The following is a 144179-nucleotide window of genomic DNA, read 5'->3' as shown; positions in this document are numbered from 1 at the left end:
TATGAGACTCACTTCCAGGTTCAGACAGACCACAGGCTCCTTAGATGCCTAATGCAGATGAGGGGAGAATACCAAATTGTAGAGGTAGTTCATTGCCTTACTGGGAATAGAATTTACAGTGCAACACTATCCTGAATTAGACCATGCCATAACTGATGGTATATCCAGGGTATTCATCCTTAGTGATTAAAACTCCCAAGGGGCTTGGTAGATCTCCCATATTCCAGCTGGGAGTGGGGGCATGTATAAGACCTGTCAGCCGTAGTGTGGTCTTTCCCCAAACTTTCTGCCTTTACTCCTCCTGTTTTGATAAACTCATTTTTATTGGACTTAGGGCTGTACACACTTCATGACTACTAACCAGTGCTAAAATGTTTGTACTCCCTCCCTTAAACTAGTAAAATTGTCGTACACCCAATTGGCACATTTAATTTACTTGTGTGTGTTTGTATTTATATTGCGCCTTCTACCCAGAGGTCTCGTAGCGCTGCATTCATACCGCTGTGGAACCCTTCCTGGCTTTTTCCTGTGAGATGTCCACTCCTGGGCACCCCCAAGGTGAAGTCAGGCATCCAAGCGCTGCTGGGACCATTGTGGAGATTAAGCAAGCTATTGCCCAGAGTCACAGAGTGGAACCCATGATTAGACTAAGCACCAAGGCAAAAATTATCAGGTCCGGGGAGATTGAGTCCAATAGCCACCGAGGTGGGAATTGAACCCTGGTCCCGGGCCAGATCTCTGCATCAGGGTCTGCCGCTTTAACCATTGAGCCACGCTTCTCCACTTATTTGTCACTCTCCCTAGTAAAGTAGTACTACAGGTACCCAGGGCCTGTAAATTAAATGCTACTAGTGAACCTGCAGCACTGGTTGGACCACCTACATAGGGCAGGGTGTGCTTTATTTAAAATGTTGGACTTGTTCCTTTAAGTTTTACACTTCCTGTTAGCGAAAAACTCCCAAATCTACTTTCTCACTATTGCAAGGCCTACCTCTCCTGTGGGATATCATTGGGTTACAATAATACATTTAATAAGTAATTACTTTTGATTGGGGGAAGGTAGGAAAGTCATGTTTGGTGTCTGTGAAATTGTAATTTAAAACCCTTTTTGATGATGAAGTCAGATTTTTGCTTTTAGAAAGTTAATCAGGTATACAAAAAGTGATGGATGGAATGCATGAATTAATCCCAACTAATGGTAAAGGTTCAGACCGCATCTCAATCCATCATTATTTTTGCAGTCCTTGCCACCTCAGTTTGAAGCCAGCTATATGCAAATTTGTCTTGACCCCGCTCCAATGGTAACAATTCAGTCCAAACTGTCAAGCCAGGTCCTACTTGAACCGAAACGCAGGAAACCCAGGAAAAACAGGAAACCCAGGAACGGTTTTGCCCTTGTTATGGGTTCATCTGCTGGTTGTGGCTATTTTTCCCAGTGACACAGTGTGCACTGGACCCATATCTGGGCATACCCGTCCCACTTAAGGATACATACTCAGGTATACCAAAAAGTGTTGGATGGAATGCATGAATTAATCTGAACTACTGGTAATGACTCAGGCAGCATCCCAATCCATCATTATTTTGCACACCATGTCACCTTACTTGGACCCACCTATATGCAAATCAGTCTTAACCCTGCATAAATAGGAATAGTCTAGCCCAAACTGCCAAGCCAGGTCCTGCCTGAATTGGAACAGAAATGCTAAAGATGGTACCAGTTCCTAAAAGAAAGTGAGAGGATGGCAGCCTCTTATGGTTGCAAGTGAGGGTGGGGAGTCTCCAAAGACAAAGAATGAGTGTGTCAGAGTGGGGAGTGATACTCCTGTATGTGTTGTGCCCTCACATACCCTTGTGAGTGTAAAGCATCATCATTGGGCACCGCTCCTCGTGCGGGTGGCGGTGCAGTCCCTCACGGGCCCTCAAGAGGGCACTCTGATGGAGATCTTTTAGGAGTTGCCACAGTTGTGCAGGAGGATGTGTGGGACAAGGGGTGATTGTGAGTGAAGATAAAATAACCCGTTGATACCCTAATGTATTTTATTAAAGGGTCCTTAGTGTTAAGCTAAAACCTGAACGGGGATGGAGATTCACTTTATGCTGATATAGAGGGGAGAAAAACAAATAGATTCCCACTTCTCTCAACCCATGAGACAGTGTGGTGTGGTGTGGTGTTAAAAGTGGGAGGTCAACATGTTTTGCGCTGCTAGTTGGTCCCCAATGGATCCCAGAGCACTTCATCAGGACCATGAGTGGTGATATAGGAAGGGAGGAGTCAGGGAAAAAGATACCCTATATTCCTACCGTACCTTCATGGAGGATGTATGAGGTATGTTAGAGACACGTCTTATTCGTGTACTCTGGTTCAAACCTGATGGAGACATAAACGAGGAAAGGAGGGAAAAAAGGGGAAAAAAACACTGAAAAGGTCATTGACAAGAAGATACGGTTGACTACAAACAGTACTTATCATGCATTGTAAAAAACAGCTCCATGCAAGCAAGTGACTGAGGTTTAAAGGACAGTATGGACTACAAGCAGTGCTCATCATGCATAGGAGGGTAAAGACATGCATTAAAATGACTAAGGCTTAATAATGGGCAGGGTAACCTTGGCGACTAGAAGAGAGAGAATAGCTGTATGACTAAGAGTAGGGTAGTGGGCTGCAGATTGGAGTTAGGGTATGTTCTCGCTCTTACCCTTGTAGTTGGCACCCGCTGTATTCCGGGGGCCATACAGTTCCCATTAAATTACACAGTCCAGGGTATGAAGCCGGTTGTCGGGAATAAATGAATATATCATAAGAAGGGGGAGGGAGAGGGGAGCGCCGCGCTGACCAAGTGCTGTGAATTAGAGAGAGACTGGCTCCATGAAACAGCATGCATGTGACAACCAACAGTATTGTACAGAGTTCCCCAGGGGAGAGCCAAGAAAAAACTTTTTTTCTCAGCCTCTCATCTCTCTCACTCAAATAAAAAATGGGGGTTTAGTGCATGAGTGTAGACCCTCTTCAGAATGTTAGGATACCTCACACAGGCTCACGGCAGGACCACAACTGTTGTCCCAGCCGATGACCGTCCAGCGTCATCATTGGTATCCTGCTCCTACGGCAGGCTGGCGGTGCAATGCCCGTCGGGCAGCGTGTGAAGCTGCACTTTAGCGGAGATCTTCTATTCCGAGCCAACGGGTGTGTGGGTGTGAGGGGCCTATAAGGGGTGCAATAGTGAGCGTGGTGGGGTGTTATAAAAAAAGTCAGTAGAGTCCTAAGTGGAGAAAGTTTTTAATGATCAGGCTCACTGCTTTATTAAAGAAGTAAAGGGGAATTAAGGAGTGGTGAACAATGAGACCAAACCTCTATTCAACCCTTGTTTTGACAACGGTCAACATGTTTCACGCCCTAAGGGCGATTCATCAGGACCTAGTGCTCATATGATTGCTAGCGTCCCCCGGTTTGGGAGGACACTGGTATACGACCTGTGTTGTGTCGTTCTCAAATGATTCCTTAAGAGGGACCTCCTGAAAGAATGAGAAAAATAAGCAAACAACCATTGATGTCAAGGTAACGATTGACAGGGGTACATCATAATTGTGCCTATATCCAGGGTGTCAGAGAAAACGTGCCCAGTGGCTAACGTTGTTTTAAGGTGATGACAGGGTCGGGTGGTGCTATGAGTGAGAGATATTTAAAAATGTACTGATATATATATACATATACACAGTGCGCCGGGGTGAGTCGCTCTGCATAATGCTGCCATTTTGAAAATCTATAGCATGCATCTACGTGAAGGCGTCGTGTTCTCGCCTGTGTGAATTGTATAGGGAATTAGTGGCACATCCTCACTGAGTAGAGCGGTGAGTGGCGCCAATAGTGAAGTGTTTCACACGCATCTGTAAACCAAAAGTTGACCCACAGACGCTATTAAAAGCCGAAAAAACCATTAGAGGTAATTTAACACTCTGTGATAAGGGGAATTCAACGCTGGCAGTGGGATCGTATATCCAGCGAGGAGAAAGTAAAGCGAGTCAACATGCCATGCTAGACGTGTGCGTTTGATAAAACGCCAGTATGAGATACACTGTTCCACTTACCCGTTAGGAGACCTCTTTCAAGCCTCACGAGCTGTCCAGGTGGGGCCAACAGCGATTTAAGGATTACCTATAGGGGAGGTAGCTTAATTAGCGGGATCGTGGGGAAAGCTATCTCGCCGATCGCCCAATAACGTGACTGGAATGGCTGCGGATGAACGCAAACGTGCAGGCAAACTCTCAGGGCTCGGATCCACACCTTACCTCATAAATCGGCGGTGGCAGGCTTCTCTACACCTACCCCTCCCACTGGAACTCTGGTACTGGACAGCCGGCGCTGGAGTGCAGCAAGTCCGGTGTGGATAAGGAAAAGTAAAGCGCGCGTAAGGGGTGTGTCAGACCAGTTGCTGGGTTACGGCGCTTGAGTGTAGAAACCGATGAGGGGTTAACTACGGATAGCGCGGACCAAGTCAAAAAAGGCCGCGGCCATCTTGGAATGGTTCTGGAACTCTCGCAGGGCATGTGTAGGGGCATGTGGAAATGGACAACTGGTCCAAATTAGTAATAACTGTCTGGCGAGTCTTGCCCTGGCATGCGCGAGTCTGAAGCTACGAGAGGGTGGCTGGAGATAGTGCTGAGGCCATTTTAAAGGAAATGTTTGAAAGGTTCCCGAGGCATGTGTTTAAGGCGTTTTGTAAATCGCCAACTAGTTCAGACTAGCGAGAATCGCCCTGGCACACGTGATTCGAAATCACGGAGGGGAGCGGAGGCTGAGCTGGAGAAGGCATAACCCAAGCCATACACAAACGGAGTCCATCAATGGATGGATGTGGAAGTCTAGCAAGGCATGTAGAGACACTGGCAAGTGGACAACAGGTCCGGATTGGTCACTATCTGGCGAGTGTCGCCCAGGGCACCCCGTCATTCAGTCCCAAATCGTCGCTCTGAAGCCGATGTATCCATCTCTGTTCATATCTGAACAAGGCTTGTTGATTCAAGTTCGGTAAGGACTCAATGACAGTCCAACGAATGTTCTCTGGAGAGTGGTTACTGTCCTTACAGTGTTCGTACAGCCTTGTGTGTGTTTTGTGACATCGGATGTTACTATTGTGCTCCATTATTCGTTGCTTGACTGGACGCATTGTCATTCCGATGTACAATAAGTCGCAAGGACAGATCAAGACATAGATGCATTTGGCGCTGTTGCAGTTGGTGTGTCTGCTCATTGTCCAAGTGAAGTTCTTATTAAGTACAACGGTCTTACCCTGGATGGTCTGAGGGCAGACTACACAAGAACCACAGCGATAGTGTCCAGTTACTGGGGGGAGGTCCCAGAGCGTATTCACGGAATGAGTGCTGGTCTTCTTTGGACGGGTATGGATAAGGGTGTCCTTAAGGTTAGCCGTCCTTTTGAACGCAAACCTGGGGTGTGGTAACTCCATGCCTGCGGAGTTGAGAATGCCCCAGTGAGTACTGACAGTTTTCTTGATAAATGTGGAGTTTCTTGTAAATGAAGTGACACAGGTTATCTTATCATCTGGCTCCTTGGGGTGTGTTTCAAGTAGGGCCTCCCTGTTGTTGTTGAGGGCTCGTTTAGTAGATTTTTTCAGAAGTCGTGTGGGGTAGCCCCGGTCGTGGAGTTTGGTTTGCAAGACTTGTGCTTGTCGTTTGTAGTCTGCAATTGAACTACAGTTTCTCCGGAGGCGGAGAAATTGTCCAAAGGGGAGATTATCCCTAAGGGATTTTGTGTGGTGACTGGAGTACGGCAAAAGACTGTTCCTGTCAGTCTCCTTCGTGTAGAGACTGGTACTGATTGTAGTTGGCTCCAGGATTATGCTGAGGTCCAAATAGGGTATAGATTTGTCGGAGATGGTGCCCGTGAACTTCAGAAAGGGGTCTTGTTGATTTATCCATATGCAGAAGGCCTCACATGTCGTCCGATCCCCCTTCCAGAACACCAGGATGTCGTCGATGTATCGGCGCCAACACGTGAGATTTTCACGGAATGGGTTGTATTCAGGGGGGTAGATACATTTTTTCTCGAACGATGCCATGTATAGGCATGCCAGGCTCGGCGCGAAGGTCGAGCCCATGGATGTCCCGCGGATCTGGTGGTATAGATTGGACTCATATTTGAAAAAAATTTCTGTCAAAGCAATATGTGCCAACTCCATTATGAATGAAACCGGGATAGGGGACAGCCACTCCTCTGATCGCAGGAGGGCGTCCACGACTTCCAGCGTTGCCTGTTGGGGTATGTTCGTGTACAACGCTTCGACGTCGAGAGTTAAGAGAAGGTCAATGTCCTCCCTGCCGTCCATGTCGTCGATGAGCCGTAGCACATCTCTCGTGTCCTGCAGATATGACGGGATGGATTTGACCAAAGGTTGTAGGAAAGCATCGCAGAACAGCATGCATGTGACTCAATTAAAATGGATTAAAACACAGTATGAGGCAATCAAAGTGAGCGAGGCATGGTGGGCGGACCGCATACTGTTGTGACACAATAATGAAATAATGTCATACCCTTCCCGGGGTGGAATAGGCCTTCTACAGCGGATAGCGGTCTAGTGAGGAAGGAGAGCTGCAGAAAAAGGTCAAGGAAACAGAGACACTAGTACATGTCTCTCGACACAGTCAAAAATGCTCGTCACTGATTACCTTGAAATCCTGTAGTGGCCAACAACGTAGAAAACTTATTTATCACCCGCCAACCAAATCCTGGGGACCTAACAGCCTGCCTAACAGCCTGCCCAGTCCAACGGTAATGTGATATAGTGGCATAATCAGCATCTTACCCGTCACAGCTTGTGCGACCTAGGAGTGCGGTGAAGATGGAATAGTGGGGTGTGTAAAGGACGCGGCCATCTTGGAAAAGATCTCAGGTATCCTATACGAATAGGAATAAGAATCGTCAAGTAGCCATTGCAACTACGTCTGGTAATGGGTGATCATGGAAGATAACGTGGTTCAGTAATCAGTGGGCAATAGATAAGAAGGAAGTATTGTGTGATATCTATGCAATTGGGTATGGACAGGGTGATATCTGTCTGGGTATGGACCGTAGGCAGTGGGTGCAACTGATAGCGGCCATATTGGTGAAGTTGGGATGGTGCTGGAATGGGTATAGACAACTGCAAAGTGTGATCCCAGTACACATGGACTCTCCCCACAAAGTGGAGGTATAGTGTAATCCGAGAACCTATGTAAGACCACTGATGGAGAGCCGTGGTATTATTCCACAAGTGGTTCTATAGTGGTAGTGGCTAATGTTGTGCAGACCGAGCAAGTTGATGGAGCCCGGACAAAGTTATGTTTACTTTAGACCATCATATATAAGGAAAACTGAGATGGTGGAGCCCACAAGTTCTGTCTGGGACTGATTCCCAAATATATGAGGAAGGTACTAGTATATATGGCTTCTATTTATGATTGCATGGGTGAAAGCAGCACAGTAAATCAGTGCATCTAGTCTGCCCACATGACAGCCCACATGGTAGCGTGTGTTGTCAGATGCAGTGGACGCTACAATGATTGTGGGGGCTGCGAAAGGTGCAAGGATATCCACTAACGTAGGCGAATGAGACTGGTCCCATACAAAGTGAGGAGGGGTATTCATAAAGTATCCCGACTGTTCACGAGGAGAAGTGAGAAGGGAGACGTTTAGGGTACTAATTCAGCCCAAGGTCATCGTTCAACCCTACAACAGTACTTCTGAGTCTAAACACCCATCATTGTTCTTGTCTAAACAGGGATGGGGCTGTCCAATAGGGGATGGACTCGATCACGGTCCACTGTAAACTGTCAGGGGAGGGATTTTTTTTTCTTCTATTTTTTTCTCCCCTGCTCCCTCCACGCCCCCTTTTTGAAATAACATGGCCTAAACTCCTGGGCCATTACTCACCTCCATTATGGACTATCCAGGCCTCAGTTTTGAAGACAAGACAGTAGCTGAGATTCTCAGGGCACCCTCACTGTTAGCAGAAGATGGCAGTGCAGCCACTGGCAGTAAACATGACGACTTGAAGTCTTTGCAGACACTCAGGAAGTTGCAGATAAAAAAGGAATTACACAGCACTATTATGACAGAATATCTCAGGGCCAATATCTTCCCTAACGGTCTCCTGATAACACTGGCCCGAGAATTTTCTTAGAGGACTTGACCTTTCACCAAGAGTGGTCGCGTATTTCTTGGAAGTGCACACGTGACTGGTTAGTGTTGATTATCAACACAGCCAAAACACTGTTGGATGATCTATTGATCCAGATCACTCTATCTGAGAATAAACTTAAAGCAGGGATATCCATCACAGCCTTCAAGTCACGCCAAACAGAAATTAACCAAGAGATGAACGACCACAAAGAATACCTAAAGAAGCAGAAGAATAACCAACTGCAGAAGGATGTCAAACGTTTTGACAAAGAAAAAATCTACCCCTATACGAAGGAGGATTGCATCTTTCAGAATAGCGAGACCACATCGGATGATGCCAGTAGCAGTCACTCCACGAGATCAGACTCAACCAGCAGCGAGTCCAGCTAAGAGAACAGACAATACAGACCGAGGGTTGGATACAAACACTAGCCACCACCACTGTTCTGAGGTTCCGTGACGATTTGAACCCGTGTTTTCAACATTGTCGTAAACTCATAATTTCGGTACCAGTGAACCGCAAATGATCCATTTAGCATATCCTGGTGTTTTCGCTATGCTACAAGCAAGAGCACTCTTGTTATAACCACATTTCTGTTTCACCCATGGCATCCATTTTAGATTATGGCAGCCATTTTGTATTCTTGCCTTCACATAGTCAATGGACACACAGTGACCTCTGATCAATTCATTTCACTTAAGGACACGTAAGCCTTAACCGGCGATTCACCTTGCTAGTGACACGTGCACCTTAGGACAGAAACGCTGTAGCCGCATGACTCGGCAAAAGCTGCCTCCCCGGCCTGAGGCCAGTCCTGCTATACTGGTTCTCGTGTTTGTTGGCCTGATCATGATTAGGCGGCCGAAGCTGGTAGCCTTGCCCATTTACGACCCACAAACATCTCTTATCCCGTTTTTCTATCTTCTGCACCTGGCTCTGCTCCTTTCCTTCTGGGCCTTTATTAGGGGGAGGTAACGAAATTTACGATGAGGCGGTCCGGCTCTTGAATGAAGAGATGACATGGGATTATGATGGAACAGTGGGAACCTCTCATTCGTAATGTTTTGACATCAGATATTGTGGACGATTCTTGTGTAACGCCAAATATTTATTGTTTAGGACATGAAGGTTTAGAAATGTACTAGCATGTGAAGAATGTTGCCCCAAGCTGAATAATTGGTATTTAAGGAGCAACCAACTTTGTACAATTCGAACAGGCTCCTAGATTCTGCCCGTGTGTAGTATTTGTGACTTCTGTGTCCCTGCAGTAATAAACCTTTGGTCTTTGACGCCACCATCGAGAAGCCCGTGTTTCTGTTTATTTGTGCACCAAGACAGGTAGAACTCAGGGGTCTTCGGGTGTTGTCCCTAACACCTCTGGACGGTACCAAAAAGTCCAGAACTCCAATTGGCGCCCAGAGTGGGGCGACGTCATTCGGTACCGGTCCAAAAGCCTGAAGAGTTCGAGAAGCTTCGTGTGAAGATTCCAGAGGGAGGCGCCCCACTTCATCGATCCTGGTATATCGCAAAAGTGGCCCGACGTTCTCTTCCACGAGGGTTCCCGTTCCGACGGCTGCAGTGGTCCGCTGCCTTGACTGTCGCCCTGTCTTGGACCCGAGGTGCAGACCTTAGTACGGCGAGACGAGACGGGTTTCTCCTTGGTGACGTCTTCAGTACCTCAGTTAAGTATTAAGTGGTTGCTAGTTGTTTGGTTACTTCATAAGGGTTGCTCCTGTTTGGATAATCCTTTTAGTTCTTGGTTTGGTTTGGTTTCGTAAGATTATCACTGGTTGTTCTAGTTACGATAATCTTTTGGTTTAGTTTGGGTATCAATACATTTGTTCGCTTTGGTAGGCCTAAGTTCTTAGTTCGAGCGCGCATCTTTGTTTGTGTTTGTTCTGTGTTCCGGTTTATAAAATGGTAAGTCGGAAAAATTGTATGTTGTCGTGTTTTGGTTGCAACAGGGATTCCCGGTTAGAGGACTCGTGTCTGGTTCCTCCGATCGGAACTCCTCTTTATGATTTGTACTGTAAGTTCAGTGTGGGTCCTATATCTTATAAAGAGGTGTGGGTCCGATACACACAGAAAGATGGTGTCCTTAGTTGGTCACTGCATGGTAGTTTTGAACCCGAAATTCTTGATAATTTAGAAATGAAATTGTTTAAGAAGAAAGCCCGGCCGGCAATGTTTGATTCTTTCCGTTATTGGCGAAAAGAATCCAAACAGAGAGAAACTAAAAAGTTAAAGAAAGAACAGAAAGAGCAAGAATTGACTTTAGAGCAGTCTGCCAACCAGCTGCAACTCAATGAATCTGAGAAAGCGATGGAGGTGGCCAATAGAGAGCGTAATTTAGCGATAGACAAGTGCTATCCTGCCTTGCCATCGAGTACAGCTAAGATAGTAGAGGACCCTGAAAAGGATCCTCTGTTGTCTTACCTATTGAGGTCACCCCCACCGTATGCACAGGGTGCTACGGCTCCACCTTTACCAAATGTTCAATTACCGGTTGCTGGACAGCCTGGTATACCTGCTCCTGCTCCCCTGAATCAAGCTCCTGTACTTCCTGTGGTCAATATTAATGTTCCTCCGGCACCCCCTCTTCCAGGGTTGCCAGCTCCTCTGCCTATGCCTGTACCACTTATACCTGTTGTTTCACAAGCTACTTTACCTGCTACCCCTACTGTTGCTGTTTCTTCTGTCCCGACTACTACTCTCCTCCAAACTTCTGCAAGCTATATGACTCCGCTTTCTGTTCGTCGGAGAATCACTGATTCTGTCACTAATATTTTATCTCCCTTTTATAAAACTCTAATTAGGAGTCCTGTTTCTGACTCCGTTCAGAGACGTAGTCAGCTTCCTAGCAGTGAAGAACGTGGAATATTAGACTCCACTGCTCTTAGATGGATTTCGAAAGTTGGAAGGTATAGTGTACGAGATGTATTAGATACATTCATGCAATGGAAAGAACCGACACAACGCTATGTGTTTGATGTCATGTGTTCTCTTTTGCGTGGAATGGGAGGAGAGCGAATCTGAACAGGTACCGGATGAATTAATCCAAGTACAACAAAAGTTTGCTGCAGGTATGATAGTTGGACAGGAGATAAAAGAAGCAATGGAATTAATTTTAGATTTTAGATTTGATCCTTCCCTTCGTTTACCAAGAGAATTAGAGAAACGTGGTACGAAACAAGGTCGTCAATATCCTATGAGGGAAGTTCCTACAATTTGGCGCGAAGCTATACAAGCTGATGCGGTCCTTGGTATTGCAGCCGCTCCGGCCCAATTCCAGAGAGTGTGGATACACATTCCGTGGAAGCGAGCTGAAGTGTTAGCAGTGAAACAGGCCTTGCCAGATCCACGTAAAAATCCAGCCGGATATTACAAAAAGTTAGCACAAACAGTTGAAGCTTGCGTAATGAATTTAGTGGACATTGACATGTTATTTGGCAATGTAGTACCGCAACCAATTTGGGCTAAAATTCGTAAAGAAAATCATCCAGTTGCCCTAGGTGGTGATTGGGCAGCTATAATAGCAGCAGATGGTCAACAAATAGGTGGTTCTAAACCTGAACCTCTAATTGCTAATTTGCCTGGTAGAATAATCAATTTAATGAAAACTTTGATGCCAGCATTGCGCGTTAACTGGGACAAGTTGTCCGCATGCAGGCAGAAGAAGAACGAAAGCGTCTCCGACTTTTTCACAAGGTTTGAAGAAACTTTCGTAGATCACAGTGGTCAGGATATGAGCACGGAAGGAGGACAGAGACTATTTGTTGATAAATTTGTGCACAATCTGCTACCAGAGCTCAGTAATAAATTAAAAGATTCTGAAAGTGCGTGGGCTGTCTCTACGACTGCGCAAATACTTGCAACTGCCCAGTACTATGAAAACAGGGATAAAGAAGAGAAGGAAAAGTCAGATAAGAAAACAAAAGATTTAAAAACTAAAGTTCTTTTGCAGCAGGCATATCCGCCCCGCACGAATCAGACTAATACACAGCAAGGGCCATACCAGAGGACAGACTATGGTTCTCAGAGACCACAATACCAATGGAATCAGTGTGCATACTGCAAGAAAGAAGGTCATTATAAAAATGAGTGTCCAGTATTAGCACAAAATAATGCTGCAGCAGCTCAGAGAGGTCGTGGTGGTTCTATGCAAAATTCTAGCGGTCGAGGACGAGGTGCTATGCCTCCACAAACGAATGATCGCCCTTCTAATTATGTTGATCAGAGAAATGGACAGTCTGCCCAACCGACTAGATCTTAACAGTATCACGTTGAAGACTACTGTGAAGTCAGTGAGGAATTTCAGCAAAATGAGTACTAGGACAGCCATGGACAAAGAGAGGGAGTAGTATCAGTTCCAGTAGATCAGAGTGGGCCTTATGTCGCAGTAGCAACATCAGGTGTAGTCGAACCGTTTCTGTTGGATACTGGTGCAGCAAAAAGTTCTATCATACATGCGAAACTCCCTGGCGCACCTTTGTCTGGCTTAACAAATGTTTCTGTAGGTTTTTCAGGTGCCCCTGTTCACAACCCCGTATCTGGTCCTTTGTCTATTTCTGTTGGACCCCGTCAATTAAAAGCACCCTTGATTTTGACGACTGGTTGTAATGAAAATCTGCTTGGTTTAGACTTGTTAAAACGCCTGTACGCGACTCTGTACTGTTCTCCGTCAGAAGTACAGCTTACATTAGGTAAGAGAATCATCTCCCCGATGTACTTATCAATGGATGCGCTCCCACTGGAGCTGCGTTCTCTCCCTGATACTCTTTGGGCGACTGGTCCTAACGATGTTGGTCTTTTGGAAAGTCCTCCATATGTAGTCACTCTGAAAGCAAATGTCAAATTTCCACGAATCCCACAATACAAGATCTCTAGTGAAGGTGAACGTGCGCTTTTATTGATAGTGCAAGATTTAATTAAGAAAGATGTAGTAGAAGAAACTAGAGGAAATGTCTGTAACAGTCCTGTACTGCCAATTTTAAAACGCACTGATCCTTCAAAGCCTCCAGTCTATAGATTTGTGATCGACCTTAGAGAGGTTAACAAAATTGTGATTCCACAGTTTCCTGTGGTTCCAGACATTACTGCATTGTTAACATTGATTCCTGCTACGGCCACATGGTTTTCAGTCATCGACTTGAAGAATGCCTTTTTCAGCATTCCGATAGCCGAGGAAAGCAGAGATATTTTCGGCTTCTCTTTAGGAGGCCGAAGCTTCAGGTTTAAACGTGCTCCACAAGGGTATTGTGAAAGCCCATCCATCTACAGCCAGGCATTAAAAAGTCAGTTAGATTCCTTTGTACTTCCTCCTGGTTCTGCTCTAGTGCAATATGTCGATGATCTTCTAGTGGCTGCCAATGACAAGGAAACTTGCAAAGCAGCTACAATTTCCCTACTGCATCATTTGTCTAAATTAAATCACAAGGTGTCACCTTCAAAAATGCAATACTGTTGTCAAGAAGTGACCTACTTAGGTCATCTCTTGTCAAAGGAGGGAAGAAGGTTGACCCCAGAGAGAATAAAAGCAATTACGCAGATGAATGTTCCTACCACACAGAGAGAAGTGCGTGCCTTTTTAGGAATTACCTCATACTGTAGGCAATGGATCCCAAATTTTTCTCTTTTGGCAAAACCATTGGTGGCCTTGACTGGGAAAGGTGTTCCGAGTCCGGTGCCATGGTCTGCCGAATGTCAGCAAAGTTTTTCTGAGTTACGAAATGCATTGTGTTCAGCTCCTGTGTTGGGTACACCCGACTACAGTAAGCCATTCACACTCTATGTCCACGAGAGAGAAGGTTGCGCGTTGAGTGTTCTGACGCAACGATTTGGTGAGAAACAACGTCCTTGTGCGTATTTTTCATCAACGTTAGATCCGGTAGCCAGAGCGTTGCCCAGTTGCTTGAGAGCTACAGCCGCAGCTGCAGCGTCCATTCGACTATCTGCGGGTTTGGTCATGAACAACATGCTAGTGGTCATGGTTCCTCACGCCGTGGACACACTCATGAACCGAACCAAGACACAACACCTTACCAGTGCTAGATTATCAGGCTATGAGCTGACACTGCTAGCGAGTCATATTCAGATTAAAAGATGTAATGTATTGAATCCAGCAACATTGTTGCCGACTAGTCAGGAGTCGAGTGATTCAGAACCTCATGACTGTTGTTTCAGAACCGAGGAAGAGACAAAAGGACGAATTGATCTTAAAGACACTCCATTATCAGATCCAGATGGCACGTTGTATGTTGACGGGTCTTGTTTTAAATTGGAGAATGGTGATGTGACAGCTGCTTACGCAGTAACGACTTTGAGTACGATTGTGGAGACTGCAAGAGTGAGTCAGAATTCTGCCCAAGCTGCAGAATTAGTTGCATTGACTAGAGCGTGTGTGTTAGCTAAGGGAAAGAGAGTGAATGTGTTCACAGATAGTCAGTACGCGTTCGGCGTAGCGCATAGTTTTGGCCATTTGTGGAAGGAAAGAGGTTTCATTACGTCCCATGGGACTAAGATCCAGCATGGTCAGCTAGTCAATGACTTGCTGGAATCTCTGACCTTACCAATGGAAGTTGCGATTGTGAAGTGCAGTGCTCATCGAGCAATCACGGATGATGTTGGTCGTGGAAATGCCTTTGCTGATGAGACCGCTAAACAGACAGCTAGGAATACGATGAGTAGAATGTATGTTGCAACGTCTGCAAGATGGATTACTGACTCGGGAATGTGTGAGGACACAGTGGAAACTGTAAAAGCAATTCAAGATGAAGCGACTGAAGAGGAAAAGCTTGCATGGAAAGAGAACACGGGTAAATTGGACTCAAGTGGATGTTGGATTGATTTGTCGGAACAACAGCGTTGGATGTTGCCTGATGCGTATGTGCTTGCGGTAGTAACGATGGCGCATGGAGCAGCGCACATCAGTTCTAAAGGGATTTGTAAGATGTTAGCTCCAGTCTGGAAGAATGATGGAATTAGTAAGTGTGCAGAGAGAGTGGTGAGAATTTGTATGATATGCTTGATGCATAATCCTGGCAAGGGAATCCCCACACCCGCTGGTCACTTCGCTCCTCCTTCTTGCCCCTTCGAAGTGATTCAGTTAGACTTCATCCACATGGATCGTTGCAATAATCTTAAGTACGTCCTAGTGGTAGTCTGTGCTTTTTCAAGGTGGATCGAAGCATATCCACTAAAGGACAATACTGCCTCGTCCACTGCCAAAATCCTTCTCAAGGAATATTTCCCCAGGTACGGTATGCCACGGATTGTATGGTCAGATAACGGAAGTGAGTTCGTAGGGAAAGTTATGCAGAGTGTGTGTGCAGGTTTGTCAATAAAACAAAAGTTCCACAGTGCGAATCACCCCCAGTCTGCTGGTTTAGTTGAGGGCTACAATGGCACCCTCAAGCTGAAACTGGCCAAGATACAAGCCTCTACGGGCCTGTCCTGGCCAGACGCACTACCTTTAGCTCTGTTATCCACAAGAGCGACTGTACATTCTCGAGTAGGGCTTAGCCCTTACGAGATTGTGTTCGGTCGACCTGCTAACGTTTGGGGGGTACCTAGACCGAGGGAGTTCAAGCAGCTGGAATATCCAATGCTAATTGATTACCTTTTTGACTTGACTGCTAAATTGAGTCTCATTCACCAACAGGTTTTTGATGCATTGCCAAAGCCACCGGAGAGTCCAGGTCATCAGCTGAAGCCCGGTGACCAAGTCGTCATCAGAAACTTTGGACGGACCAGAAATCTCCAACCGAAGTTCGTCGGACCATTCCAGGTCCTGTTGGCAACAAGGACTGCTATACGTGTGGCTGGCCGGAAGAATTGGATCCACGCGACGCATGCTAAGCGTGTACCCCTTCCACTTCCTTACGATAACTGGGTGAAAATAGGAATTGGTGCTTCTGAAACCGAACCAATTCCTAGATACATTCCTTTCAGCGATGCAGAACTGATTACTGATTCACCGAACTCTGACCCCCCTTCTGAAACTGCTCCTTTGATTCCTGAACACTTGTCCCCTGCATCAAACGAACATTTGTCATCTGCGAACTCGAACATTGTGACCCCTGCTAAAAATAGACTGTTTCCGGATCAAACAACTCCAGGGAAATTGAGATACAACCTACGATCTCATTCTAAAGACTAATAAAGCAGGAAACTGCCTATTTTACATATTTGAATTTTGATACATTGCCTCCAGCCAGGAAGTTTACTAATATTTTGTATTTTTCTATGTATGTTATGTTGTTTTAATTGCCTTGCCGTCTGGGTAGCCGTAGGGTCGTGGCTGTGTGCCTAGTTGAATCTGCGGGGGCCAGACACAAGGTCGGTCTTTCTGTTAGTTCTGGGAACTCCCAGGGCTGATAGAGGCATTTTCAACTACGTACATATCATCAGTGGTCGTGAGCGGTTGTAGAAGATGGAGCTTCCTGGGCTGCACAGAGAGAATGTAATTTATGTTCGCAGAAATAGACTCTACAAAATTCTCCATAACAAATGTTTTCTGATGCAATGTGCAATTACGTTTTTGATTGTTTTGGTAACGTTGGTGGGTGGAATAGTCTTTGGTGTTCATTTAATTTTGTCACCGATAACAGCTACAGTACCTCCCCTTAACCTTGTTTCTCCTACTACTGTTTCTTTTCATTCCTTTCATCCGTTCCCCGAACATGAGCAAGCTAGACGCTCAGAATTCATAAATAACACTTTTGTACAGCTCTTGCACCAACACCAACTGGTAGTTAATACAACAGACTGCTGGGTATGTGGTTTGATACCCCACACCATGGATAAAGGCATTCCTTATCTGGTCTTGCCTTTTAGCTACAATGGATCATGTCGGGCCTTCCAAACTGTATTCGTCTATGCTCTCGAAACCTATCCCCCGCGCCCTCCACGCTCCGCTAAGTAGACATCTGTTAATAAAGCCTTGATAAAGGGAATAACTGACATGGTTAGAGACGTCAATAACTCACCATCTGTCCCTAGAGATGAACTACGAGTTTATCTGAGTTGGAATTCCACGGAGTATAGTATTAGTTTGGGTGAAAGCAAGCGTAAGAGCTCCACTCCAGTCTGGGTCGTACCTCACCGAGGTCAAATCTGCCTGCAAGGTAATGGACGAAATCCGAGAGCTCGGCTAGGAAGAGTGACTGTGTTGAAACTTACGTATATCCGTCAAACTCTTCCCCTGCCTTCCTCACTGCTAAGGGTACCTACTTCATTTGTCAGGATAGGGCATATACATGGCTGCCTGCTGACTTTTCAGGTTCATGCTATATTGCTCGACTGTTGCCTCCAACATACACTGCCTCTCCAGATTATCACAAGACCAGAGTAGCAAGAGGTGTTTTCAGCAAAGAAGATACCGCTGGTCAGGAAGCCGGAGACTTCTTCAAAGGTTTCCTTCCGTTCTGGGGGCCTATGGCCAATAGTAGAAATCTACGTCAGCTAACACGGGTAGTTGAATCTACTATTACAGAAACTGCTGGTGCCCTTAGTAATTTAACAGCTGAGCTTCAGGCGGATCGTCTCATGACGTTACAGAATCGTATGGTTCTTGACGTAATACTTGCAGATCGAGGTGGGGTATGCAGAATGATCCAATCGAGCTGCTGTGTTTTTATACCCAATAATGCTCCGACCGTATACGAAGCGATCTCTAAGCTACACAAAATTTCAGACTCTATTCACGTAGACAAGGGAAACTGGTCTTTAATGGAGTGGCTTTGGACTCTGTTATCAGCGTGGGGATGGAAGGTTCTGATGGTCGTGGGTATTATCCTAGTATTCCTATTCTCGTGCTGCCTCATTATCCAATGTGGTCCCGCTTTGTGTAGCCTCTGTGCTGCAACCTGTTTCAGAAAACCACCTGTGTTTGGAGACAAGGTACGAGAAAGGATGATGATGCAACAACATATCACTGACCTGATGAACATCGAGATAGACTCTGACATAGACTGAGTAATTGCCTATGTAAGGGCAAAAGGAGGGTCTGAGGTTCCATGACGATTTGAACCCGTGTTTTCAACATTGTCGTAAACTCATAATTTCGGTACCAGTGAACCGCAAATGATCCATTTAGCATATCCTGGTGTTTTCGCTATGCTACAAGCAAGAGCACTCTTGTTATAACCACATTTCTGTTTCACCCATGGCATCCATTTTAGATTATGGCTGCCATTTTGTATTCTTGCCCTCACATAGTCAATGGACACACAGTGACCTCTGATCAATTCATTTCACTTAAGGACACGTAAGCCTTAACCGGCGATTCACCTTGCTAGTGACACGTGCACCTTAGGACAGAAACGCTGTAGCCGCATGACTCGGCAAAAGCTGCCTCCCCGGCCTGAGGCCAGTCCTGCTATACTGGTTCTCGTGTTTGTTGGCCTGATCATGATTAGGCGGCCGAAGCTGGTAGCCTTGCCCATTTACGACCCACAAACATCTCTTATCCCGTTTTTCTATCTTCTGCACCTGGCTCTGCTCCTTTCCTTCTGGGCCTTTATTAGGGGGAGGTAACGAAATTTACGATGAGGCGGTCCGGCTCTTGAATGAAGAGATGACATGGGAATATGATGGAACAGTGGGAACCTCTCATTCGTAATGTTTTGACATCAGATATTGTGGACGATTCTTGTGTAACGCAAAATATTTATTGTTTAGGACATGAAGGTTTAGAAATGTACTAGCATGTGAAGAATGTTGCCCCAAGCTGAATAATTCGTATTTAAGGAGCAACCCACTTTGTACAATTCGAACAGGCTCCTAGATTCTGCCCGTGTGTAGTATCTGTGACTTCTGTGTCCCTGCAGTAATAAACCTTTGGTCTTTGACGCCACCATCGAGAAGCCCGTGTTTCTGTTTATTTGTGCACCAAGACAGGTAGAACTCAGGGGTCTTCGGGTGTTGTCCCTGACACCTCTGGACGGTACCAAAAAGTCCAGAACTCCAGTTCCAAGGCTTTCCAGGTTATCCCTTCCAACCACCCATATACCAGGGCTGGATGGACCACAACCCCTGTGGAACGGACCACCTGGAGAAAATCCTCACATGCAACAATACCAACAATTCCAAAATCCCCCTTTTTACAACAGAGGGAGGGGCAAAGGAAGAGGCAAAAGAAGAGGAGGATCCAAGAATGTCCATTGACAAGATCAGGAACAGAGGGTATTGAGGAGCCACACAGCGAGATGCTAGTGGTCAATCTCTCCTCCAGACCCCTAACGTCGGGGGAACTTAGGCTCTTGGAGAAGGGCCTGGGCTTCATCCCCACGCTCAAGGAAGATGATTTCAGACTACACCAAGAACTACACCAATTCTTTAGAAAAGTGCGCCTAAAAGCATTTTTCCACGATAAACCGGAGGTCCCCACCTTGTGTACAGGTTTAAAAATTAAATCCAGATTCACGCCGACTGCCACGATGACGCCTCACAAAGTGTTGACTTTCGAACAAGCCATCCTGAAGGATGTGAGCAACATTACCGCTGAACGTCCTTTTGACAATCTTACCAAAGAAGAAAGACGATGACTGAAGAATATCGTGGAAGACATGACGATCATCCTGAAACCCGCTGATAAAGGCGGTGCTACGGTGATACAGGAAAAGGTTGCATACAAAGCTGAATACCTTTGCCAGGTACTATCAACCCATTGAAGAGGACCCCACCTCACGGCTATCCATCAAGATATGGAGCTTCATCTTCGAAGCCGAAGGGAGAATGCTGGATCGCAAGAGATAAAGCATCATTCCACATCAATAACGAATCCTGCATCCCTTACTTTTACTGCCTACCTAAGATTCACAAAGGGGTGATTCCACCTCCTGGGCACCCTATCGTATCAGGCATTGACTCCCTGCTAGAACCCCTTAGCCAATTCTGTGACTTTTTTCTACGTCCTTTGGTCACAAAAACCCCCACATACCTGAGAGACACCACAGAGGTGCTCAACCTCATAGAACACTTTGTGGAACCTGGATCTATTAACCTCCTTGTTACCCTAGACGTGGAAGGACTTTACACCAACATCCCCCAGGATAACACCATAGCAGTCCTAGAGAAGGCACTCCAACACATTGATCCATGGCCTTATGTGACTCCAATCATCTTTATATGTAGCTGTGCCCCATCGCTCTTAAGAGAACTTTTTTTACCTTTGACAAAAAATTATACCACCAAGTCCACGGTATCTACATGGGCAGCACCTTTGTGCCGAGCCTGGCGTGTCCCTATATGGCCAATTTTGAAGCAGAACACATTCTAGACACAACTAACCAGTTTGAGACTAACATCCTTCTATGGCGTCGCTATATCTTCGATATTATCATTTTTTGGAAAGGTGATGAAGACGAATGTCTTACCTTTTTTGACTGGATCAACACCATTGACCCATTCCTTAAATTCACCGGCACAATGTCATGGGATTCCATTCCTTTCCAAGATCTTCTGATCTCTCTACAAGATGGCACCCTTAAGACTACCAACTATAAAAAGCCCACAGATAGGATTAGTCTCCTCAAGTACCACAGCCACCACCCTAAGGCATTAAGGGACAACCTACCTGTGGGCCAGTTCTTACGCCTCCCTAGAAATCGTAACACACTGACTGAATTTGAGAACCAAGCAACCACTCTTACTGAGAATCTGACAGCTAGACAATACCCTGAGAAAATCATCAAACACACACGGAAAAGAGCTAGAAATAACCAAAGAGAGTCCCTTTTAGAAATCAGGGACAAAACTAAGACAGACACTCTGTCCTACTAACATCGTTTACTCCTACCTCCAAAAGAATCCAGAAGATTGTTAAAAAACACTGGGAAATTCTGGAGACTGGCACTTTCAACCCGGGTCCCACACCACTATTCGCCTTCAAACAAACACAGAACTTGAGGGACATTCTTGTGCACAAACCCCCCAAGACCACCATCCAACAACAACCCACACTCTGGTCACTGCCCCATTAGTGGGCCATTTCCCATGCGGCTCATACACAGTTTGCCCACAAACCAAACCAGCTAAAGAATTAGACTTGGGGTTTGCAAGACCTTCGCAACAAAGACGCCATACTAACTGTAATACGAAGAACTGTATCTACATAATCTACATGATCACATGCCCATATGGCTCCAAGTACATAGGCATGACAGATAGACCAATAAAAGTACAGATCGGAGAACATAAGAGCACAATCCGGTGAAAAAAAAAACATCACCAGACTACAAAGACATTTATTCGAGAAAAAACACTCCCCTGACAGTTTACAGTGGAACGTATTTGAGTCCAACCCCTACTGGACAGCCCCAGCCCTGTTTAGACAAGAACAACAATGGGTGTTTAGACTCAGAAGTAATGTTGTAGGGTTGAACGATGACATACCTTGTGCTGAATTAGTACCCTGACCGTCTCCCTTCTCACTGAACAGATGGAATACATTATGAATACCCGTCCTCACTTTGTATGGGACCAGTCTCATTCCCCTACATTAGTGGATATTGTTGCACCTTTTACAGCCTCCACAATCATTGTAGCATCCACTGCATCTGACAACACACGCTACTGTGTGGGCTGTCATGTGGGAAGACTAGCTGCACTGATTTACTGTGCTGCTTCGACCCATGCGGTCATAAATAGAAGCCATATATACTAGCACCTTTCTCAAATATTTGGTGATCAGTACCAGTCAGAACTTGTGGGCTCCACCATCCCAGTTTTCCTTACATTTGATGGTCTAAAGTAAACATAACTTTGTACGGGGTCCACCAACTTGCTCGGTCTGCACAACATTACCCACTACCACTATAGAACCACTTGTGGAATAATACCACGGCTCTCCATCAGTGGTCTTACATAGGTTCTCGGATTAAACTATACCTCCACTTTGTAGGGGGAGTCCATCATGTGTACTGGGATTACACTTTGCGGTCGTCTATACATCTATACCCATTCCAGCACCATCCCAACTTCACCAATATGGCCGCTATCAGCTGCACCCACTGCCTACGGTCCATACCCAGATAGATATCTCACTGTCCATATCCACTTGCATAGATATCACACAATACTTCCTTCTTTATCTATTGCCCTCTGATTACTGCACCAAGTTATCTTCCATGATCACCCATTATCATATGAGTTGCTATGGCTACTTGACGATTCCTATTTCTATAGGATACCTGAGACCTTTTCCAAGATGGCCAAGGCCTTTACATGCCCCACTAGTCCATGTTCTCCGCACTCCTAGATCGCACAAGCTGTGAAGGGTGAGATGCTGATTATGCTGACTATATCCACTGAGACTTCTTGCATCACATTACCGGCCGACTGGGCAGGCTGCTAGGTCCCCAGGATTCGGTTGGCGGGTGATAAGTACGTTTTCTACGCTTTTGGCCACTAGGGGATATCAAGATAACCTGTGACAAGCATTTTTGACTGTGTCGAGAGACATGTACTAGCGTCTCTGTTTCCTTGACCTTTTTCTGCAGCTCTCCTTCCTCACTAGACCGTTATCCGCCGTAGAAGCCCTATTCCACCCCGGGAAGGGTAAGACATTATTTCATTATTGTGTCACAACAGTATGTGGTGCGCCTACCATGCCTCGCTCATGTTGATTGCCTCATACTGTGTTTTAATCCGTTTTAACTGAGTCACACGCATGCTGTTTCACGGCGTACGTCTCACTCTAATTCACAGCACTTGGTCAGCGCGGTGCTCCCCTCTCTCCCCCCCTTTTTATGATATATTCATTCATTCCCGACACCCAGCTTCATACGCTGAACTGTGTAATTTAATGGCAACTGTTTGGCCCTTGGAATACAGTGGGTGCCAACTACATGGGTCAGTGGGAGCACATACCCTAACCCCAATCTTCAGCCCACTACCCTACGCTTAGTCATACAGCTATTCTCTCTCTTCTAGTCACCAAGGTTACCCACGCCCATTATTAAGCCTTAGTCATTTTAATGCATGATGAGCACTGTTTGTAGTCTATACTGCCATTTAACCCTCAGTCATTTGCTTACATGGAGCTGTTTTCTACAATGCATGATAAGTACTGGTTGTAGTCAACCGTATCTCCTTGTCAATATGATGACCTTTTCAGTGTTTTTTCCCATTGCTTCCCCTTGTTTCCTTCCTTCCTTCGTTTATGTCTCCATTAGGGTTGAACCAGAGTACACAAATAAGACATGTCTCTATTATACTTCATACAGCCGCAATGAAGGTACGGTAGGAATATAGGGTGTCTTTTTTTTCTCCTGACTCCTCCCTTCCTATATCACCACTTACAGTCCTGATGAAGCGCTCTCTGATCCATTAGGGACCAACTTGCAGGGCGAAACATGTGGACCTCACACTTTTAACACCACACCACACTGTCAGAAGGGTTAAGAGAAGTGGGAATCTATTTGGTTTTTTCCCCTCTCTATCAGCATAAAGTGCATCTCCATCGCTGTTCAGATTTTAGCTTAACCTCGAGGACCCTTTAATAAATACATTAGGGTACCAACGTGTTATTTTATCTTCACTTACACTCACCACTTGGCCCACACACTCACATGCACAGCTGCAGCAACTCCTAAAAGATCTCCATCAGAGTGCCCTGCTGAGGGCTCCCTGGGGGACTGCAGCATCACCCCCACGAGGAGCAGTGCTTAATGATTATGCTTTACACTTGCAAAGGTGTGTGAAGGCACAACACATACAGAAGTATCACTCCCCAGTCTGACACACTCATTCCTTGTCTTTGGAGACACCCCACCCTCACTTGCAACCATAACAGGCTGCCACCCTCTCACTTTCTTTGAGGAACTTGTACCATCTTTAGCATTGGACATTACCTTCAGGAACATAGGTACAGGACCTTTTGCCAATTAGCTCCTTGTCACTCCCTTTTTGAATTGTGGTTACTGAATTGGAACACAAACAAACCAGGACTGGATTCACCCTTGTTATGGACTCATCAGCAGTTATAGTTTGGTTCCAGTAACACAAAGTGCATGGGTCCCACGTCTGAGCGTACCTGTCCTACTTTGGGTTACTGTTGGGACAGAAACATCTTCTACATGGCAAAAGACATGTGCACTTGCCCAGAATGCCCACCTGTATTGCTCCCTGGATCGCTAATGCTGCTTTTTTGCCATAGGTGAACACAGATCATCTGTGTGCACCATGACATTGACCTGTCTCACTGATTGTGGTCTTGTTGGATCAGGAGGGGCACCCAAAGTGCTACCCTCATAGTGGTGGAAGGCTATCTCCTCCACCAGGTGTTAAACAGTGCAAGCGTGGTACTCGCAGCATACCATCTAGTGATAAGTAGTACTGAACATTTTATCCTGTGCCACTGAAGTGAGTTCTACAATCTCATTTATCTTTTATTAAACAGTTCCACTGCTGTGTGTTTAACTCACCTCTGGCCTACACTGGATTGATGTGTAAGTGCGAATGTGATGAAAAACAGCTAATGAGTGCATTTATGCTTGCTAGGAATACACTACACCTCCGGTAAAGATAGCTATTGCGCACACATGGTAAGTATGTGTGTGCGGGCAGACTGTTCTTTTGAAATAAAACACTCTGAAACAGTACAGAGAGACAGCAGTACTGGACAATGTGCACAGGCTGAGTGAGTGTGTTGCATGTGAGAGTGCTGATGGTAGCATAACACATGAGGACAGCAGTAGTAGGCAGTGAGTGTGCTGTAAATGTACCCTAAGTGCAACAGTGCCTGCACTAGTGAATAACTTGAAGGCCCTTGGGTTCAATTTGAAAACATGAGGAGTGAAGGAATCCCCCCAGACAGTATTGGGTACTGCTGCATTCCTGCAAGCTGGTTGGTACAAGCACTAGATGAGGGTAGAGCCAGGCTCTCCTTTTGCATTTCAAAGGGCTCTTTGATTCAGTGACCCATCACAAGGATAGGAGCCTGGACACATCTCAGGAAGAGTGAGAAGAGGCTGATATGAGAATCATAAAGAGTAAGGCAGAGGGCCTGGGATTAGGCTTTGATGCACATATCACTGTGACTGATATCCAGGTGTGAACTCTAGTCACTCCCTTAATCACTTTTTGTGCCTGGAAAATAATTATAAGTAGAGGTTTTAAGACCCCAAACCTGGTCATCTGCTAAGCAGCCAACCAGTTTGTGTGAGGAAGGGAAGCTCTGCAAGACTTCTGCCTCTGACCAGGACTAAGAGACCCGCTTGCTGGTCTCCCTGCTGGGTGAGGGGCAGCCACGGCCCATGGAGGGAGTTTCGGTGGGGCACAGAGGCTTGGCGGGGAAGGGGCAGGGTGGGGGTTGCTAAAAACTGGAGTATGGATAATTGAAGGTAAGTAAACAATTTAATTAATAAAACGAATTTCGTAGCGCACCCTGCAACGACATCGGGCACGATAGTCGAATGCCCACCAATGTCGGGTGATTTCAGGTGAAACTTGACTCTTCAGCCATGAGGACCAGGAGGTGTCAACGACAACCAGGATCTGAAATTGAGCTGTTCCACAAAGGATGTCGAGTGCTGCGGTGTCGGTGCTGGAATGGACCCAACATGCCTTGGAAACAGCAATCCACACAGGAATCAAAGAAATGCTTATTGTGGACCAGCAAGGTCAGAGGGACTCACCACACAGTGGGTAGTCAGGGCACATTAGGATCAACCAGGAAAGCCCAAGGAAAACCAAAGTTGTCTTCACTGGGACCCACCAGTTGACGGACCATGGATCGCGAAGGAGCCTCAAGCAGAAATGCAAGAAGTGGGCTCACGGAACACTCATGGAGTATAAGCCCACAATCTTTGATGCAGATGATGCTTGGGGCTTGGGCTACAAGTAACCTAAAGGACAACTTCAAGAGACGTCAAGAAGTCAATGCACTTTCAAATGTGCATGGTGTCCAGGAGTTCTGGTTCCACGTCACTCACGAGGGCTGTGGGTCTCAGCTTTGCTGGAGACTCGGGTCAGCCTCTGGAAAGTCTGGAAATCCTCTTCATGGGCTGCAGTTAATTCAGAGTGCAGAAGGAGCTACAGAGATGCAGACCGGCAAATGCTTTGTTGGTGCCTGCTAAGAAGGGGAGTCACTCCTTGACCCCAAGGGAGATTCTTCAATCCTCTAGTCTTTAGTAGAGCATCAAAGTTCCAGGATTCAGTTTCAGAGTTTCATCCAGGTGCAATCTAAAGTCCTGTTCTTAGGGGTTCCTTACTTATACCAAAGAAAGGGGTTGGACATACTCTGGGGACCAACCTATGGGAGGGTTTGGAAAGAGGGGTGGCTAAACCCATTTCCTTTGTTGTGCAGTTTTGCACCAGAGCAGGGGCTGGTAGCCCCTGAAACTGGTTTAAACTGGACTATGCACAGGGACACCAAATGTGCCCCAGTGCAGACTTCACAGCACTTTCAGAGTGCACCCACCCAGCCCCAATGCACTAAAGCCTGTCTGGGAGGTGGTTACACCTCCCGTTGACAGGAAACCTATTGTCCAGGCCTCCCCTTCCGGAGTTGTGGTCAGCAGCAGGAGGCCAGACTTGTGTCTGTGGCTGCAGCATCCATTTTGTGATGCCAGGGCTCTTTCAAACTGGTACCTGTTATACCGGTGTGTACATGTCTCTACCTCTATAAGGGTGGAATTCTACCCCCGCTGCCAGGACTGGCGGGGGGTAGGATTCCAAAGTGTTTAATAGCAAACACAACATTTTTTTCATGCAGCCATTCCAAAGTTAGCATTTACCGTGAGGTTATAATGCACTTAAGAGTATATGGTCTGGCTGCATCACTGAACAGCCCTAGAGAATAGGTTTTGAAGGCTGCAGAGGGGCCCTGCTCATGCATGGGCACCCTCTCACATAAATCAAGCCCCCAGCCTTCAGGATTGATAAGGCCTTCCGTAGGGGTGACTGAAAGGTTTCTATATGCAGTGATTAAAGGTAGTTATAGGTAACCTATATCTTAGTAAGGGGTCATGCACCACCGTACCCAGCCTGCAGTAGCAGTCCTGTGGTGTCATTTTGGAAGGCTACCCAAGGGTGGCAAAATACATGCTGCAGCCCCTGGTATGTCTCTGCGGTATCTATGCCCTTAGTACCTTGTGTACCATGTGTACCATATACTAGGGAATCACAAGGGTACCCCAGTAACGCAACTGGAGTTTACCTAAAGTACTTGCAATCGATTTAGAGTGGAAGCATCTAGACTGGGGTCCTGAATAGCAGGGCCTCAGCCAGACTAAAGTCGAAAAATAGTGAAACATCAGCAAAAAGTGGGGGTAACCATAGTAAGCAGATCCTACTCTCCTACAAGAATAATGCAATTTAGCGATTAAATATTAGCAGCATAAAGAACTGAGTTCTAGGCCAAAAATGAGGCAAAAATGTGGCAGACAGTAAAAATATTGAAATTCATTAAATGCTCAAAATCAGAAATACAAAATAAATGCAAAATCATATAAACATATTAGTTCCTAGTTAATAGAATTAAAGAAAGTATTCTAAGTGTCAGACTCAGAAAGAGTAGACACACATCCTGTTTAGAGTCTAAGTCAAAATGAACATAGACAATAAAGTCTCCATTAACAACAGCCTTAATGACAGCTGTAAAATCCATCAGTACCCCAAAAGTAACAGCCTAATAAAGATAAGGCTAAACCCAGATCAAACTTGAATAGCTTCAAACCCAAAAACGTTCAGACATAAATCAAACTTTCTAACAATAGATTCTGCAAATTGAGCATGACATGAACGTTGGTAGTGTTGCATTGGCAAATTAGGAACATATAAGTAATTAAGAAGACCTTAGCGCTAACCCCTTTCTAAAGGTAAGCGAAATCTTCCATCTTCCCCCTCAGCAATCACCCTACGAGATGACCAACACAAAATAAAACATCCCACTAACATTGGTTTAAAAATTCTGCACGTCTATATCCACACTTCCGGCGGAACTCCTTGAAAATGATACTTGAATACATGATGCAGGCTCATTCACAATAGTGTCTTTCGAATAATGTTGTTCATCAAATTGCATTTATGTCATTCACTTGGTGTCCCGCAGAGACAAGGGAAGAGATGGCTTTGCACCAATACTCTGATGGACGGGGAATGAGCAGGTTGAACAGAACATCAGAAACGTCATCCATATTAGAAATAATCGCATCTTACAGCAACACGTGACATACCCTTCTAAATGGCTCATGTAATTAATTTGAGTTTCAACATCATTAATTCATCAGTTATGTCTTTTTAAAAAAGCATCTCTTATGAGAATTTTTATTGCACAGGTTTGCATGTTATCATATTTTTGAAAATGCTATAAAAAAATCCCTCAGATAATTTATTTTTAATCTTTAAAATCTCAAAGAACTGTATTAATCAGCCATTAACTTTTCAAAGGCTTCTTGGTTAGCTGAACCTCCTATTCAATCTGCTTTATCTGTTGGTATATCCAGTCTCGATAATCGTCAATCTCAGAAAAATCTTCTGATCTCTTTCTTTTCAATGGTCTGGTGGCAGACTCCAATGTTGGCGAATAGTGTTCCTTTGCTGTCAAGGTGGCGTGGTTGATCCAAGACTATTTAGATAATATAGGTGGCCGGGCGGTCTGGCGACGGACTGACTCCATCACAGCATGCAGTGACCATTGCACTGCTTCTGTGGGTGTAGTAGTGATGCTAACATCACACACCTGATGTCAATTGCATAAGTGTGAACACTACGCTACTACGATATTAAACACACCCAATTTCAGACCACAATCCTTTGCCACTCCACAGCACCACAACACAGAAGCTGATTCCCAGAAATCAAGCAGTTTTTTTTCCTTGTTCCTTCTCCCTCTTTTTTAGATTTAATTTGTTCTCATGTGCATATTTAATACCTTTTAAGTATATCATTTTCGCCATAATGCCTTGCTTCCATTTCAAAGAGAGAGAATTGTCAGTCATGGTGGATGAAATCATAAAAGTAGAGCCACAGTGGTTTGGAGCACATGTCCAAAATACACACCTGTCGCAAAAAAGGATAATGTAGATTATAATAGTTGACAGAGGGAATTACCATTTGTGAACAGTCTGCTCAGACAGGATAACACTAGGAAGCGGTAGAACCACCTGCGGGGAAAAGTGCATTTCTTGGCCTCCAAGCAGTACATGCTGACCCAAAGGACTGCTGGTGTTACTCTTAGCCCCCCATTACATCTCATGCCCTGAGAGGAGAAGGTCTTGTCCGTCCCACATCTTGAAGGCTTCACAGGAATCCCTGGTGGAGGGAAGTCTAGTAAGTTATACCTTTCAATGTGTCACTAAACACACATCACCTACTTGATGTTAGCTGTTGATGATGTGTCATGACAATATGTTGGATATAGAAGCCTAAATATATCAGTAATATCTTCTTTGGCTTGTTTGGTTGAATGTATTGAGTTGTATTTAGATAGCAACTTTCAATAGCCATCACATTACAAATGATGTTATGGTGCTTGTAAGTGTGTATACTCTAATTAACATATATATGTTTCCAATAGTAAATATATGTTCACTTACTACTGCAGTTTTACACAACGTATGTTCAAGTTAAAATTGTGCAAGTGTTGTGAATGTTGATTAAAAAAAACTACCATGATGCCTTGTTTCTGTGTAGAGAAATAAATATTGCAATTTAATTTTTCAAAAAATGTTCCCATGTGCTAAAGCGTCATTCATTCACCAATCTCTATTTAAGGCTCTCTTTTGAAAATTATTTGTTATGTTTCTAGGATGATGTAATTTTCTTATCATGTAAGTGAATTGAGATCATTAGTACCACAAAACAACACTTGTTGACCTTAACAATATATGGCATCCACATTTTTATGCCGAGTCCATTTGGCATATCTGAAAACTGAACTATGCACTGTTCATATGAGGACTAATGATAAACATATTTCTGAGTTGTGTAATTGTATTTTTTTTAGCCTGCTAGGCCTTGTAATGCAGAATTTCACATGCCTCCTCTCTACTATGTTGTGTTGAATAGTTACTACATTTCAGGTACCATTACTAATGTTTCGTTTTTAATTCAGGACAGCTTCTTATCTGTTTATTACAAGTACTTCTGCATAAAACATACACTGTTTGTGTTCTGAAGACATTTTACAATGAAAGGTTCAATAATGAAATGCAATTCCTTTTAACTTTTAGGTGTCTACATTATAGTTTCTCAAAACTCATTGGATGTGTAATCCATACTTTTACTGACACATTTTCTCTTTCATTCCTGATAGGTCTAATTGCCATAAAACATGGCCAGAATTCTGCTACTCCAGGTCACCTTACTCCAGCCCACTGTCAAGCCTTCAGGAATGTTTCCAATGTAGAAAGTTCAGATTAAACTAGCACGCCTGGTCCATCACATGAGCCTGGGCAGACCGCTTCAGTGAGTCTCACTTGGCTCCCATCCCAGCTTTAACAACATCACATCCAACAGACTCCCTCACTTCCTGTGGACAAAGCGCAGGAAGCACCATATTGTGCTTCTCAGTCCTAGCTGGTGGCGCAGCAACCTCACCATCACCATCACCTTCAGTCCAGCACAGGAACCAGTGGGATTGAGCACACTGTGCCAAGGCCGCAGGTTAGTGAGGTTAGGGGTAGTGGAAGTAAGTAGCTCTAAGGGACAACATAGTGAGGCCACTGTGGTCAGTATCACCCAGGTCAACATCACCCAGTTCTTGGAATCATTACAGCAGTCCTAAGAAATGATGGCCAGGTCTTTTCCGGGGTGTTGAGAGGCAGAATCTGAACTCCAATGTGGGCTCTCTGAGTGGGGTGCTGCAGTACATTTATACCCATCTGAGTAAGGCCTTTCCTGCACCATCTTCACCTTTCTATAGGCAAACTCCATCTTGCCCTATTCCATTAGCTGCAGCCACAGAAAGGGAGGACCTGCAACTAGAGGCAACTCCTGCAGCAACCTCAGTCCCTGCAATTGTTGATCCACTAAGGATGAAAGTGCACACGTTTATCCAGACCACCAGGAGAGGGTGGCAAGACCCCCACCACTAGTAGGAAACCAAGATCTTAGGGGCCCATTAGGATGTCGGGCGGATTGCCTCCGCCAGGGTAGCGGTGGCCACCGCCACCCTGGCGGAGGCAATCCGCCCGACATCCTTCCCTGCATTCCCCCCCGCCATATTACGATGGCGGAGGGGACCGCAGCGGTGGGAAACACCGCCCGCCTGTTTTCCGCCCTGGTCGCCTTGCGGCCGGGGCGGAAAAGGGATAACATGGTGGCGGTGTCTATCAGACACCGCCAGCCATATTACAATAGGCATTTCTCAATGCCTGTCCGTGGCGGCAATGCCGCCACGGAGAGGCATGCGGTGTTCACTCTGAGGGGCCCATGTGGGCCCCCAGAGTGACGGCCATAGGGGGGTGGCACATGGGGGGTACCTGTGGTACCCCCCTTCATTTGCATATACAAAGCGGCAGGCACCACGCGGTGCCTGCCGCTTTGTATATGCAAATGCAAAAATGCATTTTTAGCATTGTGGCGGGCGGTGCAGAGTGCACCGCCCGCCACAATGCTAAAAATGAAGGATGTGCCCGCCACTGTGGCGGGCGCATCCTAATGCCAATATCGGGACCCCCGCCCTTTAGGCGGGCGGTCCCGATCTCCGTTAGGGTGGCGGGCGGACTTTTTCCGCCCCCCATCCTAATGGACCCCTTAGTTTCATGCAGTGCGTGACTACCATTCACTTATGAATTTGTTTACTTTGTCTCAATTTTTTATTCATTTCCTTAATGCAATTAAAGAAAAAACAAGAGAAGAAAAGACTGGTGCTGAAGTTATTCTTTTGTATTCATGCTATTGTCATACATTCCATCATACTGTTCAAAATCTTTATAACAAAAGGTGTGTGCGTATATAAGTAAATTGCAAGTAGGTAAGGTGTCTCTCTAAATTCTACCATGAAAACAAAATACAAATACCCAAAACTCATCAAATTGTATTTCATTAAATTTGAAACTGATTGTTCTGTCAAATGTTTATTAAATATAACAAACCATACATAAACAAATACTCAGTGCCATTTTGCATTCCCAATTCCACACCTTGCCAAATTGAAGAAGGGAATATCATTGAAAGAATCAGGTTCAATAGGAAAAAAAGTATTGGATTATGTTGGATGTATGACGTTACAACGCATGCTTTTACCATGCATGCCGTTACAACGCAGTTTTTACAATGCATACCATTACAACGCATAGCACTTTGGGGTGCTGGATAGTGCATAGTTTAATTTACTATTCCAACTCCAGTCCCTGTGGATAGTAGGGAAGGTGTTGGATAGTAAATTAAATCTATTCCCTATCCTAGAGCGCCCCCCAGCGCAATGCGTTGTAATGGTTTGCGTTGTAATGGTTGCGTCGGAATGGTAGTGCGTTGTAAAAGTTTTGTTGTAAAGGCTGTTTACCGATTATGTCATCAGCTGGAGCCAGATCTTCTACCTCACATAGGATTTTCAAATCGATAACACCTATAGTCCTAAATCCTGACAGTACTCAATTTTGAGGCCACAGATCAGTCCAATACAGTGTTGCAATATCTGCGGAAATATCACAACCAACTTTAAGTGGTGTGCTACAAGATATACTTTCTACAATTATGAAACACATCAACATATTCATGCACTTAACACAAAATGAGCACTTTGCCAAAGTGAAGGGGGGTTGTTATGCTTGTGGTTGACTACCACATGTGATTAGAGTACATCAAGCAGCAAATTTTTTCTTGGTGCCACCATTTAATAGAAAACAACTCCAATGCAATCTTGAAAACTTCTATTCAATCACCGGCAAGTTGTCTCAGTGCAAAATATGTACGCCCAAAGTCTGTGTGTGTCTTCTACAGGATCAACCCATGTTCGCTTTGAACTTCGCAACAGCAGCATATACCTGCAAGTGTCCCAATGTTGACATGTCTAAATGAAGATGACATGCTGAGGATGCTAACAAAAAAAAATTTAAAAGACCGATTTTAATTACATTACATATTAGACACATTACAATTTAGTACTTATGAGGTCACATTTCCCAAGAACAATCAAAGAAAAACTTTTAAAATAAACCCAGAAGTCAATGTGTCAACACCTTGAGCGACCAATATCTTGGGCCTGCACTTGATGAACGTGCCCTCTCTTACAAATGATTAAAGAATGATTTAAGCTTAATGTTATGAAATGTAGATGTATACTTACATTTTGGTGAAGAAGTTGGTAATACAATCTTGAAGTACATCAACTTCTACCTCTTCACCCCTATCTTCTTCATTTGCCATTTCAACATCCTCGCCCAGTGGCTCTTCATTCTCTCCATCCTCTGCGATGTATGGGATGTTCAGTCACAAGGTGATTTTGTGGAGCATAAAGCAGGCCATGGTGATTTGTCACACCGTATCAGGTTAGTAGGGGAGGGCTCCAACGGTCTGGTACAGACAGTTAAATCTGGCCTTCCATGTTCTTTCATGGTTCTCATTGAAGTGAACTACCCATGGCGTTGTTAGATTCATCAGGAGGATTGTGCCGCTACCCTGCAGATAGCTATTTTCTGCTCTTCAACCTGCTTTTAGATACTTTTAACATTGTATGAATTTGAATGTATTTTTTAAAGAATACCAACGTATAGCGCAACTGGCGTCTTCGGCATCGCTGGCTCCCCAGCTGCTTCCGATCACACCCTTCTGAGGCAGCCAATCACGAGGGGCGAGGAGGAGCCTTAGGCTGAGACCGGGCATTTTGCCAGCCGCAGCGCAGGAGCACAGCAGACGCGCCAGCGGCAAGCCAAAGGCAAGCCTGTCTGCGCCCGTCCGTGCCCATCAGGGCCAATGGGTCAGCCACCATTCCCAATTTCTCACATACACTTCTGAAGAACTTAGACAGCATCCTGCCGCCCGCGCGAGCCTGAGCCAAAACAATATCCTGCTGTCACAGAGATCTTTCCCGGAAGTGTTAGAAACTATCTTCCATACTCCTCAGCCGCAGGGACCTAACAGACACAGGCATTTGGCACTACTGATTTATTATTTAAATACCCGTTCTCTATTCAAGCATCAGCTTGACATCTTAGAGTCTGAAGAACCAGATATCCTTCTAATTACAGACACCTGCCTTACACCTGGCTCTACCCCTGACTTTCTGGATGCATTACCTAATGACTATTACATCCTTCAAGCTAACTAGCCGCCAGGAAAAATGGGCAGCGGAGTAGCAGCCATTGTTCACAAAGATCTTAAATTCACTGCCCTTACCTCTCTTTGTCTACCTGTAGTAGACAATATTGTAATTAAATTGGAGTCTAATTCTGCCTTGGTCATATGTGCTCTAGTCTATAGACCCCCGCAGCACATGCCCTGTTCCCTCATTTACTGAGCGAACAAATTGCTAACCTGGTAACTAATCACGCAAAAATGTTGTTAATAGGCAAATTTAGCTACTGGTCTAATGAAACACGTGGTTAGCCTCATTCCTCTGAGCTAACAGATCTCCTAACTAACTTAAACCTTGCCCAGCATGTATCTTCAGCCACACACATTAAAGGGCACATATTGAACCAAGTCTGGACAACTAACCTAGCAGTATCTGCACTTGTGATCCTCCCATGTATATGGTCGGATCATTCAGCTAATAAAGTTCACCATACTGAACCCTACCACTGGCAAAACCCCAACAGCTGAAGGGGGATTTAGCCAGGAAATGGAACTCCCTTGACAAAAATGAATTCCATGACAAATTGGCCAGCACAGCCCCAACATTTAATCCTGATATCAATCTTCTTGAGGAAAATATCTCAGCTTGGCTGCTAGCGGCCTGTAATAAGCATACCCCTCCCCAAAATTAAAATTGGCACGTCGATCTGATGCACAGAGATGGTTCTCCCACAAATTAAAACTACAAAAACTGGCCGTTCGCCAACAGGAAAGGAAGTGGAGACAGAATTACTCTCCAGAAGGGAAATACCTCTACCTGGTAGCATGGGAAGAATATAAAAAAGGCTATTTTAATGGCAAAAGCCGCTCACTTCTCCTTCAGAATCTTAAACTCCATTAACAGATCGAAGGAAATCTACTCTATCATCAATAAATTATCTAATTCAGATACAGTCGTAATCAAACCCAGACCCACGCAAGCACTTTGTGACTCACTTTTTAAAAAAGATTTCCACTATTAAAGCCATAATTTCCACACACATCTCCAACGAAACACCTTCCGCTACACATACAAACCCATCCGTTCTTGAAAATTTCCCGCCCATCAGTACCCTGGACTGATGCCCACCACATGTCCTAAAAGATACCCTCTCCATTCTCCCGAGATCAACCTTTGCTCTTCTGAATGAGTCCCTTTCCCAGGGCCGAGTTCCTAAAGCCTTTAAAGAAGTAATTGTGATCCCCTTCTGAAAAAAACAGGAACAGACCCTCAGAGTTTGGAAAACTATCGCCCTATGCTCCTGTACTAGGCTAAGGTACTGGAGGCTCATGTGGCAAAGTGCTTGTCCAACTTTATAGACTCACACCAAGTGTGATTTCGTCCCGCCCTCTCCACTCTACGGAGACGGTGATACTGGCTGTCTCGGACATACTACGAGACAAAGCTGACAGAGGGACCCCACAGGCCCTGGTGCTATTAGATCTCTCTGCTGCCTTTGACACAGTCGACCATGGTATACTGGCGACCTTGTCAGGGAGGCTGGCATCTAGGGCTCAACCTCTAGCTGGATCAGCTTCTTCCTTGAAGATCACTCTCAGTTGGTCCGCATTGCCCAGTTTATGGCACCTAAGATTAGAACAACATGTGGGGTCCCACAGGGATCCTCGCTATCCCCCCACTTGTTTAATCTTTACCTCCTCCCCCTGATCCAGTCCCTGAAGGAAAGGAAAGTGACCACGTTCAGCTATGCTGATGATTTACTAATAATGTTTACCATCGACAACTCACCGAAATCAGCCTCCAATTCAGGCTACTGTGTTGTTCATCCATCACTGGATGGACTACAACCAGTTAAAGCTCAATCCAGGTAAGATTGAATTAGTTCTGACTGGGGCAGCCATAATTTCTGGGGACCACTCTACTGGCTAATGGAACTCGGACCCCCCCACCCCTTCTTCCTCTGCCAAGAGCATTGATGTCACTATAAATAATGACCTGTCACTAAGATCGCAAGTCGGATCGGTGATCTCATCCTGCTTCTTTCAGATGCGAAAGATCAGAAAGATCAGCCAATTTCTCACACAAGCGGCACTGATATAAGTTTTGATAGCCACAGTGCTCTCACATTTAGACTATGCTAACTCATTGTATCTGGGTACGCCACTTTTTCTAACCAAGCAATTACAGATGGTTCAGAACCAACCGACCAGACTGATTCACCAGCAACCAGGTAGCAATATGCCACCCCCCTTTTTAGAAACCTACACTGGCTTCCCATTCCCCATATAAAACGGGATGCCTAATTTTTAAATCCCTACATGGTCGGAGCCCCAAATTCATAGATAGTCTCATAACAAGGTACACTCCCTCACGTAACCCGCGCTCAGTCCATCTCCAGCTACTGACAACCCCGCTCTCAAGCTAAAGCGACAAGGGGGATGTAGGTTTGCATAGTTAGCTCCTAGATTGTAGAACTCTTTCCCTCTAGAAATTAGGTCATGCACTGCATGGCTGTTTGTACAGGCCTATGAATAATCCTTACATCGGGTTCGGCTAATTCTAGACCCGGTGCCATGAAACCAACCGGTGTGCATGCGATTTATAAAATTCTTATAACATAACATAACGGAAGCGGTGCCAACAACCATGATAGGTTAGGATAAGCTAAGCCACCTAAATGGAAATGCAAAAATTAGGCTCAAAAAGTAAAACAATTACAGATGATTCACTGTGTTGTTACCCAAATAATGTAATGTCTGGTTGTCCTTACCAACAAGATAGGGCCTCTCAGGTCCAAATTGAGGCATTTGCTGGGGTATGCTGATGCTCTGTAGTACAAAGGAATCATGGGCAGATCCGGAGAAACAGACACAGGTTCTTGAGATGTAGAAATCAGGTAAGCAGACAACATGCACGTTCATTGAATGGAAGTGCTTCTCATTGTGGTATACTTGTTCCTTGGAGCTTGATGGCACCAAGGACATATGTGTGCCATCAATTGCTCCAGCCACATGCGGCAGGTGACTCAAAGCATAGAAGTCCCTCTTCACATTAGCCAAATCCTCACTTTGTGGGAATTGGATGAAGCTGTGTCTCATCATTGAAGCAAAAACATCATGTAGCACACAGGATTTGACATTCCACCAGATATTGCCACAGTGTATTGGAATGATCGTGTGGCCAAGAACTGAAGTACTGCCATGACTTTGACAATTGGTGTAATAGCTGTCGGAATTCTGTTGCGTGAGTATGGTGAACTTTATTCAGCTACTGTTAGATATGGCATCTTCTCAAACCGCCAGAGTTCCACTCCATACAGGGCGGTATAACCACTTTCATATTATATATTTGGAGCACCAGGCTAACTGGTTTTGTTAAAGAGGTATTATATTCAGTTTTCAAAACTCCAGATACCTGCCGGTGCTTCAACGTGGCCATGTCAACCTGTCGGTCCCACCTCATATCGTTCTGTAGTACAACCCCCAGATAAGTGAAAGTGCTAACTTGTTCTAGGGAGTCGATCGTTCATGAGTATACTCCTCTAAATCCCTTATGTGGGTTAAACGACATATATTTTGTTTTGGAGAAATTAATTTCTAATCCCCGTAGAAAGCAGAACTCCTCAAAAAGTTTCAATGCTCGCTGAAGGCCATTTGCGGTTTTTGAGATGATTAATGTATCGTCAGCGAACATTAAAATCAGGATTTTTACACCAGCTAGGACTGGGGCATCAGGACGAGTAGACTCTAAAAACTTTGCGATCCCATTAATAAGCAGAGAGAATAGTATGGGGGCCATGACACAGCTTTGGCGCACACCATTCTCCATGGGAAAGCGGTTAGTAACATTGCTGAGTGCCCCAGCGACTTTGGGCAAAATTGCCCTTTTGGAGTCTAGCAATGAGGGAAAGCAGTTTGGGAGGCATCCCCAACTCCTGCAGTACTGTCCATAATTTCCTACGGGACACAAGATCAAAGGCTGACTTAAGATTGACAAAGGCAGTGTACAGGCTGCCCTTGCCTAGGACCATGACCTCCAATATGCTAGTAGAAACTTAAACACCTGGTCGATTGTACTAATATCTGAACCCAGTCTAGGCCCAGTGCTCTTTCACCCGTTACTGCTTCTAGGGTGGTAGTAGCATCGGTCTCTTCAAACATTTTGTCTTGATAAAACAAGTGTGGAAGCTCGGCCTGATTACCCTTGGTTATACTCCTGGCGTATTGAGGTTTGAAGTGGTTGAACCATTGATCCTGAACTACATGATTTTGTGGTGTTGGTGAGTGGCCTCCTCTGCCCTATTTTCCTATATTCCAAAACTGCTTGGAATTATTACTAACACAAGCTAGTCTGAGGCCCTGCCATCTGCTTTCATCCCATGCTTTGTTTGCCTTTTCCTTGGCCCTCCTGTATTTTAGTCTAGCTGACCGTACTACGACAGGAGCTTCTGCCTTGATGGCATCCGATACAAACCTGCGGGCTATACTACATTCCTCATTAAACTAATAATTTCCTTTGATTTGTTGCAGGCTCTTGACCTTATAATGCCTACAAACTAGGAGCGTAGCTGGGCAAAAATGTATTATGAATATCAGTTATATTTCTGGGAACCTCGGAATTAGCTGAGCAAACCTCTAGCTCGGCTATTGTATTATCAATACCAACGTTAATGGATGCTAAGGTTTCGTACTTCTTTATTATCTGTGCCCACTTCAATCGTCACATGCCATTAGCGGGGACCACATCAAGGGTTGTCACCATACTATGTGGCCAGGTGAGTGCCCTCTCTAGTAGCAGGTCAAGGGTTGCGCAAAAAGGATTATGGTCGCTCTCTACCCGGTCCTTCACAGACACATGCCCAAGATCGTCCCATAACCGAAAATAAATTAGGAGGTAGTATATGTGGCTAGAGCTGCAACTATTGTTAAATGTATATGCACCATGCCTATCAGAACAAGATCTCCCATTTGCAGCCCGAAGGCACAAGGCGTAGATTTGAATTGCTACATCGTCCACTTTTTTAATGGAGTAAGTTCCAATTTTAGAATACTCCACTGGGCGTCTTCCTTAGAAGCAGGATAATGTCTCCCGTAGGAACACTAACAACAGACAAATATTGGTGCAGGGTGGAGTGATTGAACCACGCCCTGAAGAAATTGCCGTGAGTTTTTCCCTTGACAATGAAACTTGTTGGCTTTTAAAAGAGCAGACACCCAGCACTGAATAAATTTTAACAGCCAGTGGGATCTAGCTCGGTTTTAGCTGGGACGTGCAGAGCTATGGTCTGGACCCCGCAGTCCCAATCTCTGGGTTGACTCTGCCGCACATTGAGATAAACTGGATGGTGCACAGGCAGTTTTTGACATCACATCTTAGCACTACTTTTCACTTTTTCTTTTCTTACATTTACCTTTAAACACAGTTTTGTAATGGGTTGGTGGTCACTGATGATGAGAACCTAAGGAAGCAGGTGAGTACCTTCCTGCTCACTCCCATGGTGTTACGTCCGTGAGGCACCACCAACCTCCTCCCACATTTTTTCACTCTAAAAATCTTTTCTCACTCATCTGAAGCGTGATTATATCACATGAGGGGAGGGGATTGACTGACGGAGACACTAGTTAGAATCAACGCAACAGTTAAGTTTTAACTCTTTCCTTTTGAAAAAATGGTGACCCAGATCCAAATAGTACAGACGGTATCTGATTAACCACTGGGCCAACAGAAATCAGAACGGATTGGTAGGGATCTGAGGATGAGATTCACCTTGTGAACAAGAAGGTTTTCTGCCAATGCTACACCGGTTAGGGCACGCTCGATATGATCTAGTAATTCTGTAGGTGAAGAAAACCTCCGAGCCCTGATAAAGTCGTATTGTATATCCGAAAAAACAGACCAGGACTTTGCGGATCCAATGAGTGGCTTTATTCATCAGGGAATCTACCTTTTCAAATCTATTTCTAGGATCAAGCTTAGGCACGTTGACCATATAGATTATGTGTGCTTCGACCAGACTAAGGGTGATTGGCTGGGGCGGCCTATGTTGGGCATTGCTAAAGGGATATTGTGCATGAGGTAAGAGAGTAGGCCTGAGGCATGGTAGTTGGCCCTGAGTTAATGGCATGTTGTGGCGCGTATTTGTATGAATGGAACTATGGTTGGTTGAACCCTTTTCCAAACATGGAGGAAAGGGCTAATTTATAGGGTGAAACTGCAGTAGAAGGTTGGTTAAAGCCATTAGGGCTGGTATTTATACCCTGTGTGGTTACCTCGCGTCCAATATAATTAACTTGCTGGGGCTGTTGAGTGTGATATGTTGTGGGATTGGAGCTCGGTGCCCTGGACCATCAGGGTCTTTTTGAACTAGGCGATTAACCAAAGAGGTGAGGCTCTTGATCATCAATTTCATGGCCCCTCTTTCGAGTCTAAGGGAGCTTATAAGATGGTGTGTTTCCTGAGATTCTAAGCTGGCCCCAGGGCCTATCCCTCTACCAGGAGGCGACTTCCGGAGTAGCTGAATCGTGTCTTCCCTGTCAGTATCAGCCAGGTTCGAAAAAGGTGAGAACCTATTTGTGCACACACTTACGGCACCCGTCTGTTGGGGATCGACACCTGGGGAAGCGGTGGTGGGATGACAAGCTCCCTCTTCTTCTGGGGTGAACTTGGTGCTAGATGCGGGTCCCCTTTTCTAAGTGATTTTTGAAATATTACCAGAATGATAGGGCAGCTGCTGGTTTTAGGCTTGGTGGAGAGGGAGGGCTGGTAGAAAGATTTATCGGGGCTAGAGTGCGTGGATGGATCAGCCTCAAGGATGTTTTGCATTCACTAATGAGGGTGTCTATGCGGTTTAGGACATAATTACTACCTGGATGTTTCTGAGAGTTCCTGGCCTTTTTTCCTTTGTCAGACCGACCATTAAGACTTCCGCCACTGCTCCCGCTACCCACCATACATTTTCTTTTCCCCATCTTCCCACGTGTTTGGCTGATGACAAATCAAGAAAGCGGGCCCACCCATTAAAGCTCAACCGTCTGATTCTGGGTTACACAATGCCCAATTGAAATCAAACAAGGATAACACACAAACTTGGCGTGATTGCTCTAAGTAGAAGTTATAACTGATTACTATTTGGCATTACACATGTTCTGGTTGTGTGAAGGAAAAACATAAGCGAAGCACAATCACAGTACCTTAGGAGGAATACGTTTGCAAGTCGCAATGTCCTTAGTCCATATACCCAAGTGAAAGGGGGTGGCCCTGCCCTGCCTCTGTCTGGCAATGACGGGCAAGGACGGGCTCGCCCTTGGCCCGGGCTTGGCCCACGTGTTGCCTGCGCACGTCCTCGCCTGGGCACGGCCTGCGGGCATCCTGCTCCGCTGGAGGTGTGTAGCGCTTTTATGCACGTGGGCAGATCCTCCTCCCTTCTGGGAGAGTGATGACCTCTGGACTGTTGAGTTCTTTTCGCTAACCGAGGTGGCGGCAGCAGGACTCAGGTCTACAGCAGCGTCCTGTGCCACTGCAGGTATGTAGTGCATTTATGCATGTGGGCAGATCCTCCTCCCTCCTGGGAGGGTGATGACCTCTGGGCTATGGAGTCCTTTCAGGTAACCTAGGCAGCGGCAGTTGGAATCAGCACAACAGCAGGGTCCCACGCCGCAGGAGGTGTGTAGCCCTTTTATACGCATGGGCAGCTCCTTCTCCCTCCTGGGAGAGTGGTAACCTCTGAGCTATGGAGTCCTTTCAGGTAACCCAGGTAGCGGCAGCAGGGATCAAGACAATAGCAGCGCCCCCTGCCTCAGGAGGTGTGTAGCGCCTTTATGTACGTGGGCAGCTCCTCTTTCCTCCTGGGAGAGTGGTAACCTCTGGGCTATGGAGTCCTTTCAGGTAACCCAGGCAGCGGCAGCAGGGCTCAAGACAACAGAGGCGATTGTAATCACTTTCCCATAAAAATGTAAATGCCCAATTAATTAATACAAACAATTGTATGTCCATTTGAATTGAGGAGCTTTTATGGTGCAGAGAAAAATTCTATCAAACATTTCTTAACATGGAACCATTTCATTTTCTGCACCTTCACCTTCCCCCCAAAAACAAATAGACATATAAATGTATGTTTGTGTCATTCGTGTTACAGGACCACATATGGGAAAAAGTGGTCCAGTGCCAGAAGATGTTACCACACAGACTGTGTCATCTGTACAATGTTAGCTGATCCATAGGTACACATGTTCATACATCCCCAAAGAGCACACTCTCACTGACACTCATGTCAGACCTTTCATAGTGCCCTTAGTCATAGCATGTGCTTCCAACCAGAGTATCTGACTCTATGGGCTTCAGGCAACAAGTCAATGAAGCTGGCAAGGAGGGGGTCAGCTAGCAATGCACGTTGTTTGGCTGTGAGTAGCGCACAATATTTTGTAGTGATTGAAGTAGATCACATCACTGAAAATGTAGGTGACTCTGGCCTGAAGGATGTCACTGGGCTTAATTTGTGAATGTAGGAATAGACAAGCGATGAGGTAGTCAACAGATCAGTACAAAAGTGTGTGTTTAGATATTTGTTTTGGGCAGCATGTGGTATGTTAACTTATGAGTCATGCTTGGGATATCACTTTAAACAAACAAAAAGTCACAAACCCATTCTTTTTACTTTCTTTTCTTGTATCCATACAGGTCAAATCCCATTAGAAGCGGGCCATCTGGAAGGTGCGTATCCTAGGGTTCTATAAGTTGCACAACATTCACTCAGGAAGAGGTGGGCAGATCTATGTCGTTGGTCCTGAAAGTCAGTTGAAGTCAAGCTCAAACAGTTTTCTTAACACGGGTAGGGTATGCACCACACACTGACCCTCTAATGGCCCACATTCCTACAGTGGCCTATCTGGCACTTGATGGGCAGTTGAGAGCCCAAGAGCAGCAGCAAAGGGGTAAGTTGTAGTGTGAGTTGAACATGATAACTATCTATTTTTGGTTACAGCAACTATTTTTTACATCAACTTGAAGGTTGACACATGTCTAACACAGAAGAGTGTTTGAAGGGGTAAGTTTTGCACAAGTTTTATAATGAAGTGTTCAATACATAAATTTGTGGGAAAGGATAACACCTTCTTTGTGTTTGGTACACATGGACTGATTTCAGCAGGCATGTGTCTGCCTAAACAACAGTGCTTGTTTGGATGAAAGAGGGACATTTGAGCATAACAGGCCACCTATTCTTAATGTGTAAGGTGTGTTGATCCTTTCCTATTGTGAATGATCTAGGTTTAGCCCTAATGCAGGTGATATAGCATACAATAGAATCATGATACAGTGAATGTTCCAGACGTCACCTTGGTATGTTGGTTTCATACCCACACAGAAGTGAGCAAGTGAGCCAGAGTTTCTTATGCCATCAGAATTAATGCCTAGGTTTTAGGCTCTATTCATATCCAAAATGTGCTGTGAATCATAAATACATCTTAATTCTGATTACAAGTGACATTTTTGCATAATGTCTTACTCCTTCACAACTGTGGATGTAAGCCAGTCTGGTTTCTTATTAAAATTTGTGGGAGGCATAAACATTTAAGAAAATCACAGCCAGCAATGTGTACACATAGGGGACACAGTAACAGATAAACACAGCCATTTATCATTGTCTTTTCTTCTGCCCAGAATATAAAACGATGATGGAGTCAAAGGAAATATTTACAAGGCCTTTTGGTGATGAAATGTTCCATCACATTTATTTAAGGATTTCCTACCACGGAAACACAGTATCATGCCAAAGTTATGACTCATTAGTCAACAGTAGAAATTTATCAAGGTGTAATATGCTGTGTATTGTGAGTTACCTTTATCTCTTTGAAGTGATCATGATATATGTATCAGTGTATGCATTATTTAATTTAATGTGGTACCAATTTCCACCTTAAGTGCAAGCCAGCATTTTTTGTGAGAACAGTTTTTTAAACTAGTAAATGTTTTACCACCATGTCTAGAGAGATTCATGAGTCAAATGTGAACATGTTTTTGTACTGACGTGTATTAGCAGTGTATTTCACATTCCCCCAAAACAAATAGACAAATAAATGTGTGTTTGTGTCATTCACATAGCATTAGCACATATGGGAAAAAGTGGTCCTGTGCCAGAAGATTTTACCACACAGACTGTGCCATCTGTACAATGTTAGCCCATCCATAGGTACATCATGTTCATATATCCCCAAAGAGCACATTCTCATTGACACTCATGTCAGACCTTTCATAGTGCCCTTAGTCATATGCTTGTAAGTATTATTTTTTGAAACAAGATTACAGCAATTCAGTTCTGTCAATTGAAAAGGTAGCAAGCAAAGGTGTGGCTTACCATTGATTCCATCAGCGACAATGCTGATTTTCTACATCCTTGATCAGCAGAATCAGGGACACCAACTGGTAGATCAGGTTCATGGTTGTGAATGAGAATAAACATGAGTAATGGTGAGTATGTTTCTTATATTGATCCCAAACCGCCAACTCAGGTGTGGCAGCTTGACCCTCACAGTCACGTCATTGGCAAGGCACATAATGATTGGCACAGGGTGAACGTGGCAGTCCACCCTCCAACAGCCAGTTTGACCTCTTGCTCCATTGATGTAGGCAAACATTCCTGTTGGAGACAAGGGGCTGCGATGGTCTTCACTCCGTCAAACCGCCAGCATTGTAATAGACTGGGCGGACCGCCTGGTAGGCGGTGGGAAGGCGGACAAATAAACCCACTCTGTTGTGGTCCTATCGGCATGTAAATCAGGCCCCCTAATCTCACATGTCATATTAGATATGTTAGTAATTTATGCGTCACACACTCCCCTATAATCTGGCACATAGGTACAACATTTCTGTGCTCTAATCATTGCAGACTCCCCCCTCCTTCACCAAGATAATATCTAATACATGGAAATGTTGCCTCACCATTGATTTAATTGGTAACATTTCTTCATTCACAAGCATAAAAGACCCTGCTGTATCCATGGCAAGTTTATCTACAACCCTAGGGAAACTTCATTTATTCACATCTTTCATGGAAATTCCCATAATAGAAATAAAGGCCCCTAATATGTTCCAAACTACTTGCCCAAAACTCTTCTTCCCTCTTTTGAGATTGTGTTCCTCCTTCAATACTTCTACATGATAGATTCTAAGAATAAATAAAGCAAAATAACATGATCACACCCAATTCTTTGGTAAGTTAAAATAGACAGACCTCCCATATACATAATAACATACTCTCAGAATAGGTTCTTCCCCTGTTTAAAATGCTCCACTAACTTCATATGTTTTATCACATGCACTTTTTCTCCAACTAATTCAACCTCAACCCCGGCCATAGGACTGTACCTCACCATACATATTTCACCCTTACTCTCTTGCTCAATCTTGCAGGTAAACTTGACAGTTTAAATTATTCCTCTTCCTTAACCTTCTCCAAAGCATTCTCATGCTCTTCCAAAGTCCTTACATCCTTTATACCTTTCACATCATCTTCCATATTGAAGGCATGCTCCTCCTCACTTAGTAAGCATGAATAAGCAGCATCCACATTAGATTCAACCTTGATTTTTACTATGTCCTTGTTCTCTGGTGTCACATTAAAACCCATGAGAAAGGGAGAAAGAAATTCTTTGTGATTAACGATAGATATAGCAAACACAAGGAGATGATGGACGGAGCGCTGATAATTCTCCGACACTCACCTGGGGTGCGCTCCATCCATCAGCTCCTTGTGTATACTTTGCTTGCCCTAAGTTGGCAGGGTATGCCCAGACGTGGGTCCCTTGCTCCATTTCCACTGGATTTAAGCTAGCTTGACTGATGAAGAGTGTTACCCATAAACCGGTCCCAGGATGCTTGTTTCCGGTTCAGGGAAGACCTGGCTTGGCAGTTCGAGCAGGACTGTTCCCACGGGGCCAAGACTGATTTGCATATAGCTGGGTCTGAACTGAGGTGCCGAAGTGAGCTAAAGAATGATGATGGATTAAACCTAGATCCGTGACTTGGGGTGAGTGTCTGAAAAGTTTCAGCGCTCTGTCCATCATCTCCTTGTGTTTGCTTTGTTTGCCCTAAGTTTGCAGGGTATGCCCAGACATGGGTCGCTTGCTCACTTTGCCACTGGATTCAAGCTAGTCTGGTTGATGAAGGGTGTTACCCAGCAAACCGGTCCCAGGATGCGTGTTACTGTTTCAGGGAAGACCTGGCTTGGCAGTTCGGTCTGGACTCTTCCCATAAGGCACAGGGCCAAGACTGATTTGCATATAGCTGGGTCTGAACTGAGGTGGCGTAGTGAGCTAAAGAATTAGATGGATTTAACCCAGATTCGTGACTGGGGGTGAGTGTCTGAAAAGTTTCAGCGCTCCGTCCATCTTCTGCTTGCGTTTGCTTAAAGATAGATAGAAACACATTACGTGGCAAAGAATAAGAAAGCTCCAACTGTATATGGGTAGCCCCTTGTCCGCTGATGTAGGGAGAAAAGTGGAAGCAAAATATCAGCCAACCCTCATAACTTAAATGTGCTCCCTTATCATTCTTGTATAAACATTATCTTTAAAAAACACTAACTGTTTGCTTTTCATATATTGGTATTCCATGACCTACATCCTTATGAATAATTCACAGCATCACTAGTTATACGTTTTGAAATATTGCCCATTGGAGTCAGTTAGCACACTAACAGGCCAACTACTACTAATAATATTAAAGTTAATAACATCGTCCCTAACATTCTGCAGCACGTGCTGTACCCTGACTTCATGTTAGAAACCAAAACAAAAATATTCGAGAAAAAACAATATATATATTCTACAATCTATTACAAAATTAGGATTTAATTTTCAGATCTCATAAGGAAAAAATAAAAAATCAAATCAGCTCTCAATTTCATGTTTGTCAGAAATAGGGAAACAATTCAGCAGTCTTCATGTTTTGTTATTCTTTGTTTTTTTCAAAAGTTTCTGTTTCTTATTTCTTTCTCAGTCTTTAAACAACTAATATTGTGATCTTTATTTTGACGCTCAAAATGTCAAAGTTTCTTCTTACCCGCAAGGTGGTTCTTGTTATGGTATGTGAATTTGTGGAGTGTGTCTAATTACCCGTGAGGGTATTCAAGCACTGAGTAGGGCAGGTTTGAGAGGAGAAGAGGAGATCATGCCTGTTTCATCTGAAAGAGCCATGTCTTGAGGTTCCTTTGGAAGTCCATGAGGCAGGGAGAGGTTCTGAGGTTTTTCGGGCGGTTGTTCCAGGTCTTGGCTGTGAAGCAAGAGAAGGAGCACCCTCTGCTTATGGTCTTCATGATGCAAATGAGGCGTGATCTTGCCTGGTATGTAGTACAAAGGTGTTTGGTGGGTTGGTAGAAGTTGAAGCGGTGGTTGAGGTAAGCTGGACCAGTGTCATGTAGAGCTTTGTAGGTTTGGATGAGAAGCTTGAACTTACATATTTCCTGGACTGGGAGCTAGTGAAGATTGTTGAGGTGTGGAGAAATGTGTTTTTTGTGGAATGTTAAGGATGAGTCTGGCGGTGGTGATCTGGGTGGTTTAGGGTCGGCATAGGACATGGACTGGGATTCCGATGTAGAGGGCATTTCCGTGATCAAGTCTACTTATGATAAGAGCCTGGGTAACCATTTGTCTGGAGTTCAGTGAGATCCACTTGGAAATCTTGTATAGTATTCGCAGTATATTGAAGCATGATGAGTAGTTAGTGTTGATCTGTCTGTAATTAGAGAGGTTGGTGTCCAGGGTAATCCCAATGGTTCTAGCACAGTCTGCAGGGGTGTGTGGAGTTCCAAGTTTGGAGGGCCACCAAGAGGCGTCTCACGGGAAGTGGATGTTGCCAAAGATTAGGACTTAGGTTTTGTCTGTGTTCAGCTGAAGTCAGTCTCTACATTTGGATCTCTCTAAAAAAAATTATGATACTCATGTGGCTTGCGATAGCAGTCTCCATCAGTATCTTTCTCTTCTGATGCTGTAGCCAAATACACCCACTCAGATGAAGCATACTTTTTATTAGGTGCTCTCTTTTTGGGTGATCCTTCTTCAGTCAAAGTTTCATTCTCATTAGTTCCCTAGACTGGCTGCCTACTTGTCTTAGGTTCACAGTCCTTGTCCTTGCAAGTTCTCTTTGTGGGAACCTCTTCAGGGCCTACCGCTTCTGTGACAGTTTTGAGATATTGATTCTTCTCAAACATTAAATTCTCAATGGGTCTTGTTCTTTGTTAAAAGAAAAATATTGTCTGCCGTTTGCACAATGATTTGTCTTATTCAAGTGCGAGTATTTTCAATTCTTATTTTCAGTTGCAACTTTTCAAGTCTTTTGTTTTGATCAGAGTCAATTTCTTCCTGCTACCACTCAAACTTTGCTTTTTGCCTGGGACCAGCTCTTCACACTGATCACCTGGTAATTGTACTTCTGCAGTTTCAAGCTCTACATCTGAACTACCACTCACTTGAAACTATCTTTTTAGAGTTCTTCTTGAGTTATCAGTTTGATTTTCAGTTTGATTTTCAACTTGATCTTCACCAGTTACAAAATATTCTATCACCTCTTGATACATGCTCTAATTTTAATTCAGACTCACTATGTTCAGAAGTTTCTGTATCTTTGATAAACAACTTCTGCCTCTTCTACTGCTTCAAATGCTCTAACTCTCTTTGTATGAGCAGCGAGGATTGAATGAGGCACACCTGCACACTTGACTGCACTATTGGTAGTTAAGATGACTTGATGAGGGCAACTCCACCTTTCATTCAAGCAGCTTTTATAAACTTTTTTGCAAATTTCAATGAAGTCTCTTGTCTTCAGGTTATGGCATGGACTCTCTGAACTCTTCTGTAGCTGCATCCAACTGGCGATAGACAGATTTTACCACATCAGGCAGACCTTTGCAGTGATCTAGAGCAATAACTTTGGTTATTGAAACTAATGCAGCTGAAGGTACAAGTGCAAGTCTCATTGACTCTTCCCATGATAATCTCATGGGGAGCCCTCCTGTTTTCTTGTTTGTTGTACTTCTTATAATCATCAACACAAAAGGAGATGCACCAGGCCTCTTTACATCGGTTAAGGCACAGGCTATTGTCAGTTTGTTTTTGAGAGTTCCAGTCGTCCTCTCCACCACACCAGAGGATTATAGTCAATAACTTCAGTGGAACTTTTGCTTGATATCAAAAGGTGTAGAAATTATCTGGCGTTCCTGAATTGTAAAATGAGTACCATGATCACTTTCATTGACTCCCTCAACAACAATTTGGATACTGTAAGGCTATCCGCTCTCCATGTGGGAAATGCTCCGACCCATTTATATAACAAGCAGACCACTACCAAAAGGTTTTAATCCATCTCAAAGTGGTATCTCGATAAAATCTGTTTACAAACTCCTAAATGGGTCTTCTGATTTGCCAATGTGATTCATTATAGTAATTGTTCTTTGACCTTGATTGTTCAAGTGGCAAATTAAACATATTTTACAAACATACTCAGCTGCATGTCAAATTCCTGCATTCTCTCATAATTTTAAACGCCCTAAGACTATCTCTCCCTGCATATGCCTGATTACGCAAATATTTACTCATGGGCTGGAACATTGTGTTAGGCAAAACATATTTTTGATATTTATTTACATGCAAATCCTGAAAATTCTCTTTTATTGCCTAATTGTATCCATTTAAAGTTTTTAATCTCTGGAGGAGCTTCTTGCCGTTCCCTCAACTTGCTCATGTAAGTTTGCAATGAGTCCATTAAGAAAAAGTTCACATTGTTTGTAAACGGTGTAACTGAATTATTTACAGAATTTTCATTTTCATTTTATTGAACCACTGTCCTTTCCTGCAAGGTACAATACATTGCTATTTGGCCAACATATTTAATGCCTAATGCTACAAAATCCTTGCCAGCCTTACAAGGTTGACCATTTACAACTGCCACTTCTTTTGGTTTCTAAATTGTGTTCAACAAATCTAATATGTACATACAATTTTCATAGGAGCACCTGTAGAGGTCATACACCCTAGCTGCAACCAGTCGTGCACAACACTTTCATCCTTTGACTGGCAGACAGAATACTTGGCATCGTTTACATTGAGACTCGTGCTGTGTTCTTTGTCAGCCCTGATGCCAAAGATCAAGCTGACTCGTCAACTTCTTTTTACGGAGACGGTTTTTGGGAGCCTTTCAAACTCGCTTCGATTTCATTGAACGGAGTTGAGACATTGGACAATAGACTAGTATCACTTGGGAACCAACTGGATCTAGATGGAGAGCTGTGGGCATTGAAGAGGAAACTAGTGAACATAAAAGATTAGAGTAGGAGCATAAGTCCAATTTCCACTCTGGCGAGTCACCATGTTGTAACATATGAGATACACGATCCCACACTCAGTCAGGTAATGGTTATCTTATTTGCATCTCCTTGACAGCTATTTAAATATGTTTTTTAAATGTTGTTATTTAGATAATATATCTTTTATTGGCACATTTTCTTTTATCCTGAGTTCTTTTGCTTTGGAGGAATCCCCTCATTGAAATGTTGAAGTGGTCAAGCACTATTGCCTCCAACGTCTACTAGTGTTATGAACGTTAGTCACGAATAGATTGAATGCAACAGGGAATGCTAGTATATGCGTTGGCGCTTTTCTTTGTAGATTGGAAGCTGTGGGGTTGTACAGCATGCAAGCATTTACAGTGATGCATGATAACCTGTCTCTTGGTGATAAATATGTGCGTTATCACTCAGCTGTAACATGAACAGTAGCTTTTGATTGTATTATTGTCATATTGCTTTGCGCAGATTCGAACTATGCACTTGATAATTCTGTGTTGTCCTGTAATGTAAGACAATAGAAAAATAAGAAAAGACCAATAAAGATATTTAAAATTAATGAATAAATAAATAACTAAAAGATCAGAGTAGGAGAAGCAATGTCTGCAACATTGGTGTCCACAAAGGGAATGAATCAGGCAATATGACCAGCTTCTTGATGTCCTTTCAGCCAGAGCTCACTGTTTCATATTTGGGCCACCCTCAGAATTTCAACACACTCATAGTGTACGACTGCACGTTACAGAAACCCACATGACTCCTCAACCGATCATAGCCTGCCTCCTTCAACATAATCAGGTTAGACAGTTAGTGATGGCTTCCAAGCAGCACAACAGTTCTTTTTCACTAGAAGGGTTTCCTGATCTATTTTATGACAGATTTTCTCATGGCAACATGATCTGCATAAGGAATTTCTGGCACTGAGCCCTTTACTTTAACCCTTTGGACGCTGATGACGGAACCGCCTCGTCATCAGCTGCGGGTGCGCTGTACTAATGACGGAGCGGTTCCGTCATGGCCCGCTCGGCGCGCCTGCGCGGCGCGAATTCCACGCCTGCGCTGAGCGTTCCATTGAACGGGGCGGGCCATGACGGAACGGCTCCGTCATAAGCACAGCGCAACCGATGCTGGTGACGGAGCGGTTCCGTCACGAGCATGCAGCAGCCGCACGGCCGCCCCGCCCTCTTAGCACTGCATTGTATAAACCAAGGGATTTTTGCCTATGCCTCCAATTTTGAATTAAACACTGAATGGTTACGGATGAACAAAACTTTATTAGTTTACCCTGACATTGATTTATGTCTTTTGATTATAACTCCGTTATCAAAATATTTTTTCTTTTTTCACATATACAGTTTGAAAAACAGTTTGTGCATATATACAGTGCGGAAACACAACAGTGAACATGTGAACAAATATACATCAACAATGGGTACGTGGTTGTGACATGGACAAATTAATCATGGACATTGTGAACAAAACAAATTATGAACAATGAGAAAATCACAATCAACAATAAACAACTTGGGAAAAAGTAGGGAATTTTTCAAAATCAAACCCCAAGACCTGAGATAGAATGAATCATTACAGTTCAGGAAAAAATGCCCATTTCTGCACCGGTAACATTAGCATAAATGTCTGAGAGGGAGAAAGGCCGACACGTTTCGAATCCTGTTACGTGGTTTACAGGATTCTCATCAGGGCGGTGTGATTCGGGTCCATGGGAAATATTTGTAAAAAAGGAAAAGGATTGTTTTAGAAACCAGGGTCCTCAAGCCAAATTATTACTGAAAATGTACCAGGATGTGGCATACCTTGTGATGTTCTTGCCCAAGGTTGCTCTTGCTTATTAGGTTCGTCTATGCCGTGGAAAATGAACTGCAACAGAGTGAGATTTGGGTAAGTACACCGTTCTAGCGGGAGCCGAAAATTGCTCACCTGAGGCGGTGTGCGGGGGATGAATTGAGTATTACCCTTGCTTCTCTTGGTCCAGCGGCCAGTGTGCCGTTGCCCGGGAATTTATCTGTGTGTTGACCTGGTTACATCTCTGTAAGAAAATTTACAAAAAAATGGGGATTGGTCTCAGTCCGCTGACCCGTGAGAGCGGTATAAACACGGGGTGTGGAGACTTACTTGTGTACGATTCTGCCGGGGCGGGAAAATTGTGGCTCTGGTGTTTGAATGATTTCTGTTTTGATTCTGGGGGGGCAAGGGAGAGAAAAGGAATCACTCAGCTAGTTGTTGACTTTTAGCGCGAAAAGAAGTCGCAGTGTCCTGGGTCTGGGGCTTACCGTAGAACTGTGCAGTTAGCACCACTCATCAGTCTCACTCCAGTACGGCACACTCTGGTTGTAGGTGTCCGCAGCAGTGCCGGTTCTGACATACATATCCCATGAGATTTGCTCATGACCAATCGGAGCCTGTGGATACTTCTGATGCCTTCTGGGATTTGGTGTTTAAACGGGGATTGACCGATCTTAAGCTCTATTGATTTCACTGAGACTGTTTAAGCCCTTGTTGACACTGTCAAATTTGAGAATCAGGTATGCCTCCTTGCGCAATAACATGGTATCAACATCAGACTGATGTTTGGAATCTATCCAAACCAATGTTGTCCATTTGAAGTCATTTTCGCTGTGGTTGTTATTTACAAAATGTTCAACCATTGGCGCGGACATGACTTTTTTCTTTATTCGTGAGCGATGTTGGGTTATTCGAGCATTAATGGGTTGACTTGTCTTCCCAATATACACTCTGTTGCACGGACAAACCACTGCATAGACGACATTTCTGGTCTTACAGTTTGTGAATGCTTCGTGTTTCAATTTGATGCCATTATTGATGAAAATATCGCCTTCCAATGTTGTAGAACACGACACGCAGTTGCCACATTTGTGGTGCCCACATATAGGTTTCAGATTCCACTGTGCTATAAGGTCACTTTTTGGTGGCGGAATGTGACTGTCTGCTTTAATGAGTTGTTGCCCTATACTTGTGTTTTTGCGCATGGCGAAGATGGGTTTTTGTAGGGGGTACTCACGCGTTTCCAGTAAGTGCCAGTTCTTTAGAATTATGCTTTTGAATCGTACACAAGTAAGTCTCCACACCCCGTGTTTATACCGCTTTCACAGGTCAGCGGACTGAGACCAATCCCCATTTTTTTGTAAATTTTCTTACAGAGATGTAACCAGGTCAACACACAGATAAATTCCCGGGCAACGGCACACTGGCCGCTGGACCAAGAGAAGCAAAGGTAATACTCAATTCATACCCCGCACATCGCCTCAGGTGAGCAATTTTCGGCTCCCGCAAGAACGGTGTACTTACCCAAATCTCACTCTGTTGCAGTTCATTTTCCACGGCATAGACAAACCTAATAAGCAAGAGCAACCTTGGGCAAGAACATCACAAGGTATGCCGCATCCAGGGATGCGTACATTTTCAGTAATAATTTGGCTAGAGGACCCTGGTTTCTAAAACAATCCTTTTCCTTTTTTACAAATAGTTCCCATGGACCCGAATCACACCGCCCTGATGAGAATCCTGTAAACCACGTAACGGGATTCGAAACGCGTCGGCATTTCTCCCTCCTAGACATTTATGCTTATGTTACTGGTGCAGAAATGGGCATTTTTTCCTTAACTGTAATGATTCATTCTATCTCAGGTCTTGGGGTTTGATTTTGAAAAATTCCCTACTTTTTCCCAAGTTGTTTATTGATGATTGTGATTTTCTCATTGTTCATAATTTGTTTTGTTCACAATGTCCATGATTAATTTGTCCATGTCACAACCACGTACCCATTGTTGATGTATATTTGTTCACATGTTCACTGTTGTGTTTCCGCACTGTATATATGCACAAACTGTTTTTCAAACTGTATATGGCCAGACATGAAGTTGAAGGCGATCTTCTGTTTGTTTGTGAAAAAAGAAAAAATATTTTGATAACGGACTTATAATCAAAAGACATAAATCAATGTCAGGGTAAACTAATAACATTTTGTTTATCCGTAACCATTCAGTGTTTAATTCAAAATTGGAGGCGTAGGCAAAAATCCCTTGGTTTATACAATATTGTGGCCCTGCCTTCCCTCCTTCCCACTGGGCCCAGCCACCCCTGTTTTTTTGGACCCTTAGCACTGCGGCGGAATAGCCGCCGCAGTGAAGGGGTTAAAAGCAGGGGGGTCAAATAGGGCCTCTTGGAGCCCTCTGCAATGCTGTTTTAAGATAAAGGCACCAATAGGGAATTTATTGTTTTGACCAACCTTGAACTGTTCCTAAATTCTTTTGAATCCTTCAGCATGGACATATTCACATCAGAGAACCACCCTGCTGCCTCTACTAGCTATCACATGCTTGACCAGCACCAGGAAACCAACCCCACAGAAAATGGTACAACAGAAAGGAAAAGTCTTGAGGTAGTGATGAAACACTAGGAGGTCAAAGTCAGCATGCAAAGAATAATCAGGGCAGAGACAAATCAAGATGTCTGTTGAAACCCTAAAGGCTATCAAACAACCAATGTCAGGGATTAGATTACTGATGCCTAGTGTTGCATCTACTACAGAGCAAAGATCTGTCCATTGGGATAAGGTCAGGTACTAGGCCATGAGTTGGTTGGAATGAACTTAATCTCAGTAGGTCTGGTTCAGCATTGACGTATGTACTTAAGAGTCATCAGCCTAGAAATGCTCACTGATCCCCTCCCTCTAAAGGCTATCTAATTGTCATGTAGGGGTTGCTTTCATTCCAGGATTTGGCGGTCACGCTTTCCTGATGAGTAGTCTACGAGGGGCACTGGTTGGCTGAGTTGAGGGGAGTAAATCCCCCATCTAAAGACTTTAGTTTATCATTGGTGGCTGATGCAGAGTTTCTTGAGATTGCGTACTGTACGTTGTTTAGTTTGGCTTGCTTGTTTTCTCCTTTTCTTTTCATTTATCACTAACAGATGCTTTTTGGGGGGGGGGTTACATGTGTGTTCCTGTATCCTCTGTGCCTACTTCACTAGAGTCATTGCTATCAGGCATACACCTGCTCACATTTTTTCAGACAACATACATCAAGGAAGAGCTAAGTCTCAACATGTACCCAACTCTTCCTTTTCCCACTGTGGTCATTTCCTTCACCAGCACTGCCACTGGTGACTCCTGAAATGGCTTGTGCATTGACAAGAGCACCACTCCCCAAACCTTTGCCCTTGTTTCCCTTAACGTCAATGGATTGAGACTTTACATTAAAAGAAAATACACTTACGGATGTAGCCAATAAAGCCCCTGATATTGCACTCCTTCAAGAGACCCATTTATCTACAACTGAATCAGACAAGCTTAGGAGGAATTGGGTTGGTAGAGTAATTGGAGCAACCTTCTTGACTGAACTGCTAACACTTCCCAGGCCGCACCATCTACCTCATCACCCAAAGAATGTGGAATGGCTTTCCTCTTTTGGATATCTCTCCCATAAGCCATCCACAAAATGTGGACAGACCAAATGGGCAGATACATCTTTGTAAAATTATAGACCATGGAAGCCATAATGATAGTGGGCTTCATCTATGCTCCTAATCACAACAGGATAGTTTTTTTCACATCTATTCAAACTGTTTATGGAATTTGGTTGTATTAAATTGGGGGTGGTTGATGATTGGACCTTGGGCTAGGACCCATATATAGACAGGCCTGAGCTGCTGGAAAAATCCAACACCAAAGGTAGGGCAATATTATGAGACCTACTGAAAGATCATGGCTTAGTGGACCCCTGGTGCATACCAAACTGAGAGCTAAGGAATATACTTTTCTCTTCTGTGTACATGGTAGCCATTCTATAATTGATCACCCCACTCTAGCCTTTCTAGGAGACTGCACAATAGTGGATGGTTGGATATTGAAGCATGCATTGGTGGTTCTAAAACTGGCAATAGGCCATGTTACCTCTATTACCAAATGTTGGTGACTAAATTTGTTCAACAACAAACTTCCACAAGACAACAAAAATTGTGCGCACTTACATCAGTACTAAGACATTATTGACTCTTCAGTTGTCTCATCATACGTTCTCTGGGCAGCAGGAAAATCAGTCATTAGAGGTTATCTGATGAAGGACGCAGCATTTAAGAAAAAGGCCCTCTCAGGACAAAATAGCTGCCTTAGCATTTGACATTACATGTTTGACTCAGCAGTACATGATGAAACACACCCCCAACTGCTCAGACAGCTTGAACCAGTAAAATTTGATCTGAATGAGCACTTCACTACAAAGTCAGAATATTCCCTACATCACTTAAAGTGCAGACACTATGAACAAGGGGAAAAAGAAAGCCACTTCCTGGGAGCTCAGCTCTGACATCAAGAGGCGCACATAGCTATACCCCTATGGTACCTCATGGCACGCAATGAAAACATGCCCAAGTTTCCTCTAGACCAGGGGCCTCCAACCATTTCTGTAATTAGAGATACTTATGTTAAATGAAAATTATTCTGAGATACTATTAATACTAGTGTTGTAATAGTGACCACATCAGACAAGATTACATTAGTAGCCACAATAAATCAATATTACCTGCGATGATCAGGCAGGGTTGCCAGCAGTAATGTAAAAAATGCTTTATTATTTCGGAATAACCTTACCAGAAAAATACAAAACAGCCATATTGGCAGTGCCTATGGCAGCAAGGTAATAGTATGAGTAAGAAGTCTCAAAAACTTCATAATGTATCACTCAAATACCAGCTTTAAATATATTTTGAAAAAACAACTTTTCTCTCCCCACACCAGCTTAAGAGTCTTGAAAAACACACAATTGCATTTCATATACACACATTTTGATTTTGGTATACAAATATTAATTCAACCAAGAAAAAGCTTTAAATTCAGTAAGCTGGCTGCACAAAGCAGAGCTACTTGGGTGTAGCTGGAGATCTACCAATAGCTCACAAGCTACTTGTTGAAGAAGCCTGCTCTAGACCACTGATTCCATTACCCTTGATTCAGTGTAGTGATATTCCCCAAACCCCACATTTTCTTAATCCTTCACTCTCTGTAGTGTTATTTCTGTGGCACCTTATGGAACGCTATGATTCCATGTCCAAGCTTCCCCTCACCCCTGTTATTTCATTGTGCACAAGCTTGCAAACATTCCCTGAACAAGTGAACCAATGCCTTGTTTTCCTCCTGCTATTGCTGGGGTCTTAGAGTGTTTTCCCTTGTGCACGTTTAGATAAAACGAAAAACTATTTTCCTGTTAAGTGATTCCATCCGTTAATTTGAATCTGCTCTTCCTGTAAGGTAAAGCCAGTGCAATAACACTTGTTTCCTCTAGGAGCCATGGAGAGCCACTCAGACTGCCATGTGTGCCACTTGCCACATGAGATTACATTATAGTCATTGAACCCTGAGCTTATACATAAACCACACCCCTTTCTTGGCCTATGCTCCTAGAAGAACACGCTTGTTGCCTACCCACACACCTGAAGAATAGACCAGACCTGGGCAGTGCTTTACTCACCTTCATTTCAAAATCCTCCAGTGATTCCTTTGGCTCCAGATCCCTTGACACTTACTTCCTCTCAACCTCCTATCCAACTACTCCAGTCTGTCTGCAGTTTCCAGAGTCAAGACCTTGAAACCTTCTTTAAACCTAGAACGAGTTGAAGTACTAGACTAAGTACTTGATATCAGGTTAGTGCACACTATCCGTTTATAGTAGTAAGCAGGACGGATATCAGCATCTTCAAGATTATAGACAAGTCTTCAAGGTTCCTCTCATTGACTTCCCTCCAGTTCACCTTGATTGTTCTTGCTTTGGCCTTTTCCTGCAATCTTTGCTTTTGTACTGTATTTATACAAGCAATAGAGACTTTGCTTAGTGTTTCTTTGATGGACAGTAGTGCCTAGAGCATTCTACTTAGAACATTTGATTCATCTGTGATACCAATATCAATGTGCCTAACATACCTAAGGAGTGTCATACTCCAACCAGTGTTCCTAGTTTACCTTGGGAATGTCATACTCCAATCTGTGTGCCTAGTTCTAACTTGATAGTGTCATACTCCAACCTGTGAGCCTAAGTTTACCTTGATAGTGTCAAACTCCAACCTGTGATCCTAGTTTTACCTTGGGAGTGTAATACCGCAATCTGTGTTCCCAGTACACATTGAGAGTGCCAGTAACTCCAACCCATATATCAAGTGTAACCATGGAAGTGGCAGAAACTCCAATCTATGTTTTCGAGTTAAACCTTTGGAGTTCCAGAAACTCCAACTCATGTTTCGAGTGTGACCTTGGGAATGCCAGAAACGTCAGCCCATGTTTCGAGTTTTACTTTGGGATTTTCTAAGGCTCTAACCGATATTGGGATTTCATCCTCAAGGGTCTCAGAGTTTCCTATTTGCAGACCTGGTTATCCTACTTACATGCTGTATTGTAAAAAAAACATGTAAGTGAATGTTATGAAAAGCTGATGCGATAGCAATGTATAAGAAGGCCTGCAAGTGTATTGATGGAAATTGCCTCTTCTTGTTATTTCTAGTGCATTGCATAATCCCAAACCCAGAGGCTCTGGGCCAATGCGTACCTACCTCACAGACACAGAAGGTATCTCAAACAACAAATCTTTTTAAGCACTGCAGATTAGCTGCTGAGCAGATCCAGTACCACAAGTTTCTCTTTTGTCCCAATCAACTTCCCCCCGGATGACAGCTTGTGCGAGAGGTATTGCTTCCTTTGGTATGTCCTTTCTTCAGGAGGGATAGGACATCCACCATCAACCTCAGTATAATCTCCGTGGTTGGGACCCTGTGAGTACATGACAAAAATAGTGGCAAAAGTACTTGCTACCAGATTAAAGAAAGTCCTCCCAAGTTTTATACATGAACCTCATGTTAGTTTTGTCCCTGGTCACTCCTCCAGGAATCACTTATGACTCTTATAGAATGTCCTCTGGAAAGTGAAAGATGACATGGATGAAAATATATTGCAATCTTTAGATGCAGAAAAGGCATTCAATAGGGTAGAATGCGGATACCTATTTAGAACTTTGAGGAAGGTAAGCATTGGTACAGGATTTCTTGACAAGAAATACTGGCTCTGCTCTGATCCTACTGCACAGGTTGACTGTGGGGGGCATATGTCGCTGCCCCTTACCATATCTGGAGACACAATGCAGGGGTGTCAGCTTTTCCCCCTCTTATTCCTCATAGCTTTGAGACCACTAGCAGTGGCTATTTGGCAATGTGAGAAAATGCAAAGGCATTGATAAAGATGTTGCCCGCATTAAAATCTTGCTCTACACTGATAACATTCTCTTAACTCTCAGTGACCCTGAAGCCTCGTTTCTTGAACTAATGTCTCAGATTTCATTGTTTTCTACCTTCTCTGGGTATAAGTGTGGTGTGTAGAATTCTGAGAAGGTTCGAGATTGACGGAGATCCGTCAACAGGCAGAAAATATGCATTTCACATTGCTAGCAAAGCAATTTAGCACCAGTAGGTAAAGCAGCACTGAAAAATCAGCAGGAACAGCATAATGTGGTGCACATGAGTGCATCACCATTGGAGTTGATTTTGCTGCCGCTTGAGTAGAAAATCTACTCAAGCAGAAGCAAATCTACTCAAGAAGCAGCTCGCTGACTTTGACCATTTGTCTCTGCCTGAATTAAAAAATGGCACTAGGGTAGCCAAATGTCGCTCACATTTCTGGAGCACTGTGGGAATTTTTTTCACCACACAAGCATTGATGGAATTCGGTTGGAACTCTACACTACGAGTAACATGGAGTAGCCAAATGCTGCGAATTTTGCTGGTGGAATGAAACATTCCGCTCATCCCTAGTTATAAGATCAACTGGTCAAAGAGTGAAGATTTGCTGAACAAAAATGTCAGATTAGAAGGTCTCATATGACTTTGACTTTGTTTGAAATCCACTGGACTCGGATATCAGTCATCCAAGTCACAAGAGGCTTAAACGGGATGTTGGTGGCCAATTTTCAGCTGTTGCTGGGACTAATGGACCACAACTTCCACAGGTGGTCCTCTTTAGAGCTCTCCTTGTAGAGTAGAACTGAAGTGGTAACAATGGTTACTGCTCCCAGATTCAATTATGGTTTTTGTATGCTGCTGCTTGCAATTCCTAAAACGCTGCTTTTGACCATAAATAAGTGTGTTAATGTGTTTATCTGGGCATGCATAAAGCCTAGGCTTAAACCTGCAAAACTTCATGCAGACACGAGGGTGGGGTCTTTGTCTACTGGATAGGCATGTTTACTATCTTCCTCATCACCTCTCACAGCTGGGATACTTTATGTCCCCTGCCATGGATCTAACCCTCTTAGGTAACTATAGAAACATCAGTTGTGCACACTACACTAGGTCTGAGTGTACTATACTAAGTCCAACCTTTCCTATTAATAATGTACCCCACTACGACGGCTGCAATATGGACTATCTATAGAGAAGTTCACAGGGCCCTAGGAATAAATGGTCAACTTCACCAGGGAGCACCACTCTGGGGTAACAAAGTTCTTAACAGAGGCCATGATACATTCTACTAGACAAAATGGGCTGAAAGGGTGATTATGGTGTTACAGGATTTTCACGATACCACTACCAATGTGATGAAGTCCATTGAAGCTTTCTGTAGGGACTTTTCCCGTAAGGCCAGACCACTATTGGCAATGCTGCAAATTGTGCTATTGCTTACGCATTGTGCTCGGTGACGTCCCAGTGGCTCTTTCAGAGTCACCTAGTAGGAAGCACTTATGTACGTGGGGACAATCGAGGGGTGCCGTCTTCAATTTATACCAGATTACTTAGTCCTGAGGTCCGACTCTATCCAATGTAGGCCCAACCTAAACCAGGGAAGTCACCATATTCCTTGATTTATGCAGAATCATTGCCATATCTGCCTTCTAACGCAGATATCGCCTGTCTGTGTCAAATGTCTCCTCCTCACCAGGTCAAGGTTAATAAGAAGACATGCAGATATATAATCAGCGTAATGTTGTCTGAATTTACATTGTTTCGCCTTATATGTTCATCTTAGATGCATACTTTGATTTCCGTATTCTGTGTCAAACATTCCTAAGAGATCGAGCAGGACGGAGCATCAAGCTTAGCGTTGTGCATGGAGTACGGAGCAAGCTGAGCTGGCAGAGCAGTGCCGAGTAGTGCCGCGAGTGAGCCGCAAGTGAAGTGCGGGAGACCCGCCAGTGTCCTGTCCTGTTCTGGGCCAGACTCACGTCGGGCTTTACGAGGAGAGCCCCGGCTCCCGGGATCTGGGCGTGTAGCACTGGGGAGCACTACAGAGCTGAGCCAAGAGAGGGAGCTGCGAGAGACCTGCGTGTGTCCAGTAACCGCACACGCACCCGCTCCTGCTCCGGGCTCGGAGCACGTCGGGCTGCGTGGAGAGCCCCAGGCCCCCCCAGCTACTGTACGTCCCATGGACCGAGCTGCAGCATCTAGTAAGAATCGGCGCGGCAGCCAGACATCGCGGACGGCAGCAGGGGAGACTAGAGCTGCAAGTGACAGGGTGAGTTGGCCGGCAGATGGTTGCGAGAGGGTGGAGGTTAACGATGATAGCTCCAGCACCAGCACCGTCCAGCGCCACATCAGCCCACACTAGCCTTCTCCACCCCCTCCTGCCTATCCCACAACACAGCACGGCACCTGAAAGCTCACCCCACATTGAAAGGCCTGCTCACGGACACTGAAAGGGGTAGGTTCTATTTCATCAATCGAGCCAAGAGTAACACCCGTTATTACGCACTCAGCCAGACCCCAGAGCAGGACAAAAAAAGAACGTAAAGTGCAGTTTTTTTGGGGAGATGAGATCAGGGAAAATGCGCCAACCTGTGGAAAATAAGAAAGCGAGAAAAAAATCAAGGAAGCAAATTGTGGATGTAACACATCAATTGGAAATAGGGACCCGGCAAAGCTCTAGGGACAGGTTGGTTTTAGCACCGACTCCGGAACAAACATTACCCAGCAAACGGAAATCCAGGCTCTTAAAATTCTTTTATTTAAAGGATTCAATGGCAGAGATTTACGCACCAACGCTGAGGCCTGCAAGCTCCCAAGCCATATTGCGCTTCAGAACGCCAATTCCCCACGGGCCAAAAGTCCGCAGAACTGGACAAACGACCCTACTGGGTCTTCGTCTCCTACAGCATGTGTGGCCCCGGATCTATGTCGATACAACGCATGTTATTACAACTCATGCTTTTACAACGCAACTTTTACATCGCAAAAACTTTTACAACGCATGTATTTACAACGAATGTTATTACAACGCAGGTACCTTTACAACGCATACCATTACAACGTAAGTATTGTTAAATATATATTATTTTATAATCGTAAATTGATTTTAAAAAATATAATTTAATGTAATTTAATTTAAATTTAATTTTAATTTATTTTTACCCTGTACCCCAAAAACTAAAAACTGACCCTGAACCCCAAAAATACCCCTTTACCCAAAAACTAAAAACTGACCCTGAACCCCAAAAATACCCCTTTACCCAAAAACTAAAAACTGACCCTGAACCCCAAAAATACCCCTTTACCCAAAAACTAAAAACTGACCCTGAACCCCAAAAATACCCCTTTACCAAAAAACTAAAAACTGACCCTGAACCCCAAAAATACCCCTTTACCCAAAAACTAAAAACTGACCCTGAACCCCAAAAATACCCCTTTACCCAAAAACTAAAAACTGACCCTGAACCCTAAAAATACCCCTTTACCCAAAAACTAAAAACTGACCCTGAACCCCAAAAATACCCCTTTACCCAAAAACTAAAAACTGACCCTGAACCCTAAAAATACCCCTTTACCCAAAAACTAAAAACTGACCCTGAACCCCAAAAATACCCCTTTACCCAAAAACTAAAAACTGACCCTGAACCCCAAAAATACCCCTTTACCCAAAAACCCAAAACTGACCCTGAACCCTAAAAATACCCCTTTACCCCAAACATATAACATTTAAAATATAATTATATACTTACCAATACTTACGTTGTAATGGTATGCGTTGTAAAGGTACCTGCGTTGTAAAAACATTCGTTGTAAATACATGCGTTGTAAAAGTTTTTGCGATGTAAAAGTTGCGTTGTAATAGTATCTCGTTGTAAAAGTTGCGTTGTAAGTGATGTTTCCCGTGGCCCCACCAACAAAGGGTAAACTGGAACTAGTAAGTTCAAAAAGTGCATCACTCCACCACTTCGATAGTGATAAATGAGATCATGGGAAGCGGAGCAAACAAGGCCTTCATTGATAGCTCCCCTCCAAAGGACAATCGTCTGATTCAGAGCAAATGTTCCACAATCACGGAGTTGGTTGAAGCTAATGACCACACAAAGGCACCCAAAGGCTTCCAGGAGAGAATCACTGGTCATGGCAACTTTTTCAATTCATCCGTTCAAGAAGGGGATCCATGGTTAAAACCCTTGTTTTTATCAAACGATTCCCAACTCGAGGAACTCACCGAGAGAATAACAAAGTACATTGACTCTCAAGGGAGAGCCCCTCGATCAGAACTGGGGTTTGAGGATCGCCATGCAAGCCCAGGCATGTTGGTGTCAACCCCCCCGTTGCTATGTAGGGAAAAATTACCATGGAAAATCCAATGTTTATAATCGCATTATCACGCCAACAAACCAATTCCACAGCAACCAGGTTGCTCCAATCTCAATTTCATCGGGGTGCACTTCCGATTCAGAACCTAAGGACCCAAGTAAGCTTGAAAAAGACCAGGCATCCACACTATGGTTTCAAGCCTTGTTGAGCACTCTAGACCAGGCCATAAGGGTGCTAAATTATCAATCAAATAAAATGGAGGTTCAGATTGACCTCATCTCGTTAGTTGCGGGTCACATTTCGGGGATAAACGCAAAACTGGATTCCCTGTCCTCGCTCCTAACAAATGGGGGAAGATCAGAGGCTACCACCAGCCTATGCAAACAACAATGTAGTTGTGGATGCGGAACAATACTTGAAAAATTAGCAACCCTGCCGGCTATTCTGATGGATATCCTAGGAGAGGTAAAACAACCCCGCAGCCACACTAAGGAGAAAGAAAACATTCTTAACCAGGATAACTCTTTAACTGTCATGAGTAAACATGTAAAAGGCGCAACAAAAACAACAGATCAAGACCGATCATCAAAGGAAGCGGGCTGAGGGAACACAGTCATAGCCATTGAAGACAACCTGTCCTCCCAAAATCCTTCATTGAGGACAAGCCCACAAAGAGGCAAAAGAAAAAAGCAAGAAAGGCCAGGCCTTAGTATAAAAGGCAACCGAACACAGACCTGAGTAACCTCTTTCCCATATTTAAAACCAAAAGTCTCCAGGGTAACAAATCAAAATCTCCAACTGACTTATTGGAGGGAGAGAAGAGTTATACCAATTGAGTAGACAAATTAATTACATTAAATTCACCAAGGAATGGTGGCACCATCCAAGGAATCAAAAATCTTCCCATCCAGTCAATAGGAAACAAGAGCTCAGCGTCAATTACAGGTCTCAACACCCATAGAGAAATAAGTTTGGACCAGCAACATGAAGGTCAGGAGCAGCGGCAAGCAAAATTAAAATTCTCACAACCAGCAGGATTTGGCGGTTGCAACCAATTTGAGCTTGCACCAGTTCCGACAAATAAAAGTAAGGATAAGAAATGTACACCTAAGTTGAGTCCTCATCAGGTCATGACAGTCAGAAATGTGCAGGCGCCTAGTCCAACAGTCGAAAGAAATCCATACGAAGCATCCAGGGAATCAGCAGGCCCAGGACTCAAAGCCGCAATAACCCCCTTGCAAGTCACAGTTCTCGAAAAGGAACGCAAATGCTCACTTCGACAAGGGACGCCACATATGGATCTAATAAAATCAACAAATGCAGAACCGATACATAAAACAATAAATGCAGCGGATGGAGCACCAGAAGCACAAGGACGACAAACGACCGACAAGATGGGCATGAACATTCAAGCTAATAACCAGTTATTTTTCAAAATGGATCAAAGAGCAAAGGAGCTTGCTCAACGGTTAGATCTGTTTGAGCTCAAATAAACCTTCATCCCAGAATATCCAACTAAAGGGCCACAGGATATCCTCAATCGAGGCAACCTATTAAAATTATTCAAAGAAACATCAACTTTAAAAGAGGTAAATTCACAGGACCTGTATGCAGTTGAATTTCAACCAAACAAAAAGAACTCGGACATTGAGGAAACCGTTACAACCTGGGCCTCAAAAGACTTAACTGAAAAGATATACTCGGCAAGAACGCAGTTTGAACTATGGGGCATTTCTATCATAAAATACACGCGCCCAAGGTATCCATACCCCTTGAAAAATAGTACCTGTATCCAAAAAAAGGGAAAGGAAAACATAGGACGGACAATTACCTGTCTGCGAGGTGCCCGGGCCTCCTCGCCAGTACTTTCTAGGTCCCCCTCGTCAGGCATTCCGCAAGTACCCGGTCATTACATCTCGGACACAACGGACTGGTCTTGGATACCCATGGTCCTGAGTAACAAATCTACCTAACCTTGACTCAAACCCGGGAAGGTATAACAAGAGGCCCCTTCTGAATATAAAAAAGCAGAGAAGCGTTTTAGTCTGCTCATGGAACGTGCACAGCTTCCAGGAAATGGCACATGATCATGCAACGATGGTTTTTTTTCAACAACAAGACATAATTTTAATCCAGGAATCATGGAAAATAATACCGACCTCAATCCCAGGTTTTAAAGAACTCCACATATTTGCGGAACGCATCTCAGCTTTTGGGCATCCTCGTGGTGGTCTATCGACTTACATAGCCCAAAGATATAATTGGTAATCAGAAGAGCTGGATGTGGGTTTAAAATGGGGCCAAGTGACTAGAATTTCAGAATTTTCGCCACCAGGGACCCAATTGTGGCAACTTATAATATTTAATGTCTACATCCACCCAGACAGAAAGTCGCAAAAGGAGAAACATGCAAGTTTACTGGCATTAATTATAACAATGCAAAGATCCAAATTCACATTGTCCTCTTTTAATTTCCGGGGATTTCAACAGTGTACTAACCGGCAAAAACTCGGAGATGACGAAGACGTCAGTAACCAGCCGTGGAAAAGTTCTGGCGGCCAGTCCAAAAGAAGCTGGTCTGTCAATCCTGAACGGCAACATAAAGGGGGACAGGCCTGCAGGAATCACTTATGTGAGTGGCAGGGTTAACTCCACAATTGACTACACTATTGTAAGTGACAAATTACTTCCCGATATTGATCTGTTCAAAATATTACCTCGAGTGGAAAGTGATCACTTTCCCCAAACAATAAGATTGAACCTTGCACCCACCATAGCGCCAAGAATGAACTCCCTTCTAGACCATGCACTTGAGTTTAATCTAAAAAAACTAAAATGGCGTGGTGAAGGGTTGGGCAGAATTGAGGCCTCCGTTAAAGCCCAGCTGGTCAATCTAGGGAAACAAAAAGAGGAAGTCCGAGTTTTAAACTGGGAGAAGATGACACTGGATCTACTGCAAAAATTTCCAGCAAGGACGGGAAATCAGAGTAACGTCAAGTGTAAGAAGGAGCCCTGGTTCAATATGGACTTAAGAGCTAAAAAAAGAATGGTTGCAAAGGAGGCACGAGCACTGGCAAATCAAAAAAATAATATATCAGGGACAGCGACAAACAAATCTAAACTAAGGGAAGCAAGGAGCATCTATAGAAAGGCTGTGAGGATCGCTGAGGCCGAGTACAAAGAAAGTATTTGGAACAAACTCCTAATTGTGGGAAAACAGCCTAATAGTCGTGACTTCTGGGGAATTATAAATGATCTAAATTAACGAACCAATCTCCATCAGGAAGCAGGAGTCGGATCCGATACTTGGACCTGTCACGTGCAAGCCTTATACAAAGAAAAAGAACAAGTCTCCGAAAAAAGTTTATGGGTCATACAAGAAGTCGAGGATAAACAAAATGGTACTAATCACAAGGAAAGACCGGAGTCCAAGGAAGTCTCAAAGGGGGAAAATGAGCTGGCCGATTTAATCAACAAAAAATAATTAAGGTCGATTATATCAAGATTGAAGTCAGAAGGAGCTGCAGGCCCGAATGGGCTGCCAAATGCTATTTTTAAACATGATCCACATATGTGGCTAGAGATTCTAACTTGCTTATTTAACCACATAAGCAAGCAAGCAGACGTTCCCACATCCTGGAAAGGAAACATTATCCACCCGATATTCAAGCACGGAGATCATCGTAATCCAACAAATTATAGACTTATATCTTTAATTGATGTGGAGGCTAAGCTGTACGCCTCCTGTCTACTACGCGAGCTACAGGCCTGGATAGGAGTAACCAATATAATTCCCAAATATCAAACTGGCTTCAGGCAAGGAACGGGGACAATAACAAACTTAACTTGTCTGTCACTCCTAATAGACACCGTGGTAGCCAAGGGAACCCGGCTGTATGCCTGCTTTATCGATATCAAGTCTGCTTTTCACCGGGTGAACAGAGAGCGCTTGTGGGGTAAATTAAAATGCTGGGGCCTGCCAAATCAACTCTTGCAAGCGATAATAGCCTTATACCGGAACACCTGGGCAAGAGGAAACTGGGCAATGGGGGCAGTACAACCATGAGCATTCCTACGCATCAAGGTTTAAAACAAGGATGCGTACTAGCCCCTACCCTGTTTAACCTTTTTCTTTCTGACCTCTCTAGTGCATTGGAATATGCTGAAAATCACCCTCCATTTTTGGCTAATAATCCAATATATGTTTTGCAATATGCAGATGATATAGTACTGTTCAGTAAAACACCTATCGGCCTACAAAGAGCCATTAATAAATTGTCATCTTACTTGGATCGGAAACGGCTGGAATTAAACAGAGCCAAAACAAAAGTGGTACGCCTAGTAGATCTGCAAAAACGTAAATACAAATGGATGGCAAAGGGGGACATAGTGGAAGAACAAAAGTCATATAAATACCTGGGAATTACAATATCAAAAGGTGGAAATCATAAGGAGCACAAAGCAGCAATTCCAGCAAAAGCCCAATTTTTGATCTTCGCTTATCGATCTTTAAAAGGAAAAATGGACTGCCCAAACCACAAGCACCTATTAAAAGTAATGGCATATCAAATTTTGCCCACCTTATCTTATGGCCTAGTTAGTTGGTGTGGCAAGGATGCCGAATTTCTGAACGATCTACAGATTAAGATCTATAAGGCGGTTTTCAATCTCCCAAAATCCGCCTCAGTTTCTCAAGTCAGGCTGGAATTTGGACTGCAAAATTAGTATTTCCGGAGCATTAGTGGCTTCGAAAAAATGTGTAACAAACATCGTTCTGCAGCTCCAGACACAATGGACTGGCTGAGCTGGGGAGAAATCAAACAACGGGCGGTGAACGACTCTGGAAATACGTGGGGGAAGTACCTGAAACTGTGTGTGGAAAAGCTGAACCTGGAACAAGCCTGGAAAGTTGGGACAGACAAAGCAACCCTAAACAGACTAGCTAACGGGGCAGCGAAAAAGAAATCCTTTTTGGAGGATAAACATTCTCTTGCAACTCGTCGTCATGGCTGGACCATTATTAACTCTTTTACAACACTTAAACCTCTTGCATATCTCACATCCCATTTTAATGGTCATTTAAAAAAAGCTTTCACAGACTATAGTATGGGCATGCATGTCTCAAAAGACTTTTTACCCTCTTGGATACACGCCTATCAGTCGGAGCAATGTCGACTCTGTGGGTATAAATACGAATCTCTAGCCCATCTTTTCTGTGTATGTCCGGCACTGATAGGACAGAGACAACTATATTTGAAATCTATTTTTAAAGAGATGAACATTCGCTCATGTAGACATGCAGTCACAAGCTGGTTGGGAGGTTCCTCCTCAATTTTGATTTGCAGGGGAGTTAAATTTATGGCGGAGGCTAGCAAATGCATAAGAGAATGTGAGCAGGGGGAATATCGTGACAAAGGTTTATCAGGGAAACCTTAACTCCAGGGTCTCATACTGGGAAAAGAAAAAGAGACCCAGGGACAGACTGATTAATGTCAGAGGAAGTTCCTTCTATTGCTTTTTAATTCGCAGCTTGTTTAAGGTCAGTTTAAGCTTGTGAAGTAGCAAATTAAGAAATGTTAGCAACTTCCTTGTTATTTTATTATGGGAATTTGTAATAATTTTAATTAATTATGCAATAAAATTTTGACTTTGACATTCCTAAACTAATGTCAGAAATTCTAAATACCGATAAGATTTAATATATAAGGACTGTCAATTGAACACTTGAGGTCCATTTCCCAGAATATTGCCTGAGATTATGCCAGAGGTGATGTGTTGCGCTGCCAGTGCACTTCACTCTTTGTAGATGATACATCTTGCATGAAGACTGAAACTGATAAATCCAAGTCTCGGAGGAAGACCAACTAACTGATAATGCACAGGGTGTTTGCCATTTCGCATGGAACACTGTCTTCACTCTGTAGATTCTTACAAGTATATGATGGAACTATTTTGGTGTAATACCAGGCTCTGTAGAGCTGTGATGTCAGAGTTAAAACAGAATGCACTGAAAGCTTGGTTTAGAATGCTAAGTTTGCAGTTACGCACCGAAGAATAAAGATGTGTACTATCAAGCTCCATGTGTGATGTAGTCATTGGCGGGTGCCCAGGCTGGGGTTGCCATCACAACCGACGATGAGATAGGGGATACGTAGCCCTAACAATGATCATGCGCTCCCAGAGAGTTTGCTATGGTCCAGGCATACTGCTTGTGTGTGCCACATGTGTTGCTGTATGAAATGTAGAAACAACGGTTTACGCATATGGAGTCAAAGTGCAGCCCCAGCCACTGTGAACCAGTGGAAGATTATGAAAAGAGTGCAAAGATAATCTACGCGTCCTTGGCGGAGAACCTGTTAGTCACACCATTCATGAAGGTACAGGACTGCCACGCAAGATAAAGTTGTACATTACAAGGAATGTTAATGCTGGAGGTGGATTCAACAAGGTTTATGAAGCTCAGCTGCTAATAATCATGACTTGCAAAATAACACTCCGAACAGAAGCGCTACCATTGAGGGATCAACTAGGTGTCAGAAAATGCAAATTGACATTTAGAAGAGAAAAAAAATTTGCAAAGGCCGAAATTCGCAGAATTTCGGCCTTTGCGAATGCGAATTTGCTAAATGGAATGTATTCAGAAAAAATTGGTGCAAAATAAGGAATCGCTAAATTTGCGATTCCTTATTTTGCAATTGCATTTAAGGAATCACAAATTTTGCCATTCCTTAAATGCAATGTATGTAGCAAAAAAAACATTGCAAAATGCCCTTAGGGAATCGCAAATTACCACCAACTTCTAGTTGGTGGTAAGTTGCGAATTCCTTGAAAAATGCATATTTTGCCATTTTTCAAAGTGCCATGTGATGCACATACATGCCCTTATCGTAGAACACCTGATAACAAGGGTGGGTGCGCTATCCTCAAGAAAAAATAAGTATATTGGATTTTTGTTCTGGACACTTTTAAACAGGGATTGAATAGTGAAATCCCTTGGGAAATGCGAAATTTTAACCATCTTGCCATTTTCCTTCTTTACGTATTCTGTAGTCTGTAGTCTACAACTAATTATAAAGTTATAAATTGGTAGTGTAATATGGGTTTATACCTATTACCCATTTCAACAGTCTTGTAGTTGGAGGATCTGAATAGAATACTATCTTAGCCCCATTAAGGTTTCTGTTGTGTTTAAAATCGTTTATTATTTAACTTACGATAGAGCTACAAGTCTGCTTAAATGGTGTTTATACCTTTAAAAATCCTTTTGCAGTCAATCACATGACCTTTGACCTGCTCATGTGGTATATTTAAAATTCCGTTGCACCCGACTCTAGCGATACACCTTCGAACCGCCGTGAGACACGAACAGCCATCTTTTGCTGCCGCGTCCCTGTAGACACACATGCGGCCGTAATTAGGTAAGCAGCAGTTAGTGCTTTGTTTGTTATCTAGCCTGTAGTCTACTACGACAAGTTCTCTTTGTCGTTTTCGAGTTAGTTAATCGGCTAATTTTTAAGTGTTTTAGAACTAAGTATAACACTTGTTTTTTTTATTTTGTCATCCCGGACATGTATTATCAAGTAGTACGCCGTTGTCTATAGTTATACCGTTTGATGATCGTGAGACTACAACAGCTATCTCCTGTTGTAATTTGGTAAGTGTTTTCGAGCGCTACCTTGGTTATCTAGCTGGTGACTTGTGCAAGAGTTTAGTGAGGGTGATTATGTAATTTGAGCGGCTTCTCGGGTATTACATTGTCTGTCGTATTTATTTATAATTTCAGACTCAGATATTTTCGGGTCCTTTTACTTTGTGGATTTTAACCAAAGAACACAACGATTTCCGGCTATTTCACCAATCTGCATAAAAACAAGTGTGGTTCACGACTCAATGACTCTAATAGAAATCTGCTTCCTTCGTATGTTGCGTTTTTAGGTATGCGTGAATATCAGTCGGGCGCTAAGTAATCAATTAACATATGTCATTATCCTAATTCATTTGGACACGCTTAATCATTGTAGATTTTTCATTCATGCCATCTTCAGTTAAACGCTATCGAGCATCTTTTGACTGAAGGTGTCCCTTGGAATTCATTTGGACACCCCATAGTAGACGTTCTACTTTATAAATACGGTGAGCAGATCTAAACTTTAAAATATTCTTCTGCATAAGTGCACTACGATAAGGACGTTAGCATTATGTGTTATTCTCTTCTTTTATATACTTGCAGAGCCTCAAGATATATTTGATCGAAACATTCGTTATTATCAGTTCTTAATTTTACTGCAGTGAAAACGATCATTGTAATATTATGACAGATCTCTAGAAAGGTGAGCACAAGGGTTGATTCTATTTGTCAGCTTTATATCGCTGTATTTAGAAACATAACTTTGATACCCTTGATTATAATTATATTTGCTGCTTTCATCAAAGTAACCTTTTTGTCCTCTCATTGGGCCCTTTTACATGTGGAACATCAAGATTATGTGACTACTCAGATATTTCATTATAAACTACTCATAATATGCCATTTATGTTCTCTATTTATGAAATTGGGATAAGGTTTGCTTTGTAAATAGGTCTTTTGCTATTTTGGATTAAATATATGGTTTTGATGAATTGTATGTTTTCCTAATGAATGTATAGATTTTAACCTAATGTTATATATTGATTATTTTCTCTTTATTTTTATTATGTATTTCAGAATACCTTGTGGCTCCTGAAGAAGGCGTTCTTTTAACGCTGAAACGCGTGTCGAAAATATTAATTGTCTTCTTTTTTAATTATATGTTTGTTAATTGATTGTTTATTATTTACTGTATGTTTTTAATTCAACACTGTATTCATTGAAGATGATTATGCAATATATGATCTGTTAATTTTATTATGTAATAAATATGAACTCTTTTTGATTGTTTTTTTCAATACATGTCTTTTTTGCAACCTTGTCCTTTTTCATTGTTATATTGTTGCCTAGGAATTTATTCAATTAAAAAGTTCAGGGAGAAGTGCCATTGGTTATGTTGACTTTGACATCTGTACCTGAAATGGCCATCTACCAAAATTGTGGAGTGGGGCGCAAAACAACTTCATAGGTTTTCATAGAATAAAGAACCTAGAGTGTCTCAGGGAATAGTGAACATTTTCCAGATGACAGCAAAGAAAGTCATGTTTCGAGCCATCATTAAAGATCATTAAATATGATTTCAAGGACAGCACGTCATGAGGTCTCCCAGGTGAGTTGACTAAACAGAGTGACAGTGATCGACCAGAGGTGTCAGTAAGTTCCATGCAGGTCTACAAGGCTGCTGCCTGAAACCACCACCACCTTTCGATGCCACCAAAAAGTAAAACATTGGCATTAGATAGTCTGCTTGGATATAGACATTTGAAGATTTTATTGATGCACTTGAAGAGACTGATCACAAAAAGATTATTAAGTAGCTCAAACATCTTGAAAGAAGAAAATGCTGCAAGCTGACAAAGAAATCAGATATCGTCAGATTAAAGTAACATTGAATCTCAAGTTCAATCCTGTGCCAAAACTTGATTCTGAAAGATACATTTTCAGTCAAGAATGACAAAGAGTTGGTGAAACCACTGATGACTTTGTAAGAGACTCGAAACCCTCATCAGACAATGTAAGTTAAATGAATTCAATAATGAAGAAGCTATGCGTTTTAAAATTATAGATGAATCTTGTCAGATTCGTTCAGACGACAAATGCTGGGAGAAACTCTTAGTCTGAAGTGAGTGTTAATGGCTGCTAGAGCTGAGAAGCATGCTGACATAGGGGCCGGTGGCGGTCCGAGTGAGTGTAAAAAGGGCACCAAAGCAAAGAAAGAAGGACACAAAGCGATGCCTACACGTAAAGAGAAGTTATGTTTTAGATGTGGATTTTTGTTTCCAGACAAATGTAAATGTTCTGCCATTGGACAGATTTGCAAAGGCATGGAAAGGAGAACCATTTTGTGACAGTTTTTAAAGCAATCACAGTGCAAAAACAAAATTGCTACCGGAACCTTCCAAAAGCAACGTTCGATGCTCGTCCAAAAAGCAACGTGATAACATCAGGCGTGAAAAATTGATACTGAACAAAGTTGATCATCCTCTAAATCATTTTCAAACTGTTCATTTGCCTCAATATCAGGTGAAAGTAAAGAAGTTGGTTGTGCTATGTCGATGATTACCTCAGAGAAATGTTTGCATGTTGTGCTGGCCGAATGTGTGAAAAGATGTCAGTCACATACAAATCGACAAGATAAACCACCAACATCATATAAGCATTGTCCAAAGACTACATTGAAAATAAATAGATTTTCAATACCTTTTATCATCTACGGGGGTCCTTCAATAAGCATAAACCCTGAAGAGAAATATTATGAACTGTCTCCATTATCATGACTCATGCCATAGAAAACAAAAGTGTACATGGGCTGCATCGACATAAAAAGTTACATTTTTTTTCAAAACAATGAAACTCAAAAAAAGAAGGCAAAAACACTCGCCATGTGCTTCAAGGTACAACGTCAAGTGCCTGTTTCCTTGGTTTCAGCACAGCTGTTGACATCAGACTTATTTCCATGAACTACAGTATGAATGCTCATCACAAAATAGTAAGTCAATTCTCTTTATTGTTTCATGACGTAGGAAAGCTTAAGACTATGAAAGTGAAATTGCTCATTAATGAAAATGCCCGGCCTATTGCTCAGAGACATAGCCAAATTGCTTTCCACCGACAAGAAGCTGTTAAAAAAGAACTTGAATTGTTACAAAATAATTACATTATTGAGTGTTCTACTGTTCTTATGCCATGGGTTTCTCTAATAGTGGTAGTGCCTAAAAAGGACAGTGAAGGAGCTGTACGCACAAGCGCTGATATGCATCAGGCAAACAAGGCAATTAAAACAGAATGATGTCCTTGTCCACATACTGCTGACATGATAACCCAGCTAAACGGAGCAAAAGTGTTCTCTTGCTTAGATTTAAATAAAGGATATCATCAGTTCGAACTCAAAGAAGATTGAAGGTGCATTAGGACATTTTATGCACACGTTGGTCTGTTTCGTTACAAGAGACTACATTTTGATGTGACATCGGTTGCAGAACTTTTCCAAGACCGAATTCGGTGTATCATACAACCTGTCATGAATGCAGTCAATTATAGTGATGACATATAGGTTTTTGGAGCTACACAGAAGGAGCATGATAAAGCTCTCAGTTGATTACTTACTAATGCAGGTTTGACCTTAAATGCAGACAAATGTTCGTTCCACAAGACAAAGTTTAAATTCTTTGAACATATGTTTTCAGATGTGGGCATGGCACCTGATCCTGCAAAAGTCCAAGCACTATCAAATGCTGACCCCCCACAAGATGTTTATATGCTATGTTCTTTGCATGGTATGACTAGTTACCGTTCACAATACAAAAGATCCATTGCTACTGCAAGCACTCCACTACCAGAGTTGGTTAAGTAAAATGCGTCATTTTAGTGGTCGTAAGAATGTGAGTAAAGTTTACAGAAAATTTACCAAGCCATTGAATTCATTACTGAAATGCCTAATTCAATCCAAAACTTCACACAGAGATTGTTGTTGATGCTAGGCCTCTCGGGTAAGGTACAATTCTTGCAGAGCACAGTGGACATCCAAATGTGTGAAGAAATATTGTGGGACATGCCAGTAGAGGTTTGTCCCAGACAGAACATGCTTACCCACAACTTGAGAAAGTTGAGTTGAGTTTAGATATGGTAAAGGCATCCTTATGGAAAACGTTTTACATTGGTAACTGATCATCAAGCTTTACTGACTATATTTGGCAAATCCAAAAGCTAAAATGCCTCCTCACAATGAAAGATTGGGAGTACAATTGCAAGAGCACAATTATACCATTGTGCATCAGTCAGGAAAGGACATAATCCTGCTGACTACTTTTCCAGAGCGCCTAATCAAGACATGCTGAAACTGAAAGATATAATTGCAGATCATTCATGGATCCAACACACTCACCAATGATGGTGAATATCAAAAATACAAGGACGTTAAAGTTGAACTGTCCATAACTCAGGAAGGAGTCAAACTACAATGGTCAAGAGTACTAATTCCAGATAGTCTGCGACAGAGAATGATTGAAGTGGCTCACAAAGGACATCAAGGTGTAGTTGCCACGAAGAGAGCGTCTCGAGATCGAGTTTAGTTCCCATATCTAGATGATCGAGTTAAAAAGGAACTCAAGGCCTGTCATCTATGCAGCTGCCTTTCTACAAATGTGACTGTGACGAGGTACCCCCGAATGATACCTCCTCTCTGGGAACATCACGTGAGCAATCACCTCCTTATCTCCCCCCATGTCCCCTCCTCTATTTTCAGACCTCAGCTCCTGTGACTGCGGAACACTGTCTCTTTAATTTTCCCCGGCAACCTGACTTTCAAACCAGTCACTTGACATTATCAGTTGACTTTCCCCGGCATAAAAGAAAAAAACCTTGGAGAGACGGACGTTTGTGTTGGAGCCCAGCGGAGGAAGCGACAGAGGCAGCAGCAAGAGAACGGAATGTGCAGACCTTACTTTTCATTCCCGGAGGATTCCTGGACCCGTGGATTCCGGCTGGAACCAAGGCAGAACCCCTCGACCTAGACACCAATAACCTATTGGAGGCGGAGCCAGAATAGAAGGAGCCGTTCCTTCTCCGGCAACGTGTGATTTCCCGCCACAGCCCCAGAGGGTCCTGTCTTTAAAAGGTACGGGGACAACTGGGGGTTGTTTGGGGCAAGAGGAGGTTGGGAGGTGAGGGTGGGGGCGAAAGCAAAGATTTGGAAGCCGCGCTCCTTGCACAAGACTAAGTGCCCTTAGAGCGGAAGCTTCTTCTCTGGTGACGGTTGGTGCTTCTTCCCCCCTCACTTCCCTAATCCCTTGCAACATTAATATCCAAAGAGATCTTTTTTACTGATTTTCAGTTTTTGTTAGTTTTCTTTTGAGTGTCGTGAGCGCCTACGGGAAGCCACCCTTCGCTCTTCAGCCTCGGATAGCCTGGGACAAGGTTACCTGATGTAAGGAAACGAAGACTGCCCCTAGGACGAGGAACTGGTCCTTTGCTCGGGACAGAGTTTTTTTGTTTTTGTTAAAAGTCTGGGAACAAGTGACTATAATATTTAACTACAACATACTAAACATCCCTCTGTCTCCCTGTCTCCTTCTCCATCACCCACACGTGGTGTCAGAAGTGGGATTTTAATGCCAACCCAACATGGAGAACTTAATACAACAACTTATTCGTGGCCAGGAGAAGCTTGAGTGGGCAGTAGAGAAACAGATGACAACAGCCCATGTGGAGAGGGAGCTCTTTAGGGACACTGTGGCTAACCAGGTGGAGAAACTACAGAAGGTTGCAGATGACCGTCTGGAGTTGACCAACCAATTGCAAATCGGTGCCGGATCTGGGCACCAGATTTCTTTACAAAAATATGTTAGCTGCGAGGACCCTGATGCGTTCTTACTTAATTTCGAGGGAGCAGCTAGAGCATCAGGGTGGCCGGGAGCTAAATGGCCATTCTTTTTAGCCCCTCTCCTTACAGGAGAAGCCAAAGCCGCATATCAGGTGGCCAACGCAACCGGTCACAGTCCATATGCTGAGATCAAGGGTATCATTTTGGACCACCTCGGGATGGATGCCGAGGCCTACAGAGTCCGGTTCAGGAAGGAGCGAGGAACACCCACAGACAATCCCAAAATGCTCTACTTCAAACTAAGGGCAGCAGCAGACAAGTGGCTTAAACCCCAAACAAACACAAAAGAGGAGATAATGTCACTTATATATTTGGAACAATATGTAGAAGCCCTGCCATACCCGATACAGAGGTTGCTCAAACTGCATTCTCACCTGACGGCTGAACAGGCTGTAGAAATGGCAACCACTTTTTACCGAGCACAACCCCGCAATTTAGCAGGGGAAGTGGAGAAACCAACACAACTACCTCCCTCTACTACCCGACTGGAAAGAAAACTCCCAAAACCCAGTCCAGAACCTCGAAAAAATCGCCACTATCGAACAGGACCCCTGCCTGTTAAGGGTCCACACTGTTTTGATTGTGGAGACTGGGGGCATATTGCCAGAAACTGCTCCAGGAAAAAACCACCAGAAGAACCAATGGACATAGGATGCGTACAGCGATCCATCCTATATTCTGATGAGAAGAGGACCCAGTTTCTACGTGAATGTACGCATGTGAGGGGTGGCTGTAAAAGCTCTCCTAGATTCAGGCTGTCGGCAGTCCGTAGTCTGCCGGTCCTTTGTACAACCTTCTTTCCTTAAGACCCGGCAGGACGTCCCCATTAGGTGTGTACACGGGGACATTAAACCATATCCCCTGATTCAGTTACCAGTATCTCTTCCTAGCGGGCTCACGTTGGAAGCTAAGCTTGGGGTTCCCCCTTTTCTCCCCGAAGAAATTATCCTGGGGCAGGAGAACCCATCTTTTCTGATGCTCCTAAAAGATACGTTACAGACTAATAAACCCAAACACTCCACACCCAAACCTCCCTCCTTAGCCAAGCCCCCTGGCTGTCTGATAAAAGTTTTCGCTACAATCACTTGAATTACCCTTCTCTTCAAAACACCTGGGATCATGCCAAAAACTGTCATCCCACTCAAAACCTGACATACCCATCTTTACAGATACAGAATGATCTAGTCTATAGGATAGCTAAGGAGGACTGTCCACCACAACTCATTGTTCCCCAACCCTTTCGTGACCAAGTCCTTTTTTTCACCCATTCCCACTTAACAGCTGGTCACAGAGGGGCACAGAAAACCATACATATGCTTTTAAAATATTTGTATTGTCCAGGCATATTTTCACATGTCTTTAAATTTTGCCAAGAATGTGAAATATGGCAAAAGAGAAACCCCTATAAACTACCGTCCGTGCCTTTGCAACCTCTCCCCATTATAGGAACGCCCTTTGAGAGGATAGGCATGGGCCTTATAGGTCCGTTACCCATAACAAAAAAAGGCCACCTTTAGGCCTTGGTGGTCATCGATTATGCCACTCGATATCCCGAGGCCTTCCCCTTGCTTGCTCCAACCAGTCAGAACATTAGCGATCGACTTTTGGAGTTCCTCTCCCAAGTTGGCTTCCCTCGTGAGATTGTCACCAATCAGGGAACCTCGTTTGTCTTCAAGGTGATGAGGCAGGTATGCAAATCCCTTGACATATCTCACATAAGAATGTCAGTCCATCACCCCCAGACAGACGGTCTGTGTGAACGATACAATTCTACCCTAAAATTGATGCTAAAGAAAATATTGAGTGTAGAGGGAAAGGAGTGGGACATGCTTTTTCATTTAGCCTTATACGTGATCAGGAGACAAACACAGGCTAGTTTGGGTGGCTCTCCCTTCCCACTTCTCTATGGGCGAGAACCCTGAGGCCTATTGGAGATCAAAAAGGAATACTGAGAGCAAGAAAAGGAGGAAGAAACTAGATCCTTTTTGGAGTACACTCAAAACCTTCATAGCAAACTACAAAAACTTAGGGATTTTGCTGATGCGAATTTAGAGAAGGCTCAAATCAAAAAACAAACCTTTTATAATCAAGGAAAAAAATGTCGCCACTTAAAAAAAGGGGACTGGGTGTTGGTCCTTATGCCTTCTGGTCTTACCAAAGTAAAAAACAGGTTGGCAAGGTCTCTACCAAATTGTCAAAAAAGTTGGTTTAACCTCATATCAGGTCCCAGTCACCCCCAAACGAAAACAACTATACTATATCAATCTTCTGAAGAAGTGGTTAGGTCCTTTCCCCAAGGATCTTCACTCAGTGAATCTCCTGCCTAACATTGATAGAACGCTGTCTCAACTACCAGTCAATCCAGAGTTGTCTCCTGTACAACGGGATGCCCTACAAGAAGCCCTAAGTCCATTTGCTTCCCTGGTCTCAGACTTACCAGGTAGTACTACCTTAACGTACCATTCCATCCCTACCCAGCCGGGTAAAATTGTCAAACAAAAAACTTACCGTATACCTGCTGCCAGACGTGAGGCCATAGAACAGGAGGTAAAAAACATGCTTGACTTAGGAGTGATACGACCGCCCCAGAGCGAGTGGTCGTCTTAGATTGTACTGGTACAAAAACCGGACGGCTCTGTTCGGTTTTGCATAGATTTTAGAGCTGTCAACACGATATCTAAGTGTGACTCTTATCCTCTACCCCGTGTGGACGAGTTGATTGAAAGAATAGGTAAGGCACAGTATATCACAACACTTGACCTTATTAAGGGCTATTTGCAGGTGCCTCTGAACCCCCAAGATCAGGAAAGAAACAGCCTTCTCAATACCCTCTGGCTTGTTCGAATTCACGGTCCCACTTTTTGGATTACACGGGCCCCTGACACCTTTCAGCGGCTCATTAATCGAGTTCTGGCAGACCACCAAGCTTACACATCGGAATATTTAGATGACATAATCATATTAAGCCGCACTTGGGAAATCCATCTCCAACATTGCCGTCTAGTCTTTCAGGCCCTACAGTCAGCCGTCATACATATAAATGAAAAAAAATCCAAGGCCAGGTTCCAAAAAGTAAAATACCTAGGTTTCCTCTAGGGGAATGGTCACATTGAACCCCAGGAGGAAAAAGTCAAAACGATATCTCAGGCCCCTTTTCCTGTCACAAAGAAAGAGGTTAGGGCTTTCCTGGGCCTACTCGGCTATTATTGCCGGTTTATACCCCAATTTTCTGAATTGGCTGCCCCCCTTACCAATCTCTTGAGGAAGGAAGTCAAAGACACGGATCTATTGCATCCACCTCTGGAAGCCCAACATGCTTTTCTGGAGTTAAAAAGAGCCATTTCCTCTGGTCCCATCTTGCAGTCACCAGACTTTTCTAAGCCTTTTTTGTTGAAGACTGATACTTCTGAGAGTGGGCTTGGGACAGTTCTCTAACAGATAGCTCCTGATGGTCAGAACATCCCATCTTCTTTTTGAGCCAAAAACAGTTTTCCAGGGAACAGTGGTACCCCATTATAGAAAAGGAGTGTCTTGCCATTAAGTGGGCAGTGGACAAATTAAGGTACTACCTTGAGGGATCCCATTTCATCCTAATTACCGATCATGCCCCGCTCCTTTGGATGAGCCGTAACAAGGGTAATAACTCACACGTTCTGCATTGGTTTCTTGCCCTGCAGCCCTTTTCCTTTGAAGTATGCCATCGCAAGGGATCGGAAAAAAGGAACGCAGACTTTTTCTCCAATGTTATCCTGTTTCCCGATCGGAAATAGGCTGGGGTGGGGGTGTTTGACAAGGTACCCCCGGATGATAGCTCCTCTCTGGGAACATCACGCGAGCAATCGCCTCCTTATCTCCCCCATGTTCTCTCCTCTATTTTCAGACCTCAGCTCCTGTGACTGCAGAACACTGTCTCTTTAATTTTCCATGGTAACCTGACTTTCAAACCAGTCACATGACATCATCAGCTGACTTTCCCCGGCATAAAACAGAAGAACACCTCGGAGAGACGGACGTTTGTGTTGGATCCCAGCGGAGGAAGTAACTGAGGCAGCGGAGAGAGAACGTAACATGCACACCTTCCTTATCAGAGTCCTGGACCCGTGGATTCCCGCTGGAACCGAGGCAGAACCCCTCAACCTAGACACCAACAACCTATTGGAGGCGGAGCCAGAATAGAAGGAGCCGGTCCTTTTCCGGCAACGCACGATTTCCCGCCACGGCCCGGAGGGTCGTGTCTTTAAAAGGTACGGGGACAACTGGGGGCTGTTTGGGGCAAGGGGAGGTTGGGAGGTGAGGGTGGGGGCAAAAGCAAAGATTTGGAAGCCGAGCTCCTTGCACAAGACTAAGTGACCTTAGAGTGGAAGCTTTTTCACTGGTGACGGTTGTTGCTTCTTCCCCCCTCACTTCCCTAATCCCTTGCAACGTTAATATCCCCAGAGATCCTCTTTAGCGATTTTCCGTTTTTGTTTGTTTTCTTTTGAGTGTCATGAGTGGCTACGGGAAGCCACCCTTCTCTTTCCGGCCTCGGAAAGCCTGGGACAAGGTTTCCTGATGTAAGGGAACGAAGACTGCCCCTTGGACGAGGAACTGGTCCTTTGCTCGGGACAGAGTTTTTTTTTTTTTGTTAAAAGTCTGGGAACAAGAGACAATAATAATAACTACTAAACAACAAGGGGTGGTGATGGACAGAGTTTCTGAGTTAAGCAGAATACTCTCACCCAGTCAAGAGATCAATGCTGGATCCAACACAGTTTTTTAGCTCACTGCACCATCCCAGCTCAGAACCTGGCTATATGCAAATTAGTCTGTTCCTGTCCCAGTGGATGATGGGAACAGGGCAAACCAAACTACCAAGCCAATTCTTACACTGGGAAGGAAACAAGCTACCGTGGACCGGTTTCTGGCATTTCAGCCGTCGTCGGCCTGGCTTGCTTGAATCCTGATAGTGCAATGAGCAAGGGACTCACATCTGAGTATACCCTTCCACGCTTAGGGTGGACAAAATATTAAACAACAAGGGGTGGTGATGGACAGAGTTTTTGAGTTAAGCAGAATACTCTCACCCAGTCAAGAGATCAGGGCTAGATCCAACACAGTTTTTTAGCTCACTGCACCATCCCAGCTCAGAACCTGGCTATATGCAAATTAGTCTGTTCCTGTCCCAGTGCATGATGGGAACAGGGCAAACCAAACTACCAAGCCAATTCTTACACTGGGAAGGAAACAAGCTACCGGGGACCGGTTTCTGGCATTTCAGCCGTCGTCGGCCCGGCTTGCTTGAATCCTGATGGTGCAATGAGCAAGAGACTCACATCTGAGTATACCCTTTCACGCTTAGGGTGGACAAAATATTAAACAACAAGGGGTGGTGATGAACAGAGTTTCTGAGTTAAGCAGAATACTCCCACCCACTCAAGAGATCAGGGCTAGATCCAACACAGTTTTTTAGCTCACTGCACCATCCCAGCTCAGAACCTGGCTATATGCAAATTAGTCTGTTCCTGTCCCAGTGCATGATGAGAACAGGGCAAACCAAACTACCAAGCCAATTCTTACACTGGGAAGGAAACAAGCTACCGGGGACCGGTTTTTGGCATTTCAGCCGTCGTCGGCCGGGCTTGCTTGAATCCTGATGGTGCAATGAGCAAGGGACTCACATCTGAGTATACCCTTCCACGCTTAGGGTGGACAAAATATTAAACAACAAGGGGTGGTGATGGACAGAGTTTCTGAGTTAAGCAGAATACTCTCACCCAGTCAAGAGATCAGGGCTAGATCCAACACAGTTTTTTAGCTCACTGCACCATCCCAGCTCAGAACCTGGCTATATGCAAATTAGTCTGTTCCTGTCCCAGTGCATGATTAGAACAGGGCAAACCAAACTACCAAGCCAATTCTTACACTGGGAAGGAAACAAGCTACCGGGGACCGGTTTCTGGCATTTCAGCCGTCGTCAGCCCGGCTTGCTTGAATCCTGATGGTGCAATGAGCAAGGGACTCACATCTGAGTATACCCTTCCACGCTTAGGGTGGACAAAATATTAAACAACAAGGGGTGGTGATGGACAGAGTTTTTGAGTTAAGCAGAATACTCTCACCCAGTCAAGAGATCAGGGCTAGATCCAACACAGTTTTTTAGCTCACTGCACCATCCCAGCTCAGAACCTGGCTATATGCAAATTAGTCTGTTCCTGTAAGAGTGGTCTGCTTAATTCAGACACTCTGTTCATCACCACCCCCTTTTCTGAATCGTTTTTGGCCACTATAGGTGTGGCAGGGTATACTCAGACATGAGTCCCTTTCTCACTGCACCATCAGGATTCAAGCAAGCCGGGCCGAAGACGGCTGAAATGCCAGAAACCGGTCCCCGGTAGCTTCTCTCCTTTCTGGTGAAGAATTGGCTTGGTAGTTAAGTCTGCCCTGTTCCCATGATGCACTGGGCCAGGGACAGACTGATTTGCATATAGCCAGGTTCTGAGCTGGGATGGTGCAGTGAGATAAATAACGGTGATGGATCAAGCCCTGATCTTTGGACTGGGTAAGAGTGGTCTGCTTAATTCAGACACTCTGTTCATCACCACCCCCTTTTCTGAATCGTTTTTGGCCACTATAGGTGTGGCAGGGTATACTCCGACATGAGTCCCTTTCTCACTGCACCATCAGGATTCAAGCAAGCCGGGCCGAAGACTGCTGAAATGCCAGAAACCGGTCCCCGGTAGCTTGTCTCCTTTCTGGTGAAGAATTGGCTTGGTAGTTTAGTCTGCCCTGTTCCCATGATGCACTGGGCCAGGGACAGACTGATTTGCATATAGCCAGGTTCTGAGCTGGGATGGTGCAGTGAGATAAATAACGGTGATGGATCAAGCCCTGATCTTTGGACTGGGTAAGAGTGGTCTGCTTAATTCAGAAACTCTGTTCATCACCACCCCCTTTTCTGAATCGTTTTTGGCCACTATAGGTGTGTCAGGGTATACTCAGACATGAGTCCCTTTCTCACTGCACCATCAGGATTCAAGCAAGCCGGACCGAAGACGGCTGAAATGCCAGAAACCGGTCCCCGGTAGCTTGTATCCTTTCTGGTGAAGAATTGGCTTGGTAGTTCAGTCTGCCCTGTTCCCATGATGCACTGGGCCAGGGACAGACTGATTTGCATATAGCCAGGTTCTGAGCTGGGATGGTGCAGTGAGATAAATAACGGTGATGGATCAAGCCCTGATCTTTGGACTGGGTAAGAGTGGTCTGCTTAATTCAGACACTCTGTTCATCACCACCCCCTTTTCTGAATAATAAGAACTACAGCATACTAAACATCCCTCTGTCTCCCTGTCTTCCTCTCCACCACCCCTCAGTGACCCAACATAGGTTGAATGTGTCGGATATTACTAAGCATGCTTGAGACCAAAAAGCCATTGATTTCTTTGGTTCACCTGATAATAAACATCATTTGCTAGTAATTGTGGATGAATATTCCATCTTCCCACTCACAGATACAATACTCATGAACGAGTCATTGAGAAACTGTATAAAGTCTTTGCAGCATGGGGCATTCCAGCTATTGTGAAATCTCATAATTGCCCACCCTTTAATAGCAGTCAACTTAAGGATTTCCGGCAGCATCTGCACGTAAAACATCAGAAGAGTACACCTAGTAGCTGCTGGCCAGTGGACACATTTAGCGCTTTATGAGTACGCTAAAGAAAGAGGTACAGTGTGCAAATCAAGAAGTGATCAACTTGAAAACTGTACTGAATTCTACTCTATGACCCAATTGTTCAACGTTGTAAATGTCCAGTGACATTTATGTTCAGAAGAGCAATGACAACCAAGTTGCCTCAATGGACCAACCAATGAGAGAGCAGTGAAACTACCACTTGCACAAAGGACTTTGTTAACAAGCAGAAAATGAAAGCCTATGCAGACAAGAGGCAACAGGCAAAGAACTCATGTTCAAAGGAAGAGATCTTGTGATTGCCTGACAGATGCAAGAAGGAAGACTGATGCCCCATATGATGTTGAACCCTTCTATGTGGTATCCACCAAGTGACATATGGTGACTGGTCAGCTTTCTGGCAAGTCTGTAACCAGAGACTCTTCGCACTTTAGGCATTTAACTCATCAGTCTCCTGATCAAAGTGGTAAATGAAAGATTGTCTGAGAAGCCAATTATGGTTGTTGCTTCTTCACCATGTCTGAAGATCTTTGATACTGAAGACAACAGCACCCAGCTTCCAGTAATGAGATCACATTGCATGATTAATGTACCAAAAATACTAATTACAGAGATATAAATGTATGTGTATATCTGCTGATTTGTAAAAAAAATGTAATTGTTTTTTAACTGAAGGGGAGATGTAGTGTCTCACAAGTACTTATGATGGAGCTCTTTGGGGGCCAGATGTAGGTCACCAAATACCAGTCAGTAACATCTGATTTCGGCCGTTACCGACCGGTATTTGGGGATTGAGTTGTAGTGGGCCTTAAATTTACCGATTCGGTATATTTACAGAATCGGTAAATTTACCGAATTTGTAAATTACCGAATCGGTAAATTTATTGAATCTCAAATTTGTGATGTAGGTGGCACTGAAAACAGTGCCACCGGCCTTTAAGAATTCGTTATTTACCATGACATACTATGTCATGGTAAATACCGAATTCCTGTGTACTTGCACATCTCTGCATATTTGCACATATTTGTACATATTCTGTACATATTTGATGACTATGAGCACTAATCAAAGTGAGGCGTCCAAATTACTGTCCGCCCACTCTCTCATTAGATACGGTTTAGGATCCTCGTATGTTGGAGCTGTTAGAATGCGCAAGCCACGGGGGATGCGATTCACATCAATATACCTGTGTAGGGACTTGAACTCCCACCAATTTGCCTGCTCATTTTTTTGTTTTTCCCCAATGTTTTAAAAATATCCTTCAAAGTACTGTTGCTGCTGCTGGCTTCCTCATTACCACTCCCCCGTATGTTGCTGGGGATGGGTGTGCTATCAGAAAACATAGTTAGTGCTGCTGCATCCCGATTCTTGACGTTGTCAGCCGACATCTTTGCACTATACAAAAGTTACCGGACGTCTAATCTTCTATGCAGCATTATGACTCTAGACAGTGTGTCCACTTGCAAAATACTCTCCTACCCAGATAATCCGCTTACTTGAAAGCCGCTCGAGTCTGGTGTCGTCTTTCGAATCTCTGCATCCTCCGACCCGGTATTCAGTAGTCGTCCCTTATACTCCGTATGGCTTCCGTCTGCAGCGCGGATTCTGGTGGTCAACCGCCAATCTTCTTCCAGAGCAAATCCAATCCAAGGCACACCTGGATGCAGTTCCAGCTAAGGCGTTGTCAGTTTCGTGGAGAGGGTCCCGTGTTATGGTTGTTCGGAACTCCCCAGCCAAACATATATTCCAAACTGCGTCTCAGCAGCAGAAAGCAGCTCTCGTCCTGGTGCAAAAACTCCTCGGACACGGACCGTGTAGTTAGTGCAACTATTTATTTTTCTGTAGCAGATATATGCCGCATGACGTTTCGGCTCGGTGGAGCCCTGCTCACATGACAACGTCCATCCGTCAAACGCTCTTTTTTAAAGTGACAGTGCCAGTTTCAAATATACCACGTGACAGTAACACAAATAGATATAGAAGAAAGAATGACCTTTAGATAAATACATTTGCATAATTAAATATAGTTTTCTCATGGAAAGGAGAGCATGATTTGCTCCATTCCAAATCATTTCTATTCATGATTAGTGCTTATTATAGACATTATAACATATACATATATATATATATATATATATATATATATACACACACACACATATATATATATATATATATATACACACACACATATATATATATATATATATATATATATATATATATATATATATATATATATATATATATATATATATATATATATATATATATATATATATATATATATATATATATATATTCACAGAAAAAACCATAGGTTATAGTCCATATATAGTTAGGAATTTGCATTTACAAAACCTTGAAAATTCAATGAAAAAACCATTGGTTTTAGGCCATATATAGTTAGGGATTTGCATTTAGAAAACCTTATTTTACTCGCATAAAACCATTGAAATTCCATATATAGTTATAAGCGCTAACTATATATCGCGCACCCGCAATCCACTGCTGATGATGTCACATATTACATCATTCATGACATGGTTAGTGACATCACTGATGACATCACTGATGACATCTCAAATGACATCACTGATGACATCACTGATTACAACATCCAGTGACTGTATGTTTCTGTAAAGTTAAAATATGTTTTACATATTGAAGAATGAGTGGATATATAAGTGTCTGGATGAAGGATTTACTAGGTGCATGACTGACTGATTGAGTGAGTGATTAAATGTGTCTCACTGAGTGCATGGGTTAGTGACTAAACTGTTTTAATTTGTGCATCATTATATCTGTTGTTCTACAAACTGCTGCATATGTTGATCAGTAGCTATATGAGTAACTGTATGGGTTATTGATTGGTTGTCCAAGTATTTGTATGGGAAACTGAGTGTGTGTGTATGGGTGGCTGGGAGGTGTGTGACTCTGTACATAGATGTGTGAGTAGTTGATTCACTATATGTATAGATTCAAAAGTGCATGTGGAAACAGCTGTATGGGCGGTTGACTGTGCATGAGTGTATTAGTGAGTGAATGGATATCTCAGTGCTACATGTCAAATTAAGTACATATGTAAAACACAGTACATGTGAGAGTTGACATCTATAAATAACTGTGCATAAGAGCCAGTGAATGTGTGGGTGGCTGTATGGATCATTGTGAACATGTATCAGAGATTGTATAAGAGAGTAAAGTAAATATGTGTTAGTATATGTTTGAATAAGTAAGGTGTGTATAACTGTATAGTTGAGAAAATGGAGGTGTGATTGATTTTTGGCATAACTGACTAGGTGTGTGAGTAACTCCATGGATGAGTGACAGTCTGTGACTGTCTGTTTACACTGATTGTATCTAAGGTTATGTTAGAGTCTGAAGAGGTTCATGGTATTATCACATGAATGATATCATCAGTGATGTGATTAGTCATGTCAAATGAGATGTTATCAGTGATGTCATCAGTGATGTCATTTGAGATGTCATCAGTGATGTCATCAGTGATGTCACTAACCATGTCATGAATGATGTAATATGTGACATCATCAGCAGTGGATTGCGGGTGCGCGATATATAGTTAGCCCTTATAACTATATATGGAATTTCAATGGTTTTATGCGAGTAAAATAAGGTTTTCTAAATGCAAATCCCTAACTATATATGGCCTAAAACCAATGGTTTTTTCATTGAATTTTCAAGGTTTTGTAAATGCAAATTCCTAACTATATATGGACTAAAACCTATGGTTTTTTGTGTGAATTTCAATGGTTTTTTAATAGCAAATATCAAAAGCTGTCAAATGTCAAGTACGTGATAGGTAAAAACGTTTTAGTGTTTATGCACGCTGATGTGCTTTGAACGCTGCCCCCCCCACTCCCCTCTTTTCTCTTAGTAGTACTCTCTCTTTGCAGATAGTGAACGGTAGTTAACGCAGACCTTTACCCCTGTTGTAATCCGTCGTACCTGCTTGTCTCTCCATTTGATTGATTATTATCCAAGCATTTACTGTTTTACAATTGGTTCTCTTTGGATCATTCACTATTTACAAACAAGCACAAAGTCGCAATACTCTGTTTAGTCTTTGCAGTTAGTGAAAAATCGTGTAAAAAAATAAAAGTAATCGAGCAAAATTAGTAGACCACTAATTCGATCTCTTTTTGACCTCGGTAAAATACAAACATTAGGAACAACCCTTCATGAGAAATACGAAAATAATGAAATGAACTAAGCTCCACACCATGAGGGCTGCAAAACAGCTCGACTCCGCCACCCACACCGCCCAAAATAACGACAAACCCTATGCAACTATTATAAATATACACAACACACCAGCAAAGAAACAGAGTAAAACATTTTATTAAATAACTATTTACATAACTATTTTATACTTTTTATTGCCCGATCCGGCTAGCTCAATCGATCGAGCATGAAACTCATGCACTGATAACAAGCGTTGAGAGTTTGTAGAACGATGGCTTCAGATTTTCCACATACGGTGTAGTGGCGCGAACTGGCAGGGGGCGTTTGGATTCTACCCCTTCCCCAAATAAGATTTTCATACGTGAATGTTCGTTCATGCTTTTTGTCCCTGAGTTGCTTCCATGTCACTGCCTTACACAAATGGCATAAGTCCTGGTTGTTGAGTGCCATACTTCAGAGTTCTAAGCAGCTCTTGTAACACTGTTTAAACCTTATTCAAAGTAAGTGGGGTCCATTTGTGGACCTGACTGCATTGGAAAACAATGTGATACGGTGCCTCCCTAAACCGCTTGACGGAGGCCCCCGAGGGGCGGTGAGATGGCGCGGACTGAGAGGGGGCGCTTGGCTCCTGCCCCCTCCCCAAGTCGTGTTGCCCTGGTGAGGCCTGAGATCGCCCCCGTCATAGGCGGCCGGCTCCCGGGGTCCGGCGGAATTTTTTCCCTTTTGAAGAATCTTCCATTCTGGACCTTGTCCCACAATCCGTTTGACCTGAAGACACGCTGTCGTAGGGCGCCCCTTTACCGTTTTAGTTGCCATTCCGCCCGCTTTTGGTACTCTGTGCCTCTTCCGCCATTCAGCTGTTTACCGCCCGCTCTTGCGACTACAACGTTTCGCTCACCATGTAGTTGAGTTGCTCCCGCTCTTAAGATTTAACCGAACTTTTGGACTGCTGAAAGCGGTTGATTTCCGACCGCTGGTTGGTGGAGACATTTTGACTATATTCTGGACCTGCATTGTCGCGTAATGCGTCATATGACGCGACGCGTTAGCGCACCCGGAAGTCCTCCGGTGCGCAAGGCGCAGCTTCCCGGAAACGATCCAGAGCGCGCCGCGCAGCGCGTAACGTAAGCATAACAGGTCATGTGACTTGTTAATAAAACTTTTCATTGGTTCATTTTACTTTTCTTTTCCTAATTATGTAAGACTAGGTCATGTGACCTAAAAATAACACTTTTCATTGGATTAAAACATTTTTTTTCCCAAACGATGAAAGCCCCACCTTGTTTCTGGATGTTTCAGACTGAAGCTGGCGTCACCATGAGAGCACCACCATCTCGTAGCTCCGTCGTGGCCATTCCGCAAGCAATCATGGCAGCCGCTCCCCACCAGAAGCCTGCGGGAGTCGACGGCCCCCAAGACTTTTGTACAATCTTCAAGGCTGAGGGGACGCTTTCGAGAATGGAACCCAAGCCCTGGCAGACAAGCGTCCGAGTTCCAAGGTGTCCCAGGGCCATTTTACTGGACCAGGCCCAAATCCGAAGAGCCGACCGCCATTTTAGGAGTCCTGTGGAAGCCGCCTATCGCTGCACCGCAAGAGTGGGAGCAACTCAACTACATGGTGAGCGAGACGCTGTAGCCGTAAGAGCGGGCGCTAAACAGCTGAATGGCGGAAAAGGCACAGTGTAGCAAAAGCGGGCGGAATGGCGACTGAAACGATAAAGGGGCGCCCCACTACAGCAGACAAGCCTCCGCCATGTGCTTCAAAACTGCATATGTATCTCGTGATATCAAGGTTGGGCAACCAGTACACAACAAGCAGTTACGAGTCCCATTTACACCGGCGCCATTTTGGGCGCGGCCGGGCAGGTCCAGGATCTACTGAAACATAACAAATGAGGCTGACGTCTCTGAAGCAGTTGACGAACAGCAGGACATAGCAAATAAACATGAACTCTCTAAAGCTGTTAACTCACTGCAGGACAAAACAAGTGAACCTGAAACCTCTGGAATAATTGTCGCTCAAAAGAACAACACACAAAACTCTGTGGAGCCTGAAGAAAAAAAAACAGAAGGGCACTGTAGTTTCAGACACACTTAACACTAATGACTAAACAAAGATATCGTCTGTTTATGAAGCAGTTATCATCTTGACAGAATTGACAAAGAAGTGTACAGACACCAATGCTATTAAGAAACACAAGGAAATCCTAACGCATCAGCATTCTCGGAAGAGGTTGACACAGATAACATCTTAAGGAACAAAGAAAGACCTGTTCACTCTTGACACCCCAGGTGCTGTGTATATTGCACTACAGTGCTGCATCGAGAAAACGGACAACCCTATTGATGTGGATTTTTCATTATTGATTATTGTAAGGAAATGGCGACTCCCCCCTTTAGCAGATTAGCTAAATGTTTGCGTAATTTAGGCATAAAAGTTATATTATTGTTGTTGTTGTTGTTATCGTTATAGTTCTGGTTAATTTCAAAAAATGGTTAAATATATTTACAGTTTTTGTTGCGTTCGTTATATTTAAATGTTAATAAAGTTTTAAAATCTAACTTTGTTGGAGTGCTATATATGTTTAAAAAATCGGGTGAATGGGGCCTTGAATCGGGTTATTGTCATGTGTGGGCTTTGCAAGTGTACTGCTACAAGATCGGACATTTCAAACTCAAATGCACGTTCTTTTTCTTACCTTTCCGAAGCATGGAGCGCAATAGCAGGCAGAGAAAGGGTGATGCACGTGTTGAACACTGCCTGGCCTGGCAAGTTGCTGGCAGTGCCCCCCCCCCCGCCCGCTCCTGAAAGAGGGCACACACACACCGCCGCCCCGAGTACTTCACAAATCTTTAAAAGACCATGCGCTTGTTCATGAGGCTTAAATGGTTTATCACCCCTTCTAGAATCCCTGCATCGACCCTCTGACGTTTCCTGGAAGAATTAGCACGTAACACAATACCAAGCCCTGTCAGCTGAAACCCCCGAGAAATCATGGGGCATATTATCAAGGGGGTTTATTTCCGCTTTTTTGGCTTTAAAAGCCAAAAAAAAAAGAGATAAAATTATCTCCCTATTACCAAGCTGTCGCTAACACCAGTTAGTGACAGCTAAAAGGAGATAGCGACCATCTTGGGCCCCGCTTTGCATATCAGTGATATTTATCACTAATGACATGCAAAGTGGGCGTGACAAGACTTTAGCGACTGGAAACAGTCCCTAACCATCGCTATCTCCTATTACCAACTTTTGGAGATATTCACGCTAAGCGCGAATATCTCCAAAACCTAACACCTGCCCTGAGCAGTTTTAGCCATGTTATCCAATGGGAAGTGGATAACATGGCTAAAAGCATTTGCTGGATAATGCATGAATATCGCTGACTTTTCAACGATATTCATGCATTGCGGCCGTTTTTTAACGCATTTGCGATAAACCTTGCTAATAGCAAGGTTTATGTGCGATAAAATTCGCCGAAGTGCGGCGATAATTTTTGTCTCTAAACAAGTTAGAGACAAAAATTACCGCTAGTTGTTGGTAATATGCCCCCGGGTTTTTCCTTGCAGGAATCGGGAAGCGAAAGACTAGCACTGAAATCAGTAGTCTCACGCCTGAATCGGGAGGGTTGGCATGTCTGGATACTCTACAGCTGGGGCCATAAACTACATCCGCAGGGCTAGGTGATAGCCTAGGTCCGGCCTGGACAATCGGACACAGAGGAAGAGGAGTGTCAGAGGGTGCGGTAGTGAATAGGGTGAAAGGGAGGTGTCGGGCGGGCACAGGGTGTGATTCTCAGAGAAGAGCAGCGCACATGGGGGGAAGTATATGTCCCATGCATGAGAGAGAGAGCGGGGGTGACCAGTGCGTGGGGAAGATGCTTGCGAGGGTGGGGAGCCATGCTGAGGATCGGCGGCGTGCAGAGAGTGGCCCTGGTCAAGGCATCTAAAATGGCTGCCGTGCACGACAAAATTGTGGCATTGGACAAAAACGCAAGATGGCGCAGACAATGTTTATCAATAAGGATTCATTTATAACAAAATATTTACTCGCAGTGACAAAATGGTGGTCAACACTTCCTGATTTCCATCGAATCGAACGTTAACAAACGTCACGCAGCAAAAAAAAAAAAAAACCTCACGCACAGAGCAGTTTTTAGCCATGTTATCCAATGGAAAGTGGATAACATGGCTAAGAGCATTTGCTGGATAATGCATAAATATCGCTGACTTTTCAACGATATTCATGCATTGTGGCCGATGTGCGGCGATAATTTTTGTCTCTAAACAATTAAAACGAAGCACAAAATGGCGAATTCCCGTTTCGCTACCAGTTTGCGGCCCAGTTCGCGGCCCGTGAAGCGCTTCTACCGTGAAAAATCATTTTTTTTTTATTTTCCCCACGGGACCCTTTAATAACCCCAACAACATTCCTAGGGGGTCAAGAGGGGTATACCTTGCCCCCTTTCAATAAATTCCCCCTTCGTTTTTCACCTCTTCTTCTCTCTCGATCCTACCGAGAGATAAGATGGCGGCCGCTCCGGACTGTTTAGAATGTTGACAGACACCGGAGAGCCAATCAGCTTTCTGCGCGCAAAGTTCAGTTTCGCGAAAAGTAAGCGGACCGGATCGCTGCCCAGAGCGCTGTTACAGATATATATCTTGTTTTGAACGTTAATTTCTCAAAAACTACTGGAGCACATATATTGAGACCTAGCAAAGGCACATCGGGCTAACAGTCCCTACAATTTTGTCAAGTTTCGTGCAAATCCATTCAGCCGTTCGAGCTAAAAGTGAGTCCAACCGCCCTATGGAAAAATGAATGGGAAAAACGCGTTTTGGGACCCCCCTTTTTTCTCAGCCCCCCCTTGACGAAACGCCCCCAAATTTTCAGGGGCTGCTCAGAAACTGAATGTGCCATTTTCCTGAAAATTTCAGCCGATTCCGTCCTCAAACGCCAAAGTTATTAGACATAGAATTTTCAAAAATCCCATAGGGAATTAATCCTAACTATATATACCTACTGGCGATAGCCAGTAGGTAATATATATATATATATGTATATATATATATATATATATATATATATATATATATATATATATATATATATATATACACAATTATATATAATACCAAAGTCTCCTGTGCGTTGCTACTCTCCTCCAGCAGGCGCAGGGACACAAAGCACAGACCAAATTCCACGGTGTTGAGTTTGTTTATTCGCTTGTCGGTTCGATGACCTTTCGGCACCCCTGTGCCTTGCTCAGATATATATATATATATTTTATATATATGTATATATATATATAACCTACTGGCAGTCACCAGTAGGTAGTTATAGTTAGGATTTTTTTCAATGCAAAATCTCAAAATTCTATTGTGAATAACTTTGGCGTCGGTTGACGAATCTGCCTGAAAATTTCCTCAAATTTGCCTCGCGGAGCTCCGGTCCTTCCCTGAAAGTTTGGGAGAGATTTGTCAAGCGGGGGCCACGATAAAAGGGGGTCCCAAAGTTTTCCCCATGTTAATTTTCATAGGGCGGTCGAACTCACTTTTAGCCCGAACGGCTGAATGGATTTCCACCAAACTTGGCAAAATTGTAGGGACTGGTATCCTGATGTGCCTTTGCTAGGTCTCAAGATATGTGCTCCAGTGGTTTTTGAGTAATTTAGGTTCAAAAAAATATATATATCTATGGCCGCGCCCCGGTACGCGCACCGGGGAGCGCACCGGGCGCGCTAGGCGACTTGCGCGCGGAAATCTGATTGGCTCTTGGGTTTCTGTAAAAATTCTAAACAGTCCGGAGCGGCCTCCATCTTGTGTCTCGGTATGATCGAGACACAAGAGGTGGCAAAAACAAAGGGGATATTGACCATAAGGGGGCAGAGTAGACCCCCCTGACCCCCTAGGTTTGATGTGGAGGCTATAAAATGGCCCCGCGGGGCAAAAAAAAATAAAAATTTTTCGATTTTGCGGGGGGAGCGGCCGGTACGCGCACCGGGGAGCGCACCAGGGAGCGTACCATGGGGAAAAAGGAATGACAGACTTTTCAAAAAATGTAGGTTTGTTAATAAAATTGTTCTTTTTGTTGTTTTTTTTAAATTTAAGTACCAACATGTAGGTACCAATGCAGAATCTAAAATTTAATATACACCGTCTCCTTTGTAGATATCTTGCATGTTGTTACAGAAGTTATTGTGGTATATGGAATTCATACCATAGTCTGTCAGGAAAGCAGAAGCAACATGGAGGCAGGAGATGATAAAGAGATGTTAAATACACATTGGATATAATATAGTGGGAGAAAGGAAGTAACTATGAGCAAAATTACTATGTAACATAAAAAAGTTGCACAGAATATTTTAAGTCTCACTTTATATTATATCTATTTTGGTACTATTTCATAATTTACATATAAAAAATAATAATGTCTCAAACAATTTTTAATTTTTAAATAAAAATGTATTGCTGTGATTTTTCAAAATCTAAAACAATTTCCAACATTATTTCGTCAGGTATGTCCTCATTTGGATTCCATGATTTAATTTCTTCTACACAATTAAGTAAGTCTTGGTCCAGAGACTTATCCAAAAAGTCTAATTCATCAATGTCTTCCTTAGGATTGTCCTCCATACCAATTTCAAATGAAATATTAATTTTATTCTGTTTTCCTTCCATTTTCTTGCTGTAAATTGCTTAAAAAATGAATATATCAGTAGATATATGGCACTGTTGGGTTTAAGTTAAGACAGGTACTTGTGAGTTTTTAACAGTAAAGTTATCTTTGGGCAGTGTATGGTATGAGGTAGGAAGCAGAAATATAAAAAAGTGTATGTGAAGAAGCCTAATATAATTCATAATTATACCAGAGAAGCCTAATTCAATCTGTAACTATAACAGAGAAGCCTATCTCAATCTGTAATTATAACAGAGGAACAGTAAATAACTGTCAGAAAACGTTTTTACAAATGAACTTAAAGTGCCCGTTCACAAATTTATAACTTACCTTATAGAAAGGTGATGAAGATAAATGAGTAAATCTTTTAAAGATGTATCTCAGGTAGTTGTAGTCAAAATGGCCGTGTTTCCCTCTCATTTTTCATTTATATTCATGTACATATCCAATCAAATGTCAGGAAAAAAAAGTAGGAAATGAAATGAACATTTTAATTGGTTGTAAATTCCAACACTTTCATATGTGTTTTTGTCATGTAATTTACCTCAGGATATTTAGACAGGGCTACAGCCCAAATGGCTGAATGGAATACTATAAAATGTGGAATAATGGTAGGGAGTGGTATATAGTAGAGTCTATGCTATATTTGGTGAAAGTCTGTCCAGTAGTTTTTATGTAATTTCGTTTCCCACATTTTTTTGGGGAGCGCTCACCAGTGCCTGCCCTGGTACGCGTACCGGGAGCGCTACAGGACTCCGCCATTTTGTGTTTCGGTTGAATTGAGACACAAGATGGAGGACAAACAACATTGGGAGTGGGTAAAAAGGAGCACAGTAGACACCCCTTGACCCTCTAGGTTTGCTGAGGGGAGTTTCGGAGGGGCATATATGCCCCAAAAAAAATAAAAATGTTTAATTTCGCGGGGGGAGCGCCCGGTACGCGCACCGGGGAGCATACCGGGGAGCGTACTTTGGTGAAAAAAAGTGAAAAAAGTTAGAGAAAGATAATCATTTTGAGTGACCAGAGGTAGGGTAGCTCTGAAAAGAGTTTTTGGGTTCTGTGGCTGATTTAGGTACCTACAAGTAGGTTCCAGTGCACAGTCTTAAATTCAGGAGGAATATTCTATTCCCCTCATCTGAGAAGTGCACACCATCTCCTCTGTAGATATCTTGCATGTTGAAACGCAAGTTATTGTTGTATATTGAACCCATTCCATAGTCTCTCATGTAAGCAGAAACAGATTTATTCACATGTTTCCGTGCTTTCTCAAATTGTGGACAAAATTGGTTGGACCAGTTCCATTTCTGTCTTTGACATATATTGGAATATACCAAGGCAGTTTGTGGAAAAAGTATCATCAATTGATCAAAGTTGTCCTTTAAAAGCATTTCCAGACCTACCCCAGTCAAAGTGCCCAAGTCATTTCCTCCACAGTGCACTATTAAGAGGTCAGGGTTTGGCAGATGCAAAAAGGTTTTCACCAATGGTATCAATTGGTGACATCTCAATCCTCTCTGGCCAATCCACTTGATTTCCCCATTTGTTAAATCAAGGTTGTGAAAATTTCTGCTAGCTGCATACCTTTGAGCCCAGTGGATGCGGCTATGTCCAATAAGCCACACAGAATACATGATGAGAGAAGGTTCTGGTGCAGTCAGATGAAGTGTGAGAATGAAATGGCAGTTGGAATAGTAGGAGTTTACAAAAAAATAATTGTGGAGTTTCACTGCTCTTGAATCACAAGCTATTATTGGTGGATTCAGATAGTTGAAAACTAAAAGTTAGGGTGCATGGTTGTGTTTTGTGAAAGAAGCAATTTGGATGGTTAAGAAAAAGTCAATTAAAGAAACATTTCATCGGATAAGCTGGTGTATTGAGAGGTCAAACATCCTTGCTTAGTTCATTTGCAACATTGTAGAATAAACTTTTGAACCTGAGAGTTCAGTAAGGAGGGAATTGCTATGGTAACAGATAGAAAGCGCTGAGGGGGGAAGGGTGCTGGTTTGAAAATAGTGAGGGAAAAGTTTTGATTGGTTGAAATGAGGCATATCTGTGTAGAATTAGAGGTTTTCTGTGCCAGTCATGGTTGCAGTGTGTGGAATGCATACCTTTTGCTCTGCTAAAGAAAAATTGGTGTGTGTGTCTGCCATTGTTCTCTATCTCCCAAAGCATTAGTAAAGGCAAGAAATGATTCATTTAATTTAGATAGAGACTTGTATGCTCTATGGAGAAGATTTGGAAGCAGATTGTTTTTTTTAATGTTGTTTTGTGTCATGTTTTTTGATAAAGCTTGGTTAAAACATTTTAATGCATAGAGGAATTGTATTTTGTGAAATAGTGGATTTTCAGTAGTGAAATTGAATGCTTGTATATAGGACCTGTGCTGTGTTTCTAAAATGTTATTTAAAAAACGATTTTGGGGTAAATTAATGTTTTTTATATTTTTGAGAATGAATTATTAGTGCTTGCCTTAATAAATAAATATATTTGAACCTTTTACAATGATGTCACCTGCATTACCTTAGGTTAGGATGCAGATTGAGCTTCTTTCTGGTTGGTTTGTGTCATGTTTTTGGATAATGCTTGGTAAATAGGTTTTGCAGCCTAGGGTATTGCATTATGTAAAATTGAGAAGTTTCTCTAGTGACATGGAATGCTTGTACATAGGACCTGTGCTGTGTTTCTAAAATGTTATTTAGAAAACGATTTTGGGGTAAATGAATGCTTTTAAATATTTTTGAGAATGAATTTTTAGTGCTTGCCTCAATAAGTCAATATATTTGAACCTTTTACAATGATGTCACCTGCATTACCTCAGATTAGGATGCAGATTGAGCTTCTTTCTGGTTGGTTTGAGTCATGTTTTTGGATAATGCTTGGTAAGTAGGTTTTGCAGCATAGGGGAATTGCATTTTGTAAAATTCAGAAGTTTCTCTAGTGACATGGAATGCTTGTACATAGGACCTGTGCTGTGTTTCTAAAATGTTATTTAAAAACGATTTTGGTGAAAATGAATGCTTTTTTATATTTTTGAGAAGGAATTATTAGTGTTTGCCTCATTAAATAAATATATTTGAACCTTTTACAATGATGTCACCTGCATTACCTCAGATTAGGACACAGATTGAGCTTCTTACTGGTTGGTTTGTGTCATGTTTTTGGATAATGCTTGGTAAATTGGTTTTGCAGGATAGGGTAATTGCATTATGTAAAATTGAGACGTTACTCTAGTGACATGGAATGCTTGTACATAGGACCTGTGCTGTGGTTCTAAAATGTTTTTTTTTTATTTTTTTTATTTTATCCTCATATTGCGGGTTGAGGAAAAAGAATGACAGGCGTTTGGGAGACCAACATCAAACGAGCAAGGTGTTTCACAAAGGCTGCCCCTGATCGTCTATCGAGAGGTGCAAGGGGTAAGCCTCGTTCTTGGTCTGATCAGTTCTCCACTGCACACCTCTATCTTATTCAATAATTCCATCGTTTCGGAAAATCTTTGACCCATTGGATAATTGACAGACTTCAAGTCATGCCAGGAATTATTGTCCGCTTAATCATTGGAATCAAAAGAAAAAGAAAAAAGAAAGAAAAAAGAAGAAAAAAAAAAAACAGCAAAGGGACCTCTGGCAAAGAGAGATTATGAGTTATTGTCTAAATTCGATATACTTTTCCAAGATCTCCCAGTATTTCATATTTTTGCTTTGTTTCCCTTTTCTATCCAAACTACTAATTCTTATTACGGTGTTTAACCAGCTTTCATGTGTTGGAGGAGCTGGTTTATCCAATTAATACATATCTCTCTACTTGCTAAGAGAATCATAACAAATAGTAAGTTTTCTTGATGTTTGTCTAACTTTATCTGATTAAATTGAGTAGTGTAGTGTATCCCAAAAATAATTAAAATAATACTCACAGTTATTGGAGTTGCCAGTATTGCAGTTAGAGTCTTACCAATTTTTTGCCAGTATTGTGTAAGCGGAGGGCACCCACCAAACATATGTATATCATCCGCTTTTTCCTCTCCGCATTTACTGCACGATTTCACTGTAGCTCCTTTGAATTTTGACAACTTTTTAGGAGTCCAGTACGCTCTATGTATGGAAAAAAGGTGATTCTTTTTTAATGGGGCGGCCTTTACACATGACCAACATTTTTCTACTGATTTATTCCAGATTTGACAGAGATCTGAAACTTCGTTTTGTAAGTCTTTCTTCCATGTTTTTTCAGCAGTTGTTGGGTCTTCTTTTCCTGTTTCAATTAGTGCCCAATACCATTTTGATACTTCTTTCTTTAATACCGTTTCACTAATCATCTCTGGTTCCAGATTCTCCGGGTCTAATGCTCCCTTTGGAATGGTGCTTACCCAGCTGCTCAGTTGGTAATATTTAAACTTCGAGATTTTACGATCTGTAATTATTTGCAAGTGGTCCCATGATAACAAGGAGTTCCCAGCTAGAAGTTGTCCCCATTTTTCAATTCCAGCTTGCCTAATTGGTTTTGATAAAGAGTCGTTTAAACTGTCAGGGGTGCCTGGGGAATCCCATATTGGAGCCAAGTTACTATAATATGGAATCTGTGTGACTGATCTTATTTGATTCCAGATCTTAACGGCATTGTTCAGAACCTTTAGTTTGACTTTTTTGAAAAATTTCGGATGGCCGAATTTGAAAAGGAAGTGATCTTCACCATTTGTCAAGTGTTGCAAATGTGTTGGATATGCTTGATGTGCTTTTAGTAAGACTCTGATGTTTTTGAATTGAAAGGATCTGTAATAGTCATATATATCCGGACTTGCAATATCCCCTTGTTCCTTCTTTCTCCTGAGATTATTCCATGAGATTCTTGTACTCTTTGATGACCAAATAAAGCTAGATATTTCTCCTTGTATCTTTTTTAAATTCTAATGGAATATTGTTAAAAAGATAGGAGAATTTTGGAATGATTGACATTTTAATTATATTGGATTTACCTAGGAAGCTTAATGGTAGACCTGACCAGATTTTCAAGAGCTTTTTCGTTTCGTTCATGACTAGTTTGAGGTTTGTTTCTGCTAATTTTCCAAGATCTTGTGTTATGGTGATTCCTAAGTATTTTATTTTATCCTTCAAGAGTGGTGAAATTAATTGTGAGTTCCAACTCATTATCTCTGTTTTATCAGTATTTACCAGGTATCCGGATACTTTACCGAATTTGTTCATTTCTTCATCAATTGCCAATTTAGAATTATTGTAATTGTCTGTGAACACCATTAAGTCATCTGCGTAGAGCGCTACTTTCCTTGTCCAATGTGAGTATCTAAAAGGTGTGATGTTAATATTATTTCTGATAGAGCATGCCAAGGGTTCAATATATAGATTAAAAAGTAGCGGAGATAGGGGACATCCCTGTCGTGTACCTCTTTGGATCTCAATATTTTCCGTGAGATTGCCATTAACAGCTACCTTTGCTCTTGGGCTCGAATATATTTCACTTACCATGTGAGTAAAGTTAATCCCGAAGTTACTTTTCTCTATGCTTTTGGTTAGAAAAGCCCAGTTAACACGGTCGAAAGCTTTAGCGGCGTCATATGTGAGAAATGTGAGGGGAAGATTTTCCTGTACAGCTATGTCAATTGTTGCTATTAGTTCATGTGTGATTGCTTGTATCTGTCTGCCCTTTATAAAACCCTTTTGGTCCGTATCAATTAATTTGACCATAACCTTAGATACTCTTTTCGCTATTATATTCATGAAGATCTTATAATCGCAGTTTAGGAGCGATATTGGTCTATATGATGCGCAGTTCTTTGGGTTTTTTCCTGGTTTTAATAATATGCTTATAGTAGCATCGTTCCATGAGTCTGGGAGCCTTTCATGTTCCATATATGTCTTGTTCAATGTTTCAATTAAAGGTTCGATTAGTGTTTCTTCCAGTGCAATATAAAATTCATTGGGCAAAGCATCTGGGCCTGCAGCTTTTCCTTTCTTTAGATGACTTATGGCGCTCCTTACTTCTTCTGCTGTTATTTTGGAATTCACAGATTCCGCTTCTTCCTCTGTCAGACGCGGGAGTTGGATCTTCTCAAGATAATTTTTAATTTCTTCTTCCGTTGGGTTTGTGTCTTCCTTGTATATTAAAGTAAAGAAGTTGATGAATTCCTTTCTAATTGCGGCATCATCTGAAAAAGTGGATGATTGATCTTGGTTATATATGTTTAATATATTGTTTCTGGATTGATCTGTTTTCATTTTCCAGGCTAGGAGTTTTCCACATCCTTCACCATACTCATGGTTTGCTAATTTACTGCTCTCCCATTTCTCTTTGACTATATTCTCTAAATAAATTGTCAGATTTTCTTTTTAGTTACGAAGTTTTTCTTCCAGTTTTTCCTTTTGTACTTGCGGGACATCACATTCTAAATGTAATTCATCTTCTTTGATTTCCGTCTCCAATTTTATGATTTCCTGTTTTTTTGATTTGTGTTTATAAGCACCCAGACTAAGCAATTTTCCTCTGATTACCGCTTTGTAAGCATCCCATATCATTCTTTTTGTTGTGCTAGTTGCGTTATCTTGAAAATATTGTCGGGTAGTTGTTATAAGTTCCTCCACGCATCACTCATCTCTCAGAATTGTACGGTCAACAGTCCACCTGCTAGGCATTTGTGCTTGCGAAAATGTTATATTTAACTGAACGGCAGAATGGTCCGATAGGTGTGCGGGTAAGTGTTCGATACTTTTAACTTTATCTCGCAAATTTTTGTTTAATAGAAAGAAATCTATTCTTGATTTATGCCCTAATTTTTTATTGTGAAAAGTATGTGGGTAGTTTTTTATTCCTTTTAATTTCCACATGTCTTCTAGCAATAAGTCTTTTTTATAGATCCCTAACCACTCCCTCATCTTCGGTAAGTTCCATTGTTTTGTTGGTGGGGATCTATCATTTTTAGGATCTCCTATGAGATTGAAATCCCCTCCCATTATGATTGGAACTGGGTATGTTAGGAGTTCGGAATAAAGTTTTTTGAGTGGCTCAGCGTCGTCCCTATTGGGGCCATAATACCCCACAATAGTGAGAATATGTTCTTCAATTCTGACTTTGGCGATTGCCCATCTGCCTTTGCTGTCCGCTTTGTCGCCTTCTATTTTGGCTTTGAGAGATCTCTTTATAATAATTACTACCCCCTTTGTATTACACTCTTGCGTAGTATGTATACTTGCTCCAATCCACTTTAGGTTTTTTGCTAATTGAGACCATTCTACATTTGTTAAATGAGTTTCTTGTAAGATAATAATTTCACTCTCTATTTCTTTGAGGTATTCCATAATTCTTCTTCTTCATGACGGTGTTCTAAGCCCATTAACATTCCATGTTAGGATTTTTATTGATTTCTCTTTTGCCATTTTAAATTGATTTTGCATTTGAGGCAGCATTTAACTCCCTTGCCAATCTTTTTATATTCCAATTTTGAGGATTTTTTTTGTTTTTTTTTCCCTACTTTGCTCCCCACCCGTGTGTATTTACAATCCTGCATTTTGCGAAGTCTTTTGGTTTCCCTCCCCGGGGAAGCCTCCTTTTTTCTTATTCCAGGTGTTATTTCACCCGGTTTTGTGCTCCGTCTTCTCCAGGTAATTTCTTCTTTGGGTTTAAATTAGTGATTGCTTTTCCCCATATGTGTTCTAGTTGTCTGTTTTCTGCACCTTTGAGAGCTTTTGAATCATTCTTATTTATAATAAATCAAATGTGTCTGGTTTTGTTCCTTCAGCCCTTGATTTGGTAGTTTATTCCTTGTTTAGTTTGTCAATTTCGATTTGATCTCTTATTAATTGAATAAGATTCTCTACCTCCTTTGGGTCCCTTAGGTTATGCATTTTGTTTCGCCACATTATTCTGGGGGAGGCAGGGAATTTTAGCTGTACCCTTGCTCCAAGTGTTTTTAACTCCTGCATATATTGCCCCAATTCCCAATGCCGGTCTTGTGTAATTTTGCAGATATCTGATCTGATGCGAAATGACCAGTTCATTTTGTTGAAACTCCCAATTTTTAGACCCTCGCTCAGTATTTTTTCTTTCAGAGTATATGTTCTGAAGTTTACCAAGATTTTCCTTGGAGTTTTCTTCTCTTTGCTCTTCCTAAAAGGGTCTCTATGGACTCTCTGGATGTCTTCCGCTAAGTCGCAGTCTTTTGTCCATGGAAGGAATTCTTCTAGCAAAGAAATTACGTAAGCCTTGATATCCGTTCCCTCTGAGTTCTCAGGGACGTTCAAAACGCAAATATTATTTCTTCTTCCTTGATTTTCCAGAGACTCAAGTTTCTCCTTGACTATTTTATCGTTATCCTTCAAGTGTCTTATCTCTCTTTGGGTGTTGTCTACTCTTTTACTTAGGGAGCTTAACTCGCTCTCTACTGCTGTAACTCTGACCCCTAAGTCATTTATTTTTTGGTCTAGACTTTCTACTGCTTCTTGTATTCTGTTCTGGTTTGTCTCAGAGATTGCGAATTTTTCTCGCATTTCCCCCATTATTTTTTCCATCATTTTATCCAAACACAGTTCTAAAAGGTTTCCTGTCACACCTTTGTCTGTGGTTTCTTGCTCCTCTTCGTAAGTCTCTTGGTACTCTTGGGAATCTTTGTCCCTTACGATTTCTGTTTGTGATGAAGCACTCGTGCTTGGTTGAGTTAACGAGACTAGCTGTGGTGACTGAGTTGGTAATAAAGGTTGTTCCATTGAAGAGGTCATATTTGTAAAAGGATCTGGAGGAGATGCCGACTGCATGTTTCCTCTTATCAACACCTCCTTAACTGCAGGCTCTTCCACTTCTTTTCCAAACTTGTGATTAGTGCTCTGAGTACCTGCTGTTATACTCGAAAACTGTACAGGAGATATATCTGATGTGCCTTTTGTATTCGTTGTGTTGGTCGTGTTACTGACCTGACCGTGGTTTCCTCCTCTCAGTTGCACCACTTGTTGTATTTTAAAATATGACCTCAATGAAGGAGTGATCTTTATTCTCTTCTCTTTGGATTTTTTCGATCCTCTACTTTTTATACTCTCCATTAATTCCTCTAGTCGTGGAGGGATTTTCACAGATTTTTTGGTGTCTTTGGGGGTCATGCACTTCTTCTTTATTGGCTGTAATAGGCTCTGTTTACTTAAACTTTGATTCCTGAGACAGTATGCTGATTTTCTTACTCCCTCTTCCGATCCTTCTTGTACAGGTAGAAAGGGCCCTGAGAGGGTCCCTGTTCCCTTCCTTGCTCTGGATCTTGTAAAATAATTGATGTTAGGAGGGGTTTCCTCTTTTTTGCTTTTATTACTTTCGCTTGCTCCTAGTGTTGAAGCAGTGTAATATTTGTGAATATTTCCAGCGTTTTTGACTAGTAGGGCTGTATTTGCTTGAATTTCTAGTTCTAGTATGGCTTGTTCAGCATCTCCCATGCAACTGTATTCTCCTTTTTTTTCCACTATAAAGGGACAGAGACTTTCGTTTGCTTTTTTACTCATCCAGCAAATATGTATTGACTTTTCTGCCTTTACTTTATTCTCTCTACAACAGTATCCTTTGTTGCAGAATATGCCAGATGCAGACCTTTGAGTAAGGACTCTTTGAGTAAGGATTCCCAAGTTAAACACCCTATCCTCCCCGCAGGAAGACACTCGTTTATTCTCTCGTATTTCAGCCTCTGTAAACTTTACACCAGCTCCTCTCCCCTCTGTAATGCTCGTGCAGCCGATCACCACTGAAACTGAAACTGGAGCAGCGCGATCCTGCTCTCTACAGCTGCCGCCGCCTCTTCCACTCTTGCCCCGGAAGAAGAAGCCCGTTTTGAAGAGTTTCCTTCTGCTCTCCCCGGCGGCTTCTTGAGCTCTCTTCCAGAGTCCGCCTATCGGATCAGCTGCAGGGGGCGTCTGAACCGGGACCAGGGTTCCCGCTAAGTCCGCGCGCCAGCCCGTCATGAGATTCCCTCCTCCTCCTCTCTGCCTACACGGCTCCACTGCCCAAGAGAAAACCCGCAGAGCAACACCCTGCAGCGCGTTTCCTCAACCCGGCCGCGGCCGCGGCCACACACCACGGTGCTCTCTTCACTCTCTTAGAGCAGGTAACGGGGATTGTCCGAGGATTCCCAGTAACGGGTGACGGGTGGCGGGTGGCGGGTGGCGGGTAGCGGGTAGTGTAGTTAGCGGGACACCAAACGCTACCAAATGAGCTTCACGAGGTTGCTCATTAGCCTTTAATCATTAGTCAGGGACACATTCTAATCGCATTACTTTTCGCGGGTGATCCGTTGATCAGAAAGCATATATAGCGGTTACCTGGAGATTTTCCACGGAGCTCGCGACCAGCGTCTTCAGCCGGCCGCCATCTTCCCCCCACCCAGATCTCCGTGGTTCTAAAATGTTATTTAAAAAACGATTTTGATGTAAATATTTTTGAGAAGGAATAAATAGTGTAGATGAAGTGAGGCCTGTCCAGGGGTATAGGTGAGGTGAGGCATGTCTAAGGGTGCAGATGAGGTGAAGCCTGTTTAGGGTTGTAGATGAGGTGAGGCTTGCACAGGGGTGCAGAGGAGGTGAGGCCTGTGTTCAAGAGTGTAGTGGGAGAGAAGTCTGTTCAGGGGTGCAAAGGAGGTGAAGTCTATGTTTTAGTATGCAGTGGGGGAGAGGCTTTTTGAAGTCTTGTCCATTGCACTCTTCGACACAGGCCTCACCTCCTCTGTTCTCCTGGACAGGCATCACCTCATCTGCACTACTGTTCAGGCCTCACTTCATGTGCATCCCATTGAGGTCTGTCAAGGGGGCACAGAGGAGGTGAGGCTTGCCCAAGGGTCAGGTAAGGTAATTCAAGTCCATTGCACTATTGGACACAGTGCTGAACTCTTTTGCACCCCTGGATAGGCCTCACCTCATCTACTTAATCTGTTTACTAGTCTGAGGAAACATAGGTGACATGATTGTGAAATGTGTTAATATATTTATTTAATGAGGCAAACACTATTAATTCTTTCTCAAAAATATAAAAGCCATGCATTTACCCCAAAATCGTTTTTTAAATAACATTTTAGAAACACAGCACAGGTCCTATGTACAAGCATTCCAGGTCACCAGTGAAACCTCTCAATTTTACATAATAAAATTCCTCTATGCAGCAAAATCTTTTTACCTGGCACAAACTAACAAGAAAGAAGCTCAATTTTTTTCTTAATCTGAGGTAATGCAGATGATATCATTGTAAAAGGTTCAAATATATTTATTTAATGAGGAAGACACTATTAATTCCTTATCAAAAAAATAAAAGCCATTCAATTAGCCCAAAATAGTTTTTAAAATTACATTTTAGAAACAAAGCACAGGTCCTATGTACAAGCATTCAATTTCACTACTGAAACTTCACTATTTCTCAAAAGACAATTTCTCTATGCAGCAAAATGTTTTATTAAAGCATTATCAAAAAATATGACTAATCTGAGGAAACATAGATGACATGATTGTGAAATGTGCTAATATATTTTTTGAATCATGCAGATACTATCTAATCAACCTTTTTATTTGTAATATTCTAGCCCTGAGTTACTCCCTATTACACCTTTTGTCTGTTTTATACCGTCTCTCTTTCTCTTTGTGACTTTTTTTTCTCTCTTCCTGTTACACCCTCTGTCTGACCTACTTCTTGTAACATCCTCTTTCTGATTTACTTCCTCTTACACCCTCTTTCAAACTTACTCTCTGTCTCTTCCTTTACAGGCTCTCTCTGTTTTAGTCTCTTTTACAACCTTTTCTCTTCTAACACCCTCTCTCTGTGTTACTTCCTGTTACACCCTCTCTGTTTTACACCCTTTTACATCCTTTTTCTGTCGTACTCCTTTTTTTTTTACTTACTCCCTCTCCCTATTACATCCTTTTTCTGGTAACTGGACATAATATCGACTACATAATATCGAATGGACAAAATATCGAAGGAAAAATATCGACATTAACTAAATATCGACTATAGGAATATCGTTGGACAAAATATCGACTCAAAAAATGACAAAAAAATATCGTTTACAAAAATATCGACTCAAAAATATCGACCAGACAAAATGTTGATAAATAGTCAAAGTGAAAAATATCGAGAATATGTAGAAAAAATGTTTAAAAAAAAAAAAAAATTATAAAAATATAAATAGTAGTTAATGTTTAGGAGCGGGTTGTGGGTTTATAGGGGAATAGGGTGGGAAGTAATTTAATAATAATTAATTAATTAATATATGTTTGTTAATTTTTTTAATTAGATTTTAATTGGTAATTAATTAATATTAATTAGTTAATTATTTTATTAAGTTTTTTGCATATTTTTTTAATTAATTAATTGGTAATTAATTAATAATAATTAGTTAATTATTTTATTACTTTTTTGCATATTTCTTAAATTAATTAATTGGTAATTAATTAATTTAATTTAGTTAATTACATTAATTTGAGTAATTTTATTATAATCTATAAATGTATGTTAATGTTAATTAATTAATTGGAAATAAACAATATTAATTAATAAATTCTATTAATTACAGCTAATGTGCTAATATATTTACTTTTTTGTTATTGTTAATTATTATTGAATTGTTAATTAAATATTAATCTTTAATGTTGTGTAAAATAGTATTTATAGGGTTCAGGGTCAGTTTTAAAATCTTTGTTAAAGGGCTATTTTTTTGGGTTCTGGGTCAGTTTTCAGTTTGTGGGTTAAGGGGTTTTTAAAGAGTTCAGGGTCAGTTTTCAGTTCTTGGGTAAAGGTGTTTTTTTTGGGATCTGGGTCAGTTTTCAGTTTGTGCGTAAAGGGGTTTTTAAAGGGTTCAGGGTCAGTTTTCTGTTTGTGGGTAAAGGGGTATATAGAGGGTTCAGGGTCAGATTTCAGTTCTTGGGTGAAGGGGTATTTTTTGGGTTGAGGGTCAGTTTTCAGTTTGTGGGTTAAGGGTTTTTTTAAAGGTTCAGGGTCAGTTTTCAGTTCTTGGGTAAAGGTGTATTTTTTGGGATCAGGGTCAGTTTTCAGTTTGTGGGTAAAGGGGTATTTAGAGGGTTCAGGGTCAGTTTTCAGTTCTTGGGTGAAGGGGTATTGTTTGGGTTGAGGGTCAGTTTTCAGTTTGTGGGTTAAGGGGTTTTTTAAAGGTTCAGGGTCAGTTTTCAGTTCTTGGGTAAAGGTGTTTTTTTTGGGATCTGGGTCAGTTTTCAGTTTGTGCGTAAAGGGGTTTTTAAAGGGTTCAGGGTCAGTTTTCTGTTTGTGGGTAAAGGGGTATATAGAGGGTTCAGGGTCAGATTTCAGTTCTTGGGTGAAGGGGTATTTTTTGGGTTGAGGGTCAGTTTTCAGTTTGTGGGTTAAGGGTTTTTTTAAAGGTTCAGGGTCAGTTTTCAGTTCTTGGGTAAAGGTGTATTTTTTGGGATCAGGGTCAGTTTTCAGTTTGTGGGTAAAGGGGTATTTAGAGGGTTCAGGGTCAGTTTTCAGTTCTTGGGTGAAGGGTTATTGTTTGGGTTGAGGGTCAGTTTTCAGTTTGTGGGTTAAGGGGTTTTTTAAAGGTTCAGGGTCAGTTTTCAGTTCTTGGGTAAAGGTGTATTTTTTGGGATCAGGGTCAGTTTTCAGTTTGTGGGTAAAGGGGTATTTAGAGGGTTCAGGGTCAGTTTTCAGTTCTTGGGTGAAGGGGAATTGTTTGGGTTGAGGGTCAGTTTTCAGTTTTTGGGTTAAGGGGTTTTTTAAAGGTTCAGGGTCAGTTTTCAGTTCTTGGGTAAAGGTGTATTTTTTGGGATAAGGGTCAGTATTTAGTTTGTGGGTAAAGAGGTATTTATAGGGTTCAGGGTCAGTTTTCAGTTTGTGGGTAAAGGGGTATTTATAGGGTTCAGGGTCAGTTTTCAGTTCTTGGCTAAAGGGGTATTTTTTGGGTTGAGGGTCAGTTTTCAGTTTCTGGGTTAAGGGTTTTTTTAAGGGTTCAGGGTCAGTTTTCAGTTCTTGGGTAAAGGTGTATTTTTTGGCATCAGGGTCAGTTTTCAGTTTGTGGGTAAAGGGGTATTTGTAGGGTTCAGGGTCAGTTTTCAGTTTGTGGATAAAGGGGTATTTGTAGGGTTCTGGGTCAGTTTTGGGTTTTTGGGTGAAGGGGTATTTTTAGTGTTCAGGGACAGTTTTGGGTTTTTGGCGTACAGGTGTACAGGTTAAAATAAAAAACTTATACATTAAAGCTATTACAGGAAAATACAAAAAATATAACATTACATTATTAAGTTTTACATTTATCTAAAAAATATATGTATTAGCACCTTCCCAGAAAGTAGCTAGAGTGGAGTTGGAATAGTAATTATTAATTGGTTAGTGTCCAGCACCATCACTGATATTAGCTACACTGGAGTTGGATTAGTAAATAATCATTGGTCAGTGTCCACCACATTTCCTGATATTAACTTGACTGGAGTAGGTATAGTAAATAATTATTGGTCAGTGTCCTGCACCTTCTATGATATTAGCTTGACTGGAGTAGCAATAGGACATATTAAATTGGTCAGTGTGCAGCACATTTGCATACATTTTTACATTACTGTCTTATAATATTAAAAAATAATGCTACATGGATGTTTTAAAAAAACTTTATTAACCATTTTTGAAATTTTTATTGTGTACTACAAAACAATCACAAACAAAAATAACATAACATTATTTTGACTTTTAGTATTCGCAGAATAACACATTAACATTTATATACATGTTGTCAATAATAAAAAAATTGTTTACAACATTATTTCAGTAAATATAAAATATTCCCATCATTAACTTTGAGTTACAAGTATTTATATTGAAATAAATAAAAAAAATATTTTTCTTTAAATTTCTTCCATTAATATTTAATAATATTAATATTAAATATTAATATTATTAAATATATATATAAAACATTTATAATTTTAACAAGTAACATGACTATTATTACATTTGTTCAAGAAATTGAAATACAAAATAAAATATTTGTTGATATATATTTCAGACAATGTTGTTTTTAAATGAAACATATAAATCTATTATGTTGTAAACTTTATAACAGTATAGGGAAACAATATGTTTAATTATAATATCTGGTATTGCCAAAATATTATTTAAGCTATTATATACTTTTGTTATAGTTAGAAATTATTATACATCATTTTGTAATAATTAATAAAAATTATAACACATGTATTTATTATTATTATTATTAATTAATAAACATAATCATTCTTTTATTATTTTCAGAAAAACATACATTCACAGATAAAAAGAAATACATTTTTTCTGGGCATTGTTTATATATTAAATGGTTATAATTTTGATATTAATAACAATAAATAAGTTATATTATTTATTAATATTAATTATTACCATAAACATTTATAATGTTTACTTAAAAATAAACACAAACTTATTCATATAAATGTACACAATAACAAAATATTTACATCTTTTATTCCAAGTCTTACATATTTTTTAATATTATTAATATATAATAATTATTATATATTAATTTATATTAAATATATTTCTTTTTCTTAAATATGTTAAATTATAATGAGTATAGTGTATTAATTTGTAAAATTATAAATGTGTATGTATTATTTTTTTTTACTATAACATTGTATTGTCTATGATACTTTTACACAAATGGTTTAAGGGGACTACTTTTTTACCACGTAAGGTTATTGCGCTCCATTCTGGACTGGAGAAGCTCGCGGTTGGGAGTTGCTTCGCGTGGAGAGAGGTAAGGTTATTTTTACATACAAATTATAAGTAAGTGGTCATGTTTGAGGGTATAATCGAACTTTGTAGTGTTTTTGGTGTATGTATTAATTGTTTAAGTAGCGTTTTGGTGAAATGTCTTCGTTATAGATGCGTCGTGAATGTTTTAGTTATAGTGTTATTTTAAGTGTTCGGAAATGTCTTCTTACATGGTTAATGTTAATTGTGAGTGTATTTACAAATGTTATGGGCTATTTGTGGGTGGGTTTCGGTATGTCTGTTATTTTACAGGTTCCGGTTCCTCGCATGAAAACTACATGGAAGGAAGCGTGTTTTTTTCCGGAGAAACTAATGTTTGACTTATTATGGTTATATTTTGACATTTATCTCCTATTTTTCGTGTTTGCCAGGAGCGGTTTTTACACTTTTTCAACATTTTTCGGGTTTTTGGAGGGTTTCGATTTGGATTGATACATTGATATGCGTGACCGTTTTTTAAAAGTTGTGTGTATATCACTTTAAATACTAAAGTGTCCACACTACTGTTTTCGGGATTTCCTGGAGCGTTTTTTTAAGTTTTTAACTTTATTTTCGGGTTTTTGAGGGTTTCCCATATTGGAATTGTCCTATATTGGATTGGATTGTATAGATTGCATTTTGCTTGATTGCGTCTTTCTCATCTACATCTAATTGTAAGTATTTAATTTACAATTTTTATTGGGTGGGAAATGTCGATTTTTATGTCATGTGTATGTGGGATGTAATTATAAACATTGCATATTTGTTACGAAATATTTTTCCTAATTTTGATAAGTTTGTCAAACAAATATGTATTATTTATAATTGATTACAAATGTTTATGAAATGTAATTTTACCATTATTATAAGAAGACATTAGTATATTTAGTTGACATTTTTATAGTAGACTTTTAGCTATTATTGACAGGTATTCTAATCCTCTAGTTGTAGGGTATAGTGTGACTTGACTTTGAAGTAGTCGGAACATTTGTTTAGTTTGTTTAGTGAGTTTTGGACCTATTTGGGACACTGATTGTTCCATTCTTAGTTCCTGATAGCTTTGTTCTTTTTTCAAAGCTTCTAGAAGGTTATGGAATGTGGGTTTGCCTCTGCTTGTAGTTGCTTGGAAAGCATTATGCCACCCTTCTACACTGTTGTTTGTTTTAGCCTCTTGGTTTAAAGTACTAAGATAGACATTCCACCAAGGGATTTGGAATTTGGGTTGGTGTCGATGTCCAGATCTGTGCAACCTTCCCACCCAAGTATCTTCGAAATAGTCCAGTAATGGGGTTAGTTTATCTTCATTCCTCTTGTAATATGTGCTGTCAATTAATAAATTGTAGTGTTCCGCTACATCTGTAACAGGGACGTAGGCCAGGGCTATCAATTTTTTTACTTGATAGGCAAAGGCGCTATCTGTTGAGTATAGTATACTTAAAGTTGATTTTTGGAGATGCCTCCATATGCTCTGATTAAAATGATAATAGCAACCCTGGATTGCTGTGTGGGGAAATGTTCTCAAAATGCTATTAATCATAGCTAATTCGAAATCAATAATTATTTTTTCAGGAAATAATTATTGATTTCAGTTTTGAGAACATTTAATATTTCTGTATAAGTGTTTTGCTGTTTGTTGGGTAGCAAACAGTAAATGAAAGGTATGTTAGAGTTATGGTATAAACCGTGGATGGAATACAGTTGATAAAAAGGTTTTGGGCATGGTTTAAATGTTCCATCCATCATCCATTGGGGACACTGTTGGATTTTTCTTAAATTACTTGCAGTTGCAAACATAATGATTCTGTTTGTACTGCTTTCATTGTCAAAAAGGATAAATTTGTCTTTATTGTGTGTGATGGCCATTTCTGGTGAAATAATAATTTCCTCAAAAGTAGTTGGGTTGGGTTGGGTTGTGCTAGTGAGTCTTTTAGTGCGTGCAATTGTGCGTTTCAGGGAGTCAATAGAGGGTAGTTGACCTGAAGCATGGGCTGGGACTTTTACCAGTTCTTCTTTAAGGATTTGTGTTGTTGGTTTATCACTTTGTGTGCTAGCACTTTTAATACTTTCTAAAGCATCTCTTATTTCAATTTCTGTGACATTTGGGGGATGATTGTGTTCCCTGGTAAATAACACATTAGTTTCCTCAGTAGTAGCCCTCCCATAACATTTGTTGGAGTAATATTTGGTACACTTCCCAAAAACTTTTCTACCACTTTGTCTTTCCTGATTATACACATAACCCATGTAACATAATAGTAATTTATTTTTCCGTGACATGACAAATTCTGCACCTTCAGTCATTTTGATTTACTTGTTCTAGGAAAGAGTAGAAAGAAACAAAATCAAAACACATATATTTCACTTTGTGGTGCTAACATCATTAATGATGTATTTATACTTACAGTTACTCAAAGTAGTAGTCACAAATGCAGAACTGTAATTAGAAGGATTTTCTTGTATCTATGTCTTTATTTACTGTTGGTATGAAAATATAGAAATGCCACGTTAATGTTTACACATAAGAAACGTTTTTCCTACAAAAAAGCAGTTGTCATTTTTGCTTACTTGTACATTTGATGTAAACATTACATATACTTACTTGTTTAAATAGTAGACTTGTAGTAATTGGTGGAGTACATCAAGGTAGTAAAGTTCAGATCTGTAGAGAAGATAGGAGAAATAAATGAAAATTATTATAATTAATATTTTGAACCATTGGGAAATGGGAAATATTTAAAAGTATACTAACTTCTAAATAAGTCGTTTTCTTTGCTGTAGGCAGAATAGCTGTATGATGTATTCAGAATATCTGTAGAGGAAATATAAAATATATAACATGTTGTTAAGAACATAGTTTGTGTTATTTTCGGCAGTTTTAGACAAATGACAAGTATACTTACATTTTTTACAAGGGTAGTCTTGTCTTTTGGTATAGTTTGTGTTGGATGTTTTTATAGGATCTGTAGAATAGATGTATGATGTATTCAGAATATCTGTAGAGGAAATTCAAAATATATAACATGGTGTTAAGAATATAGTTAGCGTTTATTTGGGCAGTTTTAGACAAATTACAAGTATACTTACATTTTTTACAAGGGTAGTCTTGTCTTTTGGTATAGTTGATGTTGGATGCTTCATATGATCTATAGGGAAGATGTAAAATGCAAGATATATTGCTTAGAAATTTGCAATTATAAAATTGGGTGTTTAATAACAAAAACATCTATACTTACATGTTTAATTAGTGTAGTTTTATCCTTTTTTGTGTAGAAATAGGAAAATCTCAGTATATCTGTAAATATAATGTTTAAAATAAAGAAATACTCTTGTAAATTAGTGTTTAAAAACAGTAGTTGGTGTATAACAGAGCATTAATATATACTTACAATCTGATTTTCCATGTGAAGAAATATGACCATGTAATAAGAAGTGTTTGGGAGTAGTTTCTATCAGAAATGTAGGAAGAGATTAAAATAAAATAAGTGTAAGAGTTAGGAGATGTAAGGAAAATAGTACACTTCTAATTTAGATTTCTAAATAATGCAGTGTTACTTACTTTAATAATTAGCTAGTGAGCTGGATCTTTAAAGATGTTTCGTCAGGAACAAAATCTTCAGAGTGGTGGCATCTACTTTCCATAGAGTTAGCAGCAACAAATGGTAGAATGCATGTATCCCTTTTATAGTATATGTATTTTGTGTGCTTTGATTTGATTGGTTGTAGGATGTAATGAAGCATTGTATAGGCTAGTTTGAATTTTTTTAGTTAATTGGTGTGTTTGTTGATGTGAGAATGGTGGTATGTGGTGATTGCCGCATTAAAGCAGGTTAGTTGTTAAATGAAATAGATTTTTAAGTGAAAATAAGTAATGAAAAAGTTTGTTAAATGCAAAGAATATTTAGAAAATTATATAATGCATGTAATAGAATGTATAGCAAATGTTGATAGATAGGAATTTTATATAAGTAACAGGTATTATATGTAAAATGTATTTTGTATAGAGCAATGACTTTTATTGATGATTAATATGGTATTTTAGACATGAAAGTGTACAAAAATGAACTCGATATTTTTTTTTACGATATTTTAGTAGTCTATATTTTTTTAGTCGATATTTTTGTAGTGTTAGGGCTAATTTCATGTACAACGATATATTTGGAGTCGATATTTATAGAAGCGATATTTATGTACTCGATATAGTAAATACTTGATATTTTTGACTCAATATTTTTGTACTTTGTGTAATAAGTATAGAAAGTCAATATTTTTGTCGTCGATAATTTGTCAACGATATTTTAGCAAGTCGATAATGTGACCGTCGATAATATTTCAGTGATCCCCTTTTTCTGTCTTTCAACATATTATACACTCTCTCTGTCTTAGTCCTTTTGTATGTTTTACTCCCTCTACCTGTTTCTTTGTCGGAGTCTCTCTGTGTTTTTGTGTTACTCCCTCTAGCTGTTTTTCTTTGTCTTACCCCTAGTTATATAGTTGCTGTGGTATAAACTTAGATATGTTGCAAATTAGTGTTTATATCGTTTGCTTATTGTCATTGCTTTTTTGTTTGGTAATAGTGGTTTATAATGTGTTATTTTTTTCTTTACCACAGATTGAAATCAACATTTCAAAAAAAAGCAAAAATGCCGTCAAGGCAAAGGAGAAGAAAAAATACCATACGGAAAAGAACAAAATCTGCAACAGAATTAAAGGAATCCTCTACAACAAGTACTTCAAAAAACACCAAAAAAGCTCCTGGTAAGACAACTAAGTCTTTTTTTCGCAACATATGTAGAACAAAAACAAATGTTAACAGGAATGTGAAGATCCAGAAGGAGAGAGCAAATTTGAAAAGGAAGGAGAGGCCCTCAAAAAATGTCTCTACTGGAGCAGGAGAGAAGAGTATGGATAGCAATAGAAGGCAAAATCAATTTAGGGACATTCGTAAACGAATGTTTCGCAATAGGGTAGTTTTAAATTTGCTAAAAAATGAAAAGAAAGGTAAACAGAGGGCTGCTTTTTACAAGAAAAAGAAAAGTGTAGAGAAGATTGTTGATCAGGCTTTTGAAGTTAAGAAAAAATTATTTATTTTAGAAATCAATAGAATTAGGATACTTAACAAGGCAATTGATGTTTTCAAATCGAACAGTAGATGGAAAAGAATAATTAAACTGACTAATTTTTGTGAAGTATTTTCTGGAGAATGGATGCATAGTTCAAGTTCTCAGCCATTTTTTAATGAGGAGAGTTACTTTCAGGAAAATGATTTGGTGCATGCAGGTGACACCAGTGGTCGAGCATATGAGGTGAAAGATGGTTGTCCGATGGAAAAAGAGAAACTTGTGTATAGAGATGCAGAAGAGGTGTTAGCTGATGAAGTTTTAGGGAGACGTACTAAGGGTCCAGTGTACACATGGAAGTGCAGTAGTATTTGTAGTGTGCGACAGGATTCAATCGATTTGCTTCGTAATTTCCTATGTACATATAGTAAGAAAAGTGTAAAACAGAAAATGAAGATCTTGCAAGAGTTAGATCCTTGCAGAGTGAGAGAAAACACAGGTTTGCGTGGGCATTCACTGGCTTGTCTTTCTAGAAAAGTATGTCAAAGTGTTTTTCATCATTTTAGGATGTTAGCAGTGCATCATAATAAGTTGAGGACATTAGTGAGAAGGTTGTATTATGCAAAAAGTCCAGCACTTAAGCTTAAACAGTTAAACAGTGCTCTTTTGCATGGATCTGAAGTAGATGTGAAGACTATTTGTGAAGAAATTGAGTTTTGGTTTTTTGGGAACAAAGAGGACAGTGTAGAAATGGATATAGTATTGGATGGTAATGTGGAAGACAATGTACAGATTTCAAGTATAGAAAAGTTTGACGAGGAAATTACCAAGTTTAAGGTGAAATCAAGTGAAAGGCATAATTTAACTTGTGTGTGTTGTCGACGGACTCATTATAAGATTCAGACTAGGTTAGTTCATTTATATGCAAAATGTGAATTGGAAAATAATAGTGAATGAAAGGATTTTGCAAGTTATTTGTTGGTGGAGAATTCTTTTGATTTGAGTTTTGATCAGCGTATTTGTAATTATTGTTTGAAAAAATTGAATGAAAATAGAATGCCTGCTAGAGCTGTTCATAATAATCTTCAGTTGATAGATATTCCTTCTGAATTGATGGATTTAAATACTTATGAATCAATTTTGATTCAATGTATCCATCCTTTTCAGGCTATTGTTCGCATGGAGCCTAAGATAGGGAAATTACCTCCTACAGATTTACAAAGAGGATTAAAGGGAAGAGTTGTTTATTTGCCTCTAGATGTCAAGAAAAATATTGATACAATTGGTGTAGAAAGAGTAGAAGGGGATCCTCTGGTTATTCTAGTTAATGGGGTTCAGACAAAGAGTAAGAAAATCTGGCAAGATTTAGTGGATGTTAGGAAAGTCAAAAAAGCAACGTTGTATTTGGTCAAACACAATGAGTACTACAAAGATGTAAGTGTTGGAGCAGAGGAAACAGCTACAGAAGAAGACAGTGATTGTTCAGTTGGCCAAATTGAAAAAGTTTATGTGTCTAATAGTGAAGACATATATGAACATTATACTGTTCATCCTTTGCATTTCAAAGAAGTAATGGGGAATGCAATTGACTTGTTTCAAATGAAAGCAGCAAAAGTAAGTCCTATTAGTGTATGGGAAGAAAGTTTGGAAGCTCGTTGTTTTCCACAGTTATTTCCAACAGGTCGAGGTGGACGATATGACGATCGAACAGTTCAAATTTCTGCAGCTGAATACCGGACTTTAAGATTATATGCTGAAGGTCCAAGGTTTCGTCAATGCATTCCGTATTTGTTTCACATACTGGATGAAAGTGATTTGTCTGGGCTTTCTTATGCAGTTAATCATATACTGAAAAGTGGAGCTCATCTGCAAAATGTTTCGGCGAGGGACTTTATGGAGAAAGTCAATCTGCAGGACAGTATTTTGGAATCTCAGCTAATTAATCTCATGTCATGTCAGCGTGGAACAAACGAGTATTGGTTCCGTCGTCATGGGGAATTGAAATGTATACTAAGAAACTTAGGAACTCCTACATGGTTCCTCACTCTTAGCTGTGCTGAGTATGCATGGGACAACTTACTTCAATTTCTACGAGAGGCAAATGGAAACATACAAAATATAGAATTGAAAACACCTGGAGAACTGTGTTCTTTGGATCCAGTGAATGTTTGCAGATATTTTAATCATAGATTTGAAGCTATGATGTCTTTTATTACCAACAAAAGTATCCTCCCCTTGGAGAGGGTTTGGATTTCTTTTGGAGGAAGGAGTATCAAGCGAGAGGTGCTCCTCACATAAATATGGTGTTATGGATTAAAGATGCACCCAAATTTGGAACTGATTCGAATGACACAGTGATGAGTTTCATTGAAGAATATTCAACATGTGCTGTTCCGAACACTACTGAAGACAACAGTTTAAGGCAACAAGTTTTACGTCTTCAATCCCATCGTTGTGGAAAGTACTGTTGTCGAAAATTTAAAAACAAGTACAAATTCTACACGAAATGTCGTTTCACGTTTCCACGACCAGTGATTTCTAAAGGAAGAGTAAATGATTTGATGTCGTCTCTGTGACATACCGTGACAAGGAAATCACCAAAAAATACATACAATTTAAAAAGAAACGAAGAGTCCAAGTATATCAACGACTACAATCCAGTGATTTTATCCATGTGGAATGATAACATGGATATTCAGTTCTATTGCTGTGGCTCGATATGTGAAGTCTTACATCACAAAAAAAGAAAAGACTGAACTGAAGGAAATGTGGGAAGACATTTCACATGAAAAGAGTATAAGTAAAAAATTATACAGTTTCAGTCTGAAGATGTTGTCGCATCGAGAAATTGGAGCATGTGAATGTTCTGATCGGTTATCATCAGCAAGTCTCTATGCCAAATCAATAACAATCATTTGGGTGAGTCTAGGACTTGCTGCAACACGAAACCGAGTTTTCAATTCTGTACAAGAAATTGAATATTTGGTGGAGAAAGAACCAAACAGTACAGATATTTTGAAGACAAACATGTTGGATACATACTATCCAAATAGAAGTACTCACCTTGAGAACACTTGTTTGTATGAAGTTCTGCAAAACTACAGTTATAAGAGGAACATCACAGAAGATATCAATAATGGAAAATATGCTGTCATTGGGTATGAAGGATGTCTAGTGAAGCAGAGAAAAGGCCATTTGATTAATCATCGAAAATTGAGTTGCGAATCTCCAGACAAAAGAGAATTTTACTATTTAGCTCTTTTGCAACTCTTTAAGCCATGGCGTACAGAAGAGGAACTACTTGGAGATTTTCTCTGTTATGAAGACTCTTTTATTGCAACCAAGGATACCATAGAATGTCCTCTTTTTCCAAATTATCTGCAAATGTTGAACAAAGAAATAGAGCAAGAATCCACAGTTGCTGAAGAGATTGCTAGAGACAGTTCTCAAGACAGTCAGATTTCTACTTCATTGAGTCAGGATCCACTAGGAGGACCAACTATCCAAAATGAAGCTTCAACTGCCATGGATGAGGTGGAAAAAGCTTTCTTTGGAACAAGCTCAAGAGGATGTAGTTAACTTAAAAGATTTGGTAAAGCAACTATTCGTTGAGCAGAAAAAGATATATGATGAAGTCACAGAACAGATTGAACATGGATTCAGACATGAGAAAAAAGAGTGCTCATGTACATCATTTAAGCCTGTCCGACTGTACGTAAGTGGAGAAGCGGGAACAGGAAAAAGTTTTCTGATTAAAGCCATTGCAACTTATTTGCAGAAAAGGACTGAATCACCGCTGTCTCGTGTTGTAACCGCTCCAACTGGACTGGCAGCACATAACATTAAAGGGATTACTCTACATCGTTTACTGATGCTGCCAGTTGAGCATCATAATAAATTGCATTACAACAAGCTATCTGGAGATGCGTGTTCTGAGGTTTCCAGAGTCCTGAAGAAAATGAAACTTCTTATCATTGATGAAGTAAGCATGTTCTCAAATCTAATGCTTGCTTTTGTGCATTTGAGAATGCAAGAAATTCTTAGAATAGAGTATGATGTGTTATTTGGAGGAAAACACATTATTGTTTTTGGAGATCTACTGCAGTTAACTCCAGTAAAAGGACAACCAGTGTTTAAAATGCTCACGCATGAAGATACCAGGAAGTCCCTTGGAAGCATTGGAAACGTTAATATATGGTTAAATTTTAAATATGCAGAACTTCTTCAAAATATGCGACAGGCATAGGATGAAGATTATAAAAATATTCTACAAGATGTTAAAATCGGAAAAGTAAGTGAGCTTGGGAAAGAAGCTTTACATGCTCGATTAATTTCAAAATTGTATCCAAATGAAAACATTCTACCAGAGAATATTTTTAAGAACATTTCTGAGAAGAAATCTGGGATATGTTTGATGCCAACTCTACAAGAATGTTCCATCTTCAACAAAAAATGTTAAAGTTAGAAAACGAAGCGATTGTGAAACTGGAAGCAATAGATAAAATAGAGCATATGGGTGCAACTATTGTTTTGTCAGAAAATTTGAAAACAAAATTGGATTCATTAGAGAAAAGTATATCTAAAACAGCTGGTTTTGAAAAGACTCTGAATGTGTGTTTAAATTTTCGTATTATTTTGAGAAGGAATTTAAATGTTGAAAGAGGTCTGGAAAATGGAGCAATGGGTCATGTTGTTGATTTTGTGAATTATAAAAATAGAGATGGAATTGAATTTTTAAAAATTAAATTTGATGGCATTGAGCAAGTACAACAAATTAGTCGTTGTTCTGCTAGCTTTTTGCTTATAAAAGACTTATATGTTCACCGAAAACAGTTTCCTGTTTGTTTGGCATATGCAATGACAATTCATAAATCTCAAGGTTTAAGTGTAGATAATGCTTTGGTGAACATTGGAAGTTCTGTGTTTAAAGAGGGTATGGCATATGTGGCATTATAACGAGTCAGAACTTTATCAGGATTGTACCTGATTGAGTGTGATGAGACAAAGATTTGTGCAGATCTAGATTGTGTTAAAGAATACAATAGGTTAAGAAGAGAGTATGCTCCACATTTGCCTCAATATCCTCTGTTTGAAAAACGTGTGGTAGGCCAAAAAAGAAGAAATGAAAATAATTGCAGTGAGGTAGTAGCAAAAAGACAAAAAGTAGATGAAACTAATTGTAAGCAGAAAGAAAAAGGATTATGTTCAAGATGTTGTTGGATTTCAATTTGAAAACAGTTCTGGGGTCAACTGCTATGCTAATGTAGTGGTTAATGTTGTTTTTTTTCTTAAAACTTTACAAGAACAGATTGTTGAAAATCAGGATCAAAGATTCTGCGGTTTATTGAATTCTGTGTTTCAGAAATGTAGCAATGATAGAGCAAAAATAGAAAGTGTTTCCGAAATTCGAAATCTTTTAGATATATGTTCAGGTCAAAAAAAAAAATCACAAAATATTCAGCAGGATTGTCAGGAATTTTTAATGTATATGTTTGGTGTATTGGAAGATGAAGGTGTAGATGTAGAAAATCTTTTTAGGCTTTCTTATCAATGGCAGCATGACTGTGACAATTGTAGTTTATCAAGTACTACTAGAATAGACACTGAAAGATATTTATATTTGACTTTACCAGACTGCAAATCAGAGTCTTTAATTAATCTACTTAAAGCAGCTGATCATAATATGGTTTGTTCGCAATGTAAGTGTCCAATGCTATCCACATTATTTATACAAACTTATGGACAGTATGTCATTTTAATGTTTCAACGATGTAAATCTGATGGAACTAAATTGACAACTTTTATTAAAAATTTCGTAGCTTCTCAGTTATCAATTTCAGGAAGAACCTTTGTAACTGTAGCTAATATTTATCATGACGGTCCTTCAACTCCATCATGATACTCATTTGACTTTCAAACAGCGTTTGCCTTTTGACTTAAAAAATTCATACCTAGTGTTTTTAGAACCAAAATTTAACTAAAGGTAATTAGCCTATAAAGACAGGAGCAGTTAATAAAAGTTAGTCTGCTATTTAAAATTATATTTTGAGCAAAACTGAGGAACATAATATAAAACATCCAGTTCTCATATAGGTACTGTAATTGGATCTCATAGTAAGTGATATCAGTATTATAGGAAATGTTGAACATGAGTGATCCATAGATGGGAATATGAATAGGTATGCATTGTGAAAATGTGGTATGAGCTTTTCTTTCAAAACATCTGATAAATGGTAATTTCTGAGTTTGAAAATAGACTGATAAATCTGACACTATTTGGCCGTAAGGAATAGTGTTGCAATTAGGAAAGAGTCATAATTAACACAATGAGAAAAAGAAAAAATTGAGACATATTTCAGATGTTCTTAGAATTTTTTTATAGGAAGTCGATGAAATGGAAGTTTTAGAGAACAGCAGAGTTTTTCCAATGAAAAGGACCTTCACAATCTACTATTTGGCCTCAAGGAAAAGTAAGTGAATCAAAGATTAGTGTAAATATGTGATATGCAAGTTTATTTGGTTTTTTTTAAACACAATCTTTTAGATTGTGTTTTTTTCCCAGCTGTTATATGATGAATAGTTTGAACTCACTGTTTTTAGTGAAATTCAATAAATTCTGAGAACAGCAAAAATAAACTATGTAACATGTTGTAGAAGTTATTCTAAAGTTTATTTTGTGTAATTTATATTGTATTCCCATTGTCTCACACTCACTTTCTTTTTTCCACCCTTTTTCAGCTCTCTTTACTCACTCACACTGCCTTTCTTTCACTCTGTTTCATCCCCTATCTTTTACTGCACTTTTTTCAGAACCCCTCATTCCCATTTCAACTGTCTGTATCCCCTCTGTCCCTTACAACACTTTTCAGTTTTCATTTTCTCTGCTTTATTTTCTTTTTCCGTCTTTTCCTCCTTTGCTCTTTTACTAATTTCGCTTTACTCACTCCTCTCTTATTTCGTACTCTGTCACTATAACTTACCCATTCTCTCTCACTTATCTTTCTTTGCTTCTTACTTCTATCCTCTTTTTTCGTTTACTACCTCTATGTCCTCAGTCTCACACTCTCCTTGTGTTATGCTCATTTGTGTTTATCTACCTTCTATCTTTTCTCTTACAACAACTTCACTGTTCCTCTCTCATCATTCTTCACCTCAGTTCTTTTACTCCAGTTCCGTTACTACCCGCATTTCCTACCTTTCAGTATCATTCTCTTTAGTTTCTTTACCGAATCACATTCTCTTAGTACCATTGCTTTAGTCCTATTCCCCTCTTTTTCCTTGTTTTGCTCCCTTACACATTTTTTTATGATTTTTTACCTCTTGACCTGTCTCTTCTATTTTAAAATATATATTTTACTAATTATAACTAATTTCTTCTTCTCTCTTTCACAGATACAAAGTGTAGAAAAAAAAGTAATTAAGTTTACATTAATTATATGGTAAGTATGACTAACAAATGTAGTTTGTCATCATCCTTTGCTTTAACCTCACTACTTTTCTCTCACCCTACCTCACCCCTATTTCCTTACTCTGCATCCCTCACTTATTCTTATCCTCCATGTTTACTTCTCTTTTCCTTACTCTCCTACCACATTCAACTTCTTTCAGTCATCCTGCTCACCCACACTCCCTCACTTGGCCTTTCTTTTATGGTTCACTCAGTCCCTTTCTGTCACTCCTTCCTTTTCTCTCTCTATCCTTTCTCTCTGTCACTCCCCATGTCTTTCCTTTTCTCAGTTACTTCCTCTAACACCTTTTCTCTGTCTTACTATCTATTACACAGTCCCTTTGTGTTCATCTATCTAGCTCTCTTTCTCTTTTCAGCAGTCTTTCTGACCCCTTTCTTTATGCTCACTTCTTCATTATTTTTTTTTATTTTTTTTGGGTGCGCTAACGGTACGCGCCCCGGTACGCGCACCGGGGCGCGCCGGAATACTGCACTGTCTGGTGCGCTCACCGGTACGCGCACCGGGAGAGCTCCAGGGCACAAAAAAAAAGAATATACATAAAAAAAATAGTATTACATAAATATATAATATAGGACTCATTTTAAAAAATATTACATTACATAGGTATAGAAATTTGCTAAGAAGAAACCTTTGAAATTCACTGAAAAAAACATAGTTTTCACACCAGTTATAGTTAGGAATAAGCTTTTTAAAAACCTTTGAAATTCCTTGAAAAAACCATAGGTTTCAGACCAGTTATAGTTAGGAATTAGCATTTAAAAAACCTATTAAATTCACTGAAAAAACCATAGGTTTCACACCAGTTGTAGTTAGGAATTAGCATTTAAAAAACCTATTAAATTCACTGAAAAAACCATAGGTTTCACACCAGTTATAGTTAGCAGGAAGTTTTACTCGCATAAAACCATTGAAATTCCCACGTTATAGTTAGTTGGACTCACTATAACTTGCGCGTGCAATGCACTGCTGATGACGTCACATATTACATCACTCATGACATTGTCCCAATTCGGTTACTGAGCTTGTATATGTACTTGCTGTTTACTGATAGTAGCCTTGAAAAGTATCTTAACAGTTGTCCCCAGATCACCTTCCAGAAATGCACATTTTTAAGGGATAAACATAGTCCCAATTCGGTGACTGAGCTTGTCAAAACAAGCGGGGCCAGTCGAGTGGGTTTCAGACGCTGTAGAAACTGCAAGTCTTGCAGTAACAGCGTTGACTGTACTACTATTTCGATCTCTGGTAGTAAAAGGGAGGTGGTGATGAAGAAAACACTTACATGTAACACCACTTATTGTGTATATGCACTCATTTGCCCATGTAACAAAGCCTACATAGGCAGCACAATACATCGTGCTAAAAAAACGTGTGCTTGAACATGTCAGGGCTATTAGGCACAACAACAGACAATACCCCGTTGCACAACATTTCTTTGAATACCATTTCCAAAATGAAAGAACACTGCGGATGGTGGTCATTGATGATGTCCCTGAGAATGTGCGTGGTGAAAACAGACAACTTCTACTTCGTAAATTAGAATCAAAGTACATCATTAATCTATTAATCTGGAAACACTGACCCTGCTGGGATTGAAGTCCAGTGAGGAGCTTTCTGTACATCTGCATAAGTGGAGCTGTAATTTTTAATTTAAACATTTAATTGTTCGCTGTATTCTCTGAATTTTTTTTTTTTATATTTCTATTTCATTTTTAGGTATTGGCACATGTGTGTTTTGTGGCTATCGATATCACTGGAGAATATGACTGCCCACTTGGACAAGACTGTGGAACTTTCAACTTCATGCATTTATTTCGAGTATGTTACCAATGTTTATATTGATTTGTGTACCAATTTCTAAGCACAAGAATAGAGGCATTTGAAAGAGTATGCGAAAATTGTAAGTAATCAATTTAAGTAGAAAATATTCTAGTTAATTAATTTAATAACCAGTTTGCCCAGAAATTTTGATTATTTGCAAATAATAACTAGGAATATTGCGCAGAAACAAGTGTGGACACAGTGTTAAGATGGCTGCCCTATTTTATTTCATTTTGTATTATCGTCACTGGGGTGTAATTTTCAGTCTGTCTCTGGTGTTTAGCAGAACTGTTTATATGTGTGTGGGATATTGCCTGTTTCTTGGCGTCATCAAGACAAAAGTCAAAACGCGTTGCTGTGCAGTCTTTAAATAATCATATGCAACTACCCAAGGTGTCCGTAAGGTTTATAACCCATTGGAAATGTAGCAAATATTATTCCAATGCCTGTTATGGGAGAGCCACTCCAATAGATACCAATGTAAAGAATGATAGAGAATACAACCATCCCCTCAATGTAACTGAAGTTGAAGTAAGAGATGCCCTAGAGACAATAAGGGAATCAATCACGTTCCCAACAGACCAGCAGCCAAATACTAAAGCATATTGACAATGAAATCCATGAAAACAGAATTATTATGTTTGCAACTAATACAAATTTACAGAAATTTAAAAACTGCGAAACATGGATGATGGATGGTACATTTAAAGTTTTTGCCCCGAACCATTCTATCAGCTAGCTGTATACCATCCACAGAGAATATAAAGAGACAAATGTCCTCTTTATTTATGCATTACTGCCTAGTAAACAGAAACCACTTATGTAGAACTACTAACTATAGTCAAACAATTCACAGAAAGTTACTGTCCCCAAAGAATCATAATAGACTTTGAGCAGGCAATAATTCAATCCATCCTCAAACTATACCCACACACTGCAATAAAATGTTTCTACTACCATTTTAATCAGAGCATATGGAGGCACCTACAGAAATCTACTTTGGGCATACCTATAGAAATTCCTTTCTATCAAGATAATGAAACAAAATTAAGTCCCCTCCTAGACTACTTTGAAGACACCTGGGTGGGAAGGTTACATAGGTCAGAGCACAGTAGACAACCTAAATTTCAGATCTCCTGTTGGAACGTGTATGCCAGTAGTGTGGCTCAAAAAGTCGTAACAATTCGGTAGAAGGATGGCATAATGCCTTCCAAGCCACAATAGAAATTGCACAATCAACACTTGACAAACTCATTGGAGCAATTAAAAAAACGACAGCGCTACCAAGAACTCAGACTACAGCAATCACTAAGTAAATTAGGGCCGAAACTAAGTAAACAAAATAAAACTATGTACGAATACCTGCAACATAAACTAAGGGGCATATTCTCAAGGACTTATCGCCAAGTTAGCAGCACTTTATCACAGCCAAAGTGGCGATACATTTTTTGCCCCATTCACAAGCTGGTGCTAACAGACAATATCACCAGTTTTCCTGTGATAGCAGCTGCAAAAACCATAGCTACAGATGACACGGCAACTAATGCTAATAATATGCAGAGTAGGCGTTCCCGTGCAAAAATCCGCAACTACACCACTTCGCAACATTAACAATGACCAGCCAGATTGGTGATAAGTTCCCAAACATGCAATAAGGCGCGTTAGCAGCAGGGATTTAACACCTGCTCTTACCTGGTGTTAAGTCAGACGACAACCTGCACCATAAAAAGGAGCCTAGCCCTGACCCACAACTTCAGAACAACAGATGCCATGGAGCTACTGATCATGCAGCTCGGAGCCCCAAGAGGGTCACAACACCCCAGGCCCATCACCCCGTGGGACCCCCACCCCCACCCGGACGACCACAGAGGCAGCGTAGACAAAGACAGCAGACCTCCAGAAAACGCATCAGCCTCACAGACTTAACACCAGAGGATGTCATTTACCACTACAGGTTCAAAAGGACAACCATCCTTCGCATCCTGACCATCATTGCCAACAGGCTGACGGTACCAACAAACCAACAACCAACATCCCTCTGCAGACAAAGCTGCTGGCTGTGCTGCATCTGTTCCCCTCTGGTACCTTCCAACCAACAACCGCCAGAGTCGGAGGAGTCTCACAGCCAGCCCTATCAAAGTTCCTCACACCTGTCTATGATGCCATCATCAGCTTGGTACCTAGCACTTTCACTTCCCCAACACTGCGCGGGACAGGGGGAGACCAAGCAAGACTTCTAAGCCATAGCTGGCTTCCCGCACATGTTGGCTGTAATTGACTGCACACATGTACTCCTCGAGCCCCCTGCCACCACTGCACACAATTACCGCAACAGGAAGCACATGCATTCCATCAATGTGCAGGCAATAGTGAGCCACCTGGGACTCTTCATCAATGTTGTCACCAACTACCCAGGCAAGGTGCATGATTCCTTCATCTTCTGACAGTCCCTTATCAACCGGCGCTTTAAGGCTGTCACCTATGGGAATGCATTGCTCATTGGTAAGTACCAAATTAACACACCACACACCTCAACTCCACAATCATGCAACTCACAACTCTTGGAATGCGCATGTCACAAACTCACATACAACATGTCAAACAACATGCCCACCTACCAGACATAACAGCACAACTTACTGTAGTAACCTGGGCTAGCCATGTACAAAAGCCATCAAAGGCATGGCACCTCAGCCACACAATAGCAGAATGCGGGTAGAGATGGCAACCAGGCATGTGCGAAGGATGCAAGTGACATATGAATTAGAATGTACACAATGCCAAGTGTGGCGTGGATCTGCTGGCCAGACTGCAGTATACAGACCACAGACATGTCCATGTCGACATACACTGCTGGTGTTTGGAATGTAGTGGACAGTGGATGCAACCATGTTAACTCAGCCAGTGAGGAAGATTGCAGAAATGTAGCTTGTTACACCCCCCCCTGTATGCGTGGGTGGAGTGGGCTGGCCCAGCACAAGCCAGGCTAGCATAGGGGTTTGAATAAAAGGCACTTGGCTCTGGGCGTGGTTCTCCTCCAGAATGGTCCAATGTGTCTGCCAGGGCGGCGCCTCTCACCCCGCCATGAGGCCCCAGTCCCGTCTAGGCTGCCCCTGCGCACCCAGGCCCCACTGTTCACCTGCCGACACCAGCGTGTGTCAAAGAGGGCCCACCACATGCCGGTGTAAGCTCCAAGCCCTAGGCCCGCTACCTTGGCAGCCTCTTCAGACCATTGCTGGCCTCCACGACACAGGCCCGCAGCACTGTTTTCTCGTTGACGTACTCCACCACTGCCACCGGTCTACACCGCGGTCTAGTGGGTCACACATTTTGAACTGAGTCTTGATATCATGATGGCCGAGTTCATATGTTAATGGGACGTTTGATATCACTGCACTCCCTTCGATGTGATGTCACCAACTCAGTGCATAGCATTCCAGAGACAGGTGTCTGTGATCCCTTGCTGACTACTGCCTGAAGCCTACACTGTGGTCAAGTATGTCACACATTTGGAATGGAGTCTTGATTTTTCATTGGCTGACTTCATATCATTGTACGCAAGGCAAGGAGTAAGAGGAAGATGTGGTTCAGTCTGGAGGAGAAAAGGATCATCGTTATGGCGGTGATTAAACACTACCAACAACTGCTCTGCCGCCACTAACTCTTTGCATCGGAAGCCAACATCCCGTGGCTGTGGGCCCCTTCTGACTGCTGCTTCGGGCTTACACTGTGGTCAAGTAGGTCACACAATTTGACCTGAGTCTTGATATCTTTAAGGCAAAGTTTATATCATTGTTAAGGCCTCGTCGCACACTTCATCCCAGTCCAGCTCTGGTGCCCCTAACTCTGTGCCCCGAAATTCATGGACACTCTCTGGTTGAACTTTGGTGGTATCTGAGTATATGGTCTGGGGGTTGTCTTCATCATCATGTAGCTAATACTGACTTGGTGTTAAAAATAAGCCTGTAGCATTCATCTCCTCCATATTGCCTGTTCCTGCTTGGTTATGCCCTCTGCATCATGCCCTGGAAAAACACCTTCCACTGTCCCCCAAAACACTCTGCAACATTCACCTTCGACATTGATGAGGTCCCGCTCAGCTTTCAATGCCCTACCTCAGTGCACTGCAAGTCACCGTCCCGTGGCGGTGAGCCTGTGCCGGCCGCAGTGCATCTGGGGCCACTAATTCTGTGCAGCTCAAGTCATGGACCTTTGCTGTTTGAACTTTGAACTTCTGATTGTCTGATCACTGTTGTAGTTGTTGCTAGCACCAACCACTCCCTGAGGGCTGGCTTATACTCACCTCACACCCATCCAGCACAGGCGTCACTGGACATGTGACCCTGGCAATAAAAGGGGCCGGGCGCACGTGCCTGTAGCCAGTTCCACAAACTATCTAAGCGTGTCCGTGTGGTCATTAATTTTGTATGAGGACCCTATGCATTACCACATAACATTGTTCTGTGTACAGCGGATGCAACCATGTCACCTCAGGCAGTAGGGTAGACCTGGGATATGTAGCTGTGTAGTACCTCCCTGTAAGCGTAAGCGGACTGGACTGGCGTACGACAGTCCAGCGTAGGAGTGTGGTTAATCATTCCGGGCTTTTTTGTATGGTTAAGTGTTGGCCTTGTGAAGAAATTAATTAATGCGTGTTTCTCTGTTGTAGTGTCAGTGCCACCCATCCCGCAATAGAAAATGTTGCAATGTAGCATGCACCCGGAGTGCGGGCTCAGCCAAAGGAGTAAATGAGGGAGCGCAAATCCGCTCGGGGTCCGGGGTCATACATGCCAACTGTTGTGTGTGTCCCTATTAACGCAGCATAAGCCAAAGGTCTACCCTCAACAGCATAGCGAGTTCAGCCAGCCATGAACTCTACATCTGTGTCTGTCCTATTCTTACCAAAGGCCTACACACATGTGGCCACCCACTTTCAACGCACAAAATCACAGTGTTGTTGTCAGGGGTGTGAACATGAGCAGACAGGCATGACAATAGTGTGCGGTAGGAGTGCAAGTGATGCAACAGCGCTGTGCACACAAGTAAATAGGCTCGGGGGAGGGAGGAGCAGTAATGAGGCTATGTAATACACATGGATGCCGCTCATTTGCTACAAGCAGTACATGTCAAACAGGAATCACTAAGACTCACATATCACACACCAATGAACCAGTGAGCCTGCTAACACCATGCAGAACCAACTATTGACTCATTTCTCTCTGCACTGTCACAGGTGATCAAGGATATTCACTCTGCCTTTGCATGATGACACCCCTCTGAGCCCCGAACACACAGGCCCAGAGGCAGTACAATGCGGCCCACAAATGCACCAGGGGCATCGTGGAACAAACATTTGGTGTGTTGAAGTCACGTGTCCGGTGCCTGGACATCACAGGTCGAAGGCTCCTGTATATCCCAGACAAGATGATCGTTGCATGTTGTGTGTTGCACAACATATATGCACACACCAATGCCCCATGGCTACAAGTGCCAGATGCACCGGAAGATGATGAGGAAGATGAGACAGGTGGACCACACCCCACTGCAGCTGCAGCAGGAATAACCCGCAGTAACACCATCATTGACAATTTCTTCACATGAGCCTGTCTCATTGTCACAGTCCTTAGCAATCATGAGACAGTACAAAATGACCACAGGCAAAGCATGTGCAAATAAATTAATTACAACAACCATTCCCTGAGTGCATGTCACTCCTTTGTACAAGCACATCACTCGGACAAGTGTAAGTGCAACATCTAGTGCTGACAATCTCAAAAATTTAAATTGTGATGGTGGTTGTGTCACCTCTGTACAGAGAGGCTGTTTGGGGTGTCACGTATTTAGAATGCCATTTCTGTGTGTCAAATATAGTACTGAATCCCACTCATCAGTGTTTCACACGTGTCCCAAATCATTGCATATAGGCTGTTATTTGTGACCTACAATTGAAAATAGGGCTTCTTTTTAAGTCAGATATTGATTTAGATTTAGTACTCTCAAGGGGTATAAGAGTGGCCTTGTGAGCCCTTTCTCTCTTGTTGATTGTATACATATTAGGCAGCGTGCAGCTGCGAGAGTATTTCCTTCTTAAAGAGTTGTAATATAAGTGTCCACTTTACACCTTCACCATGGATGATTCAGGTTTATCTTTCTCTAGAGAAGAGGCAGATGCTATACTTAATGATCCCACCTTGTTCGCCGACCCCCTAGTCGCACGAGCAATATCTCAGACGTCCGACTGGGATAAGTTAGGTGAACAAAAAAGAAGCCGTATTAGAGCCATTTTACATGGCACGATGATTAAAGAATACCTTACAAATAAAATGGCTCCAAAGGGCCTGTTAGTGACTAATGCCCAGAGAATATTTTTGGAAGACAGTGTGTTCAGGAAAGAATGGGCTCAGATTGCCTGGCATTGTACGCATGATTGGGCTATTCTAAATATAAAAACAGCAATGTGTTTATCAGAAGCCCTTCTTGTGGAAATACAGGCAACAGAAACCCAATTAAAGACCACCATAACCGGTTTCAAAAAGAAACTAGAAGAATTCAATAAGGAGTTAAATGAATATAAAGATAACCTTGTCCAATCAAAGGTAGTCAAATTCCAAAAGGACCTTAAAAATGGTCATACAACAAAACCTACCCCTATGCCAGTGCAAAATACACTCCACCTGATCAGACCAATTACAACTCTGATGGGTCCGATGACTCAAACTCCAGTGGATCTAGCATAGGCAGCAGAGGAAATAGAAAATGTGGTAGGGGATGAGTCAGAAGAGGTACTAATAATACCCCACAATGGTTCCCGTACCAACAACAGGGAACTGGAGGCTTTCATATTAGTCCATACAACCACCCACCCTACCCACCAAACATGGTCTGGAATCCACATTTCACTCCACCTCCTCACCCTTTCAACAAAATATGTACCCTCAGCCTTTTTTAGAGTTTGGCCACAGAGGCAGGGGCAGAATGAAAGGAGGGAACAAAGTGCACTCCGTATGGGAGAACACGCAGAGCAAAACCCAGGAACAGAGGGCGGGCCCAAGCAGTGCAAAACCCCGATCACAAATCTATCTAGATTTCCTTTGAGTGCAGATCAAACCTCAGTTTTGGAGAAGGGTCTTGGCTTTATATCCATGCCATAGCTTGATCACTTTAAATTACAATGCAAACTTAGCGATTTCTTCAGAAAACTTAGGTTGAAATCTTTCTTTGAGCCCCAGGAGACAATTGAAAGTCAGACTGCACAAAGTGATACAGAATTTATGATTGTCAACTTTCACTCCAACAACACATCTTGTGCCTGCAGATATCATTGCTTTCGAGCAGGCAGTGTTTCAGGAAGTGGAATCAATGGCAGAGCCCTTTCCATTTAAGAATCTGATGGCCAGTGAATATCAGGCCATCAATTAACTTCAGAAAAACAAGGAAATAGTCATCAAAATTCCGGACAAGGGGGGGTGGCATTGTTATCCAAGATGCCACCGCCTATGACCTAGAATGTAAACACCTTTTGGGAGATACAAGAAGTTATGTGGTTCTCCAACAAGACCCTTCACCCTTCCTGAGAGATGAAATAATGCAGCTGGTTATGGCAGTGGAACGGGATGGTTATATAAATAAACATGAAGCAGATTTCCTTACTAAATCAGAAGGTAAAATTCCATACTTTTACACTTTACCAAAAACCCACAAAAATCGGCTTCCCCCTCTGGGAAGACCGATTGTGTCGGGAATTGGCTCATTATTGGAGCCACTTTCTAAGTATTGTGCTTTCTTTTTCAAGCCATTGGTTCAGTCTACCAGCACATATGTCAAGGACACTAAAAGTCTGTTGTCTTTACTTCAAAATGTTCAAATGCCTGATGAGCCTTCCTTTCTTGTCTCCTTAGACATTGAAAGTTTGTACACCTGCATCCCGCAGGATGCTACTCTAAATGTTCTGGCGGATGTCCTAGAAAACACCACATGGGAATATACGACCTCCCGCACTTTTGTTATGGAATGCACCACTCCAGCTCTTAAGCGCAATTATTTTCAATATGAGGATACCATCTACCTACAAAAGATGGGTACTTCGATGGGCAGCACTTTTGCCCCGAGTATTGCCAGGTTGTACGTGCATAATTTTGAGAAGACACATATCCTGGCTGGTACCAACCCCTACACTCTCAATGTAATCCTGTGGCAGAGGTACATTGATGATGTGCTTTTAATCTGGCAGGGCTCTGAGGAGAGCCTCGTGTCATTCTTTGACTGGGTCAATACCTGTGATCCACACTTGAAATTCAACTACCAGTACCATCCTAGCTCTATTGTCTTTTTAGACGTCACTATATCTAGGGAAGGGGACCGCCTAGTCACAAAAACCTACTACAAGCCTACAAAAAAAAATAACTTACTTCACTTTACGAGCTTTCATCCACGCTCTTTGCATGAGAATTTAACATTTGTACAATACCTACGAATTAGTAGGAATTGTAGTAACCTTGATGATTTTAAAATGCAGGCAGAAGATTTGACAAACAAACTACTAACAAGAGGTTACCCCAAAGGTATTCTGAAAAAAAGCCGTAAGAGAGCGAAGAGCAAAAATCAAGAAGCCCTTTTGGAAGATTATAACAAAGACAGAGAAGCCGAGCCACCTTTAACATGTGTGACAACCTATAGTAACATCTCGAATGCAGTGAGCCGATGCGTGAGAAAACATTGGCGAATCCTGACAAGTAATGGCCGAAAATGGAAGAAACCTCTGTTCTCCTATAAACGCGAGAGGAGCTTGCAAGATGCACTAGTCCATACCCAACCAAAGTGTCCAGGTTCCATTCAGGACAATAATGCACTCGCTACATGGGGTTTGCCCCCGGTCACAAGGCATTATCCATGCGGAGGATGCAGTGTGTGTCACCTTACCACAGCTACAAAAACACTCACTCTTAAGGCAGGGAAACTTTGGCATCTTAGAGGACACACTAATTGCAATTCGCGCAATGTCATTTACCTCGTGACCTGCCCCTGCGGTCTCCGATATGTGGGAATGACCACGAGAAAAGTAAAATTGTGCATTTGTGAACACCGCAGCAATGTGAGGTGCCACAAGAGTACCACAAAACTGACTGCCCATTTTTTAGAACGTGGCCATTGTCCAAATGATCTTAGATGGACCGTTATAGAAGAGCTCAACCAAACTAATGAGAACAGTATCTTTGAGAAGGAACAAAGATGGGTTTACCGCCTTTCTACACACCTAACAGGACTGAACGATGCGATACCATGGGGTTCAGTGATGAGACGGTGAAATATGTTCCCTTACACTCTGAACAGTTGTTCAACTGAGTGTATAACCCCAGAAGGAATGTCTGTTCCGTCCTTTCCTGACTTTGCTATTCTGATAAGAAGACATAAAGGCCAGTAATTCCCATTTAGCTCGACAAATAGGAACGTTTGTCACACCTTTCTCAAGGGATCATTGTCATCATACTCAATGGATTCCTTGGTTGGGATGAGGGACGATACATTGACAGCATCCCACTGTGTTAAATTTCTATACTGGGTTAACCCTTTTTTGTGTTTTCCTGTTTTACCTAGCAAGCCATACATTTTTCCTGTCTCATGGACACTACTTAAGCACATGTAGTAGTGAATTTTATCTCTCTATGAGTACACGATTGACTCTCTAGCACATTGGGCATTGTAAAACTAACATAAAACAATCCTTGACGAAATTAGCTATAATGCCATCAGCAGACTGCAATCACATATATAAAAATACTATGCCTAACGTTCACTTTAATCGGTGTACAAAGGGTTCTTTCCAACTCTTTTCATATAACCAGACGTCTGCCCACTTGTTATATGTAGAAACACTAAAGTTCAATTATAATATCCACACCACCAAACCAAAACACATAAATTCTGTTGCGAGGCCCCTTTAAGATAAACATTAGGAGCCCGCTACACGTGATTGTGAACATCGTCACATAATCGGCACTCACTCCAATCCGCAAGCTTCTTAAAACAGCTTCCGTTTGCAGTTTCCGTACCTTCGGGCTGCGGACGTGGCAAGAATCAGGTTCAAATGCGGAGAGTCGCCGGGAGTCTGGTAAGTGGGAAGTGGGTTAAGATCGTGTACATGCATGTATTTGTTGCCGGCAGCTGTCCCAGGCTTCGGCGCACTATCCATGCAAACCATGCAGTTTCTCCTATTACCTGACTCTTCATGTAGCGTTATAAGACCCTGGTCTCTATGTATCCTTAGATTGCCGAGCGTGAAGAATTTTCCCCTGCCGCGAGCCCATGGTGCACTGGAAGCATGTGTGAGTACTAACACCATATGGCTGTTTACTTCTTGTCTCTTCCATTTTTGGTGAAGGTGTATTTATTTACTGTTATTTTTTGTGCTCTTTTCAATTGGCTTGACCGTTGAATTGTTTTTAACACATGGACACTTGATCAACTATATGGATTTAAATAATTCCCACATTTGCGCTCCTTTTCCATGTAAGAGTCGATTGCGCACATTGGAAGGGGTTTTAAGTAAAACCTTACTGATCTCTTTTTGACAAAATATTTGTTAAATGAAACACGGTGCGCTTGATGGTACTTTAGCAGCACTTATATACGCAAGTCTGGGAGTATCATGCATGCTGATTAATGGGAGATTTTAAACACAATTATGTACTTATAGTTCAACGCTTACAAATTGGGTGAGGCTGTTTGTACCACATAAGTAACGTTTTCCAAAATTTTGTTAAACCAGGAAATAGAGTGCTTTTATATTTCCTGTTTTTTAGTTCTATTCTGTTTATTGATCCATTACAGACACTAATTCCTCACATACAGGAGGAGAAGCACAAGCAAGTTCCCAGTGCTGTGGATACACATAAGGTCGTATTCCTTTAACTTTCTTCTACCTCAGGTGGCAGTGACGCCTTAGTGTGCTTCACCCACGTGATGTAATTGTGTAAGGTCCTGATGAACGCTGAGATGATTTTTGGCTCTTAACAGCAGAAACATGTCTACCTATCTTGTTTTGTATGTAGGAGTGGGTGATTCAAACTAACATAATCACCATTCTGTTCGACTTTTCACTTACATTTTAACGAAGTTAGAGCTACCCCCTAATAAAATAATTTTGTAAATCTGGGGAGTAGTCCACACTTCTTTAAACTCACTTAATCACTACTTTCTAAAAAAAGAACCCAATGATGACAAATGGCATCCGACTATCTTGTGGGTGCCTGAGGGCTCTTTTTCTTTTCCACACTGTGCATGCAATGTTAAACTGTATGGCTCCTCATGGTTTGAGAGATCTCTCCCTTTGGTGGTAGTAACTGACTATCCCTCTTTTGGTTTTTTTAGTCACTCTTTTGTTGATTTTGAGTCAGATATGTACCACCATGAAGCAGGGAGGCACCCTGTGACTTAAGTCCCACAACATGAGCAACATGGACATAAGGGGCAAACACCGCCCCTACATTCGTCCATGCTTTCATAGTTGATTAATCATAGACATGACACATCTGTGTGTATTAGAATGTATTATTCACATTCAGTGGAGTGTTAAAGCTGTCTTAGTACTGAGCCATGCAGACAACACTTTAAAATGTTGCCCTGTAGAGGACTAGACAGAGTCCTTTAGGGATTGACAAGTTACTCGGAAGCGAAAGAGTCCAGTCCGCTGGCTGATTGCTGTGTCATTGTTATGCAAACAATATATGGCAGTCCATGTTGAGGTGCAAGATTAGTGTCGCAAAGTGTATCAAGGGACAGTGGAAGGTGTTATACCAGGGCATGATGCAAGGGGCAGAACCAAGCAGAAAGAAGTGATATGGCGGAGATGAATGCTACTGTTTCCTACTTAGCACTAAGGCAGATTCATCCTCTTCGGCCTCTGGTATTTCATGTGCCTCCCATGTGGGTGGTGGTGTTTGGTCTGCAGCACTGTGTGACACTGACACATGCGGGGCCAGAGATGTGGATGTAGAAGGAGCAGCAGCATTCATCTGCGCAATGTCTTGTGGCATCACTCCCATGATGAGGATCTGCATGGCATGGACGATCCCATCTACAGCTTTCCTGTGAGCAGCCATCATAGCCTTTTTTTGCACCTGCATCAGCTCCATGTTCTCCATGACCCTCATGTTTTCCAAATCAAGGATGACATCGCTGTAGCTACTCTGACTAGACAGTTGTTGTTTCTGAGTCATGACTCCAGCGATGCCAGCCATGGATTGTTGGAGGGCATGGGGCGGACTGCGGGTGTACATTAGGGAGTGTAAGTAGTCCCTGATGGGACTTGAACACCCATGTATGGCATCTACTTTGGCTGACATGAGTTCGAACCCCACCAGCACCAGTTCAGATAGCTCCTTCTGGCAGTCTAAAACACAGCGTTGGAATGCCATGTGAACTTCGGTGAGGTGCTGGGAGTCAGACGTGGTGGTGGGTGCTTCCTGGTGTGTGGTCTGTGCAGGGGATGGGCTCACCTCTATGGTGCTGGGCTGACCAGCTCCTGGAGCTGGGGAGAGGAGGGTTTCCATGAACCATTGAAGTTCGTTGTAGTTGATGCCCTGGGGGTCTTCTCCATCATCACTGACGTGATGTAGGGTCTGCTCTGCAGGAGGTGTTGATTGTCTCTCTGCAATGTAAAGGGGAGATGCAGTTTCACAGTGTGTTCCATGTATGTTGACGCAAAGGCGAAGTTTACATACAGACTGCTTGACAATGTACATTGTGACTGTTTGTGAGGAGATGCCTATTTGATGCGGGACAGTGGACATTTGTACTACATCATGGATGAGAGGTTGTACTCATACATTGTTAGCTCTCAGTTTCCTGCTATGCCAGATGTGAATAACCATTTTGTACATACATGTAGCACCAGTTGTGTTCTGTGTTTAGTTATGAAAGTGTTGCAGTTTGTACCACATTGTTGTCAATGTTGAGGTGCTCTTATTTTTATGTGTGTGTGCTGCATTGTAAATGAGCTGCCCCTGCAGCTTTGATTTGGCTGCCCCTTATCCCTTTCAGGCATTGTGCCTTTGACTTCTGTGCTTCTACAGGGCTGAGATGTAGCAGACTTGGATAAATTGGGCTCTTGGTCAAGTTGTGACTCTTGGGCATGGCTTGTCCGCAGATGTGTTGTTGACATCAGGGTTTGTTTGTGCACGTGGATGTGTCAGAGTGTGACCTGCTTCTTTCCGGATGTGGTGCACTCTCAGCCACCTCAGTGTTGTGTCGTGCACAATGTCCTGATTATTGGACTGCAGCAATGCTAATAGTCATGTAGTGTCACTTGCATTGTCAGTTTGGCTCACAAATATGCATCTTTGTTGTGTTTTGCACGTGTGCATGTGTTGGTGGTTAGATTGTTGATGTGTGGGGTGGGAACCCTTTGGGGACATGGGGTATGGGGGCTTACTTGTTGTTTGTGTGTGTGCTGCAGTGTGCTAAGAGGATCGGAGACATGATCCAGAGTCAATGTGGGTGTGCAGTGTGCTCTACTGAATTGTGCATGTGTGCCATTGTGCTCATCTTCCCCGTCCCCCCAGTCCCTGGTTGGCACTCACCCTGATGATGTTGTGTCAGGTCATGATGTTGAATAGTGTCCGGATCCACAACTCCTGGCACCGTATCCCGACTAATGACTGTGGCCACCATTTTCTCCATGTCATCCAGCTCCTGGTGTGCCGCTGGACCCCCGCCTCCAATCAGCATTGCTGCTTTCATGTTGGCCTCAAATTTCTCCTTTGTTTTGCTCTTCACATCATTCCAGTGCCTCTTGACCTCTTCCATTGTCCTCTTTAAGGCTGCAACTGCATTCACATGGTCCAAGATAGTCTGCCATATTTGCGTCTTTGTTGCCAATGATACGTTGGAGGTAACAAACAATTGTTGGTAGTGTTCTATCACCTCCTTAACGATGATCTTGTTTTCCTGCTGACGTAACAGCGTCTTCCTCTTCCTCTTCTCCTTGGCCTTCCCCAACCCCGAGGTTCCTAGCTGGTCATCTGTGGGGCTTGTGGGGTTCATGTTGTCCTCTGCACTCAGTCCGGGTGCATCCATGGTGCCACGCAGTTTTTTCTTTTTGCCTTTTTTTGTTCTGCTTTTATAGTGCATTTTCCCACATGACGCATGGGATTTGCAGGCTGTCGCCAGTTATTTCTGATTTTTGTATCGCAATTTGGGGCATTGCAACTTTTTTCGCGTTCATGTTTTGCATTTTTTCAGCATCACGTTAATTTTAATGCGATCATTTGGCACGTTATTCTGAGACTATCGCATGGTGCCACCGGGTTGAGAATACAACGTTAACACAATGTTATTTTGTCGTGATAGACTGCAATGTGCAAGGTTACATTAAGCTAATTTTGCGTTAATTATCACACATTTTTGAGAATATCCCCATAAGTTGTATCCAAATACCCAAGGTCTAGAATACCTAGACATATTGCTAAATCAATTCTTTAAACTAAACAAAATATCGTTTAAATCTTACAACTGTAAAACGTATAAACAACAGATTTTTTTAGAAATTAATAAATATATTTGTGTCATAAAATGTAAAATATAGCACAAAAATATATGACATAACATAAATATTTTTTAAAAATGAAACAATGAAAAAAACATACATTTTCCACCCATAGTAAAGAAAAAATACTGACAGTTATGTAGCAGTAGAATATCCTTGAAAATGATAACATTCACAGCAAACCAATCAAATACGAATCCATTGGCTAACAACGCCTCCAAACAAAATGCAAAACTCCTACTGTACAAAGGAAATCCAATGCCGCAAACCTCCTAATGATGAAACCCTCAAAAACCTGAAATATAGTTTAAAAAAAATTCTCCAACAAAGCGGAATAAAGGCCAATGTAAAGTAACTTGTTATCAAACAAGAAACAACATAATCCTTCACAGAAAAAAACCTCAATGGTAACTATCCGTTCGTCAAAGACAATACCTGTAAATAAAAAAGAAAACAACACCCGCCCACAACACAAATACAAACCCACAAGCTCTAACATCAACATTAAATATACAATGATACGTTTAATAAACACATAACTAACACTACATAACATTCTAATTATATTAAACACTATGTGAAACATATAAAACATTAAACTACCAAAAAAACACCTAACTACACCAAAATTGATCAAATAACACCCTAACAAATCTCTTTCAACTACTACTACCTTACCCCTTCACTAAAACTAACTTAAAAGTATATAAAATTAAACTTACCTGAACGGACGAAACGCAGCTCCCAACTGCGAGGTTCTGTCTTCCAAATGACCTAAAATCAAAACAGTGAGAAAGAAGGAAAAAATGGCTGCATAATTAAAATGAAAAAGTGACTAACTCCTGATAGACAACAATGGAAAATATAGATTTTTTTTACAATATGTATAACTTTATGTATTGCAATGTTTTTGCCCAGTGTTTCAAATAAATGTGAACATATTTAAATATACATTAACTGTTATATTATCAAAAAAGCTAAAATATAACATGTAATGCATGTTAAAATATGTTTATTCCATGCACTGTAAATATACAAACAAATATAGAAATGTGATAAAAATATACATTTGGTGGACAAAATATTTCTATTATTAATATTATTAATTATTTAACATATGAAATAGTATTTTATTAAACATAATATTCAATATACTATATAATAACATATAACCTTGTCAAATACATATTATAAAATGTTTCTAAAATAAAATTGTATAAAATGTATTATAAAAATGTTAAACAAAATGTATACAAATGTTTTCTTTTAGGTAATAAAAAATAATAAACCATAAAAGTGAAAAAGTTTATAAATAAAAAATTCTAAATATTTTTTTTACCATTACATGACTATGCTACCATAAAATGTACTATTTTTCAAAGCTATAAATAAAATGTATATATAAAAATATATTATTTGTTTAACATTTATAAATGTAAAATGAATGTTACAAATATGTTTTACTTTATAATAAAATGTGAATACCATCAAAATGTATGATTTATATTTTAAATATTATCATAAATTTTCTAACCAAAGAAAATGAAAAGAAAGTAATTGTGAATTAAAATATAAATGTTTTTCCATCACGAAATGTTCAAAAAAAAAACTAGTATACATTTATTTACTTATTACAAAATACAGCTAAACTGTACAAGAAAGTATACATAATAAATCAGTCCTATTACTAACTAACTAAACTCTGGCAAAAAGCAGAATAATAACCCCCAAAAATGTACTACCCCAACAGCAAAAATAACTATGCTCAACAAAACTGCTATGTAATAAACCATAATAATTTACAATTCCAACTATAAAAGAGAAATAAACTCAGGGAAGGTGCTGGATAGTTAACCATAGTACTTTACTATTGCAACTCAAAATCCACATACATTCAAGAAAAGTGCTGGATAGTAAATCATAATTACTTACTATTCCAACTCCTAATACACATAAACTCGGAGAAAGTGCTGGATAGTAAACTATAATAATTTAGTATTTCAACTCCTAATCCATATAAACTCAGGGAAAGTGTTGGATAGTAAACCATAATAATTTACTATTCCAACTCCAAATCCAAGTAAACTCACAGAAAGAGCTGGATAGTAAACCATAATAATTTAGTATTCCACCTGCAGATCCACATAAACTCAGGGAAATTTCTGGATATTAAACCATAAAAATTTTCTATTACAACACCTAATCCACATAAATGCAGGTGAAGTGCTGGTTAGGAAACCATAATAATTTACTATTTCAACTCTAAATCCATGTAAACTCACAGAAAATGCTGGATAGTAACCCATAATAATTTAGTATTCCAAATGCGAATCCATATAAACTCAGGGAAAGTGCTGTGTAGTAAACCATAATAATTTCGGATTCCAACTCCTAATCCACATAAACTCATGTAAAGTGCTGGATGACATACCATAAACGTCTACTATCCCAACTCCAAATCCAAGTAAACTCACAGAACGTGCTGGATAATAAACCATAATAATTTAGCATTCCAAATCCACATAAACTCAGGGAAAGTGCAGAATAGTAAACCATAATAATTTACTATTCCAACTCCAAAAAGGACTGAATGAACTCCCCATTTAATCTTTCAAACTACCAAAAATATATTAACAAAAAATGTGTTGTTTAATTATTATGCGTTTTAAAATATACAATAGAATTTTTGATTAAAAACATTACAAATTTGTAAGAATTACAAATTCTCAACAAAATGTGAAATTAATAAATATTTAAAAATATGTTTTAAATTATTCACAAAATTTTATAAGCAAATTATTTACAAATACAAATGTATTAAAATATTTGTTTTAGTTTATATTTTTTTTTATAAAAAATGAAAAAGTCTCCCAAAATGTACATAAAATATTTTGCAACACAAATAATTTACAATTTTGCAATATTTAAAAGTTAAGGGGCCCATTATGATGTCGTGCGGATTGCCCCCGCGAGGCTGGCGGTGGCCACCGCCAGCCTGGTGGGGGCAATATGCCCAACGTCCACTCTTGATTTCCCCCCGCCATATTAGTATGGCGCGGGGGACCTCGGTGGACGGAAAGACCGTCTACCGCTTTTCCGCCCTGGTCGCCTTGCGGCCAGGGCGGAAAAGGAATAATATGGCGGCGGTGTCTATCAGACACCGTCAGCCTTATTATAATAGGCACTCTTCAATACCTTTCCATGGCGGCAATGCAGCCACGGAAAGGCATG

This window comes from Lissotriton vulgaris, chromosome 8 (assembly GCF_964263255.1).
Source record: "Lissotriton vulgaris chromosome 8, aLisVul1.2, whole genome shotgun sequence".
Lineage (NCBI taxonomy): Eukaryota > Metazoa > Chordata > Amphibia > Caudata > Salamandridae > Lissotriton > Lissotriton vulgaris.
The sequence above is the reverse complement of the archived record's forward strand: the minus strand, read 5'-3'. Positions refer to the sequence as shown.